This window comes from Camelus bactrianus, chromosome 9 (assembly GCF_048773025.1).
Source record: "Camelus bactrianus isolate YW-2024 breed Bactrian camel chromosome 9, ASM4877302v1, whole genome shotgun sequence".
Lineage (NCBI taxonomy): Eukaryota > Metazoa > Chordata > Mammalia > Artiodactyla > Camelidae > Camelus > Camelus bactrianus.
Window position 1 is genome coordinate 8,366,493 of NC_133547.1, and position 140,499 is coordinate 8,506,991.

The window sequence follows — 140,499 nt, forward strand, 5'->3', positions numbered from 1 at the left end:
GCTTGCCTCCCACCCAGCCCCTGAGGTCAGTGTGAGCAGTTCAGATGCTAGACCATGTCTATTAACCATTCACTCCCCGTGCCCTTGACAGGGAAGGACATAGGTTGTGCAGTTGGGGGCAGGGCATGTGTATTTTGTGAAAAGCTGTCCCCGCCTTTCTTCTTCACACCGCAACTTACCTTGGGGAGGTTGAGCTTTCTATGGTTTGTGGTTGTTTGGGGCTTTTTCTTTCAAACCTTAGTCCTTTGCCCTCTCTGGGAACTGATTACAGCTGTGAGCCCAGGAACACGCCTCTTTTCTCCCCAATGTGTTCAAACTCAGCAAGTAGGCTGCCTGATTGACACCGATCACCCCTTTGCCAGAGCGGCCTACGGAGACTCCCCGCCTGGCCTAGGCCCAGGTCTGCTCTACCGTCTCGATGGTCCCTTGGACGACGCCCTTCTCCCCCCCACCCCCCCCGCACACCTAGGGGGCTGCTCACCTCTCAGGCTCTGCTTGCTGCTGCCTGCCCCAGAACTGGCATGCCCCCAGAACTAGAATCCCCTGTGACAAGATCAACCTGCCTCAGGCCTTCTCAGTTCTCACCTTCAGTCATTCCTGTGACTGGCGCCCCCTACTCACTCGCCCAGGCAGGGCTGGTCTCTAGCTGGCCCATGGCGAACACTCGTTGCTGACAGGCCCCACTGCCAGGACAGAATCCTGCCCTCAGCGTGCAAGCTGGCCGGGATGGGAACTCTGTCCGGCTCAGAGGTCCCCGCTTGGCTGCAGTGATGAGAAACAAGTCTTTTGAGTGAGCATGGAGGACGGGCTCTTCCAAGGCAGGGCTTTGGGCCTGCGCATGGAGCAGGCCCAGAAACCAAGACAAAAGAGGAGCCGAGTCAGGTAGTCACTGTATTTTATTGGAAAACATTGATATATATTTTTCTTCACAGCTTGAACTGAACACAATATTGCCCGGTTTAAAAACAAAAAACAAAAAACCAAACCAAAACCAAAACACTCCGAAAACATCCACAGCCTCCCGCCTACCTGCCCTTACCCTCAGCTCTTGGCTGGGTCTCCCACTATGTTCCATCCCTCCCCTTCCCTCCCCCAGAGGCTGGGCACCAGAGGGTGGATGAGAAGAAATTCCCAAAGCTGAGCAGGTCCCAGGAAAAGCCATTTGATCAACCAGGGGGGTGGGGGTGGGGGGGTGGGTGGGACAGATGAACAGAAAAAGGAGAAACAAAGAAAAATCCAGATGACCGAACTGCCCACATTGACTTACTTGTCCCAGAGGCGAAAGTCAGAAGCAAGGTCACGGATCATGCTCTCCGCTGGGGGGCGTGGGGGCAGGCAGGTGGGCAAGGGGGGAGGCAGGCACAGAGACAGCACAGATGTGAGGGAGCCAGCCAAGTCACCATGGGAAGCGGGAGGGGCCGGCCGGCCAGGGAGCAGAGCTGCCGGTCCTCAGGGGCCGCTGGCTGACAGGACTGTTTTATTGCAGGTATGTTCTCTGGAGAGCGTGGTGGGGCGCATCTTCCCTCTCCCCGCCCCTCAGCTAGCCCGGCGTGGTTTCGGACAAAATTAAAGTTTTAAGGGGCATAAAGGAAAAAAAAAAAAAGGAAAGGATAACCAGCACATTACAAAGCGGCCATCCCCACGTCCATTCTGAGGAGGGGACCTCAATGCAGGTGGGCGGGGCATCACAAGGAAGCGGCATGGGATGTTAGCACCAGGTATTTACAGGGCAGCTGGAGATCGCTTCAAGAACACGGGATGTCCCATATGCAGAGGGGCCAAGTGAGCAGCCCCCACCCGGCGCCCTATCTCAGGAAGCCAGTCAGATGGTTTCAGAAGAGCAGCCAATGGGATCTGAGTGTTGTCTACTCTGCCCAGCCCTTTCTATGAGTCAGCCTCCTCAAGTGGTAAAAGAACACCAGCTTTCAAGACTCCCTTGCCCCTTGACCTCCTTCTGGGCCACATCCAGTCAACGCCACAACTCTGGTACCTCCCCCCACCCTCAGTCCTTCTGGAATGCCTCTGTCAGCACCCCTGCCCCAGGCTGCTGGGATCTGCACGTGGAATTGCAGGGCCGGTTGCATGCAGCAGCAAAAGGCGTGCTCTTCTGCCCAGCCAAGAGCTTCGGCCCCTCCCTAGCAGGTCCTGGGACAGGGCTGGCGGCCACCCTGGCACCCAAAATAAGATGACAAAGGAAAGGAAACAAACCAAAACAGATGAGAGCCACCCGGGCTGGAAGAGGAGGGGAGAGGCCCCCCTAAGGGGGAGGGGGCTCATCTTATGAATGCATCAGGCCTTGGAAGATGTGGATGGAACACGGGGAGGGCAAAAGGAAGAAAGGGAGGGGCATGGAAGGAGACTCAGGAAGAAGAGAAAGAGCAATCATGCAGCTTGGGACAAATCTTTTGTTGCTTTATCAGATTCTCAGTCAATCAATTGGTGTTTGCTAGAACCGGGATACGCAGGGGAGTGTTGAAGAGAGAGCGCGCGCGAGAAGAGAGAGATTGAGAGGACGGGCATCACCAGCTGCCCGGGGGCCTTCACTTCGCAGTCATCATCTGTACAAACTCTGCGGAGCGAAATAGAGAGGGGAAGTCAGCAAGTAAGCAGGGCTAAGCCCCAAGCTGCCCTTCCTGACCCAGGGGAGCTAGGGGTGTGTCCCCAAAGCCATGACTCTCCAGAGACTGGGCGGGCGTCGGCTCACCTTCATAATTGACCTGGCCGTCTCCATCAATGTCGGCCTCTCTGATCATCTCATCCACTTCCTCATCAGTCAGCTTCTCCCCTAGGTTCGTCATGACGTGGCGCAGCTCCGCGGCGCTGATGTAGCCGTTGCCATCCTGAGTGTTGGGGGAGAGATGAGGACTTTGAGCTCGAGGCGGCCTGGCTCTCCCTGGAGGCCGCGGGAGAGAGGTGGCAGGACAGGGGCTGTCAGTCACCCCCACTCGGAGAGGCAGGGGGCTTCCGGAGGTGGCAGAGCACGTTGACCGTCAGGCTGGTGCTGGGACCCAGGCCTCCCAGAAGTGGTGACTCAGTAACTCTAGTTGTGCTGGGTGTCCTGAGCCCCGCCTGTTCTGTCTGTCTGCTGGAGGCCCAGAGCCACTCTGGGAAAGACTGCTTACCTTGTCAAAGACACGGAATGCCTCCCGGATCTCCTCCTCGCTGTCTGTATCCTTCATCTTTCTGGCCATCATGGTCAGGAACTCCGGGAAGTCAATGGTCCCGTTCCCTGCAAGGTGGGAAGGGAGTTGGGAATGCTCTGGGCCTGGGCAGATGGGAGATGACCCTAGAGCCCTGGCAGAGGAGACGCTGGAGCACCCATCACTGGAGGAAGGCTGCCCATGGTCATAAGGGTGACCAGGAGTGGGGCTGCCCACCCGCTTCATGGGGCTCACCATCCGCGTCCACCTCATTGATCATGTCCTGCAGCTCGGCTTCAGTGGGGTTCTGTCCCAGGGATCTCATCACTGTCCCCAACTCCTTGGTGGTGATAGTGCCATCTCCATCCTTGTCGAAGAGGGAGAAAGCCTCCTTGAATTCTGGGGAAAAAAGAGCATGAGTCAGAGGCTGAGGACACGGGGAAGTCCCAACCTCAGGAGACAGGACCCCTCCCTTGAGGAAGGCCGAGAGAGCCAGGCTGCCTCAAGGAACCAGAGCGAGACTTCAATTCCAGCCCAAGCCTCTCACCTCCAGACCCAGGGCAGACCCCTCCCTTCTTTCTGTCAACAGTTCTGGGCACCAACTCTGTGCCAGGTAAAGGCACCTGTTCTGCGAGCTTAGCTCAGCGCAGACAGAAAGGAAAATGGGCTGACAGTGGCCTTGGATCAGTCTATACTGCTTTTTGGTCTCTGGCTTCAGCCTCTCCCTCAAATGATGAAATGGACCAATGTCATGGTGCAGATGAGAGTCAAGGGAAGTCTATGTCTAAAGTATGCCAGCCAAGGTCAACTGGCTAGGAAAGGAAGTGCAGGGAAGGGGAGCCTCTGATCGGTGCCACATCCCTCCTGACTCGTACCGCCAGCCCAGTTCCCTGCTTTCCAGAGGAGCCGAGAGCTGTCCGTGGTGGAGTGTGGGGGTAGTCGGCAGCAGAGCACGGCTGATGGACGATGCGTGGGGTAGGTGGGGGAATGGAAGGTGGGGGGATGGCTGCCAAGCCTGGAGGATGAGGAGCTAGTGGCGCTGAGTGGGAAGGCCACAGCTGGGGACGCATCAAGAGCGGAGAGAGAAGCATGCAGCTCCTGCCCTCCCACTGGGCCCATTCTGGCACCTGGTGCTCCCTACCCCCAAACCCTCAGAGAACAGATGCCTGGAAGCCTGTTCCCAGAGGGCGTGGGCTGGGGTGAGGCGGTGGACAGTGTGCTAATGGAGCGGGGGGATGTGGAGCATGTGTTCGTGTTACCCGAGGGCAGTTGGGGTTGTGGGCGGCAGGTACGGTGGGAACCACACATACAGTTCAGCAGCCGCTGGGCCCTGGAGAACTGTAAAAAAAGTCTCCTCGGGGATGCTGGCGCCTCCCTGTGCTGATGCCTTGTTGCTCTTTGGTTCCAGGGGAGGGAGTGGGTCATGTGGGTGCCCTGGGCTCACAATCACTAAATAACAAGGCGGTTCTCTGGCCTTCCTTGGTAGGCCTCCATAGCCACCTGGGGCCAAAGTTTTTAGAAGCTGGAAGTGTGACTGTATTGTAGGCGAGGGGACGAAAGAAGAGAAGGCAGGCCCATTCCTGCCTCTTCCCACTTCAGAAGCTGGGCATTAGGTACTTGTCACGTGTAGCCCGTTGAACTTGACAACAAAGCTGGGGTTTGGGTGGCTGCTGGGGTCCAGGGGCTACTCTGTGCTGGCATGGCTCTGGATGTGAACTGAGGGCTGGTCTCTGTCCTCACAGCTCACAGCCTGGGGTGACGGGGACAAGGGCGACTTTTCCACACACAGCAGATCATGCAGCTGTGACTTTCTGGGCTTTGGAAGGCAGGGGGCTACAAAAAATGAATTAGATGGGATCCAAGGATTTCTTTCAGCTTCCTGGGAGATATGTAATGGTTTGTTTGTTCATTTTAGTTATTTAGCCAACAAAAATTTAGAGGACCTACTATGTTTTAGGCACTGAAGATACAGCAGGGACCCACCAAAACAAAGACCTCAAATAAGGACTCATCTAGTGACAGGAGACACAGCAGGCAGAGTTACCATAAAATAATTCCAGACAGTGAGAAAGGCTACAAAGGAATAGAGGGACGTGATGGAGAGTTAAGGCAGGCTGTCTATGTGATGGGGAGTCAGGAAGGCCTCTCCAAGGTGACACTGGAGCCGAGACCCAAAGGATGAGAAGGAGCTGCCCATGCAGAGCTGGGGGAAGGCGTTTCTGGCGCAGGAAAAAGCCAGCACGTGCAGAGGTGGGAGTGACAAGCCATCTCCTGGGCGGCTCCTAAAGTGGGCCAGGAGCTCTGCAGCCCCACAGGGAGGCAGGGAGCTCACCTTCTAAGCCTAACTGGCAGGAGCTAGGACAGACAGCCAGGCTCACCCTGCCACTGACTAAAAGGACCCACGGCCAGGAGAGGAACACAGCCGCTACCGCCAGCTCAGGACCGTGGGGCTCGGTGTTATGAGGGCACTGGTGTGCTCTTACACACACAAGTTCATCTTTCGGATGCTCCTCCCGGCCAGAGTAAGGTTTGGCTGGGGACACAGAGGCCTTCCCATGGCAGGGTCAGGGGAGCGAGGGAGGCGAGCTCACCTGCGATCTGCTCCTCAGTCAGCTGGTCAGCCTGGAAAAGCAGGAAGGAGAAGGTTAGTAACGGGCTGGCCAGCCCGGCCATCACAAATGCATCTTCCTTGCTCAGCCCGGCCCCTCTGGTGAGGCCGGTTCCACATGGCATTCGTGTACCTGGGCAAGGCAGGTCATGCTAGGGCCAGGGCTCGGGATAAAGTCTGGCGATTTGAGCAGCTGGGGACTAAGGTGGGCTGGAAACCCAGGCCTGCCTGACACGGGGCTGATGAAGCCGCCCAGACCCCTACGTTTCCAATCCTGCCCAGGGCTCTGGAGCCACAGAGGGTGGGAAGAAGTGCCGCCCCAGCCCCAAACCAGCTGCAGCAGCACAGCATCTCTGCGTCAGGCTGCTGGGAGCCCCAGGGGCTGACTGAAGGGAGCAGTTGCCCTAGAGGCCTAATCAAGCAGCTCTAGAAGGCTCTAAACTGAAACAGGCCAGTGCCGGGTAGGGCAGAAGGAAGATGTCTGGGGCTCTTCACTAGTTTCTATGTCACTAATTTGGAGGCACCAAAAATTCTCCCAGCTGGTGGCTCTGAGGTGCTCCAAGCGCCTGAAAGAAGCCCCGTCGGGCCGGGGCCAGCCCCCCACTCCCTGCAGCACTGGGTAGGCTCAGGGCACCATTCTGCTGTTTCTTTTGGGCCAGCAGGCCAAGTGTCCAGGAGGGACTGCGGCAGGCAGCCGTGGCAGAAGCTGTGGACTGAAGTCAGCTTCCCCTGCTGTGCTGCAGTTTTTAACCCTTGCAGCCCTGGCTGCTCTGGGGGCTGGCCAGTCAGTGGTAGGCGGCCCTGGCTGCATGTGGGGTTTGCTTTGGGGTGGGGCAGAGGAGGAGCAAAGGCGAGCTAGCATGTCCGCACTGGTGTCCTGGGAATCAGCCAGGTCCAGGGATCCTCTGGGGGAGGAGTCGGGGGGTGGGTAGCTGAATCCCAGGGTTTAGCTTGAGGCAGCAAATGAGAAATTTTCCTTGGTTTTTGTAAATGATGCCAAGAAGGCACCACTCTCCCCAGACCGCTGCCCCCTTCCTTTATTTCCTTTCACTATTAGGGGGAAAGGGCTCGCCGTCTACAGCAGGGTTTGAGCTTTGAGTCTGAGAGCCCCCAAGCCGATGCATACCACTGTGTGTATTTGCATTAATCTACACAGAGGTTCCAGAGATTCTGTGGAAAACTAGCAACAACCACCTCCCCAACCCCATCCCAAATATTAAGAACTGGTCACATAAGAATTGGTCTAAAATGTCTTTTTTCTTTTTAAAAAACATCTAAGGAAAGAGAAACTTGAGGCCAAGCCCCTAATAGGCAGAATGGGAGGGGAGGGAAAATCAAAGTGATGATGACAGAGGGGAGATGGCAAAGGGAGGGGGAAGCAGGAAGGTAGGGAAGGAAAAACACCGCACGTGCACATTCTGGAGAAGTCCAAAGTCTAAAGAGAAGGTTAGGAGACGCTTTGGCATTGCTTCCCCAAAAGACCCAGGCTGACAGGCTCCTGAATGCCCACCTGGCAGCCCCTGGCCCACAAGCCCCACGCTCCACCCACTTCCCTTGGCTTCCATGGGCAAAGAAGTCTGAGCTGATCCCCTAGGTGCTGACACCGGAGGAAGCTGCTCAGGGGAAAGTGAGAAGAGAGGATGGGCTTCCGGTTACCAAGGCCAGGCAATGCCAGGGGAGGGGAAGAGGCATAAAGAGGGGAGAGCAGCAGCCTGGAGAGGAGGGCTGCCATCCCCTCGGCTTTCATTCTCCTCCCCTGGCCTAGATGGAACAAGCTAGTCCAAGCAGGGAACTTCGCACCCCTTCCACACCACGCTGCAAGAAGCCCACTTCTCCCTGCCTTCAGGCAGCACTGTCAGGGGCTGGGGCTAAGGCGGTTGGGACAGGCTGCAGAATGCCCGAGAGTGGCTCTGAAGGCTGATGTCTGCCGCTCCCCACCGACTTCCCACTGATGAGCTGCAGGGCGCAGAGGAGGCACTGCCACTCTGTTACCGGGTTGCTGCAAATAGGCGTGGCTCTGCCTGGAAGGCCTGTCACACACCTCTCCCTTGGGGGTAGGAGACCCTCTCCCCCGCTTGGGAAAGGGAAGGTCCCAGCTCCCAGCTAGAAATCTCAAAGCCCAGCTGCTGCTCAGAAAACTGATCACCTGCAAAGCGATCACTGCTGGGGACCCCTTCTCAGGGCTTCTTCCCTTCTCAGAGCTGAAGATTTTCAGCTTTCACCAACAACTGCCCCCAAAATAACCCAGCTGGTCTCCTGCTTCCTTATCCCTCGTCTTAGGCTCTAGCAAGGGCTGGACAAGAGAAAGAAAAAAATCTTGGGATGGGGGAGGGAAGAGAGTATTATTTCTCTGCCTTGCCCCAGCCCCCAGCCAAGGCCAAACAGCAGTGTTAGATGAGATCAGAAACCAAGGCCAGGGCCCCTCACCCGGGCCAAGGAGGAGCCACAGTGCTCAGGCCAAAGTCCAAGGCCAGTTAACAGTGACTTGTCCCACCCATACCTTGCTGATTACAGATGGAAAGAGAAACTAGTTGGAGCCAAAGCTCGGGTCCTATCTGGGAGGCAGGGGACCTCTTGGCACTTGCCAGTGATTCTGGGCCCCTTTAGCAAGGTTCTGCTGGGGGGAAACGGGGTAGCGGCGAGAGGAGCCATCAGGTCTGTGTCAGCAAGTATGAGATCTGATACACAGCAGCGGCTGCCTGTTCTCCCCAGCCTTGCCAGGGAGGATGGCTGCGCACGGTTCTGAGGCTGAGCCTGGGGGGGGCCGTGGGTGTTGTGGGTGGCAGGGACTAGGAAAGAACTAGTCTGCTGGTTTTTTCTCAAAGCTCGAGCTTTGTGGATTAACAGAAGCACCCATGGACGGCCCCGAACAGAACAAGTCGCCCCTCAGGTCGATGAAGGGGTCCCTCTGGAGGTCCCCTCTGGTCCAGCTCTGCAGCCCCCACCCTGAGGCCATAGGAACAAGCGCCCGATTGTCACCGACGCCACACTGTACTGCACTGTCATTTGGCACAAGTGAGGAGATGCAGAACAGTGTATGGAGCTGGAGACCATGAGAAAACCAGCACTCCTGTTTGGAAAAAGCAGCTCTCGGTCTGAAAGGGGGCAGCGAGGAGGTGAGGTTCAAGGCTTAAAAAGCTGGCTCATTTGATGCATCCCAAACTTTGATTCCCCCACCCCCATTTCATGCAGCTTCAGTGCGCAATAGGGGCTGGAGCAACTCCGCCCACCTGCCCCCACTGCCTGGTGCCTTCTGCCCAGCCCTGTTCTTCCTGGGAAGGGGACTCTAGAGCCCCTCCCTCTGGCCTCTGCAGCCCACTCCCCATCCAGACTGAACAGTCATCGTCCCAGCTTTGCCCTGGAAACTTCCAGGGAGCTACCCACATCCACCTCCAAACCAAGGCCCACTCTGGCTGCCATTCATTTTTCTCCAACACATCCCCAGATCTCCTTTTACCTCACCTCTCACCACCCAAGCCAGTTCTCTCCCATCCCTCGCCTTGGAAACCCACCTCCTCGTGGACCCAAACACAACACTCCTCCCCCTTCCCCCTAAAACCCTAACCTCCCTTCCTAGTTCAATAGCCTTAACCCACTAGTAACCTCAACCTTCTCTGGCTGTCCCCACCCCCCAATCAACCACGAGGTCCCCTGTTCTCCCACCACTGGCAAGCACTCCATCCCCTTTTAACCATTTCCCTGACCCCAATCGTCTTCAGTCCCCGCAGGCTTCAAGAGCATCTTCTAACCTCTGCTGCCACCCACCCCAGGCTCTTACTCGCACCTCACCCTCCTCCTCCTTCCTCTGCAATGTCGGTCTTTGGAGAAGCCCCTTTCTCCCCTCAAGGGTCTGATCTGCAGAAGTGATTCCCCCTTCCCCTCCAGGGGCACCCCTCCCCACCCAGGCCCAGCTACCCACGGCCCCCTCCCAGGGAGCTCCCCAGCAGCCAGGCTTCCCTCTGATCCCCCTTCCCTGCATCCTCTCACGACCCAAAGCCTTTATCAGAGCACAAATCACCCTCTTCCCTAGCCAGTGTTTCTTACCTCGCTCTCCTGGAACCCAAACACCCTACCTTAGAGACCAAACGCCCCATCCTGGGTCCATAAGCCCTTCCCCTCTGAGGGTCCAGATGCCCCATCCTGTGTTCAAATGCCCCCTTTGAGGGCTCAGGTGCCCATTCTGGGGTCTAGACACCTCATCTGGTGCTAAAGTCGCTTTTGGAAGCCCCTCACCCCCCATTTGGGAGCCAAACGTTCCGCTCTGTATTCGAATGCTCCCGAGAAGGGGACAGAGAGGGATTCAGGGGAGCTCGCCGGGGCCCAAACTCCCCCCATTCTCGGTCTACTTGCGTTCTCGGGGGTCCTGCCCCGCCGCACCCGCCTCAGCGCCCCCAGCTTCGGCAGCCCTCAGCCTCACTCACCATGGCGAGGCCCGGGGTGTCCGGAGCGCGGGGATCAAGGTTCCTCCGGCGGCGGCAGCAGCTGCAGCAGCTCGAGCTCCGCCGCGCGTCCGCGCCTCCACACTCACTGCCCGCAGCGCGCGCCGCCGCCGCCGCCGCCGCCCGCCCCAACGGTCTCTCAACGGCCGCCGCGCGCGCCCCGCCTCGCCCGGCCCCGCCCCGCCCGGTCCGCGCGCCGCCGCACTGCGGCTCCCGCGGATCCCTCCGCGCGTCTCTCCCCACCGCCGGGCCCGCGGATCTCTTGCTTTCACCCTGCTCAGGGCTGGGTTTACGGCCGGCCGCGCGCGCGTGTACCCGCCGCGGGACTACTTTCTGTCGCCGCGCGCCCCGCCCCCTGTGTCCACTCTACTTTCCTCCTCGGCGGAGGGGCACCGCTCGGCGGTGCGTGAAGCGTCCCTGTGTGAGCCGTGCCTCTATTGGGCCCGGGCCATGGCGGAAATGAGAGCGCGGTGCCGATTGGCCCGGCCTTCCCTGCAATGCGTCAAACTGGGGCGAGCCACTGCGTGGTGGTGGTGAGGAGTCTGAAATGTGTGGCTGTGTGGAGCTGTGAGGCGTAACGAGGCGAAAGAGAAGACTGTATGACTGTTAGAGAAGCAAATACATCGTCTTCGTAGCCAAGGAGTGATAAAAGGGCTGATGAAAGATGCAGAAGCACTTTCTCGGCTCTCCCCTCTAACAGATAGAAGATGGTGCAATCCAAAATGCTGGTCTGGAAGCCCCGCCCCCAACTGGGCCTTACGTGGTGGCGGGGTCTTCAAGGTTGGGGTCGTCATCTAAAGGTTCCGCCCGTCGGGGAAGGTGTCTGCGCTCTGAGACACACTCCGCAGGTTTGCAGAACCCCTATACCCGCTTCACTCGTGATTGGCTCTGGGTCTGTGAAATTGGGGCGGCCCCAGACTGCCTCCAGGACCAGGGCATTCATTAAATAAGCCTGACTTGGGTGCCTGCTGTAATGCAGGGACTTGCGCTTGTTTGGGCTGGGGAGACCAAACTTTCCAGGCATTTAATCAAATGGAGATTACTTCATTTTTTCACATATTGGTACTCAAGAACCATCCAGTTTAAATGATGGGGTCCCAGATGTATAGAACTCTTCAAAAAGAATTAATGCTTTTCTGTCTTTATATAAATTGTGTGTAACTTGTAAACCTTCGTCACATCTTTTGCACCCTGACAATGTAGGACAGCTTAATCTCAATCCCTTCACTGCCCCTCTTCCAGTACAGAAATGGCTGGGACTATATGCAGCAAAGATGATTCCAGGGGTCCCTATTCATGTCTGTAACCATTAGACTGTAGTGCATGGGACCATTTGCACAGATTTCTACCACTTTCTTTTCCTTCCTGGCGAAAGCGTCACAGAGGCCAAATCTCTGGAGGAGATGGCTTTATGCTCTGAGCTCAGTGCATGTTTTACCTTGGGGCATCTGTCCTTGTGGATTAACCTGATGTAGTTTTTTCCGTTCATGTGGTGCCCATCCTAGCTTGGGGCAGTTCTGTTGGGAACAGGGACTGTGAACCTGGAAGACCCAATTGTAGCAGCTTCTGCTCCCACAGTGGCAGGGAACAGCTCTGGCACTGATGGAACTAGATGTTAACCACAGTGGGCCTGAGGCACCTGCCAGCAACACCAATACTGGTTCTTGCTGCAGATCCTGCTCTGGTCTGTACTCCTGTCACCTCAGTCTTCACCTGAGCCCCACTGGATATTCTTTTGATTTCCGTTTTACAAATTTGGACACTGAAGTTGCAATGGACAGATAGTAGCAAAGCTGGGATTTGGACACTGGCCTGCCTGGCTAAGATATTGACCTTGGTGCTATTCTGCCTCTGGAATTACCCACTGAGTTATCTGGAGGTCTTTGGTAAGTCATTCAATAAGAGGCAGTTCTAGCCCATGGATCCTTAAATATCCTCCCCACCCCAAGAGATACCGTCTCCCCAAATGACACTTTTTGTCCTCAAAACACTTCTTAGTTTCTCGTATTCTTAGACTGCCAAGGCCAAGGCTAAGGCTATGTAGGGCCTTCAGCTTCCCATCCTTCCCCAGGAAAACACTCCCTCCTACCAGAGAGTAAGCAAGGAGAGATCAAATGGGGGATTTCACCCTAATCTGTGCTGCCTTCAGGAGTATGGCAGGTTTTATTTTCTGGAGATGGCCGCAACAATGTCTCATAGCCTGTATGCTCTTCTAGAACCTTGCCACTCCTGCATCAATAGTGGACTCTGTGTCTCCTTCTTGGGAAACTGAGAGGGTCTTGGTGACTGCCTCAACCAATAAAATGGAAGTGATGTTGTGTAATCTCAAAGCTAGCTTGTAAAAATGCAGCATACTTCATTGTTCTCTTAGGACACTTGCTCTTAGAATCCAGCTGCCATGTTGTTAGGAATCTCAAGCAGGCGGAGGAAGGGGCCACGTCAGGAGGAAACAAGGTCTCAAGCCCTCAGTTCCAGCAGAGCTCCTGGAAGACAGCTTGCACCAGTGCACCATCTTGAAAGCAGACTCTGATGTTCTTCAGGTGATACAGAGTGAAGCAGAGTACTGTCACGGCTTTCTCCAAATTGCAGGTTTGTGAGCAAAGTAATAATTGTTGTTTTAAGCTACCAGGTTTTGGGGGATGATTTGTTATGCAGCAGTAAATAACTGGAACAACAACAACAAAAAGAAAACCCAAGCAGCTGCGAGTTGTCTCTTGGTATCCACAGGGAATACAGTTCAGGACATCCCATGGATACTGAAAGCCTCGGATGCTCAAGTCGCTTACATGAAATGGTGTTGTATGCATATAATCTATGCACACCCTCCCGTATACTTTAAATCATCTGTAGATTACTTATAATATCTAACACAGTGTGTGTGCTATGTAAATAGTTGTTGAAGCATGGCAAAATCAAGTTTTGCTTTGTGGAACTTTCTGGAATTTTTTTTCAAATACTTTTGATCCAAGGTTGGTTCATCCCATGGATATGGAACCCATGGATACGGAACCCATGGATACAGATGGCTGACAGTAATCAGAAAGTGGCACAGCTGTTGTCTAGTCCCAGAAAGAGCTTTTTGCACTGAGTCAGGCCTACCCTCATATCCGAATCCTGTTTCTCTTCCTAAATAGTGTAGTGCAGAAGAATTGAAGCCTTGGAGTCAAGCAGACATGAGTTCATAATCCTGGTTCCCATACTTCCTGGTTGTGTAACCTTGGGCAATTTAATGGGCCTCTCTGACCTCAGTCTCCTCTTCTACAAAATAGGAGCAATAATAATTTTTCTTCCCAAATCTATCAGGAGGGTTTAGTGACATTATGTATCTTAAGTACTTAGCCAAGAACATAGCACATAACAAGCACTCAACAACTATTAGCCATGATTCCCCAGGACTATTTATTATACGGCTGGATGTTGAGAGGCACTTGCTAGATAGACTCTTGAAGGTAGATTAGGAGCCTTCTGAATTCCACCATGCTTCCTCTATGCTGAATTTCTCTGCCTAGACTCTGAGAGATCTGGGTTAAATAACTCATGGTCCTTCCAGTTTCTGGCTGTGTGACCTGGGGCAAGAGGCTTAACCTCTCTGGTTTTCAGATCCTCATCTCCTGAAAGGGAGGAGGACATATTCCCTCCTTCAGGGGTTGCAGTGAAGACAGATAGTGTGGAAGGCATAATATAATGCCTGGCACACAGTAGGCATCCATAGTGTGTGCTGAGAGAGGGAGGGGATATTCTCCTACCCTCTGCAGAATCTCCAGGGATCTCTGTCCTGGCTCTGCCCTCTGCCGCAAGCCTGACCAGGTGAGTGGTGGTGGTGAGCCATCCAGAGAGGGAGGGAGGTCTCCTAGCAGGGCCAGCCCTGTTGTTCTCCCATTCCCCACCAGCGGGCGCTCTGATAAAGTTAAGATTACAGCTCACCGCCATCACCCTGAGTGCAGCTCTACCACCATTTGTGCAGATCTGACTGTGCACCGGGCTGAGAGCCTTGGTTCATTTAAATCAGACAGGATTCTGAGTGTCTTTGTTAAAAATAAGGAATCTAGCAGAATTATAGGCCTTTATTTCCTTTATGTTTGTGGGAGAAAAGTGCCAACGATCCTCTTCTGATTGAGAGAGAACCTGCAAGTATTTATTCCTTTTAATAATAGAGATGATGTTATTGCCATGGCAACAAATGATCAAGGACAACAACCAATCAAAATTGCAGGCTTCTCTGGGAGGTTATTTTTCTCAAGATATGGCAACAATTTCTAGGAGACTCTCAAAGACTCTTTTGTTCAAGTTATTCCTCAAGGACAGTCTTAAATGAACAGACCAGGTTGGCGACAGGAACTTAAGCCTCCAGATTGCATGGGAAAACCAGATGGGTATTTTTGGGAACATTCTCTGTTTCTTTATGGGGCAGATTCTTTAGATGGGCTTTATGATGCAAAACAGTATCTCTCTGTGTAGCTGCAGGGAAGAGAGAACATCTTCACCTCTTTTTTACATTTTAAACATTTTATTAAAAATTAAAAATCACTTTTTCACACTCCCTTTGTTAAGAGTTGGGGACTTGCATTTTAAAGAGCTGGCTCTGAACCTCCTTGGTCAGTATCACAGGCAAAAAGCAGGCCTGGGGAGCTCAATTTTACTGGCAGAACTTTGAGCAATTTCTCTCAACAGTGTATAGACATCTACGCAGTCATTCCTCAGTGTCCTTACAGTTTTCCAGAGGAGCTGTACTCAGCGTGGCCACAGGCAGAGAAGCCACAGAATGTAAGTTCTGGAGCCAGGCTGCTTGGGTGTGAATCCCAAGCTGTGGCTGGGCAAGTTACTTAACGTCTCTGTGCCTCAGTTTGCTCATCTGTAAAATGGGCATAAAATAGTACCGACTTGTGATGATTGCAAAACATGTTCACAGATTCTTTACAGCCCTCTTCTGAGAAGGTGGAGTCCAATATTCTTATCCTCTTGACAATGGGTTGGCCCTGTTGGCTTACTTCTCACAAATAGCATGCAGCAGATATGATGCTGAGTGACTTTTGAGGCTGTGTTAGACAAGGTGACACAGCCACTGCCTGAGTCTCTCTCTCTCTCGGGACTTGTGCCCTTGGAGCCCTGAGCCACCATGCTGTCATGGGGACAGAAAAGAAGACAGGTAGCCTCTGGCACCAGACATGTGGATTAAGCAAGCTTCAAGATGATCCCAGACCCAGCCACCATCTGTCTGCAACCTCACAGGAGACCCTGTGAAAGATAATAAATGCTTGGTGTTGTTTTCAACCACTGAGTCTTGGGCTGATTTGTTACGCAGCAGGAGGTAACTTACACACAACCTCAAGAACATATGTGGTCAATGAGATAGGAATTATCATTATGATTACTTTCTGCTTGCTTGAGTGTTATGGACTAAATGCTTGTGTCCCTCCAAAATTCATATGTTGAAGCCCTAACTCCTAACGTGATGGTATTTGGAGGTAGGGCCTTTGAAAGGTAATTAGGTCTATTATTTTGTTCTTTTTTATGACTGAGTAACATTCCATTGCATATATATACCACATTTTCTTTATCCATTCATCTGTCGATGGACATTTAGATTGCTCCCATGTCTTGGCTATTGTAAATAATGCTGCTGTGAACATTGTGGTGCATGTATCTTTCAAATTATAGTTTTCTCTGGATATATGCCCAGGAGTGGGATTGCTAGATCATATGGTAAGTCTATTTTTCAGTTTTTTAAGGAATCTCCATACTGTTCTCCATAGGGGCTGCACCAATTTACATCCCCACCAACAGTGTAGGAGGGTTCCCTTTCCTTCACACCCTCTCCAGCATGTATTATTTGTAGACTTTTTGATGCTGGCCATTCTGACCAATGTGAGGTGATACCTCATTGCAGTTTTGATTTGCATTTCTCTGATAATTAGCGATGTTGAGCATCTTTTCATGTGCCTGTTGGCCCTCTGTATGGAAAATTGGGTTTAGATGAGGTCATGCGTGTTCTAGGCCAGACTTCTTGACGCTGAATCTGTTGGCATTTGGGACCTATGTTAGTTTCCTGTGGCTTCTGTGACAGATGATCAGAAGTTTACTGGCTTGGAACCACACTGATTTATTCTCTGACAGCTCTAAAGTTCGGAAGTCCAACATGGGTCTTAATGAGCTACAATCAAGGTGTCAACAGGGCTGTCTTCCTTTGGAGGGGTGGTTCTAGTGGCAAATCTGTTATCTGGTTCCTTGCCTTTTCCCATGGCTAGAAACCACCTGCTTTCCTTGGCTTGTGGCCTCTTCTTCCATCTTCAAAGCTGGAAACACCAGACCAAGTCCTTCTCAAGCAGCTGTCTCTCTGGTTCTCTCTTCTGACTCCCTCTTCCACTTTAAAGGACTCTTAAGATTACATTGGGTCCACCCAGGCAACCCAGGAGAATCTCCCTGTTTTAGATTGCTTTAGCAGCCTTAATTTCATCTGCAATCCTAATTCTCCTTTGCCATGTAATCTGACATATTCATAGGTTCTGGGGACTAGGGTACCAACATCTTTGGGGGACATTATTCTGTCTGCCACAGGCAGAATCATTCTTTGGGGTGTGTATGTGGGGGCTGTCCTGTGCACTGTAAGACAGTTAGCATCCCTGTCCTCTACCCACCAGCTTACAGTAGCCCCGCCTCCATTTCGACCCCCACTGTGACAACCAAAAAGGTTTTCATTGCCAACTGTCTCTTGGGTGAGCCCCTGTCAAGACCCACTGTTCTAAGCCCTTGGAATCCAGAGGTGGACAAAATAGATAAATTCTTGCTTTTGTGGGCTTTACGTTTTTACAGTTGAGCCAGCACACTCACCATATATTCACTGGGAAACACTGTGTCCCCAGTCTCTCCATTCAGGTTTCCCATGTGTACCTTTGGAACTCGTAACCCACAGTTTCCATGGAATTGCAACCAAGGCTGAAGGGGGCCTGGTGTTCCGGCAGCAGGGCTGGGTGGGAGAGCCACATGGGGAAGCCATCAGCACAGAGATGACTTTGGGACCTTCCCTGAGAAGTGGGAGCTCTCCACTGTCTACATGATTGACAGCTGTCAGCCCCCAGGCTTTTGTCCTCTGCACTCTGGGCATCTCTCTGATGGCTTCTTACCAGCCTCTCTCAGGGCCTCCTCCTCCCTGGTCTGTGCATGTTTCCCGGCTGCCCTGTGCTTAGACCCTCTCAACATCTTCACTTTTTCATCTGATTTCAGTCATCCCCATGCTTCTGTCTCTAAGACTTTTCCTCCCTGCCTGCATCTTTGTCCCCAGCCCAGCTGTATCAGTGTCCTGTTGCTGTAACAAATCACCACACACTAGTGGCGTAAAACCACACAAACATATTATCCGACAGTTTTGGAGCAGAGGCGGTTGACACGAGGTGCACAGGGCTCAAAGAAGGTGTGGGCAGGTCTGTGCTCCTTCTGGAAGTTCTGGAGAGAATGCATTTCCTAACCTTTTCCAGCTTCTGGAAGCCTCTTGCCTTCCTTGGCTCGTGGTCTCTCCCCCATCTGCAAAGCCAGCCACATAGCATCTTCCAGTCTCTCTCTGACCTCTAGTTCCACGTCATGTTTCCTCCCTCTCTGTCTCTCTCTGGCATCCCTCTTTTCCTCATTGTATTCATTTTCTACAGCTCTTGTAACAAAATACCACAAACTGGGTGACTCGGAACTACAGAAATGTATTATCTCATGATTTTGGAGGCTAGATGTCGAAAATTAAGGTGTTGGCAGGGCCATGGTCCCTCTGAAACCTGTAAGGGAATCCTCCCGGGCCTCTTCCAGCTTCTGGTGGTGAACTTGGCGTTCCTTGGCTTATAGTTACTGCATTGTCTGCCTCCGTCATCCACGGCCAGCCCACTGCACCCATCTGGACCTCCTGGGTGAGGAGTCACTGCTCTCCCTCCTGCTCCATCCAAGTGTGACCCACACCCTCTCCGCCTTCATCCTGCTGGCTTTTCTGCACCAACATCAGAGTAGGCAGCACTTAGGCTCCTGGGCGCTGGCATCCCTCCCTCCACCACTGGCTGCCGCTGTTTCCATGGTAACTGCTTTTAGGCCGTTTCCAGGGTCTGAGCATTTGTTCTAAGGAGCCCAGTGAAAACGAGAATGTGTGTCTTGGTTCTCTGGCTGCTTTTGTGACTCAGGGAGGCAGGCCTCATACAGGGAACTAGGTGCCACTCACTCAAGGACCAAGAATGAGGCAAAAAGCCTCAGGAACCTATGGCAAGTGCTGGTGCCAGGTCTGAAAAACCAGGAAGAGCTTTTCCTTGTCCCCTCAAATCCTGCCCTAGCCTTTGGAGCCAGAGGTACTGTCTGGCAGGGCACTTAGAGGCTCCCTGTACCCCTTCTTCTTGGGGGGGAAGGCTTGGAGAATGCTGGGGGGAGGCAGATTCCATAGGATCCTTTGTGCAGAAGCTCAAGTTATCCTGGATTAAGCAGACAAGGGAATTCATTGACTCATTATAAACTTAAGGCTGAATTAGCTTCAGGTATGGCTCGTTCCAGGGCCCCTTCATCTGTTTATTCAGCCAAAGACTCAGGGCCAACTCCCATTGGATCAGCTGAGTCATGTGCCTGCCCCTGCACCCATCACAGTGACTGGAGAGAGAGTGAGTGCTCTGATTGGTCAGGCTTGGGTGGATAAGGGTTAGTGATTCCCAAATGAGCCACCTGGAGGGAGGTGAAGGAGGAGATTCCACAAAGAGAAATGGAGGTGACTCTTAGGAGATGGGAGGTGGATGCCAGGCTGGAAAGCAGGAGACTCTGTCCCAAGGGAGTGAAGAGCAGTAGTGAGACTCACTGTACCTGGATTATGGAGGGTCTGAAAGGGAGTATGTGACCCTTTCCTGGCTGAGGGTGTTTGTTGGAGAACCTCTGGAACCCTGGTTGGGGGAAGAGCACTCACCCATTCACATGCTCACTGAAGTCGTTCCTGCTGAGAGACTTCATTCATTCATTCATTCATTCATTCAGTGCTTCTCTAGTGTCTTTCTGGGATCCACCTGTGTTAAGTCGCTGGGAACAGTAAACACTGAGGCAGGCTGTGCCTCTTGGAGCTCAGAGCCTCCATGATCACATACAGAAGTGAGTGCTAGGAGGGAAAGGCCTGGGCTCTCAGGGAAGGTGGGTTAGAGGAGGTGGAGCTGATTCTAGATCGGGGCCAGCTTCCTGAAACAGGCGACACTGAACTGATTCTGAAGGGAGAAAGTGACCCTCTGTGCAGAAGGGAAAGGGAAGAATTGCTCTTAAGGGGGGTGGTGTACAAAGACCCTTGTGGCTGGATGGTGTCCTGGAGGACAGGACACCTGAAGAGCTGCGGGGAGTGAGGAAAGTGTGACGGAGTGGGGAAAGTGGCAGAGACAGGCCCACGGGGAGTTGTGAGCTGGTCACACTAGGGATGTGGCTAAGGAGCAGAAAGGCTGTTGGGTCACCAAGGCCAGAGCTGGAAGCTTCTTTGCAGTTTAGGTGCTGTGTGACACTGGGAAAGTAAAACATCTCTGAGCCTCACCTTCTTCCTTTGTAAGATACTTCGAGCTGTGTTGAGTTAGGCACGCGGAAGGTTTAGCACACGTCCTTGTGGGGGGTGCAGTAGGGCTTTAAGTAGCCGTTATTGGTATTAATCCTCTTCATTACCATAATGCTTAAAACATTGTTTTTGCAGGTTGGAGGTAATTAGGTTTCTTTCTTTATTTAGTTTTTTGATGAGGGTACTGGGGATTGAATCCAGGACCTCGTGCACGCTAAGCACACGCTTTACCACTTAAGCTATTATCTAACCCTCATAAATTTTTTTTTTTTTTTTTTTTTTGGTATGTAGCGCAGGCTGGGTGCTGCATTAGCGGTTTTATGGAGCTCCCTCTAGTGGGGAGCTCAGGGAAGACATGGCTCAGGGAAGAAAGATGGACTAGAGGTTTAAAATTTAAACATCTCTCCTCCCTCCCTCCCCTCTTTCTCCTTGCCATCTTTCCTTTCTTGCTTCCACACACGTTCCCCCAGAACCTGCTTCCGCCTAGCTGGAGACCCAGGGATGACTGAGACAGCCCAGGCCCTGCCCTCCTGAGGTTCACAAACGGATGGAGAGGGAGTGGGGCACCAGAACCCCTCCTGAGTAGAGCTTAACAAAGGAGCCAGAGGGTTTAGGCTAGAAAGAGACTCAGGAGAATGGCAGGACTGAAGTACGTAGGGCATCGTAGGCCAAGGTGAGGAGCCTGTGCTTTCTCCTGAGGGCACTGGGGAGCCATAGAGAGGTCTAGAGTAGAATAGGGTCAAGTTTGTGATGTTACGTGGAAGATGGATGGGAAGGGCGGGTTTGGGGCTGGATCAGGGGCTGGCATGGGGAAAGAAGGAGGGAGGCTCCAGGGCCCAGGCCTCACCCTGTTCCTAGTTTGAGGGAGGAGTCCCCCTCTCGCCCTCGAAGTCGTCTCCAGTCTAGTAATCTGATGGGGGTTCCCAGACCCGCACCTAGGGACCTGGTCCAGGTCTTCAGGCCAGTGTCCCCACAGAGAGCTCGGGTTGGTGTTGGCACCTCTTCAGCCCATGGGGTCCAAGATCCCTGCACCCCAGGGTAGGTTTGGGTTGGCCCTGGTGGGCCTGAAGGAGAATTTGGAGGGTCACGTTGTGTGGGCTATGTCCCTGCAAGGGCAGAAGCAACCTATTGGCTCCCACAGTGGAGATGGAGTGGTAGAAGAGTGAGGGTCACTGGGTCTCTGGACGCATGTCTGGGGTGTATGTCTCTGTGGGTGAGCCTCAGGGGGTCGATGAATGGATTCTGTGCATGTCTCTGGACATGTACAAATTGTGTTTGCGTGTGTAGGTGGGACTAGAATGGCTCAGCCCACGTGTGTGTCAAATGTCAGTCTGTGTGAGTGTGTGAGCATGTGCAAGTGTTTGGTGAGTGTGTAGGTTTCCGTGTGAGTCTGGTTGTGTGTGAGTTAGCGTGTGTTAGTGTGATTGTGACACAGGCTGACAGGAGCCTCATGCCATTCTCACCTTGAACCTAGCAAACCTCCAGCACCATCCTCTTCAGTCCCAGGGGGGAGAGCGATCTGATTCCCTGGGACCCCCCTCCCTTAAAATTCTCCCCCCTCTCAGTGATGTACCAGAACGGGGTGGGGAAGGAAGAGTGGGTGTTCTGTGTACAGTAATCGAATTTCTGTGGCGCTGCGGTGACCTGGAGCGGGTGCGGGGTGGCGCAAGCTGTGGCGCCCACGTTGACCACCAGGGGGCGCGCCAGGACCGCTACTTAAAGACGCACTTGTGAAGGCGCTTCCTAGGCGCTCAGGTGCGCGGGACAAAATAACTTGCTCAGGTTGATTCAGCTCTAAAGCTGGGGAGTTGGGGTTCAATACTGACAGCAAGAACGACAATGACTATGATTTGTATATCTCTTGCTACATGGTCTCTGTTTAAACTTAAGTTTAGACACTTGTGCACATTTTACAGATGGGGAAACAGATTCAGAGAGGGTAGGTGACTTGCTCAGGGTCACACAGAGCTGGAATCTGAACTCAGGGGAGGTGGTGTTACTGAGTCCAAACTCGTTCTGCTCGCTGCACGACAGGCCAATAAATCGGGAGACGAGGTGTTGTGGCAAGGAATACAACTTTATTCAGAAAGCCAGCAGACAGAAGATGACAGACTAACATTCTGGAGAACCGTCTTCCTCCAGTCGGAATTCAGGCTTCCTTTGTACTACAAAGGGGAAGGATTTGGTTTTTGCAAACTTCTTGGTGTCGGGATCCTTTGTTCTTGTAACCGTCCACATAAATCAGTTCATGGTGTTCCCGAAAACCTCCAACAAGACAAATATTATTTTCTATTCTGCAACGTTTTATCATTATATGAATGGAAAAGTGTTATACCCTTAAAGATCAGAGCCTTGAGAATGGGCAATCCTGTGTATTTCAGGCTATAGGCAATATCCTTTTACAAAAGGTGCAGAACCAGCTTGACTCAATGGGAAACAGAGCACAGGGGTAAAGTCAAAGGAACAGATCTAATGTGGAGTCAGATTTTTTTTTCAATTACAGTGGCTTGCCATAAGTCACGTCCATGTGACTCTGGAGTCTGTGACCAGACCCCTTCCTTGCTGTCCCCCCAAACTCTGGTGGTGGGGAAGAGGGAAAGTGAGTGTGGAGGAGTGAGAACCAGGGGAGCTGCCGGGTTGAGCTGGGGCAGATCACTAGGGGCCTGAGGCGCGGTCATGTTCAGGTGTGGGTGATTTGGAAGTGATCCGGCTGCTGATTAATAACCTCAGTAGGACTTGCTGAGTGCTGCGGGGGGTTCGCTGGGCACGAGTACGCCACAGCCTCTCTCAATCTTCCTGATGACGCTAATGATCTCCATTTTCAGGGAAGTAAATGGAGGTACAGAGAAATTAGTAAGCAGCCCAAAGCAGTAAGGGGCAACACATGGGTGGGGTGGAGTGACGAGCGGTTGGGAGCAAGCCCAGGTAGCCCCGCTGCAAAATACCCCTCTCCCTACCGCACTGGCTCTACATTTCTTGTCAACCCCTCCCGTCCTGGGACTTCCCTCCCCAAAGGGGACAGAGACCATCCTCAACCTGTCGCTGTCCTGGGATAGCCAAGCAAGCTCTCTCCTCTCCGCGTCTGTGTTCTGTTGTTTTTCTGTTTGGTGACAGCGAGGGGTGGCTGCGACGTTCCAGATAAACAATGATCTGGAGAGTGTCCAGCCCACATCGGAGCTCACTCTGGGGTCTGAGGGCAGAGAAAGTTGTGTGGATTCTGGAGCGGATCAACCGGCCTCCGGTCGCTTTTCTGCCAGCCGCCGCCAGAGGGCGCACCGTGGAGAACTGTCTCCAAAGTGGCCATCAATTCTTCCCCTCCCTGTCTGTGCCTGGTACTTCTCCCAGCAAGAGGTGGAGTCTCTTTCTCCTCTGCTTGAATCTGGGCTGGTCTTATGACTTGGTTTGACTAAGAAGTTAAGTCCCAGCCAATCACTCCCTTCTTCAAGCTCTCTAATGGCTTCCTATGTCACTAATAGGAAAGCCAAAGTCCTTATAGTGGTTAGACTTGCTCTGTCCAATAGGGTAACTAATGGCCAACCGGGACAATTTAAATTGAAATGTAACTAAAGTTAAATAACATTGAACATCCATTTCTACAGTCGTTCCAGCCACGTTACAGGTGCTTAAGAGTCACACGTGGCCCTTGGTTGCCTTACTGGTGCAAGTACAGGACATTTCCTTCATCACAGAAACTTCTCTTGGATAGCACTGGTCTACTCACTCTGTTCTCGTGTCCCCTCTCTGCCTTATTGCCCACCACTCTCATGTGGCTTCAGCCACCCAGGTTTCTGTGATGTTCAGGGAACACACCACCAAGCATAGTCCTTCCTCAGGGCCGTTGCACTAGCTGTTCCCGCTGCCAGGAGTGCCCTTCCCCAGGATATTTGCACATCTCTGTCCTTCGCTTCGTGTGGGTCTTTCTTCAAATATCACATTCGTAGGGAGGGCTTCCTGACCACTCTATTGAAAACCTAACCCTGCCCTCACATCCCCACTTTTTTTCAGAGCTCCGATTGCCACCTGTCACTCTTACTTGTTTCTAAACATCTCACTGACTGTCAGGGGGATTAATAGAGGGCATTGGTGACACGGGTATTGCAGGCAAAATGCAAAAAGGAAAAGGTCGGGTTGTCCAAAGACAGGAAGGCAGCCGCGGCTCCCGCCCCGGGGAAGTGCTGCTGCCCAAGCCCAGGTTGCTGCGCTGCCGCTGCCCAGGCTCCATGATAGGAGCCCATTTGTCTGAGGAGGGACCCAGGAGCCCCTGTGCCACGTCGGTGCTGCTGCCACCACAACCGTAACAGCCTCCAGATAGCGTCCTCTCCGCCCGCTTTCAAATGCTACCAGTGCCCATGCGCCAGCCGCGGCGGCAGCGCGGCTGCACAGGGACGGCGGCTGAGGCCGAGGGTCCTCCGCGGTGATGGAGGGAGCGAGGGGGGAGGGGAGGGGGAGGAGAAGGGAGGGGAGGGACACGAGGGGGGACGGACAGCAGAGCGGTTCAGGTTCCGCGCTGCGGCCAGGGCGGCTCCCGGGGTCCGTCGGGTCCCCTGCGTCCCCAGCGCCGGCACAGCGCCCGCTCACGTGGCTGCGCAGGTTCTAGTTGCTGAATGACTGACGGACTGAATGAATCGCGCGGGCGTGGCAACCCCACCCGAGATGCGAGGAAGGTGCTAGAACGCTACGCCCGGGTGGGAGCGGAGCCAAAGGAGGCGCGGGGAGGAGCGTTTCCCGCCGTCCTCGCACGTCAAGGCGCCAAGATGTTGCCTGGACCGCGCGGCAGGCGGACCCCGCAAAGGCCCCGCAGCAGCGGGTTGGTCCCAATGCGAGAAGCCCGGGAGCTGCCGCGGGCCCCGACGAGGACGGAGAAGATGAGCGGCCTCGGGGGCCTCGGGGGTGGGTATGTGGAAAGAGGGCGGCACCCCGAGAAAGGCCGGAGGAAGCCGAGCGGGCCACAAAGGATGCGTATCCAGGCCCTGGGGCCGCGGCTGCTTCTGGTAGCGGGACGGGTAAGAGCTTATTCTGGGAGAGCATCACCTGGGGGACAGATCATAAACTTCCCAGACAAGTACAAGTTACCGCCCTGTGCAGTGGTGACTGCAGGGCAGAAAAGTTTGGAGGGCAGAGGCATGAGAAGGAGGAGCAGGAGAGGATTTGCAGTCATAAGGTTGTTCAGAGAAGCCCTCACTGAGAAGTGGCCTCTGATCAGAGACCGGAAGAATGTGAGTGAGGCCTGCGGATGCCAAAGGGAAGCGCACTCAGAAGGCAGGAGCAGCGGGTGTAAAAGCCCCGAGCCAGGGCTGTGGCAATCGGGTGATTGTAGTTTATTCACGTGTAACCCCCGACCCCTCCGGTGTCAGGATTCCCTGCTGAGCGTAGGGGAGACGGTGTCTTCAAAACAGTCCACATGCCTTTGTGTGGGTGGCTGTCTAATTGGATTCCACGTGACTGGAGTTTAGACTGTGAGGTACAGAGGCAACTGGGGTCGAAGGTGGGGGTTCGCGGCGTGCAGACAAGCAAGGGCTGCCCCCGGCTTGGACCTCGAGGAGGAACCTGTCCTGCCCCTGGACCAGATCAAACTGAGACCGGGCTCTCCGAGACTCCCAGGGCTGTGACCTGGTCCTACAATAGCCCAGAGGGAGAAGCCAGGCTCCAGGAACAGAAGAGGACCCCACTTTCCCTCTTCGGGTTCCCCAGAGCGGGGTGCCCAGAAGGCTCCGCACCCCCACATTCTAGGCCTGGGGAGGTAGCAACTCAGGCGAGCTGCCGTACTCCACTTTCCCACCAGGTGGCGCTCCAAAACCGCCGGTTAAAAGCGCGCCAGCGGTGGCTCTCAGGGTGCTAGCACGGTCCCCACCAGGAGGCGCTCCGGAACCGTTGGTTAAAATCATTCACCCGATGGCCCTTCTTGAGCCCTAATGGTGCGTGGGGGCACTGGCCCACTGCCTCGAAGCTCCGAAGTTCCGCCTATCTTTTTGAATTCCAGGCTGCAGAAAGTGGACTTTCCTGTCGAGCAGCAATTCTCAAAGTAAGGTCCCGATACCAGCTGCATCCTCATCTCCTGGGAACTTCGTAGGAATTCATACTCTCAGACTTACAGACTTAGTGAATCAGATCAAAGAAACTCAGGCCAGGACTGCAGCTCTATTCAGGAGGACCCAGCTGGCCTTCAGACCTCCCTCCATGAATTCCCTTTTTCTCCTGCGTGTAGCGAGGCTGCTGCTTTTCCACCCATGAGGGTGGGTCGGGGAGCAAGACAACACAGAGACATGTCCCCCAGCTCCCTCCACGTGTAGCACCCGGGTCTCTCCAGATTATAAGCACCAGCTACGGCACACTGCTCACTACCTCACTGCAACCTACCTTTTTGGCCTGTTCTTATTGCAACGATTTTTTATCAATGTGTCCAGCAGCCATGCTGCCCCAGAAGATGTTTGTGGGGCTTGATCAAAACAGATTCCTGGGCCACACATCCCACCAACAATTCACAGCTCTAGCATGAAGGGCCCCAGAACCTGCATTTGGGACAAGTTTCTCATTTGATTCTTTCCACTGGTACATTTCCCAGATGTACCTGGTAAAGTGTGTGAGGTGTGTAAACTACAGGTCCTGGACCCTCAGAGCCTGCAGAGCCCAGGGGGATGGGGATGGCAAGCAAAGTGACATAAACCCAGGTCACTGTCATGGAGGTGGGAGTGGAGAGGACACAAGGGCATGACAAAAATCATCCTGGAGCATTCTTCAGTTGATGAGTCTAGAGCCAAGACATAAGTTTGCAAACATTTTTATTTGCATGGTGGCCTGCGCCCTGTTTTTAAGTTCAAGGAGACAGTGTACATGTGCCAGAAAGGGGGCAAAGAATAAGGGGGAAAGGAAGGAATGTCTCCCCTGCCTCTCTCTCCTTTTAAAGCTGAGCACCTAGAGTTGCATTTGAGGAAGTTAAAATCATGGGTGATGCAACCCCACTGCATGGGTTTCTTTCTTTACATTCCTTGGATTACTATAAAGAGACTGTATTCAAAGAATCAATGCATGAGAGAGAAAATTTTAACAAGAAAAGGAGGGTGTTAGGCGGAGAGGTGAGGGGCTCTGCCTGGCCCTCGCTCTTTCTCCATTTTCAACTGTGGAGACAGAAAGAGCATCTCTGTCCAGGTGCGGGAGAGTTAGGGACACGTCCTGAGTGGCCAATACCATGGCAGGTGGCGGGGTCCTCTGCGGCCCCCCTGCCCTCACCTCACAGCTGGGCTTCTTGTTCTCCCTGCTCTGCTTCTGCTCTGGCCTCAGCCCTCAGGACCCTGAAGCTCCTGGCCTCGCCTGCCCTGGGGACTCTCTTGGGCAGGGTAGGCAACCGGGGAGTGTGCCAGAAGGCTCTCCGGCGCTTTCGAAACCATGCAAAGCGGCCAGGGGTCTGGAACCTCACTGTCTTGACCTGTTTCCGGGTCCGAGGTCCTGGGGTTGCCCCTGTGGCCCTCCGGGCAGCTGAGGATTCAGTTTCCTGAACACTTGGGGCCTCTGCCCTCTGATTACTTGCAGCCTCTGCCCTCTGATCAGGGATGGCCTCTGCCCCAGCGGGTACAGCCTCTGCCCCATCAGACACAGCCTCTGCTCCCTGGACAGCTGGGGCCTCTGCCCTCTGATTATCTACAACCTCTGCCCTCTGGACAACTGGGGCCTCTGCCCCCTGGACAGCTATGGCCTCTGCCCTCGGATCGGCAGCAGCCTCCACCCTCTGATCACCTGCAGCGTCTGCCTCCTGAGCTCTAGATGCTTCTTCCTCCCTCTTGCGACGCCGGAATGAGGCCCAGTTGATCTTGGGCCTCCACCGTCTTAGGGGGGTCTCAGGCACCCGCCCATCTCCTGCACTGCCCACATTATCCCCCAGGCTGGCGCTGCCTGGCACCGAGGCCCCATCCCTCTCCACCCTGAGTGAGGCCTGCTGGGCCTCGCCCACCCCTGAGCTGGACCTCGGTGCCCAGCCCTTCACCCTCCGCTTCAGCTTCCCCCAGGACACCTGGCTGACATACTCCCGCCACCTGTCGGCTTTGGACAGCTGGGGCCCCGGGTTGTCCTCAAACATGGGCACGGGCAGGTTCACCCGGCGGCGAGCGGGCGCCGCGCTGGGCTTCTTTTCCCCCCGCCGGAGGAAGGCCTCCACCAGCTCCTCGTCATCCTCGCTCTCCAGGTCGCTCCCGAGGAACTTGCTGCCCAGGTAACTGACAGGCATTCTGCGCACCTTCCTACTCCGCCCCGCGCCTTTGTGGCCCTTGTCACCCTTGTCTTTGGAGGTCTCGAAGTCACTGAACTCACTGTCGCTGGCGTTGCTGCTGTCATAAGTGCCCACGACCAGCCGGGGAGGTGGGGTCACCATCTGCTGGACTCTCCTCCTCCCTTGGGGCTCCTTGGGTTTTTTGAGGGGCTGGGGTGGGTGTGGGGTGTTCTTCTCAATGATGCGGGCCACATCTTCCAGCGTGCGGCCTTCTTCCTCCAGAAACTGAGTCAGCCGCTCCCGAAATTCTGCCTCCTTGGTGGCAGGCTTGGAGATGACCCTCCAGACGCCTCCGGCCAGCCTGACCTCGCGGGGGATGAGCAGATAGTCCACGTCCTCCCCGATCTGCAGCATCCCCACCGTAGAGTCCTCCTCCCTGCGGAACACCTTGCCGATCTTCTTAAAGGTCCCCACGGGCTTCAAGGCTTCCACGAGGACGTCCAAATCCACATCTTTGCAGACATCCGGGACACTCCAGAGGATCAGGCAGTCGGGAGAAGGGAGGAAACCCCAGGGGAACCAGCCCCCCACATGGCTTTTCTCGAGGGTCTTTAAGATCTCCAGGGTGAAATCCGGGGTGAGGGCAATGAGCCCAAATTCCTTGTAGCCCTGAGTCTGGGGGTTTAGGGGTGGGGTCCCAGCAGCGCGGCCGAGAGAGTCTCACCTCCCAGTTTCTCTGCCTGCAACAAGTCTGGTCTGGATCAAGTCCGGCTCCCCTCAAGGACTGGTGGGAATCAATTCCCAGGATGCTTACGTGATCCGGGGGGAAGTCGGCCTTGAGGTTCCAAGCCCACCGCCAGCTGCAAACGTGGTGTCCTGGCTCCAACTGGGGGTGCGCGGGACGTGCCTGGAACTTGGGAGAGGACTTCACAGACAAAGACGGCTCGGCTATGGCTGTTCAATATGGCCGAAGCGCTTGGAGGCCGCAGCCCAGCTCCCCAGGAGGGTCTCCCGCCCTAGGCAGGCTGCCACCCGGGTCCAGGTTGACCTTGACGCGGCTCCCGCCTCCCTGCCTGCGCTTAACTCAGGAGGAGCGCGCGCGGGCAGGAAGTTCCTCCTCGCTTTCCCCCCGGGGTGAGGCCCACCTTTCCCCTTCTCATCTTACACTCCCGGACTCGGGAAGACTGACAGGGGGGCTGTCCACTCCCTTCGGGGCGCCCTGGCTCCCCTCCCCCACGGGGTGTGGCCGCGCCCTGGCCTCTGGGGGCCCGGGCTCCGAAGCGGAACGCCCCGCTGAGGCCCACGTCAGCATCTTTCCGCGAGAAAGGCAGCGGTCCCCCAACCTACCATCCCAAGCACGCGGGTTCCAGCCAGGCCCTGGCGGTGGGCGTGCTCATGGGGCAGTCCCTTTGAAAGCCACTGGCATTGTATATGCCCATTTTAAAATCACGTGACTTTTGCTATCAGCGATGCCAACCTATATCCCCAGACATGCCGGTGGAGAACTTGGTACATGGGTCTTCTTGCCCTTGCCCCAGCCCCAGCCGGGTTCTTGGCACACAGTAGGTGCTCCAGAAATATTTTTGAGTGAAGGAATGAACCTAATTGTTACTTAGTGGACACTAACCTGTACTCTCTGTTCCTAGAGTGAAATACTAGGCAGCTCTGAAAAACAGAAGTGACTGAGGAAAGTCACGTTTCATGGAGCACTTCCTGTGTCCTAGGCACCATTCTAAGTGCTTCCTGTGAATGAACTTATGAAATCCCCAGCAAAACGTCATGAGAGGTAGTATGATGATCGATCTTATATTCTAGCTGAAGAAGTAAAGTCACTTGCTCAAGGTCACATGTCCAGGAAGAATTAGAACCTGAATTTGAATCTGAAACAGTCCGACCTATGTGTGTGTGTGTGTAAGTATGTGTGTGAGTGTGTGTGTGTGCGCGCCAAAGGGCCTAGGTGTGTGTACATGTACTCCTCACATGTACAGGCACTGCCAACAGTGGCTGTGTCTGGGGAGGGGGACTGGGGACCCTCAGAGCGAGCAGAGACATGTACTTTTCACTCTGTATCCTTTTGGATTGCTTAGATTTTTAGCAACCAAAAATGTTAATGAAAATAGGGGGTATAGCTCAGTGGTAGAACATTGGACTGAAGAAAATGTTAATGAAAATAAGTTAAATTCAGCCAAAGGTCCTCATACTCAGCCACAGACATGGTAGGTCAGGATCCCTGGCACGTGGGGACCGGGATTTGCAAAACTTCCCACCTAACTCTAAGACAGTCAGCTCAGCGACCATATGCAGCAACAACAGCTGTAGTAATAATAAGAGTTAACTTGCACGGATGGTTTCTTTGGAAACAGGCGTCCTGCGATGTGCTGAGCAGGCCTGTTATGAATCTTCAGAGCTACATGGTAGCGTGGGTGCTGTCACTTTCATCTTCTTATAGATGGGGAAACTGAGGCTAGTCTGAAATTGCAACTAGGTGGGGGGCCAGATATTTGAACCAGATCTTAGGTACTGGAATAAACTTCAGGCTCTGCAGATACAGCTGGTCTTCTGCTCCTACCTTAAAGTGCCAGACCGTTTAACTCCTAAAGAGCCACAGCCTGTCCAGCCACCCTCATGATTTATCTGGGTCCACGGAAATGCCTCCTCATTGGGCTCCCTGCTTCCTGCTCCCTACCTGTGATCCATCTCCAACTCAGCCACTTAAGTCAGATCTGTCTCTATTCTTTTTAAATCCTCACCATCTCCCGCAAAACCCTACTAGATCTCCCCCACTTCCTTCTCTCCTCCTCTCCTCCTCACTCTACCCCAGCCACACCTACCTCCGTGATGTTCATGCAACGCACCAGGCTTACTTCTACCTCAGGGCCTTTGCACTTGTTGTTCCTGAGGCCAAGAAAGTTCTGCCCTGCCTTCTCTTGGCAATCTCCCTCTGCTCAAATGTCATCATTTTAGAGAGGACTTAGTGATCCCAAACTACTGGGGGGGGGGCCTCTACCCTCTTAATGACCCTTGAGCCCAGGAATCCTTAACCCTTTCCATGCTATGGGCCGCTTTCAGGGTGGTTTTTCTATGCATAGAATTGCATCCATTGGATTCAAAGGAGACCGATTATAATGAAATGCAACGATTAAAGAAAGATTACAGCAACAACAAAACCCGTAAACTTTAGTATAAGGTATAAAAATGAACAAGTGTGATTTTGTTTAACTCACGACATGTGATTTTACTGAACTCCAGAAGGAACCAGAAAAATATGAAAGGAAAGAGGGAAGGGGGAGAGAGAGAAGGGAAGAGAGAGAGAGAAAGAAGGAACAAAGAAAGATGCTCGGGGGCGTGGGACGGTTAAGGTCTTAGCGAGGTCTTTGCACGGTTATTGGCTCATTCTGGTTGTTTTTGCTTCAGCAGAGTCGGGTCGTTAGGCTTCTCTGGATTTTCTCCTCCTCTTTCTTCTCACAAGCTCTGTCCCAGCGGCGGCGCTCAGCCGGCGCCGGGTCGCCAGCCACCGCTCCCTCCCTTTTGCGCACTTTCTCACCCGCCGCCCAGCGGTCTCCATGGCAACGAGGAGACGCGCTCCGTCGCGAGGGCCAACTCTGAGAGGGTGGGCCCAGGCAGAGGGCGGGGCAGGGGAGCGCTTCTTCTTGGCTTCTTATTCCTGCCCTAGGCCTGATCCCCGAAATCAGCTTCCCTGAAAAGCTGCTTTGTAGAGGCCCGAAACTAAAAGTCTCTAAGACATTGGGTTTTGTAACTGTAAAAGTTCTGTGTGTGTGGCCGAGGTTGGGGGCTGGAGGGGTGGACTTTATCCTAGAAATAAAACCCTCAAACTGCAAAAATTGCCAAACCCTAAACAGTTCCGTTGTGGATGTTTTAGATTGCCCAGATCTCTGGCAGGCGAGATTCCCCAGCCCCCCTGAAAAAAAAACGATAATTATAGCTCCCACTTTTATACTTGTTTAAAAGAAACGAAAAATCCAAAAAGAATAGGAAAGAAAACAAAACACGGTCCAAATCTCTCTACCCAGCTATAGTTGGTTGCCGCTTTAAAACATAATGATAACAATGAAAGTGACACACACACATTAAGAAAATGCTGACGTTATAGAAAGATGTAAAATGAAATCCCTCTTCCAGCCCCAAACCTCAAGCTTCTCTCCCCAAAGTAACCACAGTTAGATACCTCTGTACTTTTACAAAAAAATTTAAAAAAAAACAGGTTTCATGGGTAATTTTAGAATTTACCCCATGAGGATTTTTAACATCATCCTGAATTCATCATAGCCCTTACCATGTCCTGGTATTTTCTCATTTATTAATTGTCTCACTCTATTAGAATACTAGCCTCATTAGTGGGATATTTATCTGGTCTGTTCACTGCTGAATTCGCAGAATCTAGGACAGTGCTATAGATGCTCAAAATATTTGTTGAATGAATGAATGAATGATGGGATTAGATCTAGTACTAAAAACTTACTTTTTTCACTTAATAGCATGTCTTGAAGTCTTTACATATCAGTTCATGCAGATCAATTTCTTTTTCTTTTTTCTTTTTTTTTTTTTTGACAGAGGAGAGGTAATTAGATTATTTATTTATTTTTTAATAGAGGTACTGGGGATTGAACCTCGAACCTCATGCATGCTAAGCACGTGCTCTACCACTGAGCTATACCCTCCCCCCAGATCAATTTCCGTTTTCTTTTTCATGACAGCATCCACCTTTCCATAAGCCCTCAATCTGGGAACATGATAATACTCATAATAATACATTTTTCTTGAGCAACTATTTTGTCCCTGACCCGGTGCCTTTTCTCTTTTAATCCTTACAACCCCTCCTAAACAAATATTATTCTCATTTTCAGGATGAGGAAAACTGAGGTCAAAATTCGCCACACAGCTACGAAGTGGCAGAGCTTTGAATCCCTCAGTTTCCTTAGATTCCAACCCCACTCTTAAGACTCTTTTATTTGCCCTGTTGCCTGGGTGGGTTGGGGATGGGAAGCAAGGTTGGTAGGAAGTCCCTGAAGACTTCTCTCCCAGGTGACATTTGTAACCTTGGCACTGTCACTAGATTTAGCTTCAGTCTCAAGTGTCCAGAAATCAGATCCCTGTCTAGAAAGAACAGAATATAAATCATCCACAGTCTTGAACCAGATACCATTGGGTTAGTTGACAGCACATAGTAGGTCCTCAACAAATACAGCAGGAAGCAGCCTTATGGTCCACACTCTGCCCGCATAATTGGATCACCCCTACGTCCTACCCTCCTCAATCCAAAATCTGAAGGTGGTTTGGTGAATGTGGAAGCAAAGCTGGAAGTTAGTGGTCATATAGTTGAAGAATCACTCATTCATCCATTCATTCATTCATGTGGCATATTTCTCTAACATAGTGATTCTCAAATCGGGTTGCACATTAGAATCACTGGAGAGAGTTTTAGAAATTCCAGTTTCCTGAGTCCAACCTACTGGATCAGAATGTCTTAGGGTGGGGGTTGGGTACTACATTAAAAAATCTTCCCAAATGACTCTGACAGAGATGATCGTTAGTGTGGCTGGGCAGAAGCAAGGGAGGAACTGAGTGTCCTCAAAGGAATATGGCCAGCTGGAGGTCCCCCAGTACCTGCCAAGAGCCAGATTGGAAATTAGAGTTTTTCCAATTTTAGCAACATAGACAATCCCTTTAAAGGGGAGGGGAGGACTCTCAAGTTGAATAGTGTCTACCCAAAGATTTCACGTCCCAATCTCTGGAATTTGGAAATGTTGCTTTAGTTGGAAAAAGGGTCTTTGCAGATGTAACTAAGGATTTGAGACGAGATTGTCATGGATTATCTGGGTGGACCCTAACTGCTATCAAAGAGTGTCCCTTATAAGAGAGAAGCAGTAGAAGACAACCTAGACACAGAGAAGATGTACAGAGTCGGAGGAGGTCATGTGAAGATGGAGGCAGAGACTGGAGTGATGGGGCCACAAGCCCAGGGGCACCTCGAGTACCCAGAAACCTGAAGAGGGAAGGAAGTCTTCTCCCCTATAGCCTGCAGAGGGATCTCAGCCTTGCCCACAGCTTGACTTGGGACTTTTGGCAGGCAGGACTGTGAGAGAATAAATCACTCTTGTTCTGAGTCAGCTGGTATGTGGTTATTTGTTACAGCAGCCACAGGACACTGATCCAGACTTTTTAGTGTGGCTACCAATTCCCCAGACACTCTAATGAAGAAATCTCCAAATGAAAATATTCAAGTTTTATTCCTTGACCTTATCTCTCAAGAATAATTGTCCTTGAAATGAAAGAATTCCTGTGCAGTGTCCTGACCCCCAGGAATCAGTTTTGGATGATGGGAACCTTGGAAGTGTTTGAAAATGCCCCCTCCCTAGTCTGTGGAACTTCAATCTGCTGCCTGCCCCTTGTCGCTAACCTCACACCAGGTCAATCCAATGGTTAGACCTCCCTTCTCTCAGGATCTAGTAAGCCTTTGGTATTTACATATCTCACACTGAACTTTTCCTTAAAGTCGCCTCACCCTTCCTGAGCACTCACTCTTACATCTTTTTGAGTCTTCATGACCACCCTCAACAATAGGTACTATTATTATCAACCCATTTCACAGATGAGAAAATTGAGGCAGCACACCTTCAGACTGGCCTACTCTTTATTTCATTAAAAAAAAAGTCAGTGTGGAGGGTATAGCTCAGTGGTAGAGCACGTGCTTAGCATGCCCAAGCTCCTCAGTTCAATCCCCAGTACCTCCAATTAAAAAATAAATAAATAAATCTAATTACCTCCCCCTCAAAAAAGAAAAAAAGGTTTAAAAAGGAAAATTTAAAAAAGAACACCAACATAAAAAAAAGTCAATCTTACTGAGAGTATACTTTATATCTTAGACAACCTAAGTTTGTGGTAAGTTTTAGAGTCACCATCACCACAACCAAGATATAGGTCACTTCCATCACCCCGAAAAGTTTCCTCATGCCCTTTGTGGTGGTCCTCTTCTGCCTCCCCTCAGTCACCGATCTGATTTCTGGCCCTCAAGTGTTGCTTTTTCTAGAGTTTTGTGTAAAAAAAATCATATAGCATCTGTCGTTTTCGTGTGGCTTCTTTCACTCAGCATGTGATTTGGAGATTCATCTGTGTTGCTCTGTGTATCTGTAGTTCATTCCTTTTTAAAAAAAAATTTTAATGGAGGTACTGGGGGTTGAACCCAGGACCTCTTGCATGCTAAGCATGTGCTCTACCACTGAGCTATGCCCACCCTCCTGTAGTTCATTACTTTTATTTGCTATGTAATAATTTATTATGTGGATACTTTACAAGTGGTCTACCCATTCACTTGTCAGTGGACACTGGGTTGCAGCAGCGTTATGACTAAAGCTGCTATGATTATTTCAGAGCCTATGTTTCTCACTGCAAGGTGTACACTCTCTCTGTTGCAAAGAACCTCTAAGGGTGGGTAGTATTAGCCCCACTTTACAGATGAAGAAACTGAGGCCCAGAGAGGTGAAGTCAGCTCCCTGAAGACACATAGCTAATTGGTGGCAGAGTCAAGATTTGAACCCAACCCTGGGCAGCTCCAAATCCTTTGACACTCCTTCCATCATGTGTTCTGTTGTTGCCAAGGCACGGTGGGTATTGTCTCCTGAAGGGCATTACCCTGGTGGATTGACCCATTTGCCTTTCTTCAGCATCTCAGTTTCCATAACAGCCTTTTGTCAGCCCTCAGAGAATATATTGTCTCCTGAGGGAACTAGGCCCATGTTTATCAAGTTCAGGAATCTGAGCTCTAAAACCAGGCTGATGTGTTCTTTGTCAACGCAAAACACAACTATCACTGGACCCAAGATCCCAACAGCCAACCCAACAGCTTCTGCCTCTCAGCCACTGCGCTAAGTTGTTTCTGTGTCTGAACAGATTTACTTCTCCCCCAAATCTGGTGAAATATCCCCATTTTACAGATAAGCAACCCGAGGCACAAGGAGGTCAAGTGGCTTGCTCTCAGGCTCCCACTCTGGGAAATGAAGGAGCCAGGACTCGAACCCAGCCATCTGTGTGTCCATTACTCCTCTTCACCTCCAAACCTCCATAAATAAGACAGGTGTCTGCTGCCTGTTGCCTGGTGAGCAAGCTGATGAGAGGAATTTCATATCTAGTTCCGCTCTGCACTTACACAGACATTTATCTGTTGTAAGTTTATCACTGTATTAACCGAGTCTTTTTCCTCTACTCTTATGCTTTGACATCTGGGACTTGATGCTCCTCCCAGGGTTGGGCAGTTACTGGAGAAATGGAACAATGCTTGCTCTTGAAAGTTTTTAAAATGCAAGCCAATCGACCAATCCAGAGCCCACACCCCCACCTACCTCCTTTATCAGGCTCTCACACCCTGGGCCACCATCCACCTGCCCTATCCACCCAGGGCCAGCTCCCAGACAACTAGGGGTGCCCCTTTACCCCAGAACCTGCTGAAATGATTCAAACTAGCCAATTCTCAGCCTAAGCACCCTGCCTCACCCACTCCTTCCCTGCAGAAACCACAATAAATGCTCTTGTCCATTGTTCCCTGTCTCCCTCACCCTCTGCCTCTGGATGGACCTGGTGCTTCTTCGGGTGGCCTCCCCCATGGTGTAACATGTCCCCTTCTCTTGGGATCTGTGTTGGGGCACAGACTCTGGTCAGAAAAACTTGGGTTTCAATTTATCTTGAGCTTTCTTGCATGGCTTTAGGCAAGTCACAACCTCTTTGAGCATCACTATCTTCAGCCAGAGAATGAGAAGAAGATCATGATAAAAGTACAGTTCATAATCACTTATCTCCTCTTCTGAAATCCAAAAAGTTCTGAAAGAAAAAAATTACAAAAAAAAAGAATTGGAAGCAAGATCTAGACTGAGATGAGGCTACTTCTGGTCTTAATTTATTTCACTTAATGTTCAATATCCTACATGTCCCTACTATTAGAATACCAATGGATTTAATTACAGGAGCTGCCCAAACCCCTCTGTGGGGGTGAATTACACAAATAAGATACAATCATTGTATCACTTTTCTAAAATCCAGACCTCTCTGAATTTTGAAACACATCTGGCCGGAGAGTTTGGGATCCAGAATTGTGGACCTCCAACACCATACCTCCAGGGACGGGAAGATACAATGAAGTGATGAGTATGAAGGACTTTGCACAGTGCCTGGAACAGCTCGTATTGTTTCTATTCTAGATAAACTGTTTCACCTTTCCCATCAGTCACTGGAAGCCTGAGGGATAGAAAAGAACTGTGTGTCTTGTGTCTTCTTGGCCGTGAGCTCTGATAACACCACTTTTTGAAACAGTGCAGTCCTGGAAAACATCAGTCAACTCATAGAAGTGGTTTTCATGATTTTTTTTTAGCATATAGATTAACTTAATTTGTTTTCCAAATTAAATCTACTGTGGAGCCTTCCAACATATCAAATAGCAAGCTATAATTGTATTAGCATACATTTACTTCATAAGTTCATATATGTACAATATAGCATGAACCACAAAGAACAATGAAGAGTTTTCATTAAACTATGTTTGAAAATGGGGGTTTACAAAGGCCAGCTGCAGCCTTCAGCACATCCAATTTACTTTGGGTTTGCTGTGTACCAGCCATGTCTTGATCCACGTAGATAAGTAGCTTCAAATGGTAACCCATTTTATGCAACAGCTTGTTTTGCAATCTCAGGAAATTCTTCCACTAGTCCAGAAAAACTCCAAAGAGAAGTGGTCTGAGATTTGGGTTTTATGGGCAACCCTGAACAACCACTCACAGTATGGATACAAACGTGAACATTGTATGTGAAACACCCCAAGCCCACAAGAAGCACATAACGTGGTCTTAATACTGCAATATGGTGATCGGAAATGTTACGCTGTCCTTTGTTATTATACAACGATTGTGCCTTGATGGGAGACTAGCACGCCACGAAGGAATGTACCTGAGGTTTGTGTAGCGTTTATTCAAACTGAGGAAATAATGAACCAAGTTGTACAATATTCTGAGTGAGGACACCTAAGCTGGAAATTTACAAGGAATACAGAGATCAGTAGAAACATACAAACTCCTAGACCATGGATGCACTTGTAAGAAGTTCCAGTATATGTGTGGGGATGGCAGGAAAAGCTTTATCCCAACCATTGCACAAAGAAAAAAGCTGTTGAGGCTGATAGTAGAGAACCAGCTTGGTGGAATGGACAAAAATCAGAGTCTTCCAGGTTTTAGGTGATGTCAAAGCAAGTGAACTCTAGAAATTCCTCTGTCTTGACATCTGCTGCGAATGCAAGGACCTAAGGGGAGTTTCTGACTGCCTGAGGGTGGGTTGCTTGTCTGCACCCTGGCTGCCAAAGTGGGGCTATAGTGAAGGAACTTCCATCTTTTGGCTTTGCAAGAGGGGAAAAATAGAGTAGCTTTGCAGAAATAAGAAAGGGGGTTGGATGCTGGAATTCACAGACATGACTGATGCCCACCACGGTAATACACTGGGGATCTCCACTACTACAATTTGGTAGGTAACAATCTGAGCCTGTTTCTCTGTGTATAGATTGTATTCTTTAAAATTGCATTTTAGAAAAGAAGTTCAGCTCAAACATTTGCAAATCCCTAAACTAATGGAAATTTGCAAACTCACAGGTCAGATGTCCTGAACAAGAGCTCTGTCTACCCAGGGACATATGGATTTTACTCAACTGGCTTTTTTGTTGTGGTTTTTTTTCACCATTACAAGGGACTTGTAGACTTTGGGACTATATGTTGTTAATCGATAATTCTTGAAGGTGACCTCTTAATTATCTCCTTTTGGAACATTCCCTGGAAGGCTCACCTTTTGTTCTTTAGAGTGGAGCACAAGTTAGAGCTTCTGGGATTTAATTTGGGGAGACCCCTATCCTCACCCCAGGTGCTAATCAGAGCAGAAAAGACTCACGTCTGACCATCTCTGTAAGGGAGAATCAGCGTGTCGAGAACAGTGACAGCTTTTTTTCAGAGTCACACAGAGCAGTGAGGTCCTCAGACATGGTGAGGAGGCAGGTCAATTTCTAGCCATGGTTTCTTCCTGCCACGTGCAGGAGAGTGGCCCACTCCTGACAAGTTTGTGCCAGAGGTACATTCGCGATACATCCTTATAAAAGACAAACAACGGTTCTGTACTTTGCAATGACAGGATATCCAGCAGAGCCCAAAGCTGGAGAGGGCTGGGTGTCCTCCTCCCAGCACACATCCAGCAAGAGGGGCTGTCCCCAGCGTCAGGCCGCCGGGTATGGCGAAGCGGATGGCGGCTTTTCTCCTCAGCACCCATCTCCCTGACACGTTCTTCCTGCTTAGCTTTTCCTTAACTCTGGTAACAGACCTTCTGTCAAACCTTGGAATTCCGGACCCTATTTCTCTTCGATTTCCCGCAAACACCTGTTTACGCAGGCGCTGGGAGCAGCCCGCGGTCTCCATGGCAACAGTCTGTTGGCGCTGCTTGGCTCCGACAGCGACTGCGCAGCTGCTCTCGCGGGGTCTCCGGGTTATTAGACGTTGTATGCTGATCTTTGAGACCCTTCCTCACTCAGAAGTTACCCTCACCCACTCCAATAATATCCACGCGCATGCTCAGGTGTTACTCCCACGCTCTTAAATGTGCACAACTACTCAAATATTACCCACTCAAGCTTACTCTCGTTCTCAGATGCTACCCACACGCTCAAGAGGTCCCCGCGCTCACTCATATGTATTCAAGTTTTAAACAACTCAGATGTTACCCGCAGCTATTCAAATATTTAATATGAGTGCTGCGAGGGCAAGATTTGGGTCTGTTTTGTTCCCTGCTGTATCCCCAGTGCCTGGAATAGCCCCTAGTGCACTGTAGGTGCCCGGGAAATATTTGTCGAATAAATAAATGATCCGTACTCAACCAGCTCATATCCACGTCTGCTCAAAGGGTACCCACGCCCACTCAGATGTGTGCGGGTAACTGAAATGTTACCCACGCGCTTATGAGTGCCGTGAAGACAATAAGTTGCATTGGATTTGCTCCGTTCCGTACCCCCAGCTCCTAGGATAGTGCCTAGGACATGGTAGGTGTGCAATAAATATCTGGATGAATGGATGAGTGATCCACGCTTAACTAGATATTAACCACGCCCACTCGGATGGAACCCACATGTTAACGCAGAGAAAAATACCCACCTTCATTCACATTAGTCGTTACCCTTTCTTACTCAATAGTCAACCATTCACTTGGATGATAGCCATCCTCACTCGCATTCCTCAAACTTACTCAAAGGGTACCCACCATCCCACAGTCGCCCCACACACCCACTCAGCTGACACCCACCTTCACTCAGCCATCCCCACGCTCAACCCACGTCACCTCACAACTTCTTGTCAGATGCATGGTGCCGTTGTTGGTTTTTCTTGTGCTTCCAGTTGTCTTTCTTGCCATCACCAGCCTTGCTCTCCTTACCAGTGAAGTCCAGAGGTGGCAACCGGTCCACCGCGGCGGTGGTCCCAGCCCCTGGCGTCTCCCCCAGGCGAGCCCATCACACTTTCTGGCAGGCAGCTCTCTGAGGCCCGTCACTGTCAGCACAGTTCCTGCCTCAAGACCCAGGCCACATCCTCCACCGTCCTGCCGTCGCTCTGCAGGAAGAAGTTCAGCTTGGTCAGGGATTCAATATCCTGCTTCTGGGGCAGATAGACCGCTCTCCACCAGCCACCCTTGCCCTGGATCTCCCTGGGCATCACGGCATAATTGACGTCCTCCGCCAGCCTGATGATGGCTGCCTTGGATCTCTCTTCTTCCAGAAAGGCCTTCCCAGCCACTTCAAACTTGCCCAGAGGTTTTAGGGGGGCCCGTATGATCTCTTCGAATTCCTCATGATTGTAGTCTTCCGGGATACCGAGGATCATCAGGGACTTGGAACTGTCCACCTCGAGGGCTTTGCACCCATGCTCCAAAAGTGCGATTTCCTGGACGCTGAACTGCACCTTGCCCAGCTCTCTGAGGCAGCAGTATGCTGGCTGGTGCACACCTGAGCTGCCTTGAGAATCCAAAAAATTATCCAGGATGCCATGATCCCTTCCCAAAAGCTAAGGAAGAGAGAGGCCTTCCGGGGCCCAATCTGTCCACCTCTGTCAAGGATCCTCAGGCCCTGCACAGTGTCCAGCCTTCTGTCACTTTCCTCTGAGGGGGGCTTTTGGGAATTCCTAGGGACTTACGCAGAGTGAAGCAGGGCTATCTGCCAGCAGGCTCGTGGATCTTGAGTCCTAGGCAAGGCGACACCATTGAGGATCTTAAGATGCTGTTCCTTCCTTCTTGGCGGTTGTCTTCAAAGGTCTCGCAGGCCCTGGCAATCTCAGCAGACCTGGGACTGCTGATCACCCTGTGTCTTTTGTCACCGGAGTGTCGCGGGTGGGTGCCCGGCAGGCAGGGCGGCTAGTTCTTGCCGCTGGCCCAAAAGCTGCCCTCACTGCCCTGTGGCCTGGCTAAGACAAGAATGTGACCGCCGCACTTGCTCCCGCAGTGACGTCACCTTCTCCTTCCTCTCTGCGCCCCGCGGTCACCATGGCAACCGCTAGAGCAACGCCTCTGCCATTGGCCTGGGTCAGCCGCATTGAAATCAAGAGTCTGAGGGGGTCATTCAGGGGTGAGGGGTCAGCCTCCCACCTTCAGAACTACCTTCTCTTCTCTCCTCAGAAAACAGTTGATTCTAGGGGACAGGGAAGATACAAGATGAGCTTAGAACAGTTTTGGGGTCGGAAAGTAAGGAAATGCTCAAAGAATGATGACAACAGGTGAAGGACACAGAGCCAGCTTGAAGGGTTCCCATTGGCCGAATCTAGGACAATTTGAGCATCAACGTTAAAAATGAGAGCAACAGATCATAACTCCTTGAATAAAATAAGTATCTGTATTAAGTGGTTGAATTTTTACCAGTCTATGAGTTAGATACTGTTTGATTTAGTTGCTCATTCATTCAACAAATACTGAATTACAGCGTAAACATGGAAAAACTTATGATTATTTACTGTGTGCAACATTTTACTTTGTCTTTTTTACGCTTTATGATTGTCATGGCCATAAGTTGATTATTTTTGCAATAGAGGCAGCACAATGTTAGCCTAGCATCTATTGAGAAACTTCTCTCTCTCTCTTAAATGTCAAAGATGCTTCCCCAACTCTCAAAGTCTTTTCTCCTCTGGGTCATCTTGAGCAGACCAGACAAGTGAATGCTTGAACTTGAGGGCATGACTGGCAGGGACCTGGGGATGACCCAGGATGGGAAACATCCTTTACCTGAGAATCAACCTGGACTGCATATTTGGGCTGTCTGTGAGACTTTACACCAGCACCTGACAATGCCGCCCCCATCCATCCATGAGCACCAGCACTGAATGGTGGGTGTGTTACATCAGTGAGAACGTGAGCAGTATCTGAGGAAGAGTGGATGGTGATAGAATGACCTTGGACAGTGCCTTGGGGAGATCCATTGTTGGCTGGTGGGAAATGTTTAAGTCAGGGACCACCAACTGCAAACCTAACACGGCAATGTGGTCTTCAGATTGGTTTCATTTGGCCAACACTATTTTCCAAACAGCTGAATCCATAGCCAACTTTTAAATTCAAAATTTATAAGAAATTACAGATTTCTAGCTTCCCTTAAAAATGAGAGACTCTATCAAAATCAACCCTCATTCTCACCTAGTTAAAATCTGTTGGGGTTGAGAAGCTTTGCCTCCCTTTAGATCAAGCACCTGCTCTCTAATTTTCCACAGACCCCACTAGCCCCTATTGTACCACCTGCCATTTATGACAACATGGATTGACCTTGAGCGTATTATGCTAAGTGAAATAAGTCAGACAAAGAAAGATAAATACCATATGATCTCACTTATATGTGAAATCTTAAAAAAAAAAACAAACCCCAACAATCCAATCCAAAAATGGGCAGAAGACCTAAATAAATGTTTCTCCAAAGAAGACATAAAAATGACAAATAGGCACTGAAAAAGTGCTCAATGTCGCCAATTATCAGAGAAATGCAAATCAAAACTACAATAAGGTATCACGTCACACCGTTCAGAATGGCTATCATTAAAAAATCCACAAATGATAAATGCAGAGAGGGTGGGGAGAAAAGGGAACTCTCCAACATGGTTGGCTGGAATGTAATTTGGTGCAGCCACTATGGAAAACAGTGTGGAGATTTCTTTAAAAACTCAAAATAGAGTTACGGTGTGATCTGGACACATTTCCACAGGCAGCTCTACTTAGAAAAGATACATGCACCCCCCCCAAAAAAAGACACATGCACCCTAATGTTCATAACAGCACTACATACAATAGCCAAGACATGGAAGCAACCTAAATGTCCATTGACAGATGACTGGATAAAGAAGTTGTGGTATATTTATATAATGGAATACTACTCAGCCATAAAAAGAATAAAATAATGCCATTTGCAGCAACATGGATGGACCTGGAGATCAAGAATCTAAATGAAATAAGTCAGACTGAAAAATACCATGTGATATCACTTATACATGGAATCTAAAAAAAAAAAAAAGACACAAATGAACTTATTTTAAAAACAGAGACAGATTCACAGACATAGAAAACAAACTTGTTACCAGGGTAGAAGGGAAGTGGGAAGGGATAAATTGGGAGCTCGGGATTTGCAGATACTAACTACTATACATAAAATAGATAAACAAGTTTCTACTGTATAGTACAGAGAACTAAAGTCAATATCTTGTAGTAACCTATAATGAAAAAGAATATGAAAAGGAATATATGTATGTACATGTGTGACTGAAACATTATGCTGTACACCAGAAATTGACACAGCATTGTAAAGTGACTTGATTTCAATAGATAAATAAATAAAATGAAATGGAAAAAAAGAGAGAGAGAACAACAAGGTGGGCAAGAATTTAATCTCTAGAGGCCTAACCTGAGTTCAAGTTCCAACCTCCCCACTCCCTGGCTGGGCAACCTTAGACAAAGTCACTCAGGTCCGTGGCCTCAGCTTCCATGTCTGAAAATGGGCTGATGCTGGACGAAGCCCCTCCCTCGCCAGGCACCGCGAAGTTTCAGTGAGATACTCAGCACAAAGGACTCAGAATAGTATCCACCCCGAGAGAGGTCCTCCTGTTCCTTGTGCCAGTTATATTTTGTAATCGTGTAAGTGTGCTCAAAAAGTTAAATGTCTGTAATAAAGAGGCTGACTCTCTTTTTGAGGTTTGACCATCGACAGCTTTTAGATCACCTGCCCCATGTCTGGGAAAGCTCACAGAAAGGTCCACTCACTCCTGCCCTTGGCAAAGGTCAAAATTTACAAACCCCCCAGCCCAACCCACTGTAAAGGCCCAACCCACTCACTCCAGTTTTGTTCAAGCCACCAGACTGGCTTGTGCCTGCCCTGGACTCTGGAAAAATCCCAGCATGTGAGTCAGAAATCTGATACCCTCTTGGTGCTTGTGGCATCATCATCCTGATTTGAGGTGAGCCATTGATTTCCCCCAACCACAAAATCACCTTTTGTGGGGTAACTACAAAACTACCTCACTATAAAAAACGTGTTCTCATCCAGGCATCAGTCCTGTTTATAACAACTGGAGACAAAAACTTGTAGGATGTCACAACGGGGAGAGAGTTAACTAACATCCATGGCACTGGTTCTCAAATTGTGTTTCCGGGCGCAGCTGCAGCAGCCTGGGTCCCCTCCCCAGAAACTGGTGACTCAGAACCCCAGAGAAAGGAAATGGTTCTTAATCTTGGCTACTCACTGAAATTCCTTGGGAAGCATTTTAAAAACTGGGATGCCCTGGCCTCACCCCCAGAGAGTTTGAAGCTGGTGGTCTGGGGAGAGGAGTAGGCATCAATAATTTTAATAATTAAAAAATATTAATAATCAAAGCTCTCCAGGTGACTCTACCATGTGGCCAGGACTGAGAATAATTTCTACTCCAAAATTCCCATTTCACAGGCAAGAAGGAACTTGCTAAGTCCCCAGGGCAAATTGGTGACAGAGTGGAAGTAGAACCCAGCAGTCCTGATTCCCACTTAAAGCTTCCTTTCATTACATATGGCAGCCCTGAGCCCTGTTGTTATTTATTATTATTATTATTATTATTGTTATTATTATTATTACTGTATGCCATGGAAGGACTGATATGGCTTAACTTTAAAGGCTCCTATATTCTTTGAATTAAAACCAACATTCTAATAAGCAAACTGTTCTGCAGTAAAATCTTAAAATGGTGTCCAGGTGGCAAAATTGTGGAGAATTTTTCCATATTTATCGAGGTTTTTCTCTAGTGATTGTACATTACTTTTATAGTCAGATAAAGAATATCTAGATAAATAACACCTCAGGCAAGAAAACAAAACAAAACAAAAACAGGCAGACTAAGTAGGTGAGACGGCCATGGAGCATTTGAATGGAAACGCCAGCTCTAGCCAGAAGAAAAAAAAAGAAAAGAAAGATGTACAAATGATTCACTTTTCCCTTCAACCTCTAAGCTAAAAACCTTCCTGCTGTGTGAGTGGGTGGCCCCAGAGAGCAGCCTCATTCCTGCATAAACCTTATTTCAGTTGAAATAAAATCTCGCTAGTCCTGGGCCAGATGTACATTTTTCATCAGGGTGACTCCTGTGTCTTAATGTCCTCCACATCCCAGTTCCTTGCACTTAGGGCTTACATATCTGTGATTTTTGTTCCCTCCACGTGATATCTTCCAAGCCCACAAGAGAATATGATCTCTCTCTCTTCATACTGTAGCTTCAGTTTGGTTTACCAGTTATCTTTCCGCCACGTTGCCATCTTCCAGTAGGTATTTATAACGTTTGGCGAACATCAACGTACATTGAGAATTCAAAGAATTCAAAGACAACAATACATTTCTTGTTTTAGAAAAATAAATAAAATTGTTCACTCTCTCTCTCTGTTTTTTCCTTTGGTTAAGGGATTCCAATAAAAAAAAACAGGATTAGTCACCAGCCAGGACTTTTCTCACCACGTGACCCTTTCCAGACATTAGGAAGAAATACGATCAGCCTCCACAACACACAAGAGAGAAGCCTTCACGTGACTGTGTTGTGCCTTTAGGTGATGAGGTGTTTTTTTTTTAATGCACACTTGCACCGCTCAGTTCAGATTTTCATGCGTGGAACATTCTAGAAAATAGATGTAACATTGATTTCACTGCTGTACCCCGAATCTGTGACTTTTTTTTTTTAAGTTGTGGAATATGTAATATGCATACAACTTGTGCCCCAAACACAGTTTAACAAATAAATACATGATGCTATGACCCATCAAGAAACAGTGTCTGCTCATCACAAACTCCTCCCTCCCCAAGGGGGAATAATATCCAGTTTTGTCATAAACACTTCCCGCTTTTCTGTAGATTTGTATGTTTATTACCAAACTATGCATCTCTCAACGCTATAGATTTGACTATTTTTGAACGTTATATTAATGCAATCTTATCACATGGATTATTTTGCTGTGTGGTTGTTTTTATAGGAAAAATAAATTAAGCAAAGAAAAGGGACGTGGGCCTCCCAGTTTCTGGGCACGTTTCCTCACTTGGAATCTTGTTCCTTCTCTGAAGAGAGGTGGAGACAGCTGCCCAATTTTTTTGTGTTTTTTTTCAGTCAGGAGAAAGTTCAGGGCCTGCAGCTGGTGGCTGTAACCTGAGCCCCAGCTCAGATGAGAACACATCTCTTCTCCTTCTGCATAATCCCTGAGGTTTTGTCAATTATGTCCAGAGAGAGAGAGAGTTCAGAATGGCCTGGGAGAGGATAGAGTTGCCAGGCCTGTGGTATTGAAGCCTGAGGCTATGTTTTGGATTCCTGTTCTGGGCAATGAACCAAACAAACCAGACACTATGTCTTTGAAAAATCAGCATCATTGCAAACAAGTTGAGAAGTCACATCTGAATCCAGCCAACGTGGAAACCCACAGGGCACCACACACCAACTCTTCTCAGCTTTTCCTTTGAAATAGCAACAAAAATCAGCAAAAAACAAATCCATCCACAGGGGAAGAGATAATTAACTGATTTCAGCAGCTGTCACAGGTCATTGACCATGATCCACGGTAAGAAATACATTTTACTGTGACCCAGGACACACACACACACACACACACACACACACACACACACACACACAGTAGAAAATAAAGCTTCATAAAACATATTACTACACAAAATGAATTCGGATAGTTTGTATTCTGTTATTCTGTTGGGGAAAATTGTGAAAGACCTTGAAGTGTATTAAAAAAATGACTAGAGTCTTTGCTGGAAAATTCGGGGTTGTCGAGCTCCCCTTTCCATGTTTTCCAATTTCATGGCGTCTCTGAATCTGAGCTCTTTACTCCTCTGTAAATTGCACATAACAGCAGTGCAAATGTCGTTGCCCATAGATACTTAAGTATCTGGTGGACAAATTCCTTCCCTCTCCCACTGGGGGAAAAGCCAGTTTTCTATGTATGTAGGTAATTCATTTCAGCCTTCTTAATGGTCTACCTGTGTGTCTTCCCTGTGGCTTTTTCCTTTTAAACTGGTTGTACTATCTTACTGAGTTATCTGATGAGTTTAGTAGAACGTTTGGCGCATGTCCATTTTATCGGTGTATGAGCGTTAAGATTTTATCTTTACTATATTCATAACCATAGATCACAGAAGAAATAATAATGGAAATTTGAAAACAGTTGGAGCTAAAAGACAATGGAAATACTGTACACTCTAACCCGCAGGAAGTTTTAGCCTTAAAATGTATTTATTAGTAAAGAGAAAAATTAATGAGTTAAGCATCATTTCAAAAAGTTCGGAAAAGGAGATGGGGACCTAGAAAAGAGAGAACAGTAGAAATCAATGAAACAAAGCAAACATACCAAAGAGAAAGGGAGGACAAAGCCAATGTCAATTCTGTAGAATAAGCGATGACACAAATACCTAACAGCAGGAATGAAAAGGGAATCAGTTCAGGTGCTGAAGACATCAGACAGATAAAATTATGAGCAATTTAATGCCTATAAATTTGAAAATATAAATGAAATAGACATGGTGGTGAACCTGGTGTGTTTGATACCCAGAGCAGATTTTTTTTTTTTAATGGAGGTACTGGGAATTGAACCCAGGACCTTGTGCACTCTACCACTGAGCTACACCCTCCCTGAGCAGATCGTTTTTAATACCCCCAAAGTCTATTCAACAAAACTGTTTTGGGGAATAATCATGCAAATCATAGTAATGCCCCTCCCCCCCCCAAAAACAGTGAAAATTTATTTAATTGAACTTCTGATGGTAGTAAACACACAGATACACTCCAAAAATTGTTTAAATAAAATAAACATAATAGAAAAGAAGAAAAGAAATATTTTGCCTTTAAAAAGATGGTAACAGGATTCTCCATGCAGCATGAATCTGTGGGAGATTTTTACTGTCCACTTTTCAGTATTTTCTCGGCTCTATATATGAGATATATGCTGCTCTTTTTGGTGTTCCACAATCAGGTATAAATGCTTTATCATACTTGTACCACCTCCCTCCTGTGGGGAAAAGCATTCATTTCCCCATCTTGGCTGAGAATAATGAAAGCAGGCGTGTTCTGAGTCCCTGATTCATATGCAACATCCCCAGAATTCTACTATCACCCCATTTTGCAAACATAGAAACTGAGGCTCAGAGAGATGGAGTGATGTGCTTAAGGTTTCCTAGCTCTGAGGTCATGGAATCTGGGTAGGAACCTGAGCCTGATCCATCAGAGTTGTCATAACCATCACCTTAAACCTCCTCCTCTCTTGCATTAGTGTATTTGGAGAATTTATAGCAAATCCATTCAATCAGACTATTCCCTGGGCCCTTCCTTTGTGTCCAGCCTGTGCTGGGGACACAGCAATGACCAGTGATAGCCCCAGCTCTGACCTCCTAGGTTCACAATCCAGTAAGAGAGACAGACCCATCTCCAGACAGTGGTGAGCCAGAGTAGGCAGAGGTGGGATGAAGATGCCTCAAGGGGGCTGTGGATCCAGCTTAGGCAGTCAAGGAAGGCTTCCTGGAGGAGGCTGAAACCTGATGGACAAGGAGGTGTGATCCAGGTCAAGAGTAACCAAGGCTTGGCGGAAAGAAGCCCAGGGCACTTGAGAAAGTCTAGAAAAACCTTCAGTGAGTGAAGGAGTCCAAGCTGAACAAGAAAGGGAAAATTCCAGATCTTTGCCAGAGCTGCTTTTGGATAATCATGTATCTCAGGACTGGGCATAAGGTCTGGTCTCTGGCTGGCAGGTGGTGAAACAGAGGAGGGTCTCTGATGAGAGCAGCTGGCAGTCTTGGCCAGGCCCAGCCCTGTTCAGGGAGCCCTGTGGATGTTTGTCCTCCCCAGCCTCCTCTGCTAGGTTCTAGAGCCAGGGTCCCCAGGCTGCCATGATCCTTTTTGCTGGGGGTCCAAGACCCTGGCACAGCAAGCCAGACAGATGTAAATTACAGTCCTGGCTTCCCTACAAACTAGATGTGTGGTTTCTGAGCCTCAGAAGTCTCATCTGCATAATGGGTTGATAGTCTCTATTCCACGTGCCTGTTATGAGGGTTAAATTCAGATCAGATCACACCTTCACTCAGATCTCCACAGTGTCTCCCACATTCCTCTGAGAGGAAGCCAAGTCTTCCCAAGACCCTCATCCCCCTTCTCTGATCACATCTCCTACCCTCTCCCCACAACCCCAACCCTGCACCAGCCACACTGGCTTCCCTGCTGCTCGTCAGACATCTCACTAGCTCCAGCAGGCTATTTTCCTTGTCTGGAAAAACTTTACTCCACCTAGCTGCAAGGCTCACAGATTTTTGTCTGTTTTGTCCCCTGCTATATAAAGAGTGCTAGAACCATGCTTAATAATAATAATCATAATAGTGATTTTATATTATATTAATATAATAATGGTGATGGTGGTAATTATTACAAGAGTCCCTTGGTATATTCAAGCCCTCGGCCCAATCCTTGAGTTCACCCCCTACCTCTGGCCCTTCCAGCGTGCACTGCAGCCAGGTCTACAGGGACTGTCATAGAATATGGTTCTTATTGGCTCCTAGTGTCTGGTGATTCTTTTAACTGGACCATCAGGGAGAGGGAATTTCAGAAGTCTCCTGGGAAAGCTTGTCAGGCTAGAAAATACATTTTTGTGGTAAGGCCTGTTATAAGCAGTGGAGTTTTTAAAAAAATGTATGTGTGTGGGGTGATGGTGGTGGGGAGAGGGGAGAAGGGACTTGAGCTGTGAATACTCCTACCTCAGTTTGACTGGGGGACCTGAGCCTAGAGAGAGGAGGCAGAGAGAGTGCAGATTGGAAAGTTTCCCAGGAATGGCCACCCACAGGATTTATGGCCACCTGGAGTGACTGGCCTCATTGACTGTCATAGGGGAAAAAAGTCTCCCTCCAAGGCAGAGGAGGGCGGGAGCCTCTCATGTGGAGTTTACTACCTGTCTACACTGATGAATAAGCTCTCCTGTGTGCTGGCTTCCTTCCCAGCACTGCAGACACAGAAAACCCTCTTTCTTTCTTCTTATTTATTTATTTTTAAAGGGAGTGTCTCACTTTATGACTTCAGAGTTACAGTGGTTGTTCAAGCGACCCACTCTGTTTCCAACCCAGGACACTCAGCGGACACACTCATTTACTCATTCAACAAAGAATGAATAACTGTCCCTCTGTGGTGAACACTGTCTAGGTTCTGGGGATACAGTGGTGGAACAAGACAGGGGAGGTGTCTAGCCTTGGGGGGCTTATGTTGTCATGGGGAATACAACTCTAGATAGTGTAAGGACTATCATTCAAACACTTTGGGGATTGCTTGTTATGCAGTGATGCTAATACGCTGATAAGCCAACGTGAAATGACAGTGATATCTGGGAATGTGTGTGAGGGGGAAACTACTGTAGACAGGTGGAGTCTGGTAAGGCTTCTTAGAGGAGTGACATTTGGGCCAAGGCTTGAATGACAAGGATGAAATAACATGAAGGATGCAGGGAACGGCAAGTGCAAATATCCCAAGATGAGAATCATGGAAGATCATGGCTGGAAAAAACTTGAGTGAACAGGGAGATGTTTTGATTCTTAAGCTGGGATGGCATGTAAGCACTCATTCTATTATTATTTATACCTTTTTCACATATCTAAGTATTTAATAATGACAGTTTTTTTTAAGATTATGAGAATAATTATTTAAATAGAGATCATGGTACAGATTCATTTGGTTAAAAATTTCAATAAAACAAGAAGGAAAGGGTGCCTCTTGCTTACCAGTTAACAAGATGAATTTTACCTTTTAAAGGTTATAGTAGAGGATATTTTATGAGAACAATTATGATTAAAACCATAAAATCCCATGGGGATGCATTTTACTCTTTCTGTAAACCATGTTAGCAAAAAAAAAAAAAAAAATGCCGAATATTGAAGGCATTTTCTTTCTTTCCTTAAAATTTGTTTTTCATTATGGAAATTTTAAAATGTAAACAAGAGTAGAGAGAATAGTATAATGACCTCCGTCTGTAGCAGTTTTCTACTCCAGCCGTTCTGGTTCTGTGACTCACACCAGATGTTGAGCTTGGCAATCTAGGGGTTAGCGGTGAGGGGAAAAGCCGTGTCACTGGGACTTTAGCAAGGACAAACTGAAGAAACTGGACCAAGAAGGAGCTCTCACTGCACAAACTGGATAGAATAAGCCAGATGAGTCACAGAACCAGCACGGTGGGTTATTACAACTTACTCAGGAGAGGGAATCTGGGTGGGAGCCCCGAGCTCCTGGACCTTCTTTGTGTTTAATATTCACGGAATACTGTGGGTTCTCATTTAAAATACACAGGAAGACAAATAAACACCTAAAGGTGATACATAGAGAAAGAAGGTGCAAAGGTAACCCAAATGTGTAGATGTAGGTGGAAGGGTTGGGGCTGCAGGGATGTGTTGTTATGGAAACTGCAGTTCCAAGTGTTGTCATGGAAACCACAGTGCAGTCTCCGATCAAGGATGCTTCAAAACTATTTTTAGATCCTCTGGTAATCATGGTGGTTCAGTGACAGGAAAAGGGGCAGGCAGCTGACTCTGCTTACACATTTACACACATACACTCACACACATATATCCATACATATACACGTATGTGTATAAATATATACTTATATATTCCTTTATATATATGAACAAATTTAAAGGTTTTATTTCCTCAAGTATTTATTTCTTTATCTTGTAAGCACGTTGGATCTGCTTCTCTGATTGAACCCTGATTGAAACACTCTTAGGCATCCATGCAGTGAAGAAAGAGGTAACAGACCTGAGTTGTCCAAACCCTGTACATTCTAAAGAGCTGATTAGCCCTTGACTGGCTCCTGGATAAACTCTGAGCCTTAGAGTATCCCATACCAATGATGTAATTTATGCTGGGGGCCTCGGGCCACGCAGTATCACTTACACCTCTTAGAGGGGCTGGAGGTCAACCACACAGGTACTCCATGCCTATGTGACTGACCCAGGAAAAAAAAAACCTCCTGGGCACTACAGCTCAGGTGAGCTTCCCTAGGTGGCAGTACTCTGTATGTGTGGTCAGACTTTGTTGCTGGGAAAAGTAAGCACTGTCCATGTAACTCCACTGGGAGAGGGTAGCAGAGCTCGCACCTGGTTTTCCCCCCAACTCTGCCCTATGCACCTTTTCCCTTTCCTGATTTTAATCTGCATCCTTTTGTTGTAATAAACAGCAATACTTTTTCTGAGTCCCGTGAAAACTCCTAGAAAATCATCGAACCTGAAGGGTGGTCTTGACACAGCATCTCAAACCCAGCATGGCCCAAACTACACCTCTGACGCGCCCTCTCCTCTCATCCCCAAATCTGTTCTTTATGAGACCTTCTCCATATCAAAATAAGTGCCATCACCCTCCTTTTAGTTACTAACCCCAGAAACCTGAGCTCATACTTGCTTAGTTTCCCTTGTGCCTCACATCCTATTCCATCAGCAAAAACAGCAAAAGGAGGGTATTTATATTAAAAATACTGCAGTATAAGATAATTACAGAAAAGTGCACCTATCATAGGCATATCGCGTGCTGGATTTTCACAGTCAGAACACACCTGTAATCCAGAACAAGAAATAGAACTTTACCAGCTCTCCCTGCCCCAGGGAAGTCACACATTTCAAGTCAGTAAACATTCCACCGGAAACCACTCTCGCGACTTCTAACAACTAGGTTAATTCTGCCTGTTTTTGTACTTCATATGAAAGGAATCATACAGTATGTGCTCTTGGGCTTCTAGTTTCTTTTACTCAACATTTTTCAAGATTCATCTATGTTGTTCTGTGTGGTTGTAGATCATTCATTGTTTAGTATTTTATTGTGTGAATGTGCTACAATTTATCCATTCTTTTGTTGATTGGTGTTTGGGTGGCTTCTAGATTTTGGCTATTAGGAATAGTGCTGCAATGACTATCCTTGCCCACGGCTTTTAGAGAACACATTTCTGTTGGGTACACATGTAGCTAGGAGTGAAGTTCCTAAGTTGCAGGGTTTGCATATGCTTTGCTTTAGTTGATATAGCGAAAGAGTTTCAGCAAGCGTTCCAATTGATCATCTGATCAAAACACTTTTTTTTCCTTTTTGGAGAGGGGAGGTAATTAGGTTTGTTTATTTATTTTTTAATGGAGGCACTGGGGATTGAACCCAGGACCTCGTGCATGCTAGGCATGCACTGTACCACTGAGCTATGCCCTCCTCCCAACTTTGTATTTTTTTGACTTTTTCATTTTATCCATTTTCAATCAGCAAATATCAACAGCTCCTTTGAGCTACCACTGGATTTCAGTACAACTTGCTACAATCCTCTAACAAGACCATCCCATCGGGCAGCAATTATGTCACCAGTCTCCTTGTTAGTTTCCTAGATGGAATAGTTCAAGCATCCCAGAACAAATTCCAGGTCATGGGAAAGATGGTTTAAGAGGAATGTTACTCAGCAGCGGAAGGGCCCCTGGAACTCTTGTCTTTACAATAATAATAGTTTACTATGTGTCAGGACCAAATACATATTTTTCTTTTTACAAAATATTGAATGCTGAGTATTTGGTCACAGGCAAAAAAATCACCATCATCAAATGAACTTTAGGGAATGTAAGAAAAAATCTGAAATTCTATCAAATTTTAAAATTTTTATCACAATTCTTTTTTTTTTAACTTAGTAACCAATTTTTAACATTTGGCAGTATAATTCTGTAATACAGTCAGCTACTAGCTTGCTCCTCTGGCTACTCTACTGCCCATTTATGACACTAAATGGCTGACGAAGGAACAAGACATATTTGACGAGCTCTGCTTGCTGATGATGACCTGTCACCAAACTATCAACTTTTCTTTCCTTGCTAAAAGTAACTGACAAAAATAGATTTATCTTCTCTTCAGCTGACAAGCCAGAAGATCTAGGTGATGGCAATGACGCTATTTCATTGAAACAAACCCATGAAGTGAAACTTTGTGCGCTGCTAGAAAAAGCTACTTTGGGGAATATTTTCAGGGACTAGATTGTTGCTCTTGTTGTCTTTTGAAGTGATGTCAATCATCAACAATCCTAGCTGCACTTTCCCTTTGCAATATCTTTCTGTTATCTATGGCTGCTTAATAAGTCACCCCACAACTTAGTGGCACAGAACAACTGTTTGTTACAGGCACTGATTCTATGGGTCAGGAATTTACACAGAGTAAAGCAGTGATGGTTTGTTTCTGCTACACCATGTCTAGTCCTCAACTGGGATGATGTAAATGGTTGGGGGGTGACTCAAATGGTTGGGGGTAGAATCATCTACAAGTTTCTTTACTCCCATGTCCCAGTACCTGGACTGAGGTCACTTGAAGGCTGAGCCCAGCTGGGAACTGTTGACTGGAGCACACATCTGGCTTCACCATGTGGCTTGGGCTTCCTCACAGCATGGCAGCCAGAGGAGAATTGTGCTTCTTACTTGGAAGCTCAAGAACCCAAGAATGAAACTGTCCCAATGAACAAGGAAGAAGTTGCATAGCCTTTTATAACCTAGCCTGAAGAGTCACATACCTTTCCTTCCAAGATACCTTATTGGTTCTATCATTTCCTGTCTACCACACTCTCCTTTATAAGCAGTTACAAGTCTGCTCAGATTCAAAAGGGAGGGGACATAGATCTTCATCTCTCCATAGGAGGTTTGTCAACTATTTTATTGCTATGTTTTAAAATCACTGCATAATGATACACATTCATTCTTCAGCTGATTCATAGAATTTCAACATGTAAAACACATGGAATTTTTAAACCCTATAGTTATGGCTAGAGTGTTTACTGGAATGTGAATATTCAGACTGAACAATTTGAATGTCATCAAAATATGAGGGGAACTTGGGCAATCAATCACACAGATATTGATCGTGTCAAGTTCAGGCATGCCAGAGATGACAGTGAAATGGATGTTTGGCTATCTGGCCTTGCAAAGGAATTCCAAAATGGAATTCAAATAACAGATTTTGGTTGAATACCCAGATCCACTGCATCTTTCATACATGATCTCCCTGAATCTTCAAGATGTCCAGATCAGGAAACTTTTTATTGGTATTCCTATTGTGGAGGAGAGGAAGGAGCTCAGACAGCTCAGATTACTTGTGTAAGATCGCAGTTAGGAAGCGGTATTGCTAGATGTATTAGTGACAACTCAAACCGAGACACTGAGGAGTGTTTTTCTTCTTCTTCTCCTTCTTTTTTTTTAGTTTAATGGAGGTTCTGGGGGTTGAACCCAGAACCTCATGCATGCTAAGCACGTGCTCTACCACTGAGCTATATCCACCCCCTCCCTGAGGAGTGTTTCTTAACTGTCAACAAATGTTGTCTGTAGGCAGTGAGTTGAGGAAAGAAAGGTGAAGCACTATCCCCAAACGTGAAAGGGTAGGGACTTAAAAGTTTCTAGAAGCTTCTGGAAATTTCTGTAACCTAAGAACCGAAGCTGAATGAATGGTTGGGGGTAGAATCATCTACGAGTTTCTTTACTGTGGCTTTCGTTATTAAAGCTGCTCTTTCGTCTCACTGTCTGATTTCCGGTGTCTCCCAAGAGTCCTGCTGGCTGAACCCAACAGGAAGGTAGAGGGGAAGAGGGCTAGTTGGTGCAGCCATAGAAGTTAGCAACCCCCACCGCCATCCCAGCTCCACGTTGAGTAGAGACAGGTGGAAAGACTGCGTCTGGAGGGGCAGTCGGAGAGCATGCAGGCCCCTGGCTTGGGAAACAGCTAAACAGTCACACTCCCACCAGGCTACCCAGGTCCAATAGCACGGCTAACGCGCTCGCAGGTAACCACCGGTTGCCATGGAGACCGCGGGCTCTGCGCAGCCAGGCCGCGCGGGAGCAAGTGCGCAAGCGCGCACTGCGACGCCAGCCTTGGCTGCGCGCAGCTGCCCGGGTCGGGGCGAGACGCCGGGGCCGGAGCAGGATTGGACGCTGGCGTCCCGGCCCTTGGCCCAGAGCAGCCGCGCGGGGGTGGCTTGAGCAGGCGTCTGGCCGGCGGCCCATCCCAGCGGCCTCGCCTTGGCCCAACTGGGCGGTCAGAGGCGGGGCTGCCAGATCCCTGCCGGGCGGGCGGAGAGCCAGGCCCCGGGGAGGAGCCGAATCCAGGACACGTGTGAGCACCCGGGACCCTGTGGGGAGGAAGGCCCTGGGAAAGCGCGAGGCCTCCTGCAGGCCAGCCGTGCAGGGGGCAACTGAGATCTCTGAGCCTTGCCGTGTTCCCGGGAATCTGACCCTCCTCTCCTGTCACCTTACAGGATTAATACTTAGGGACCGCTGCAGCATCGGTTCACCTGGTAGACTCTTCAGTACACAGGTGTCCACGACCATGGCGGTGAATCTTTTGGAGGACTGGTGCCGGGGAATGGAAGTGGACATCCACAGGTCTCTGTTGGTCACAGGCATCCCAGAGGACTGTGTCCAAGCGGAAATTGAGGAGACCTTGAATGGGGTCCTCTCTCCACTGGGCCCGTACCTCGTGCTCAACAAGATTTTTTTGAGAGAAGAGAATACCAAAGCTGCTCTCGTTAAGGTCGGTGAGGGAGTGAATCTGAGGGCTATACCCCGGGAATTCCCAGGAAGAGGGGGTGTCTGGCGAGTGGTCTGTAGGGACCCCACCCAGGATGCTGAGTTTTTTAAAAACCTGAATGAATTCCTGGATGCAGAGGGCCGCACCTGGGAAGATGTGGTCCGCCTGCTCCAGCTTAACCACTCCCCACCACCCCAGAACCAGAATCAGCCTCCAGAGAACTGGGCAGAAGCTTTGGGGGTGCTTTTAGGGGTGGTGGTGCAAATTGTCTTCTACATGAATGCTGAGAACCGCAGCCGGGAGGAAGTGAGGGCTCAGGAGGCTGCTGAGGCCCAGGCAGTAGCATCCTTGGCTTCAGCAGCAGGGAAGAAGGTCAAAAAGGAGCCAGGGTGGGCTGCGGAGGTAGGCTCTGCCTTGAAGATGGAAAATCTGGATGGCTGGAATGACATGGAAAACGATGGTGACCCTCCCAAACCTTTGGTTCGAAAGGCTGGAGCTAAGACTCGCTCCAGGAGAAAGAAGCAGAAAAAGACTCCCAAGCAGGAACCAACGGCCTGGAAGAAATCCAAAGGCAGCCATTCCAACAGCTTGGCTTCTTTGGAGGATCCTGAGATTGGTGATGCTGAAAACATGGAGATGTCTGAATGTATCAGGAGCAACAGAAAACCCCAAGTGAAGCAGGAGGAGTTGGATTTGAAGAAGCCCATAGCCAAATGTGCCTGGAAGTCTCCCAGCACCCCACCTGACATTGCCCGGGTGGAAGCCACACGCCCTGGTGTTGCCTCTGAGTCAGACCAAGATGGTGGTCCCGAGGGCCCACCCAAGAAGAAGGCCGTGGGCTGGGCCTCCACAAAGAGCCCTGCTCCCGTGAGGAAGAAAAAGAAGGTGAGGTTGGGCCCTGTCTCTTATGTCCTTGCTGATTCGGAAGACACCAAGAAGAAGCCTGTGATTCCAAAGAAAGGGCCAGGCTTGCGAAGGGATACATCGGTTCAGAAGGCCCCTCGGGGCCCACGGCCCGCTGAGTCGCCTGCCTCCGCCTCAGGGGGTCCAGAGGCCAAGCCAGAAGGCTCCCCTCACACTTCCAATGGTGAGAATGACAGCAGAAGGTGTTGCAGTTGTGTCAGCAAGTGGATGCGAGGGGAGGGGCAGCAGGGGCAGGTGGGGCCAGAGGAACCCGAGGGGGCGGCGGATCAAATGGTCCTTGAGGAGGACCCCAGCACCATGGAGGAGGCGGGTGACACATCAGTTGAGGTTTTAGAGGATGAAAACCCTGTTCCCCTCCCCAGTCCTAAGAGCCCCAGGGAAGGCCGACAATGGGGACACCTGTAGGGGCAGGAGGTGGCAGAGCAAACCCACTGACCTGTCGCTTGTTGACAAGTGTCTCTGTGGTATTCTCCAGTCATTCCGCTGCTTCATCCAACCCACCTCCCTCAATAAGAACTGAATCGGTTGGGGTTACAGTGTTGATCAGGGTGGGTGGCTTTGAGGGTGGGGTTTTCTGGAAGCCTGGTTGGGAGGTAGGAATGTTCAAGGACATGGAAAGTTAAAGGAAGCGAAAACACTTTCCAGTGACACCCTTCCCCCCTCCCCCTCTTGAGCTGTTCTCCTTTATCCACAGAACCCAGAAAGCTCTAATATGGGGGACCACCCATACCAGAGGAGTTGAACGAAGACCAGGGAAGAAGTTCCAAGTCGAGAACCAAGTTTCTCTAGTCACCGAATGACTTTGGACTCTTGTAGGGATCCGGTTCTCAGAGGTAAAGGGTAGATGAGATCTTGGGATGGGAAGTCGGGGAGGGAGGTGTTCCCCTATGCCTTTTCCCCTGCCAGGCCTGCTTTTTCCCCTCCTCTCAGATGCGCCTTCAGAGGTTGGAGGGTCACTAAGCGGATTGGGAAAATTTTAGAATGTTCACCTTTAAACGTGGTCAAGGTCATTTTCAGGTTCATCCATGTTCAGCCTTTCTCCCCATCCACTGCTTCCTCTTCTGGATTGTCAACCTCTGCAGGGCCCGGCGTTTTAAAGAGCAGGAGGGCCATTTTCTCCCTCCCTTGCTCTCCGAGCTTCCACTACCTAGTAAGTTAAGCCAAGATCTTCGCTGCAGATCTGACTTCCTTGCTTCTACTGGTTTGCAATGTCCATCCTCCAGTTATCTCACCAGAGGGTGGTAAGGTTCCAAGAGTTAATTTTGGAGAAAAAGAATGTCCACTTAGGTCTTGAAGTGTTCAGTTTTAGGTTCTGTTAATAAAAATGGTACTTAGATTCCCAGGTGGGGTTAGACCCTTGCAGGAAACCTGCAGGCAAGAGGAGTGATTGGTCGGGAAGGACTCTGACTGACATTCCTGCTTTCCCACTTCTAATTCTATCCAGTGCCCCCAAGCTCTCAATGTCTTTGAGGCTGAAGACCACATCTCACATAGGAAGAGAGGGGAGAATACTCTTTAAAAAATTAGCTGTTAATTTCTGCCCTCCAGATTGACAGTACACCATGTCTCCTGTGTGTGTGGGAGGCAGGGGAGGGGCCGGTTGCCTGACATCAGTGGTTTCCAAACTGTTTTCCTGGGTAGGCCCAAGGAGTGCTCAAAGAAATCATCCGAGTCTATTTTTTGATGTATTTAAAAAAAAAAAGAGGGAAAAATGACTACTTGAATATGTCGTAAGCCAAACCTGTCACATCAGAGACTACCGAACATTACCTCACGTTCAGAAGTGAACTTGTTTGGTAATGGTGTCCGATCTGTTGATTCCGCCATCTATTTGCGTATGATTGAATTTCTTGTAAATGCAACCAATAGGAAAGGTTTGAAGTGGGAGGAGTTAGGCCCTGCGCACGCCCTGTCATATAACTCTCGGAAAGAAGTTTCCCGTTGTAATTCACATGCTCTCGTCCTGCTGTGATATTCATTTGTGATAGAAGTAAATACATCAACTCGGCACATAGTAATCAGTCTATCAGAGAGAGTTTTAGCCCTCTGCGTTTTCAGGGTCTCTCTTATGACTTGGATTTTTATGATCAAGAATGTGAACAGTTGTTAGATGTTGTTAGTGATTCAGCTTTGAAAACAAATTTCTCGTGACAATGCATTTCAAAATCCTGGATGAATCTGAGGATGCAGGGAAGAAAGAAATGGTTTTTACTTGTAGCCCTTCATCTGTGTACATCATGGTTTTACTTGGGTCTGAGCAAAAGAAAACTCAGGAGTGAATTGGATTTTCAAGGTGACGGACGCCTGCGGCTCTCCAGTTCCTGATTTCAGAATCAGGTCCATTAGGGCTTCATTGTGTGAACACATTGACATCATGATTAGTAAGTGTAACGTATGTGTTATAAAATAAAGTTTACCAAATTAAGTATCTGTCGAGTCTCTTATAGATGGAAGTGGCTTGGACTATTTAATTTGAGAAAAGGGTCCCCCCCCCACTGAACAACACACACTGTCCTAGACTCCCAGCCCTGTGTGGGCTGTCGTCAGAGCTGGGTTCAAGCTACAAGGGTCGTCAGTTTTCTGTGAGAGAAGAAGCCATCGAGATGTCTGTCCTCATTGCTATACAGCCTGCCACCACTGTGAAAGACTCCCCCACAGATCCTGGGGTTTCCAGGAGTTTCTAGAACAGGTAACTAGTGATGTGAATTACCTGAAAATGCTAGTTTATTTTTTAAAGCAGCTGGTAGATGAAACTGTGTCTTCCTCTCAAATAGAAGCTGAGGGCTGTCAGCTAAAAACTGAGTTGAGTTTCCCTCTCCCCTGCTAGGAACTCCAGAACCAGGACTCCAGCGCCAGCCACTGCCTGAATCACCTGATGGACAGAAGACCCAAGGGAAGCTGGACTTTGAGGACAGGAGAGCTAAATAGGCCCTGGAGTGCACACACATAAAGACCCAGGTCAAAGGTTTATTTATTGGGTCCTTTCCTCTGCGCCTCTATGAGAAAAGCCATATTTGGCCAAGATCTTTAAGTAACTCCCACGAACCCTCCTTCCCTGTAGTTATACCCAGTCCATCAGTAAAGGTGAAAGGCTGACCTGGCCCCTAGTTGGGGGAGATCCAGGGATGGGGCTTCGTGGGGGTACAGGTCAGCTCTCCAAGGAAACCCCCAGGCCACTTGTTGGACGGGGTGGCATTCTGTTCCAGGCTGTGCCTCGGAGCAAGGCCCAGCCAGAGATGCCAAGGAGAGGCTGTGCCCACCACCAGGAGGGCTTGAAGGTAAAGCTTCCTCATTCATCGTGCTTTCGTTTAGCCAGAATTTATTGAGCATCTGCCAGGGGACAGCCAGGAACCAGACAGTCCTGTGCTCCTGGAGCTGACATTCTTGTGGGGAGGTGGACCACACATACAGAGATAGGATGGTGTGTAAGGGGTGTTAAGTACTGCGGTGAGACGTGATGCAGGGAGGGTCAAGGTGAGTGTGTATGCAAGAGACAGAGAGAGAAAGAGAGAGATGGCTGTTCTATATAGTCAGGGAGGGCTTCTCTGAGGCGGTGACGTTTGAACAGATCTGAAGGAGCTGAAGGGTGATACAGGTGGCTGGCCAATGGAACAGCGTCTTGAGGAGAGGGAACAATCAGTATGAAAGGAGGCAGGAGGGTGCCTGGTCTGAGAAAAAGTGAGGAACGGAGGGATGTGGGGAAGAAGGGAGATATTTCTGTATGGATGGGCTTTGACTTTAATCTGAGTGAGTCAGGAGCCATGAAAGAGATGTGATCCTGCTTAGATTGTCACAGGCTCCCTTGCCCGTTCCCACTTTCCACCAAACCATGGCTCCAAGGAGGCACTCTCTCTGCCCGTTGTTGGACCTGTGGGTGGTAAAGTGTCATCCTTGATCTGAAGAAGGGATGCTCAGCCACCCCAGCCGGTGCAGTGTCTTCTGGTTCTTTTACAGGACCCTGGGCATCTGTGTCTGACACTGGGTAGGAAAAGCCCAGTCTAGAATCAGTGTCCATTCCCATCAAGACCCGTGTGGAGCCCCCAGGGCTGCCAGCGTCAGTCTCACGCCAGCAGTGTTCAGGGCCTTCCCAACAGAGAACTGCCCACACGGCCAGCCCCTGTCTCTCTTGTTGACAGATACAGTTCTCACTGGCATTTTGTGCCTCAGGGTGCAGAAGGACTATGTCTAGATTCAGCCCATCTCAGCACTGCTACAGTGCCCTGTACTCACTCATCCCTTGGACCCCAGACACCATCTCAAGGGAGCATGTGGGGATTTCTGCTTGTGGGTTCCAGCCACCTTCCAAACCTGGGAGTTCTGACAGTGAGACAGTGGCATGTCCCACTGAATGCCTGTCTCAAATTCCCCTAGGGATCTCCACATGTATCCCACATGGGTGTCCCTTTAATAGGCCAGATTTCCAGTGCCTTCCTGCCTGACCATATGGCCAAGCCATTGGCCATCACTCATGAGTCAGTAAAAACCCAAACATAGGGGATTTTACCACTTTAATTCTACCACTGTTGGGAAAACAGCCTGCAGTTCAGCCCACCAAGCTGATTTGTCTTTACCTCCTTCCACTCTCTTCTTTCCTAACTAATAGTAGAAGGGAAGCTTGCTACTGATGGAAGCCATCTTGCCACCATGTGGCAGGAAGTGCAAAGGCCCTGAGACAGGAGTATTTCTTGTGTGTGGGAGGCCAGTGCAGCTGGAGCACAGTGAGCAGGAGGGCAAATAGCAGGAAGAGAGGTCAGAGAGGATTGACTTTCTGAACCCAAGGTGATACAGAGGAAAGCAGATCCAGAAGAGAGAGAGAGAATATTGTTTACATTGTGTGAGAGGCTGGCTCCAGCCATGCCTGAAAGCCAGAACTCTTGGATTTCTGGGTTACATGAATCAATAAATACCTTATTTTTTCTTTTCTTTCTTTTGCCCATCCCTTCTTTCCCCTCCTCCAGCAACCTGAATTAGCTTATTTCATACGTGAAACTGTCCTGATTAATGAAACTACAAAAAGGCATACGATGAAAACTAAATCACCTTTCCACCCTAGATTCCAGAGGTTTACTAGTTTCTTTTATATCCTTCCAGAGAAGCTCTCCGTAGGTAGATTTATAGCATTCACATGCAGATATATTCTTATCTCCTTTTTCACTCAAGTAGAATACTATGCACATTTTTCTTAACCTAAAGTATCTTGGAACATATCTTGGATAGTGTTCCATTTTTCATCATCTGGCTGCATAGACTCAGTGAGTGGCTTCAGGTACATTTGTAACCTGCTGCTCAAAGAGAAGCCTCAGGAATCTGGCTCGCCTGCCACTCTAAACTTTGTTCTCTGAGTTGGTTCCATCCTCAGGCCAGCTTCTCCATGGTGACAAAGGTAGCTGCCAGCACATAAAGTTTGATCCTTAGAGCACCAGTAGAAATAGATGTGTTTTCCGATGGTCCCAGTCAATGTCCCAGGGAAGACTTCTTTTTTTTTTTTTAATTGACATATAGTCGGTTTACAATGTTGTTAATTGCTGGTGTACGGCATACTGATTCAGTTATATATATACATATATATATATATATATATATATATATATATATATATATATACCTTTTCATATTCTTTCTCATTATAGGCTATTACAAGGTATTGAATATAGTTCCCTGTGTTACACAATAGGACTTTGTTGTTTATCCATTTTATATATAGTTGTTGGTGTCTGCAAATCCTGAACTCCCAATTTATCCCTCCCCACCCCACCAGGGTAGACTTCTGATAGGCTCCCACTGGGTAATGTGTCTAGCTCCAAACTGAAGTGACTGTAGGAGCACAGTGCCCTGATTGGCCGGCCTGGGTCACATGTCCCTGTGACAGGGCGTGTAGGCGCTTTGACTGACAGCCAGCCCCTCTGGACATCAGTGGAAGAAGGGAGGAGCTGGTTTTCAAGAGGAAGGGGTGCAGAGAGGACAAAATTGTTAATGAATGACTCCCGTAGAAATTCAGGACAAATCTTTAGGCCTCCAGCTTGGAGAGAAGGCTTGGAGAGACCCTGAAGTGTGGGCCACAGGACGGGGCTGGAGGGAGGACACTGCCGAGAGGAGTGGGTAGGGGTGACAGCCTGCTTGGGTTTGAATCTCAGCTCCACTCTCTGACTTGGGCCAGTCCCTTGTTCTTCATTTTTTTATCTGTAAAATGGAGCTTATAGGCATCAACTTCAGAGCCCTCCCAAGGTGGGAGACAATCTACAGTAATGGGTCAGGCTGTGGATCCTTTAAAATCTGTTATGATAAACACCATCACTAGGAGAAAAGTAAATATTTTAAACGGGGTTGTCTTTGGGGAGAGGGACTAGGAGGTTAGGGGAGGAGAATTTGTTTTTCACTTTGTTCCTTTTTTGGTACCTTTTGTATTTTTAGCCTTGCATGTGAATTCTTTGCTTCTGTAAAATATCAGTAGAGCTGATATCTGGGAGGTGGCATGAGAGGCCATTTTTTTCCTCCCCAGTGTTTGTGTTCTGTAAACTAAAGCACGTTGACTCAGGTTGCCCGGGTAACTTGTTTTTTCTAGAGGCTTTGGAGTAAAGATTATCCTTTGAGATGAGAACATAATATTTGACATTGTGTTAAATGTGCCTTGGGTAGGTAAGCTGGTAACTTTGTGCTACTTTGGGTTTTTTTTAAATTATGGCAAAATACACATAACATAAAATTTAGCCTTTTAACCATGTTTAGGTGTACAGTCCAGTGGCGTTAAGGACATTGACACTGTTGTGCAACCATGACCACCATCTGTCCACAGAACTCTTTTCATCTTGTAAAACTAAAACTCTAAATAATAATAACTCCCCATTGCTGCCTCCCCCCAGCCCCCAGCAAGCACCGTTCTCCTTTCTGTCTCTATGAATTTGACTACTCTAGGTACCTCAAATAAGTGCAAACACAATATTTGTCCTTTTGTGACTGGGCTTGTTTCACTTAGAATAATGTCCTCAAGGTTCATCTCCGTTAAAGCAAGTGTCAGAATTTTCTTCTTTTTAAAAAGGAAGATATTATTATTCTTCCTGAATAATATTCCATTGCCTGTGTGTACCACGTCGCATTCCCCCATTCATCCGTGGACGGACACCCAGGTTGCTTCCACCTTTTGGCTATTGTGAATAGTGCTGCTTGCAACCTTGTACACAAGGATGTACAAATATCTCTCTGCCTTCCTGCTTTCAGTTCTCTTGAGTATATACCAGAAGTGCAGTTGCTGGATTATATGGTAATTTGATTTTTAATTTTTTTGAGCAACTGTCACAGTGTTTTCCATCGTGCTGCCTTGATTTTAAAATCCCAGTATGCCCTCTTCTGCAAAATTGTAGAAGCTTGACCACATGGCAGAAACCTCTCCAGCCCACCTGTGGGCTCCAGTTTCACTGTGATAATTATGAGTGAACCTGGAACAGATTTTGCCGGCATAATCTGGCCTGATATGTGAATCTGGTACGTGTTGTAAATTTGAGGTGTTCTCCTAAGACCCTTTGTTTATGGGAATGTGAGCAGTTGTTAGTGTTAATTCAATGCTGAAACAAAATCTACCACTCTCCTTCCAAGCCTTGAGATCGCTTAATTGGAGCATTTCCTGTAATTGCAGGGTGAACAGTTTAACCTTCTTACAGCTGGAGTAGCCAAGAAAATTCTAGAACAGGCCAGGAAAGCGGATGGGCCTTGTGGGTTATTAAAAGACATTATAAAAATATATTATGAATCCACAGTAACGGATAGTGCAGTAGAACAGATAGGCAAATCGAAAAGTAGACACACAGGTTTGGGAAATTTTGTTTGGTGGTTTTTCAAATCAGTGGGAAAAGAGAGATTATTGAACACGTGGTGTTGGGCAGCAGTGGGAAGAGAGGGCAGTTTTCCTTTTATAAAAAATAAATTGCAGATACATCAAAGAATAAAATACTAAAAAAAATAAAACTACAAAAGTTGTGGAAGAAAATACAAGGGAATTTGTCCACCATTCTGGCATCGGAAAGATCTTCCTAAGCAGGTTTCAAACCCTAGGGGCCAAACCAAGGGAGAAAATTAATTCATCAACACAAAAATTAAAAATCAACCTGTGGCAAATGTTAGTATAAAAAAAAGACAAATGACATGTTTGTAAAATGTTTCTAATATATATCAGAGTAAAGAGATAGTTGTTTAGTGAGAGTAAGCAAAAGATGAGCAACCTAATAGAAAAATGGGCAAAGCATATGAACAGGCAATTCACTGGGAAAATATTACAAATGACTGATAAATTATGTGAAAAAGGAAGCTCCCTGCACTCAATCTGCAGTCAGTGCAAATCAAAACAGGATAGCATTTTTCACCTAATGGGCAAACCTCTTACATTGTACATACTCCCTCTTGGCAATTAGGGAAAGGCAGCTTTATAGAGCATATTTGTTTAAGTTGATGCCAACTTTCTGGAGTTTTTGTTGGTATTTGGCAATCACAACTAATATTTTCAAAGAAAACTGGTGAACCTGTGTTACTTTTACAGAATTTCAATTTGGTGATGCTACTTGAGTGGTGGGATTATGCAGCATACAAAATTTGTTCTTTTTTATTCCCTCATACTAAAAAATACACCACCACAGACATTTTAAAAGCACCCAGACAAATACATGATTCAATCCAGACATGAGCCAGTGCAGTGAGATGAACTTGTGCCTCCACAGTAATTTTTTCTATCCACCTCTGCCTAGAGATTTGCACTTTTTTCAATGGGATGGGTGATGGAGAAGGTTGGAGGGCTGTGTGGATCTGTGTCTGAGCTCACCGCAGGGCACACTCAGGCTTGTAAAACTGGCCCCAAGAGTCGTGGGTCTACACAGCACATCTGTCCCACTCAGTGAAACATCAGGCAGGGCTCTTGCAGGTCCATTGGGTCCTAATGACCACGTAACAGCAAAAGAATGCGTGGCAGGTTTCAGCATGACTGCATGATACTGGGACACTCATAGTGCCCGCCTGGTGTAAGACTTGGTATTTCTTCTGTGGCTTCTGCCATTTGGATGCGGAAAGTAAGGAGCAGTTAAATAGACTTAGCAGCTCCGCTATGAGACCACCTGCAGCTTCGCTTTCAAGCTTCTGGCTTCATGTGTCCTGGGTTTGCAAAGTGAGCTATTGAAAAATTGTGATCATATGAGAAGATAATGGAAACACGTATCGAGTAGGGGTGACCACACAATCCCCCCAAAGGTACATAACACATAAAAAGTAAGCATGTGTATTTTAATTCATTTAGAAGTACAGTGGCTGTGCAGGTTTTAATTAGCCATCAGTTAATGGACATTTGGGCTGTCTCCACTTTCTGGCTATTGTGAATAATGCTGCTGTGAACATTCACATAACAAGCTTTTATGTGGACATATGTTTTCATTTCTCTTGGATTACCTAGGAGTGGTTCATCCATGCAATGGAATATTGCTCAATATTAAAAGGAATGAAGTACTGATACCCACAACAACATGGACGAATCTCAAGGCTTTATTTTAAGGGGAAGAAGCCAGATGCAAATATGTATACATACTTTTCTTATTTCAGGCTGGTAGGACAGAATACCCTAGGCTGAAGGCTTGTAAGTAACAGAAATTTATGTCTCACAGTTCTGCAGGCTGGAAATCCGAGATCAGGATGCCGGCGTGATTCTGGGGAGGACCCCTTTCCAGGTTACAGACTGCGGACTCCCCTGTGTCCTCTGGTTAGTGGTATCTCTAGGGTCTCTTTTATAAGGGCACTAGTCCCATTTAAGAGGGCTCCACCTTCATGATCTTATCATCCCCCCAAGGCCCCAACCTCCTAATATCATCACCTTGAGGGTTAGGATTTCAGCATATGAATTTTAGGGGGACACACACATTCAGTCCATAGCATGACATAAGAATTTTTAGGACAGGAGAAATAATCTGTGATGAGGAAAATCAGACCCGTGCTTGCTTCATTTGGAGGAAGGGCTTTGGTCCCAAGGGGGTGTGGTGGAATGCTCTGTGTTCAGGGTGGTGGTTGCACAGGTGTACTCAGATGTCCAAACTCACCAAATTGCACACTTGGAATGTGTGCATTTCCCTTAACGTAAATAATACCTCAGTACAAACAATTTTTTTAAAAGAGAGTGACTTTATGTTCATCTTTATAATTCAATGCACTGAATAATTTACAGCCCAAACCATAGTAATATTGAACACTAAAGCCACACCACCAACAGGGTTTAATGCACTTTGTGTGCAGTTTTACATCTTGTGGTAAGCCAGCTCCCGCCCGCTCTCTGAGCCTGTTTACCGAACAACTTGCTGTGGATTAAGACTCTTGCAGCCCGGCATGGCTCTCTGTTTAAAATTGAAGCCTGACACGTCCATTCTTATAAAACTCTGCACGTGGAAGTTACATTCAGTTCAAGGTCAGGAGGCTGAGACAGCCGATTGGAGGCTGCTTGGTCCTGGGTGAGACTGCAACATGTTTCCAGCCCTGAGGGGCTTTTGAAATGGGTTTTCCTGTTGGATCCTGTGACCTTGATATTTCTGAGGGGAAGGTGCTCAGTTATTAAAGGATGTTAATGATTCAAGATGAAACAGATTTCTCCATACCTGACTGGTCAGCGGCGCCTGGATTGGTTTAACCGAACCACATCTTGACATTATAAAGGCAAACTATTTAAAATCTGCTGCCCTCTGAGAATGGCCAGAACATTCAAGAAAATGAAAACTAACGTGGGCAAGTGGGTCCTAGTAGATAGTGAAGTGGATTATGAAGCTGCGCTATCCCTTCATTCGTTTATGCTGAAGAAATAGACCAGCAAAGCAGTGGGACAGAATAATGAGCTCAGAAGTAGAACTTTATACATCTGAGAATTTAGACTCTGACTATGGTGCTATTTAAATTAGTAGTGGAGAAAGGGGTTTTTCTAAGCATAGCTGGTGCTTAGAAAACTGGCCAGCCATTTGGAAAAAAGGAACTAAATTTGGGTTCTCTGCTTCCTTGTTTGTATGCCCAGATACCTTCCAGATGGATCGAAGATGTACATATAAAAAAGAAATCAGAAATGTTTAGATAAAAACAGGAGTAATGTTACTTATGATTTCAGAAGCAGGAGGCATTTCTAAGAAGGACCCAAAGCCCAGAGGTCACGAAGGAAAAGATGAATCAACCTGATTAATATAAACATTTAAATCTTACAAAGGAAAAAAAAAAAATCCACAAAGTCAAAAGACAATAAACTGGAGAACATGTTTACCATGAGTAGGATGAATTCAAGATGAATTACCTCGATATACAAAGAGCTTGTACATGTCAAAGGAGAGACAAACATAAAACAGTCTGGCAAGGATCTCAATAGGAAATTCACAGAAAAAAAACAACAAGAAGCCAACAAAGGGTTGACTTATTTATCAAACGTTTACATAACACAATGTGCCAAGCACTCTTGTAAGCATTTTGCTAATATCTACTTATTTAAGCCTAAAATAAAATGAGGAGGGAGGTGCTATTATGTTCGTCCTCATTTTTACAGGTGAGGAAACTCATCACCCTAAGAGGTCAATAACCAGACCAAGGTCACTCTGCTGGCAAATGGTAGCGCCCAGATTTGGACCCTGGTCTGCAAGACAGGCTTTTAAGCAGGACGCCACACTACTTCTGTTACCGAGTCCAAGCTTGTGCTGCTCGCCACACAGCAGGCCAGTAAATCAAGAGACAGGTTGTTGGGGCAAGGAATAGCGACTTTATTCAGAAAACCAGCCGACCAAGAAGATGGTGGACAAATGTCTCAAAGAACCACCCTGCCCAAGTTAGAGTTCAGGCTTCCTTTATGCTAAGAGGAGGAGCAAAGTCAAACGTTTCCTGCTGCTGGTCAGCCTCTGCAGGGGAGGTGTTAATTTCTTCCTTCCTGCATCCATTAACAGGGGGGCCTGGTTAGGATGATTCCTGTGAGCTAAACAAAGGTATTTTAGCTTAACACTCATTACCAGGGTGGCAGGGTTCCCAGAGGTGGGCCCTTATGTATAATTTAAGCTTGTAGGCAATATCCCTTTAGTGATTAACTTGTAGCAAAAGCAATAGAATACAAAGGTTAAAGTAAAAGAAAAACCCAGTATGGAGTCAGATTTGTTCTTCCCTATTACACTTCCCACCTCTCTCATGAATGATTAAAGTAAGTGCAAGGCCAAACAGCCATGTGATCTCAACAATCACATATCAACTTGGCAAAAATGCAAAAGTTTAGGGACTCCTAGTGCTGGTGAGGGTTTGGGAAAGTAGGTGCCCGGATATTCTTAAAAGGCATGGAAATTGGTACATCTTTCTGAGGGCAACATGATTCTAGTAATCAAGGTTTAAAATATATTCATCAAAATGTGCTGAGATATACCAGGGATGCTGTTATAACAGATTTGTAAAAGGGAGGGGGAAACCTGGAAACAGTCTGGTTAAATGAGTTATGGGACACCACAGAAAGGAACACCATGCAGTTGCTAGAATGAAGTGGATCTGAGTGCTGAATGCCAGCCATATTTTTAAAACATTTTATTGAAAAGTAAGTGTATCCTAAGTGGTCAGTTGGATGCATTTCCACAAATGGAACACACCTGTGTAACGGGCCCCCAGATGGGGACCCAGACACACCTAAGGCTCCCCGCCCCGCAACCTCTATTCAGAGCCCTGCCCATCCCTCACCCTTCCCCCACCTCAGTCCCATATGCAGAAGTAAGTTCTTAATTTTTTTTTTTTGAGGGAGGTAATTAGGTTTATTTATTTACTTAATGAAGTTACTGGGATTGAACCCAGGACCTCATGCATCCTAAGCACGCACTCTACCACTGAGCTATACCTTCCCGAAGTTTCTGTCCAATCCATACTTTTTAGTGAACAAATTGCTGCAAAGAAGATACGTTACTATCCCTTTTGTTGAATATTTTAAGAAGGTATAATAATACATTGTTAATGCATACAGGTAAATTTGTTTCAGGAAGGTATAGGGTTTTTTGTTTGGTTGGTTTTGGTGATTGCCCTTGGAGTGAGGGACAGGGTAGAGGGCAGGTGGAAGGGATGCAAGGTGGGGGGCCTTCAGGGTTTATTTTGGTTTCCTGTACTTTGTCAGTTTCTACCCAGGCACTCATATTGGTTTGGTTTTTTTTTTAAGGAGTCAATATTCAGCCTAAAAAAGCATGATACACGCTACATGTGGCTGAACCTCAAAAGCATTAAGTGAAAGAAACCAGGCACAAACGACCACATATTGTATGATTCCATTTATATGAGATGTCCGGAATTGGGAAATCTGTAGAGACAGAAAGTAGATTAGTGGTCGTCAGGGGCTGGAGGGAGGGGAATGAGGTTTGACTGCTTAATGAGTACAGGGTTTCCTACTGAGGTGATAGAGATGTTTTGGAACTAGATAGAGGTGGTAGTTGGAGCACATTGTGAATCTACTGAATCCTGTGAATTATACACTTTAAAATGGTTAATTTTATGTCATGTGAATTTCAAAGAAAATTTTTAAGCAGTAAAAAATCTAGCATCTGGATGACAGACCTTTTTTGAGGGGCGTGCAGTGGGAGTTCTTTATACTTTCCCCTGAATTAAAAAAAAAAAAACCAAACCACAAAGCCAGACACATGTTAGATGTGGAAACCACATCACCCCTCGCTGCCAGGGAATCTAACTCTGCCGCAGATCTTGGAAGAAAGCTTTGGCTGTCATCTTTAGATGTGTATTTGAGTGTTTTAATCAACATGTTTTTGGTTGGAAAGTTTTTCGCTTCCCAAGGGTCAGGTTTTTTTGTTTTTTTTTTTTGGTCAGAACTTAATTTTATTTTTCTTTTATAACTAAGTTTTAGTTAAACCACCTAGCAGCTATTTGATACTGATAAGGCTGGAAGAATGTGGTCTTCCAGATAAAATGTGAAGACACAACTTTTCTTAAAAATGATACTGAAACAAAGCATTGACTAAGGTCAGAATATGCGAATCATGGTCATAAATCTGACACAAACTACCTGTGTGCTGTGAAATGAGCAATAGAGTCATTCCGTTCCCCATTTACAGAAATAGAAGAAGAGAAAATGACTAAATAACCTCAAAGCTTCTTCTAATTAAAAAACAAAAATAAAAAACCCCAAAATTTTAAAAAAGCTATTCGGCATCTTAATTGCCTGCTTCTGCAACTCCTGTTACTACATTACAAAGTGAACTTTCGACAAAACAGTTCATTCAGGTTGGTTTTCATTTATGTTTAAGCCCATGAGTTGATGAGAGGGAATGGTACAAACAATGAAAATATGACAAATTAAAGTGTTTGTTTTCTTCAAGAACATAATAACGGAAGAGTTATTTTTTTAGAACCAAGGGTCAGTTTTTTAAAATTCCAGCCTGGGCTCTTCCATTCTTGCAAAACTGGAAAAGCAAGAGGCCTTGTAGAGTGTACAAGTCTAGTCACGCTCAAGTAAATCAAAGCCTTGGGGCTCCCACCTCAGTGAGAACGTTCTGGAACAACAGTGAATGTGTAGCTAACGTTAACGATTATAGTCCACGTTCATGCTCAAGGCAAGTTCTGGGTGTTTCCCCTATGACTTTCCCACTCGGATAAGAAACGTGAGCAGTCACAGAACATTCAAGAGTGAACTTCTGAAGCAAAAATTACTTACCTCCGCTTTTCCAAGATTCCGTTGTGCTTAAGGGAAACATCTTCTATGAGTGCGAGCTGAGCTGTTTTTGAAAATGTCAACATAGGAGACTAAGGAGGAAAAAAAATCTGAAATAAACAACGAGAAAACAGATACGTCAGTAACGCAAGGGGATTGGCTCTGATAAATACTCAACTGTGTGATCAGCCGGCCATCATTAAAACAGCTTGGTACCCACCGAAGAATGGGAGAATCAGTGACCTCAATCTACGAGTACTGTTTACTGTTGTGAGGGTTCAAATCCTTGTGGGAAGGATGACTTATTCAGAAAGTGGTCTTGGGACAACAAGCTAACTGGGGAAACAGAGCCCACTCCCTACACTGAAATAAATTCCAGACAGTTCAAAAATGTATAAATTGATGGGGAGGATTTATCTCAGTGGTAGAGCACATGCTTAGCAGGAGAGAGGTCCTGGGTTCAATCCCCAGTACCTCCATTAAAAAAATAAAACTTGAAAATTTATAAAATAAAATTGTAAGAGTTAATAGAGGGAAAGATGGGTTCATAATTGATCATCTTAGAGGGGAGGAAGCTATTCAAAGCCAAGTGGATTTGCAGAGTGCAGAGATCTGGTTGCCCTCTTGTGAATATGGGCTAAAGCTGGGATTCCAGTCTCCTGTAACCCAAAACCCTCAAAGAAAACCAGCTTCTTAGCCACTGTGATTAACAGAAAAGTTAAATTTTGTATACGAGAAAAAAATGACAGTCAAAAGATAGTGACAAACTTGGGGAAACAAAGGTTTCATACTTCCTTTTACAAAAAGCTCCTGTAAATGATCAAGAGAAAGAGGAACAATTCCTGAGAAAAATGGTCAAGGAACAGAATTGGAAGTTTACCAAAAAACAGACACCCACAGCCAGTAAAGACATAGAAAGATGCTCAACCTCACACTAATCAAACGCAAAGCAGTAACAGTCACGAGGTTAAGATGGACATATAGATGAATGGAATAGAGCCGAGAGTCTGGAAAACAACCACGAGGTACCATTTTCCACAGATCTGATTGGCAAAAGTTCACAAGAGTTGTGTAATACTCCAGGCTGGCCAGGGTGTGATGAAACAGTATTACTCACTATTATTGGGAGTGTGAACCGGTCCAACGCCCATTTGGCAATAGCCGTCAAATTTTCAAAGTGACTTTTGTTTTGGGTTCCAGGGAACCAGCTTCTAGCAGTTTTAGTCTCAGGTATATGCCAACGTACTCATTCAAGAAGCATTCAAGGGGAGGGTTTGTAAGAGTGAAAAATAGAAGTAATCCAAAGGTCCATCAGTATGGAACCAATTAAATGAACTGGGGCACTGTCGTGGGAGGATGGGACACTCTACAGATATTAAAAAGAAACGCTTAGTTGTCTCCTGCTGATGTAGACCAACTTGGCGAATATTTTAAGTGAAAAATACCAAGGTGCAGTAGGACCCATGGGATCACCTTTGTGTAAATGAAAAACGTGATGTTGCAGGGAGGGTATAGCTCAGTGGTAGAGCGCGTACTTAGCATGCACGAGGTCCTGGGTTCAATCCCCAGTACCTCCATTATAAATAAATAAATAAAAGCCAATTACCTCCCCGTTGCCCCCCACCCCCTCAAAAAATGACATGGTTACAAATGGTAGTATATGCAACAATTCTTTTATTTTTTTCCTGGAAGGAAAAACAACAAATTTGAAAACAAATTGGTGGGGAACTGAGTGGAAGGGGTGTGGGTAGCAGGCTTTATTACATTCCTCTCTGTAACTCTCACATTTGAAAACACATTATTTTTTAGAATGCCGATGTGGCACAATAATTAAGAAATTTTTCATTTTCCCTATATTTCTTTGCATTAAAAAAATTGTAGTTTTTTTTTAAGTGAAATTACCCCCAAACCACATTTGCAGATATTGCTAAGTTAACCAGATTTCTCTGCTGTTCTTGGAAGTGTTTCCTGCCATTTCTAAACAAATATTTGCACTACTTATAAAGCGTCTTTGTTTTGGAAGGTGTATGCCTGTGGACAGTAGTTAGCTTTTAAACATTTTTGGTAGGGGCACGTCCATGTGTGAAAAACTCTACCAACTATTTCTGCAAAGGACATGCCTTGTCACGCTCCACTCAATGACAAGTAAGTTTCACGGGCTCAGCTGCTGTAAAAAAGCTCCAGTCCCTGAGTAATTGTTCTATAAAAACAAGTGACTGTATAACAAGTGAGGTGTGATCACGTGCTGTGGTGGAAGGGGGCTGGCTGCCTCCCCGTGACTTTGACTTTCAGGCTAAGCGATGTTAACAGCTGAGAGTCAGTAACAACTATAAAATGGAATTTCCCACTGCTGTTTGTCCACCTCCTGGAGATTAATATAGGCGTGCAAGATAAGCTATTGAAAAATTGTTACCACATGAGAGTAATGGAGAAACTTTGACAAAGAAGCACAATATATGGTGGGCAAGAAGAAGCCCTATCTGACAGTAAAGTGCATTATGGATAGCTAACGCCCCCAGGCATGAGAATTTTCATTTTGATGAAGACAGAGTTGCAACTCAGCAGGCAAGACAAGGACGAAGTGGCCAATCCTTTCTTTGGAGAGTGAGGGGATAAAAGCTGGGTTTCTATGTTCCTTTTGCTGAAATCTCGTTGGATCAAAAATTTAGGGATTTGCAGATATGACCTACTATACATAAAACAGATAAACAAGGTCCTACTGTCTAGCACGGGTAACTATATTCGATACCTTGTAATGGCCTATAATGAAAAAGAATATAAAAAGGAATATATATGCACAAATGAATCACTGTGCTGTACACCAGCAGTTAACACATTGTAAATCGACTATATACTTCAGTTAAAAAATAATTGCTGAATAAACATTGGTTAAATTGAAAAAAATGTAAATGCAAATCAGGAAGCCATCAAGCATTCCAAAAAAAAGGGTGAATTAATAACATGCACTTAGTGGGGAGGGCATAGCTCAGTGGTAGAGTGCCGTGCTTAGCATGCACAAGGTCACGGGTTTGATCCCCAGTACCTCTGTTAAATAATAATAATAAAATTAACCTAATTACCTCCCCAACCCCAAAAATAATATGCACTTAGAAGTGGGGGAAATACTTTTCTAAGCGGAAGAACAAAACTCAGAAGCTATGAAGGGCAAGCTTGATACATTTGAATTTTAAAGCTTATATATGATCAGCGGTACCTGCATTTTGTATTTGGAGATTAAAAAAAAAAAGCAAAAACTTAAAAAAATGTTTAAGGCTTGTATATGATCAAAGAATCATAACGTCTAAAAAACTGACAAACTGAATGCATATATTTGAAATCATTCCATGGATGTGTTCTCTTTTTTCTCTATTTCCAAAATCTTCTCATTATTGTATTTTTCTCTAACATTTTAATGGTTGTCAAATGAGCTGGTCTCAATTTTCAACAATGTCCTGGCTCCTGTGACTTGGTAACAGTTTTTAAACAGCTGCTGGTTCTAATCTCAGTTACATAGATCCAGAAGGATTCAAAGGGGTGCAGTGGGGGAGTTTCTTGGGGGAGTTGTTTTTGGTTTTGTTGTTTTGTTTTTTCCTGAACGGAATTGTGAAACTCTTGTCATTTCTTACCACAAATGAGAAAATCACAAGGAAAATGCCCTGAATTTGCCAGCATGAAGCCATCTAGAATAGCAAACCTTTGTGTTCAAACTTGTTACACAGTCATTTGTTGTTATAAAGCTCTTATGTCACAAGGCTGAATAAATCCATAGCAGATGCTCTTGTCAGTCCTTGGAGCCTGAGGAATGTGAGAGGTCACAGCTGCGAGGTTAAACAGTCTCACAGGCAAGGACGTGCCTGGGCCAGGCTATTCAGCTAGGGCTATATGTGTTTTACTCAGTGACAGATTTACAAGAGCAATCAGACTTGCAGAAAAGGGGGGAGGCAGAAAAAAAGAAAGAAATTAAAAAGAATCACTGGCTGCAGCCAATCATGCAGTCTTGGCTTCCAACACATTTTATTTTTAGGTTGTGATAGTTTGGTTTTTATTTCATAAGGATCCATATAAAGAAGAAAACAAGAAACGACCCATTAACCCACTGCAAAAATAGTCCCTGTAGACATTTTAAAATAAGGTATGCACAGTGTTAGACATTCAAGCAGTGTAGCATTGAAAATAGAAACCACCACCCACCCTACTTCTCCTCTGTCTCCCGCTGAAGCCAACAACTGTAACGGGTTCTCCTTTTTCCTTCTAAAAGAGAAAACATGTTTATATCCAGGCATGAATCTCTCTCTATGTGTGTATATGTATGTGTCTGTATGTTGTGTATACACATGTGTAAATGTATGTATGTGTACATATATTTGTGTGTGTGTGTGTGTATATATATACACATATATACATGGTTGGATATTTTCACATGTGTATGTGTGCCTATGTGTGTATAAATGTATGCATATATGCTTCTGTGTAAGTGTGTGTATGTGTTTGGGTATATTTGTGTGTGTGTATACGTGCATGGGGTAACAGCAGAAGTAGCAGGATAGCCCCGGAAGTTACACCATGTCACTTCCGCCTCATGCTATTGGTCAAGACAGTCACAAGTCCTCCCAGATTCAGGAGGTGGGGAAACATTAGCCTCTTAACCGCAAGGCCGCGTTGCAAAGGGGTGTGTGGACATAGGGAAGCATGATGCCATTATTTTAACAGTTGGCTACAATTAGTTATTGTAAGGCATCATCAGTGTCTTACAAGTTTAGTAATAGATTCAAGTGTGTTTATTATAGACTAAACAGATAAAGTGCATACGTAAACAGAAACAAAAGTGTGCGGGGTCCTGGGTATAGCCCAGTGGTAGAGCGTGTGCTTAGCATGCAGGAGGTCTTGGGGTCAATCCCTAGTACCCCTGTTAACAACAAAATAGTATAAATAAGTAAGTAAAAGCAAGCCAGTGACGAGAGTAAGTCACAAAAGGAGGTTGATGAATTAAATTCTCTGCATTGAGATCCAAAATGAAAAACAAAGTTCTCTACTTCTCTTTCATAATTTGTATGTCTGGATCAAAGACGATTTATCATGGATGTTATGGTTGATTTGAGAATATTTACTTCAGATTTTGAAGCAGCAAACTTGACATTCTGCTTTTAATTTCTCTTTTTAAAAAATTTTTATTTTATTGAGTTATAGTCACTTTACAATGTCGTGTCAAATTCCAGTGTAGAGCACAATTTTTCAGTTCTGCATGAACATACGTATATTCAGTGTCGTATTCTTTTTCACCGTGAGCTACCACAAGATCTTGTATATATTTCCCTGTGCTGTACAGTATAGTCTTGTTTATCTATTGTATATATACCTGTCAGTATCTACAAATTTCAAACTCCCAGTCTTTCCCTTCCCACCCTCCTCCCCTCTGGCAACCACAAGTTTCTATCCTATGTCTATGAGTCTGTTTCTGTTTTGTATTTATGTTCATTTGTCTTTTTCTTTCTTTTTTTTTTTTTAGATTCCACATATGAGTGATCTCATATGGTATTTTTCATTTTCTTTCTGGCTTACTTCACTTAGAATGACATTCTCCAGGGACATCCATGTTGTTGAAAATAGCGTTCTGTTGTCGTTTTTTATGGCTGAGTAAATTCCATTTTATAAATATGCCACATCTTCTTTATCCAGTCATCTGTCGATGGACATTTAGGCTGTTTCCATGTCTTGGCTATTGTAAATAGTGCTGCTATGAACATTTGGGTGCAGGTGTCTTTTTGAAGTAGGGTTCCTTCTGGATATAAGCCCAGGAGTGGGATTACTGGGTCATATGGTAAGTCTGTTCCTAGTCTTTTGAGTATAATCTCCATACTGTTTTCCACAGCGGCTGCACCAAACTGCATTCCCACCAGCAGTGTAGGAGGGTTCCCTTTTCTCCACAGCCTCTCCAGCATTTATTGTTTGTGGACTTTTTGAATGATGGCCATTCTGACTGGTGTGAGGTTTTACCTTATTGTAGTTTTGATTTGCATTTCTCTGATAATTAGTGATATTGAGCATTTTTTCATGTGCCTATTGATCATTCGTATGTCTTCATTGGAGAATTGCTTTTTTAGGTCTCCTGCCCATTTTTGGATTGGGTTGCTTGTTTTTTTCTTATTAAGTTGTATGAGCTGCTTATATATTCCTGAGATCAAGACTTTGTCAGTTTCATCTTTTGCAAGTATTCTCTCTCATTCCCATAGGTTGTCATTTTGTTTTGCTTATGGTTTCTGCTTTTAATTTCTAATAATTTTTCTTGAGTAACGCATGGCTTAAATGCAATGAAATTACTAAATATTACATGCAGTTCTTCAGGGTTCTTTTATCTAGTGTTATGGATGCTAGTGTACCTGTTAATTCTAAAAGATCAGAATCATGGGGAATCACAATAAAATCCAACCCCTCAACCAGTGGCCATCCTGCTGCCCTCCCTGATCATTATGGGATGGATGGTGTCACACGGAGGGGCACTCAAAAGCCTGGAAATTGCTTGGCCACACCTACTGACTGTGTATCCCCAGTGATCAGGCTCAAGGCCTCCTGGGCTATGACTGTGGAGAACACTCCAGGGTCACCAAACATGACTGTGACTAGTAGTAAAGGATGCTGGGAAAATGAGTCCCTGGCTTTAAGCCTCAGAAGCAGAGGTGGGTAGTGAAGAAGGGGGCTGCGAATGGTGGTTGGGTTACCATAGTAACCACTGGAGTTCCGTGTCATGAATAAGGAAGAATTTGAGAGAAGGAGGAAAGAGAAAGTCCTATGGGTGGCGGTGGCGGTGAGGATAATTCCTCTCCCTGAGGTGTGGGGTTTACAGCCTGGGAGGCCATCCGTGGTAAGCTGTGACTCTGGAATCTTCTGTAACAAGGGAGAAATAACAATGACAACAGTAATAATTAGTATCTAACATACGTGAGGGGCAGCTGTTCTACAAACACAGGCTCATTTATTGCTCCAACAAACCCTATTATTATTCCTATGAGTATATCCTCGCCAGGCTCACAGCTTCACTCTTATTCCCCGCAATGTGTTCCCCACTCAGCAGTCAGAGGGAACTGTCTAAAAGTCAGGATTTGTCTCTCCTCAGCTCAAAGCCCTCCCATGACTCCTGCCTCACCCCCTCACAGTCCTTGCTGTGGCCCCAAAACTTCAGACAATCTGCCCTTCCTCCACCCGTCATCTCTCTGACCTCATTTCCCCCTCCTTCTCACCTGGCCAGCCACACTGGCTTCCTTGCTTTTTTGTTGAAAACTCCAGGCAGGCTCCTGCCCCAGGACCTTTGCACTTGCTAAGTCCTTCTGCTAAGGTTCTTCCCTGATTTCCATAGGACTTGCTCCCCTGCCTCCTTCAAGTCTCTACTGAAATGCCCCTTTGTCCATCAGGTCTTCCTAACCCAGTCCCCTAGCTCTGTCAGTTCTCCCTTCTTGATTTGTTTACTACATAGCAGTTACCACCATCTGACCTCCTAGAGAGTTTACTCATTTCTTTTGTTTTTCTCCTTCTCTAGAATGGAAGCTCCTCAAGGGCTGGGGTGTTTTGCTCTCATTCATGCTGCTTCTCCAGCACTTAGAACAGTACCTGGAACCTAGAAGATGCTCAATAAATATTTTTTCCAATTGATTTTTAAAATTGAAGTATAGCCAGCTTTTTTTCCCCCAGTAAATATTAGTTGGATAAAGAGAGCTAATGTTTATTGTGCACTTACTGGTTTCCAGCACCACCCTAAGCCCTTCCAATGTATCCATGCATCAAACTCTCATTTCCGTGCTGTGAGGATTCAGTTCTCCCCAGTATCCAGATTGAGAAATTGAGGTCCAGGAAGAGGAAGAAACTTGGTCTACCACGTTTCTGCTATGGTAACGAACTACAAACTTAGTGGCTTAAAACCACACACATTTATTGTCTTCAGTTCTGGAGGTTAGAAGTCTAAATAGGTCAGCAGGGCTGTGCTCCTTCTGGAGGCTCCCGGGGCGAATCCTTTTCCCTGCCTTTTCCAACGTCTAGAGGCCTCCGTATCCCTTGGCTCAAGGCCCTTTCTTGCATCACTCCAAACTCTGCCTCCCTCCCTCTCTGACTCTGACCCCTCTGCCTCCCTCTTTTCTTCATAAGAATCTTTTAGATTCCTTTGGGCACACCTGGATAATCTAGGTCACTCCCCATCTCAAGATCCTTAACTTGATCACATCTGTGAAGTTCCTTTTGCCACGGGAGACAACACGTTCCCAGGATTGTGTCTTTGGGGGGCATTATTCAGCCCATCCCCGTTCCTAAAGTTACATCCAGAAAATTAACAACAGCGCTGAGAAATTAACCACTGGCGTCTGGCTGACTCCAGCCCGCCCCCACCCCCCACCTCCGCCTTCCTCTATCCTTACTGGCAAGAGGGGACCCGCCACAGGCCCGCCTTTCTCTGGGGGCTCAAAGCGATACTTCCCGTGCCGCCTTGGAAGGCCTCCAAATTCTGGGCGCCGCGGCCCCTCCATCCCCACAGCTCCCCCGCCCCTGCCACTGAGCTCCCGCTCCTGGAATGGAACTTGTTTCCTTTGGACCCTGGTTTCTGAACACTCTTCCAGGCCATTCCGTCCCCCTCCCCCTCAGCCTGGGGACATGCTCTGTTCAGGATTTTTGCTCATACTGCACCAGGTGGCGGGTTGGAAGGACCCACGGGGTCAGATGGCGCCAGATTCCAGGGCGTAGAGTGCACGTAGTATTTGCAGGTGGGCTGGGGACTAGAGAAGGGGCGCCACTTCTCCTCGGGCAAAAGCCATACCCTGCCACGACGCCGGGAAAATTCAAACTTGCCAGCCTCCCGGATTTCACAGAAAGCCCAGTACCACAAACCTCAAATGCATAACTCTCCTGTTTTTCTAGTAAGTTTTCTTCTCCAAGGCTGCGGCTGGTGAGTCTCCTGTCTCCTCAAACCGCCAAGGGCTTCCGCCCAGCCCGAATCCCCAGCTGCTGATCTGGCAACTTCCTCTATTAAGAACAGAGGCGAGACAGGCAGTGAGCGCAGAGAGGTATTGCCCGGTAGAGTTCTGAGTGTGGATTCTGCAGGCGGACTCCCCACCTTTAGGAAGCCTTGACTCTTCCCTTCTGCGTGACCTTGAGGAAGGCGCTCCCTCTCTCAGGGCCTCAGTGTTCTCATCCATAAGATGGGGATGAAATCATAATAGTATCAGCCTCAGAGGATTGTTATGCAAATAAAATGAATTATATCTGCAAAGTGCTTAGAACAGAGTCTGGCAGGGAAGTGCTATACAAGTACATAAGGACACAAATGAACTTATTTATGAAACAGGAAGAGACTTACAGACATAGAAAATAAATTCATGGTTACCCAAGGGGAAGGGGGGGAGGGATAAATTAGGATTTGGGGATTAGCAGATACAAACTACTGTGTATAAAACAGATAAACAACAAGGTCCTACTGTGTAGCACAGGGAACTATAGTCAATGTCTTGTAATAACCTATAATGAAAAAGAATATATATATATGTATAACCAAATCACACACAATTATATACCTCAATTTTTAAAAAATATAACCAATAAAATTAATAAATAATGAATAATTAAATAAAAATTAAAATAATAAAAATATACTTCAATTTTAAAAAAATAATTAATTAAGAAAAAAAGAGCCACCATTCTTGAAGTCTCAATGGACACACCTTCTGCTCACTCTTTCAGGGTCTGATTTCTGTCCCCACCTCTCAAACAGGAGCAACCCTTGCCAAGGTAGCCAGGTGTCTAACTTGTAAAGCCAACAGAACAGCCACTTCTTCACCATCATCTGACTATTGCCACTTCCCTGAAGCTCCCCCCTAACCCTGCGCTGTTAACTTCTTATTTAGAAATAATTTCAGGGGGAGGATACAGCTCAAGTTGTGAAGCACATGTTCAGCATGCACAAGGTCCCGTGTTCGATCCCCAGTACCTCCTCTAAAAATAAATTAATTTTAAAAGAATTTAAAACTTACAGCTGAGTTTCAGGACTAGGACCAAGAGCTCCAGTATTTCTGTAGCATTCTGCCATGTATATGTCATCATTCTCTCTTTCTCCCCAGCTCCTCCCTTCCTCCCTCTGTTATGAGTTATGTCCCTTCCTGCAAAATAGATACGTCGAAGTTCTAATCCCCCAGGAGCTCAGAAAGTGAATGTATTTGGAAATAGGGTCTTTGCAGATGTAATCAGTTGAGATGAGGTCCTACTGGAGTAGGGTAGCTCTGTAATCCCATGGGCCTTGTGTCCTGTAAGAAGACAGCCACGTGAATGAAGACAGAGGCACAGAGATGAGCCACGTGATGACAGCGGCCGAAATGGGAGTTGTGGGGCTACAAGCCAAGGAGAGCCGAGGCTTGTCAGCAAACCACCAGAAGCTAGGAAGAGGCACTGGTGGCTTCCTCTAGAGGCTACAGAGGCAGTGTGGCCCTATTGCTTTCAGGCCTCTGGCCTCCAGACCTGGGAGAGAATACATTTTTGTTGTTTTGAGCCACCCAGTTTGTGGCACTTTGGTCTGTCAGCCCTAGGAAGCTGACACACCCCAGCCCCTATCCTTTCTCTGTATACATTTTTTTTAACCGTTTGAGGCTTGCACCCATCGTGTTTCTTTACCCCTAAATATGTCAGAGTTCACTTCCTAAAAACACCCTCTTTGCCTTTTTTTTTAAAAAAACAGTATCACACACTTTGCTGTATCGTGTAAGCAATACATCTTGAGGATTTCAGCGTATCGTTTCATAGAAAGGGAGTTTGGTCTAATTCTAATCTCTTGGTATTCAAACACACAGTCTCTTGCTGCCTCCCCTCATGTGCGTTCTTTTCTCCTGTTTTGGGGGGGAGGTAATTAGGTTTATTTATTGATTATTTAATGGAGGTACTGGGGGAATCGAACCCAGAACCTCGCGCGTGCTAAGCACGCGCTTTACCGCTGACCTGTACCCTCCCCCGCACAGTACCTTTTCTTGATTCCTTTCCTTCTGCCTGACAGCCATCCACCCGGGGGCCACCTCTCCTTTCTCCACACCCTCTCTTTAGATGATCTCATCCTGCCCCTTGGCTTAAAATACTTCCCATGTGCCAATGACTTCTAAATTTATATCCAAGTCCCATCACTGCCCTGAACTCCGAGCCTGAGTGTCTTAACTCTGGACGCCTGCTAGGCTATCAAATTTAAGACCTCCCCAAATGGAATTCCTGCCCTCCCACCTCGTTTCTCCCTCAGGCTTCCCCGTCATAGTGAATGGATGCATGGTCATTCTAATCATCTGAGCCAAAAACAGTCATTAAAAAAAAAAAATTTTACCGAAGTGCAATTTTTGTCATGTAAAATTAATCATTTCAAAGTGTGCATAAGTGGCATCTACTACCTTCACCGTGTTGTGCCACCATCACCTCTAGTTCCAAGACTTTTCACCACTCCCCCAAAAGGAAATCCGGCACTCAGGAAAGAGCCACCCCTCTCCCCCGCCAATCCTTGGCAACAACTAATCAATTTTATGTCTCTACAGCTTTACCTAGTGTGGATTACTTAATATACATGGAATCATACAACGATGTCCTCAAGGCTCACGGATCTGGTAGCACGTGTCAGAACTTCATTCCATTCCGAGGCTGAATGATACTCTATTGTATGGCAATACCGCACTTTGTTTATCCATTCATATATCAGTGGACAGATCTAGTTCTGTAAGAAGGTACATGTATCAAGGTAGGAGACTGCGCCATACTTTTTATTTAACAGCATGTCAGTTTGATGGATAACATTTAAATATTTAACTATATACAACGTAACAACAGCAATTCAAAATGGGGAAGGACTGGAAGAGACATTTCTCCAAAGAAGGTATGCAAATGGAAACAAGCATATAAAAAGATGCTCAACATCGTTAGTTATTAGGGAAATGTAAATCAAAACAATGAGATACCACAACACTCGCTAGGATGGTTATTATTTGAAAAAAAAACAAAGAAAATGAAAAGAATAAATATATTACTATTTATCTAAATATATATGACTGAATCACTATGCTGTACAACAGAAACTAACACAACATTGTTAATTAACTATACTTCAATATTAAAAAAAGTTTTAAAAAGTGTATGTGATGGAAAAAAGAAGTGTATATGCTGCAACTTTTCGAAGGACAGTTTAGCAAGAGCAGCTCTGTGGGAGCCCTGGAGCCCCGCTGTCTGAGTTCGTTGAATTCTGGGTTTGCCACTTATTAGCTATGTGGCCCAAAGCTAGTTAATTTGTTCTTTATGTGCCTTAGTTGCCTCATCTGTAAAATGGAACAAATAATAGTACCTTCCCTTAAAGGCTTGTTGTTGGGAGGATTGAATAAATTAATAGTATAAGGAGCCTGGGACCCTGAATGGGATTGTGGAAATGGGGAGGTAGTGCATTCAGTTGCATTTTTAGCCAAAAAAGTGTTTACTGAGCACCTGCTATAAGCAGGGCCTCGTTCCAGATTCCAGAGGCACAACCTCAAACAGGACAGACCCCTCTCCCACAGCATGGTGTAGGTCCCAATTTATCCACCCCCGGAGTTCCGGGCACTACTTTTTACTTGTATTGATGGCTGTTGGACTCGTGAATGTGTCCCTAGTGTTAGCATAGGGCTTGGAACAGAGCTTGGAACATAAATATATATGTATATTTAAACAGGATTAGTTGCCCAGGATCTGAAAATACTTAAATTCAGAAATCTATGTTCCCCAACTCCAGTGCTCTTCCTTGACCTGCAAATTCCTATAAATGCTTTGGTCCTTAGTTACCTTATTAAACCCCCCCACGCTGGGGGTCCCATGTCACCCAGAGAAAAATTTCCAAGTCCACATCAGGGGCTACATAGTCCTGCCACCCCCTCCGCTCTCCTGCCACCTGCTTTTTCTCCAGCTTTTTCCTTAACTCTCCCCAGTCACATGGCTGTCTCTCCAGTTAACTCTCCTTAACTCTCTGCCCCAGTCACACTGCTGTCTTTGCTATTCCTCAGACATACCAGGCAGGCTCCAGCCCCAGGGCCTTTGCACTGGCTGTTCTTTCTGCTGGGACCACGGTCCTCTCGAATATTCACAGGGTCACTCCTTCATCCCCTTCAGGTCTTGGCTCAGACATTGCCTCTGTGAGACTTTCCTCAGCACACTGTAAAACATTACAACAGCCCCCCAAACATGTGTGCATACACACTTTTTATCTCTCTTTCCTGCTTTATTTTTCACCAGACCACGCTTTATCATCACATGACCTATTATATACCTTTCTTATTTATTTTGTCTCTGCTCTGTCTGCCCCACAGAGTGTTGGCTCTCAAAGGGCAGGGAATTTTGTCTACTTCATTGACTGCTGTCTCTCCAGTGCCTAGAATCTAACAAGTAACTTATTTGAGATACATGATAACAGATAATATGCTCATTTCCTTTCTTTGTAAAGCTTTCTTACTCCTCAGCAGAAAAAGACCCTCAAATTTTAAAAAGTGAGTAAAGATATGAACAGAAAATTCACAGAACAAATGAAATCAAAATAACAATGTGAAAATTAACTGTGTGACCCTAGATAAGTGATTTAACCTCTCTGGTCTTTTTCCTGACTGTAAAATACAAGAGTTGCTGAACAAATGTTTGTTGAATGAATGAACAACTAAATCAATCAAACAACTCATAGATTGGTAAAAATTAAATGACAGTACAGATACAGGGCTTAGAATGTTGCCTGGCACATAGCAGTCCTATGAAAGTGTTAGTGATGACTCATTTTAGAAATAGTATTATTGTTATGATTGTCATATGCATCCGTCAAGGTCCCTTCCAGTGTTACCTCCTCCAGGAAGCCTTCCCAGATGAGATCAAACAGGATCAGTTGCTCAGGGTCCCCAGAGCACTTTATGTAGTTCTCTCTTTAAATTCCAGCAAAACATGTCTCAATTAGTATACTCTGCATTCTTTGCCCCACACCAAAGTCAGAACACATCTTCGTGATAATTACAGGGCTTCTCTCCCTGGCTGTAAACAGGCTGCCCTGGCCTGCCATAACCACTGGACTAAGCTCCTAAAAGCAGGGCTTGTTTCATTCACTCAAGTATGCCCAACACGTCGCCGGAGCCTGGAACAAGGAAACTTCTCAAGCAATATTGGTAGATCGAATAAGTGAACCATTCTGTTTCCCGCTTCTCGATTTGGAATGTGCATAAACTCAGGGGTATGCAATGGTGCCCCAAGGATTCATAAATCCACGGCAAAATTTTTTTTTCCAAGGGGCGTGTTACAAACATCTTTATTACAAGTCTTTTTTCCCCTCGTTTTGTTGAAAAATAATTGACATCCATCACTAAGTTGAAGGCATACAGCATGATGGTTTGACTCACCTATGCTGTGAAATGATTACCACAGAAAGTTCAGCTATCATCCACTTTCTCATATAGATATAATAAAAAGGAAAAAAGGAAGAAAAGGAAAAAGGAAAAAGATTTTCTCCTTGTGTTGAATACTCTTAGTACTTTTTTTTTTCTTTTTTTACACCCTCATATTTATTTATCAGGTAAACAATATGTTTAAAAATCACTACTGCTGAGAACTCTTAGTACTTTTAAACCAACTTTCCCACATATTGTGCCACACTGTTAGCTGAAGTCATCACGTTGTACATTACATCCCTCATGCCTGTTTATCTTATTACTCAAATTTTGTATATTTTGACCACCTTCATCCATTTTTTCCACCCTTAACCCCTCTGTCTCTGGCGACCACCAATCTCTTTGCTATATATGTGAGTTTGAGTTTGTGTGTTTTTTCTTTAATTTTTTTAATTGAAATATAGTTGATTTACAATGTTGTGTTAATTTCTGGTGTCCAGCCTAGTGATTCATTTATACATACATATTCATTTTCATATTCTTTTTTATTATAGACTATTACAAGGTATTAAATATAGTTCCCTGTGCTTACAGTAGGACTTTGTTGTTTATCTGTTTTATATATAGTAGTTAGTATCTGCTAATCCTGAACTCCCAATTTATCCCTCCCCACCCCCTCACCCCCTGGTAATCATAAGTTTGTTTTCTATGTCTGTGAGTCTGTCTCTGTTTTGTAAATAAGTTCATTTGTGTCATTTTTTTAGATTCCACACATAAGTGATATCATATGGTATTTTTCTTTCTCTGTCTAACTTACTTCACTTAGTATGATGTCCATCTCCAGGTCCATCCATGTTGCTGCAAATGGCATTATTTTACTCTTTTTTAATGGCTGAGAAGTATTCCATTGTATAAATATACCACATCTTCTTTATCCAGTCATCTGTTGATGGACATTTAGGTTGCTTCCATGTCTTGGCTATTGTAAATAGTGCTGCTATGAACATTGGGGTGCATGTGTCTTTTCAAATTAGAGTTCCCTCCAGATATATGCTGGGTCATAGGGTAAGTCTAGTTTTAATTTTTTAGGGAATCTCCACACTGTTCTCCATAGTGGCTGCACCATACAACATTAGCACCAGCAGCATAGGAGGGTCCCCTTTTCTCCACACTCTCTCCAGCATTTATCATTTGTGGACTTTTGAATGATGGCCATGCTGACCGGTGAGAGGTGATACCTCATTGCAGTTTTGATTTACATTTGTTCTCTTTCTTTACCGGAACATGATGAAAACAAGATCTCTTGTTTATCCACACATACATTTTCTCTTAGTAACTCAGATGGTAATGAATGAATGGTGATGTGCATCCAAATCACCTAGGTCCTTATTAAAATGCAGATCCTGAGGCAGGAGGTCTGGGCTGGTTCCTGGGCGTCTGACAGTATATTTGATTCTATCATCTACTCATACACCCATCGCTACTTTTTAAGGCAACGGAGCCTACGCAGTGATTGAGTATCATCTCTGCAGTTAGATTCGCTGAGTGTCAAGACTTCCTGGATGTGTGATCTTTAGACAGGCAATTCATTTCTCTCTGCCTCAGTTTCCTCATCTGTAAAATGGGAATTATGACTAGTACCCAACTCATAAAAAGTATTAGAGGAGTCAACTCAATGACCCATCATAAGTGCTCAGTGAGCGCATGCTGTAATGATCAGTGTAAGGACGTTATAATGATGCAATGAGTTAATTCATCTGAAGTGCGTAGGACAGTCCTGTGAAAAACACAGGATGCTTGTACAGTTTAACTATTACAATTGCTAAGGAAAATGTTTTGATTTGGGGATGCAAGGTCTCATCTTTTTCTTTTCTTTTTTTAATTAATTATTTTTTGGCAGGGAGACGTAATTAGGTTTGTTGGTTTGTTTGTTTGTTTGTTTTTAGAGGAGGTACTGGAGATTGAACCCAGGACCTCGTGCTAAGCATGTACTCTACCACTTGCGCTATACCCTCCCCCTATAGTTACAAAGTAAGGTGAGATTTAAATCTATATTGATTCATTCAAAGCACATGAAAAGATCCTCAACTTCATACATCACTAGGGACATGAATATTAAAGCCATGATGAGATATCAGCCCCACTGGCCCCCTTGCTTTTCTTAAAACACGCCAAATTCATTTCAACCACAGGACATTTGCACTTGCTGTTCCTGTATTCTGGAATGCCCTTCCTCCAGGAATTCACATGGTTCCTTCTTTCTCATTTAGGTCTCAGGTTAAACGTCACCTCTTCGGTGAGGCCCTTGCTACTATCTATCTAGGACAGCTCTGTTCCCTCAGCCTGCTTTGTTCTTTTTAGCCCTTGATTTAATATGGTGTGTCTGTTTATTGGCCGAACATCAGCTTCCCAGGAGCAGGGATGCCTGTCTGCTTGTTCACTGCTGTCCCTCCAGTGCCTGTCCCTGGCTTCTAGAGCAGGGCTCTGTTGAATAGTGTCCCCCAACATTTGTGTCCACCCAGAAACCCGGTTCAGATGAACTCATACTGGATTAGAGTGGGCCCTAAATTCAGTGACCAGTATCTTGATTAAGAGGAGAGACACACAGATACACAAGGAAGGAGGCCACGTGGTGACATGGGCAGAGACCAGAGTGACCCAGCCCTAAACTAAGAGTCTGCCAACGACGGCCAGCAAATGCCAGAAGTGGAAGAGGTGAGGAGGGGTCCTTCTCTAGAACCTGTGGATGGGGCTTGGCCCTGCCAACACTTTGATTTCAGACTTCCTGCCTCCAGAACTGTAAGAGAATACATTTCTGTTGTTTTAAGCCACCCAGTTTGTGACGGGTAGCCAGAGTCCCTAACCCTAACCAGCTTCTGGTGGCCCCAGGTGTCCCCGGGCTTGAGGCTGCATCACCCTAATAGGGAAGAACAAATCGGACTCCATACTGGGTCTGTCTCTTTTACTTTAACTTTTGTATTCTATCACTTTTGCTACAAGGTAATCACTAAAGGGATGTTGCCTACAAGTTTAAGTTGTACATAATGGCCCATCCCTGGGAATCCTGCCTCCCAGGTAGTAAGCATTAAGCTAAAATACCTTTGTTTAGCTCACAGGAGACATCCTGACCAGGCCCCCCTGTGAACGACAGCGGGAAGGAAGCAATGAACACCTCCCCTCCAAGTTTGTCCCACCCTTGAACGAATCAGACCCCACAGCGGGGGTTCTCAAGCTGGTCCTTCATCAGAATCACTTGGAGAGCCTTTTAAACACAGATTGTGGCCCCTCCCTTCACTGCCCTCTGCCCTCCGCCCTCCCATCCCCAGCAAGAGGATCCGGTGAGGCCCCGGAGGTGGGAGGTCCCTTGGGTAGCCTGAACTGGTACCAGGGCTTTCAGTAGTATTTCAAATCCAAGGAGGCTTCCAATGGCGCCAGCAGATTCCAGTCCCCAAATGCAGCCTTTTGGTCCTGCCCGGGTTGTGGTTTCAACTGTGATTTTCAGGGAGGAAGTCCCAGAACTGCAGTTTTGACTCCAAACCTAGCTGCCCCTCACGTCACCAGGGAGAAAAACCGTGAGTCACAGACATGGAGGGGATAGACGCCATCCTGCAACAGGTAAGGACCATCCCAGGCCCCATGGTGGGGTGATAGGAAAAGAGGAAACTGTTGAGGGAATAAGGTAAGGAGGGATTTGGAGCCTGGCTCACCTGCGGCACTGCCACCTATAAGCTGTGTGACCTTGGGCGGAATACTTAACCTGAGAGCTTTCAGACACCCCTGCCTAGCCGCGCTCCCAGACTTTCTCATGGAACTGGTACAGGGTATGTACAGTTGGGGGATCAGGAGTTCCTAAAACCTCCCAGGTGATTCCAATGTTCGCTAAGTGTCAAGAACTGCTACCCTAGGGCTCCACGAGAGAACCATACCCCACAGCAGGGGTTCTCAAACTGGTCGTGCATTAGAATCACCTGGACGGCCTTTAAAACACAGATTGCTGGGCCCCTCCCTCAGTTTCTGAATCTGAAGGTCCGGAGTGGGCCCATTCTTAAGTTGATGCAGCCGGTCTTAGGACCTTACTTTGAGAATTGCTGCCCTACAGGAAAGCCCACTTTCCGCAGTCCGGCGTACAAAAAACAGCTTTGGAGCTTCAGGGCGGTGGAACAGTGCCCCACGCACCATTAGCGCTCGAAAAGCGCCGTCGCGTCCACGATTTTAATCAACGGTCCGGGAGCGCCTCCTGGTGGGGACCGTACGAGCACCCCGAGAACCAGCGCGGGCGCGATTTAACTGGCGGTCTTGGAGCGCCACCTGGTGGGAAACTGGAGCACGGCAACTCGCCAGAGTTGATGCTACCTCGGCAGGCCTAGTAGGGGGTGGAGCGGCCTGTGCGAGGGGCGGGGCCCTATGGGCACCCAGCTTTGGGGAACCCGATGGAGGGAAAGGGGGGGTCGTTTTCCGTTCCTGGAGCCCTGGCTTCTCCCTCTGGGCCATTGTAGGATCATGTCACGGCCCTGAGAGTCTCGGGCGCCCGAGTATCTGTTTGATCTGATCCAGGGGTTGGGACAGGGTCTTCCTTGAAGTCCCAGCTGGAGGCAGCCCTGGCCTGTCTGTACGCCGCGAACCCCTCAACCTCGACCCCAGAGACCTCTGTACGCTCACAGTCTAAACTCCTGTCACGTGGAATTCAATTAGACAGCCACCCCCACAAAGGCAAGTGGATATTTTGGAGACACCGTCTCCCCTACGCCCAGCAGGGAATCCTGGCACCGGAGGGGTCAGGGATTACACGTGAAAAAACCCTGATCACCAGTCTTGGCTCTGGGCTTTTGCACCCGTTGCTCCTGACTCCTGAGGGCGCTTCCCTTTGGCATCCGCCAGCCTCACCCCTCACGTCCTTTGGACTTGGCTCAGCTGGCTTCTCTGAACAATCTTAATTAGTTGATGACTGCAAACCCTCTCCTGTCCCGGCCTTTTCATGCCTCTGCCCTCCAAACTTTTCTGCCCTGCAGTCACCACTGCACAGGGCGGTAACTTGTACTTGTCTGGGAAGTTTATGATCTGTCCCCCAGGTGATGCTCTCCCAGAATAAGCTCTTACCCGTCCCGCTACCCGAAGCAGCCGCGGCCCCAGGGCCTGGATACGCATCCTTTGTGGCCCGCTCGGCTTCCTCCGGCCTTTCTCGAGACGCTGCCCTCTTTTCCATTTACCCACCCCCTCGGCCCCCGAGGCCGCTCATCTTCTCCGTCCTCGTCGGGGCCCGCGGCAGCTCCCGGGCTTCTCGCATTGGGACCAACCCGCTGCTGCGGGGCCTTTGCGGGGTCCGCCTGCCGCGCGGTCCAGGCAACATCTTGGCGCCTTGACGTGCGAGGACGGCGGGAAACGCTCCTCCCCGCGCCTCCTTTGGCTCCGCTCCCACCCGGGCGTAGCGTTCTAGCACCTTCCTCGCATCTCGGGTGGGGTTGCCACGCCCGCGCGATTCATTCAGTCCGTCAGTCATTCAGCAACTAGAACCTGCGCAGCCACGTGAGCGGGCGCTGTGCCGGCGCTGGGGACGCAGGGGACCCGACGGACCCCGGGAGCCGCCCTGGCCGCAGCGCGGAACCTGAACCGCTCTGCTGTCCCTCCCACCTCGTGTCCCTCCCCTCCCTTCTCCTCCCCTCCCCTCCCCCCTCGCTCCCTCCATCACCGCGGAGGACCCTCGGCCTCAGCCGCCGTCCCTCTGGAGCCGCGCTGCCGCCGCTGCTGGCCCATGAGCACTGGTGGCAGTTGGGAGAGGGAAGAGGGGGGCGCTATCTAGAGGCTGCTCCGGCTGTGGTGGCGGCAGCAGCTCCTGGGTCGCTCCTCAGGCAAATGGTCTCCTATCATGGAGCCTGGGCAGCGCAGCAACCTGGGCTGGGTCAGCAGTATTTCCCCGGGGCGGGAGCGGCAGTTGCCTTCCTGATCTTTTGACAATCTGACCTTCCTCTTTTTCCACTTTGCCTGCAGTACCTGTGTCACCAAAGCCTCTACTAACCCCCATAACAAACAGCCAGTGCACTGTTTGGAAACAAGTGTGGCAGGTGGCAATCGGAGCTCGGAAATAAAGTAAGGACGTGAGGGCAGGGTTAGATTTTTAGGAGAGTGGTCAGGAAGCTCTCCCTAGGAATGTGACATCTGAAGACAGACCCACACGAAGTGAAGGACAGAGTCCTGCAAATATCCTGGGGAAGGGCACTCCCGGCAGCGGGAACTGCGAGTGCAACGGCCCCGAGGCAGGACTACGCCTGGTGGTGTGTCCCCTGAACATCACAGAGACCTGGGCAGCTGAAGCCACATGAGAGTGGTGGGACAGAGGCAGAGAGGGGACACGGGGACAGAGTGAGTAGACCAGTGCTGTCCAAGATGCACTCTACCACTGAGGTATATACCCTGCCCCCAAGAGAAGTTTCTGTGAGGTTTCTGTGAGGAAGGAAATATCCTGTACTTGCTCTGGAATAGCCACGGGCCATGTGTGGCTCTTGAGCACCTGTACCGCGGCTGGATCGACTGAAGAAATGGATGCTCAATGTTATTTAACCTTAATTATATTTCAGTTTACATTGTCCCAGTTGGCCACTGGTTGGTTATCCTATTAGGACAGAGCAGGTTTAACCATTGAAAGGACTTTGGCTTTGACCTTAAGTGACATAGGAAGCCATTAGAGGCCTTGAGGAAGGGAGTGATTGTCTGGGACTGGACTAATTATTCAAACCAAATTATAAGACTCCCTCAGACTCAAGCAGAGGAGAAACAGACTCAACCTCTTGCTGGGAGAAGTACCAGGCACAGACAGGGAGGGGAAGAATTGATAGCGGCCGTTTCGGAGACAGTTCTCCACGGTGCGCCCTCTGGCGGCGGCTGGCAGAGAAGAGACCTGTGTCACTTTGTTCTGCTGGAGAGTCTACACAACTTTCTCTGCCCTCAGACTCCAGAGTGAGCATCTGCCAAGGGCTCCGATGTGGGGTGGACATTTTGATGATCTGCAGGTGGCTGAAGGAACGTTGATTATTTTTAAGGCAAGGAGGGTTTAAATAGTGCTTGCCGAGCCAGTCCCCAAATTCAGCCCTTAGATGCCTCTGGGGTTGTGATTTTAGACTCAGCAGGATTTTCAAGGCAGTCGCTTCAGGGAGCCAGGGTTTTCACTCCAGATCAGTGTTTATCTGGAATGTCCCAGCCACCCCTCACTGTCACCAGAGAAACGACAGAACACAGATGGGGAGGGGAGAGAACTTACCTGGGCTTCTGGGAGGGAGCTGGATGAAGACATCCATTGGTCCCCTATTCTTACGGGGTGGGGGAGCAGGGGGGATGCGGAAGCAGTGAATTGGGGTACGGATACTTCAAGTGGGCTGCTTGGGCTTGCTCCCACCCTCCCCCAATCCTTCTTATGACCTTTGCTGGTTACTAACCTTTTGGTATCTCCATTTACCCACCTAAATAAAGGGATTGTGTTCCTTTAGCAATGTCTAGAAGATGGAAAAGGCTGTGATGTGCTTGTTCTTAGTGCAGGATGGGACCTCCTCCCCTGTCCTCCCCAGGACAGTCTGATAAAGTTTATTAATCAGCCTCAGCTGCTCACTTCCAGTCCACCCCCCAACCCCGTGACCCTGATGCTGGTGCTGCTGTGTATAGAGACCACTGTGACCAGGGGGTTGCACCATCCTGTGTCTGGTGACTCAGGTCCCTTGTGATCTGCCCTAGTGCACTCCAGTCCTCCCCCCCACACCCCACTTTCCCCGTGCCCCTGGCATCCGGAGGATCACAGGGGGAATGGGGTATCTAGTCACAGCCTCTCCAGATAAATGACCAGGAGTGGGATTGCTGGATCATATGGTGAGTTCATTCTTAGTTTTTTAAGGAACCTCCATACTCTCCTCCATAGTGACTGCACCAACTTACATTCCCACCAACAGTGTAGGAGGGTTCCTTTTTCTCCCCACCCTCTCCAGCATTTATCATTTGTGGACTTTTTAATGAGGCCATTCTGGCTAGTGTGAGGTGATATCTCATGGTAGCTTTGATTTGCATTTCTCTAACAATTGGTGATGTTGAACATCTTTTCACGTGCTTGTTGGCCATCTGGAAGTCTTCTTTGGAGAGATGTCTATTTAGGTTTTCTGCCCATTTTTGATTGAGTTGCTTGGTTTTTGTTTTTGATATTAAGCTGTATGAGCTGTTTGTATATTTTGGAAATTAGTCCCTTGTCAGTTGCATCATTTGCAAATATTTTCTCCCATTCTGTAGGTTGTCTTTTTGTTTTGTTAATGGTATTCTTAGCTGTGCAAAATGCTCTGACGTTTAATTAGGTCCCATTTGTTTACTTTTGCTTTTATTTCCATTACTCTAGGAGCTGGTTCAAAAAAATATTGCTGTGTCCAAGAGTGTTCTCCCTATGTTTTCCTCTAGGAATTTCATAGTATCTAATTTTACATCTAAGTCTTTAAACCATTTTGAGTTTATTTTTGTATATGGTGTTAGGGAATGTTCTAATTTCATTCTTTTACAGGTAGCTGTCCAGTTTTCCCAGCACCACTTATTGAAGAGACTGTCTTTTCTCCATTATATATCCTTGCTTCTTTTGTCATAGATTAATTGACCATAAGTGCATGGGTTTATTTCTGGACTTTCTATCCTGTTCCATTGATCTATGTCTGTTTTGGTGCCAGTACCATACTGTTTTGATTACTGTAGCTTTGTAGTATAGTCTGAAGTCAGGGAGCATGATTCCTCCAGCTCTGTTCTTTTTCAAGACTGTTTTGACTATTTGGGGTCTTTTGTGTTTCTACAGAAAGCTTAACGTTTTTTGTTCCAGCTCTGTGAAAAAATGTCATTGGTAATTTGATAGGGATTGCAATGTCTTCCTCCCCTTTACATGCAGATAATGAACTGCCTTCAAGTTAGCTACAGGACTTTGGAGCCCAGGAAAGAGGAGGGAGCTAGAAAGGGCTGAGAGAGGGAGGGGTGGGCCAATAGGGAAGGTCTGGAGGGGAGTGTCCATCATGCCTGTTTGGGGATCCAGCAGCCTGTAAACCAGTTCCAAAGAGAGAGAGAAACTGCCCCTCGTGAGTCATGGGGCAGCTCTGGGAAAGAGGCCCAGAGAAAAATCCTTTAAGTTCTCCTGTCTGAGTGACAGGAAGACTGAGGCTCAGATAGGGGACAAAGAAAAGCATGAAAGCATGAACGCTAAGTATTTTGATTCAGGCTGTTAAAATTGACAGTCGAAACCAAATTATGCAAATTAGAAATATGTGTATCCTATACAAATTATGAAGATTAGGGTGGAAAACAGCCATGCAGATTAGAGAAAAAGTACTCCCTTTACCTGGGTACTTTACTGCCACCTGCCGGAACAGTGTTGTAATGACTATAGAACACCATGGAGCTAACTAACAGCGCCCCCTAGAGCTGTAGAGTTGACAGTCAAAAAAGTAATGAGAAATCTCCATGTTAAAAAAAACAAGTAATGAGAAATCTCCAAAGGACAGATGGTTAACAAAAATGCTTTGAGAATTGCAAAGCTCTGAGGGTGTTACGAATATTTCAGTGGTAAGACTGGGAACTATCCACGTAACATTTTCTAAAAGAAGAAAAAAGAGCAGATTATCCAGGTGGGATGAAATCTTTATTTAACTTAAATCTTTATGTATGGTGTCTCCCCGTGATGAAAATTTAGTATATTTTGTTTGCTGAAAAGGTTTAAAAGCTTTCTCCCAAATGTTCGGCTTTTAGCATTAGCATCAAAGGTTTCATTATCTCCTACTCAAGAAGCTCTGTCCCTTCCTAGCTGGGTCCTCAGGCAAACTGCTGCCTGACTCCATGCCCCGGTTTCCTCATCTGTAAACTGGTAATACTTGTGGTGAGAAGCCAGTGTGTCCCTGCCTGTAAACTCCCTGACACAGAGTGCTCAATAGCACTGCACACTGGGTGAAGGGCACAGACTCCAACCAGCTCTATGTTCAAATTCTAGCTCTGCCATTTGCTGGCTGTGTGACCTGGGGCATGTAATTCAACCTCTCTGTCCTTCAATGTGCTCATCTGTAAAATAGGCATCAAAAAGTGTGTCTATTCATAGTGTTGCCATAAAAAGTAAATGTTGGGGGGAGGGTATATAGCTCAAGTGGTAGAGCACATGCTTAGCATATACAAGGTCCTGGGTTCAATCTCCAGTATCTTACAAGGTCCTGGGTTCAATCCCCAGTACCTCCTCTAAAAATAAAATAAATAAACCTAATTACCTCCTCATAAAAAAAAAAAAGTAAATGTTAATACATTTTAAGTACTTAGAACAGAGCTGGCCATGTAACAATTCTGAGTTGCCTGAAAGGGTTTCCATTTTATAGATGAGGAGACTGAAGCTTGCACAGATGTAAAGCTTTCCTTGAAGGCCTTCCCTCGGGACCTAAGTGTCAGTGGGAGAGAGCTGCTGGTTCTGGGCAGACTGCTTTCCTGCCCAGGGTCTCTGGGAGGCCAGGGTGAGTGGTGTTCCCCCAGCACCCCTGCTCCACCTGACTTCCTTCCCAAGGTCCCACATTCCTGTTTTTTAAAAAAAAATTTTTGTGGGGGGAGGTGATTAGGTCTATTATTTATTTTTAGAGATAATGGGGATTGAACCCAGGACCTCATGCACGCTAAGCATGTGCTCTACCACTTGAGCTATACCCTCCCCACCCTGAATCCCTATTTTTAAAGTGAATGTTTCTTGTCTTGCAAACGCTGACCCCAAGTGTTTTTGTTTTGTTTTGGGTTTTTTTTGGGGGGGTAATTAGGTTTATTTATTGATTTATTTATCATCATTTAATGGAGGTACTGGGGATTGAACCCAGGACCTCGTGCACGCTAAGCACTGCAGTCTACCACTGAGCTACACCCTCTGTCCCCCATTTATTTTTCATTGTAGCTAAATACACATAGCAGGCAATTTACCCCTGAAACCATTTTAAAGTGCACAGTTCGAGTGCCTCAGTACATTCACTGTGTTGTGCAACTAGCATGTCTGTCTAGTTCCAGAACATTTCTATCGCCCTTAGAAATCTCTCGTACCCCTTAGGCAGTCACTCCCCTTTCTTCCTTCCCTCCAGGCCCTTGGCAACCACTCCTCTGCCTTCTGTCTCTATGGATTTGCCTGGTGCGGACATTTCAGATAAATGGGATCCTACAATATGTGGCCTTTTGTGTCCGGCTTCCTCGCTCAGCATCGTTTTCCTGGTTCATGCTGTAGCATGCATCAGAACGTCACTCCTTGTTACCGCTGAGTTAATAGCTCATTGTAAGGATAGACCACATTTTTTTTCCCACCCATTTATCAGTTGACGGGCACTGGGTTGTTTCTGCCTTTTGGCTGTGGTGAATAATGCTGCTCTAGTACTAGTTTTGTTTAAACAACTGTTTTCACTTCTCTGGAATGCATACCTCAGGACAGAACACTGGGACTATACCTGGGGATGGTAATTTTAACTTCCCGGGAAACTACAAAACCGTGCGCCACAGCGGCTCTGCCCTTTCCCATTCCCTCCGCCAACGGAGGAGGCTTCCACTTTCTCTGCAGCTGCTGGTTTACAGGACAGGCTGCAAAGCACAAGTCTCCCCAGAACGCCTGACGCCACCCCTTTAGTCATCCGGAGATAGATGCTTGCCCCCACCAGTCTGGCCCCATCAGGTTTCAACTGCTCACATCCACGTTCATTTTCAAATTCCTCAGTCGGGCTCCCCTCCATCTTTGGGCCTCTAGCCCCGTGGTCATGTTAACTGTGGATGTAGGCAGAGCTGGGGGTCCAAACCCTGACTCCTTGCTCACTCTGTGTGCCCCAGGGCAAGTGGCTACTGTGTCCCAGCAGCCTCCCCCTCGTGGTAGAAACACCAGAAGAAAAGCAGAGGGAATTTCCCTGGAACCCGGGTGTAGGGAGGGCAAGGCCTTCAAAGTGACTCACAACCCGGAGGCAATACAAGAAAAACCAACATATCTGATTTCTTAAAAAACAAACTTTTGCGTGGCAAAAACACAAGCAAGGTCTAAAGATAAAAGGTTAGGATATGGTAAATAATATGACTTAAAAAATAGACTGAGAGAAAATTATGTGCAACACATACAAATACAGGGCCTTCTAGTCTATCACTAAGTACTAGTCCAGCTGGAAATCCACAACCAAGGCTGATGAGGAAGAAACCTCAGACAGACCCCAAATAAACATCCCTTAGCCAAAGAGGGGGAGGGGGACTGCATTCTTCACAAATGTCAGTGTAAAAGACAAAGAGGCTGAGGAAATGTTTCAGATTAAAGGAGACCAATGAGGCAGGAAAACTAAATGTAACCCAGGGCATTATTGATGGGGTCAACAGATACAAGGGGAATACAGTCAGGAGATTTAAATACTATTATCATACCAATGTTAAATTTGCTAGTGAATAACTACTGTGATTATGTGAGCGCATCCTTACTCTTCGGAAAAACACAGTGAAGTATGTTCTGCAACTTATTCTCAAATGACTCAGGAAAAAAGTGTGTGTGTGTCCATGTGTCCGTCCGTCTGTCTCCACACACACACACACAGATACCTGGATCCAGTGTGACAGATGGAACAGAAGGTTTTGTAATAGGTGAATCCAGGTAAACAATACACGGGTGTTCTTTGGACCTTTCTTGTAACTTTTCATCTTTAAAGTTGTTTTCAAAGTGAAAAAAAAAAAAAAAAAGAAAAGAAAAAGAAACCATCAGTATTTTAAGAGGAATGCCAAGCAGTATGCAATCCGAAATGGAGTCACCCTTAAAATAAAAAACAAACAGGTGACAAATTAATGGCTAGCTGTAGGCTTCTTTCTATAGGAATAATCGCGTATCTGGGCTTAAAAGTTAATTCTAGGCATCTTGGGGTCAACCAATAAACTTGCTTTGAATCAAAAATTAAAATTATTAAAAAACTTCGTCTGAAACTGCTGCCAACAGAGGGTCTTGGTGAGGCCTTGTGAGGCAGGCAGCATCCTGGGGAGACAACCTCTACAGGATCTATTTCCCCACCCCCTTGAATCTGGGTCAGCCTAGTTGGCTTGCTTGATGGACACATGCAGTGGAACGGATGCACCCGGAATTCCAAGACCAGGTCAGGAGCCCCTGTGGCTTCTGCCTGGGCATCCAGGATGCTCGCCATGGGCCCCAGCGGGAAGCCCAAGCCGCAGGGAGGCACCTGAGGGGTCAAAGTCCTCACTGGAGCCCCCACCCCCCACATCTGGTATCATCTGAAAAAGGGGGATCCAGAGGAGCTCAGACTTGAAAACAGAAATCTCTCCAGGGGCCCAGGCCAGGGAGAGCAGCCTGAATGTGATTCAGTATTACCCTTTGATGGAGAATAAAAGGGGAAGTGGTAGAAAATACCGCCAGTCTTTCTTGGCAGGTGGAATCTTCTGCTTTGTTGTGTGGTGTAGGAACCAAGGCTGGCCTGCCCTGAGGGGGGTCTGCCCTGCTGGACTGGGAGCAGCCTCGGTAAACACTTGCTGAAGGGGACTGGCAGAGGGAAGGATGAGTTTCTTCCAGCTTCTGCTCTGACAGGGCCTCAGTCGCCCAACCTGCACTTTGTCTCCCCATCCGCATGTGTCCTGGTGACTGGGGTTCTCTGTCCCAGCGTTAGAACCCTCCCTCAGAGCCTGCTATGATGGGGGACACAGGGGTGGCTGGGCTGGTCAGCCCAAGACCAGCTAGCTCCACAGCACCCCAGGGAGACGAGATGAGGGGTGGGACTCTGGCTCCCCCACCCCTCTGGATCTCCTAATGAAGTGGTCTCACCCCAATCCCAGCAGCTCCCACGGTTCCACCATCTGAGACAATCTGACTTACAATAGTGACTTTATTTTTAACATATTTAATTACAGACATAAAATAGCTGGGGAATGGGGTGAGCCCCAGCCTAGCCCCGCCCTGGGGCTGCCAGGAGTGGGGTGCAGGTGAGGCCTCCCTGATGACCCTCCTTCAGGGGGTCTTCCTATGGCGGGGCCCTATTGCTTTAGCAGGGGAGGAGCCATGCAAACAAGGGGGGGCGGGGAAGCCTCTGAGCCCCGCCCCACCAGCAGCTGGCCTCCTTCCAGAATGCCCAGTCGGTGCCCCACCCTCAGCCTCTCCACCTCCTTCTTTGTCCAGGGAGCAGACTGTCTGGCCAGCCCCCACCCCCTCTGCAAACCTAAAGGGGAATAAATACAAATTTTACAAAGTAAAAGGGGGTCCAACGTTGCCCTGGGCCGGGCCTGGGGTCGGATGGGGAGCGGGGCCCTGCCACGCGGGCCTCACATCATCCCTAACTGCAGCAGCGTACTGGCGTAGGCCATGGGCTTGACGTCGGGATGAGGCTGCGAAACGAGAGGCACCAGGTCAGGCAGACAGGAGTGCGCTGGCTCGGGGGAGCAGGGTCTTCTGAGCACCAGGTGCAGAAACCAGCCCCACTTCTGAGAGCTGTGTCCCCCACTCCTCTTGACCAGCCTCTTCCTCCAAGGCCGGGGAAAACAGGGGACATGGGGAGGGGATGGGGGACGGGGGGATGAAGGGGGTGACTCACCACTGCTGTGAACTGGTGGAACTGGGGCCGCAGGTCAGAGCCCCGGAGGTGGATGTAAGCGGCTTTGTTCCCCATCTGGTCGCTGCAGGGACAAGGGTAGAGTAGTGAGTAGGGGTCAGGCAGGGGCGGGGTGGGGCGAAGAGGAGGAGAACCCGGGAGCAGGAGGGGGAGGAGCCCCAGGCAGAGAGGCTCACTGAGGAAGAGAATCCAGGTGGAAGAGGGGCCCAGGCAGAAGGAGCAGGGATGAGTGAAGACAGCCATGTGGGAGCGGGGGGAAGGGAGGAGAGGCCCAGGAAGCAGGGGCCCTCCTGGTGGGATGGGTACAGGCAGCCCCACAAAGGCAGGACTCTTGCCAAACCCTGGTCTCTCATCTGACCTCGCCCTGGCTCTAACCAACAGGAAGCACAGGAGACAGAGGAACATGGTGACCTGGGGATGGAATTAGCCTCGTCCAGAGCACAAGAGACTCCAGTTTCTTCAACCAAAACAAGATGGAGGGAAAGAGGGACAGGAAACTTGAAGATAAGGAGAATGAAAACATGCCCCTTGTTTGAGTCTGACTTGGAAGAAATCAACCAAAAAGACATGAGAGACAGGGGAAATGGAACTCTGGCTGGGTTTGGGGTATCACTTTTGAAGGTATGACAGTGGTTATGTATAGAAAGGAAGACACACTGGGGCATCAGTGGACAGAAGGGATGATGCCTGGGGTTTGCTTTAAAACAGCCCGGGGTGGGGGTCGTTAGAGACACAGGGCTGGTAACTGTTGAACCTGGGTGATGGGTATGTGGGTGTTTGTTTTACTAATTTATCTACTCTTCTGTATCTTTGGAATTTTCTATCATAAAAAGTTAAAAAAAAGAAAAACAACCAGTGGGCCAGGAAGAGAGGCCCAGATGGGCGGGGGAGGTGGGGATGTACCAGTAGTTGGGGGCAGAGAAGACGGTGACGCAGCGGCCACTGTGTGCCACCTCATAGCCCTCGGCCTTGACCTCATGGCTGCGGATGATGTAGTCCAGGTGGTTCTCCTCCAGGAAGGCCTTGGTGACATCGGGCCCGAACTGGCAGCTCACGCCCCGCTTGCTGACCGAGCGCCCGTTCTAGGGAGAGAGGGAGCTCAGGGTGCCTGCTGCTCCCTAACCCCGCCCCCTCCACCCCACCCCACCTGCCAGCCACGCCCCCAGGCAGACTGACCTGTGGCTGTGGGTCCGACCAGAGCAGGTCACACATGGGACCTGGAGGGGAGCAGAGGGGAACGTCAGGGACCACTCATCTCCCTGGACACGTGCTCACAGGTCACCTACTAGGCTGCCCCACAGCACACCCTGGGTGAGGACTGGGCAGGGGAGGGGACATCCACGGTGGAGCGGCACGGGGCACATGAGATGGGATGCTGAGCTGGCCATAGGCCTCCCTGCTGCCCTCCCCTCCAGAACCCATGTGATCCATTATGGTCTCGAAGGTGGAGGGAAATCTTATCCTCGCAATTCAGACCAGGGACTTCTCTTGCTCCTGCTGCCCTAGGAACAAAGACCAAGCTTCTCATCCACACTCGTGAGGCTCAGCAGGGTCTGGCCTCACCCACCCCTTTAAAGCATGCCCCTGCTCTGCCCCCGCGCTGGCCTGGCTGCTCTCCTGCCGGGTCAGCTCTCACATGCTGTCCCCAGAGAGGCCCTCCCACCGCTCCTGAACCCACCACCCTATCCACACCCTCTTCCCACAGCCGTGTGCGAAACACTGCAACCTGTCCCCATCATACCACTCCAGAGAGTCATAAATGAATGACTGACTGCTGGGGACACTCATGCTCCCTGGCCAGCGTGGCCCCTGAGGGAGGTACACTGACCCAAGTTATAGGTGAGGAAACTGAGGCTCAGCCTGGCTGTCCCTTGCCAAGGCCACAAAGCCTGTCCGGGGCAGGGCTGGGGTCACAGCTCAGAACGGGGAACCAGGGCTGCTCCTCTCCACAGGAGACCCCGAGGCCCTGGGACTGCGGAACTGTCACCGACCCGCCCTGGTCACCTGAATCTGGGGGCTGCCGATTCCGCTCAATCTTCCTGATGTCGTCCAGGGTGACGCCGTCTTCACTGAACAAGCCCCCGTGCATGATCTAGGGTCAAGGTGGGGCAGCAGTGTGAGGGGAGGGGCCGGCCCCACCCCTGCCCTCCACTGGCTTCACCAGCACTCCCACCCATGAGTGGCGGTGGGGCAGGCAGGGGAGCCTTCCTCACCAGCACTTTGCCATTGATGCACTGGGCCAGTGGGAGCCACTCAAACACCTCACTGAAGAGCTCATACATCTGGGCTGTGTACTTGGCCTTCACCTCACCCTCGAAGCCATAGATCTGATTCATGTTGTCCGTCTCATGGTTGCCTGGCCGACAGCAGAAAGAAGGGAAACCTCAACCCCTGCCTCCTGGGTGCCCTCGGGCTCAGACCCGGGTGGGGTGGACTGCCCGGAGGCCCCAAGCCAAAGACACTCATGCAGCAGCTCGCTGATCCCTTCTAGAAACCAACCAGACACTGTTCTCAGTCCCCCTTCTAGAGGGGTGAACAGGCTGAGAAGATGCCCAGGCATGGGGCCATAAGACCCAGACTGTGCTGGTCACCGTGGAGTGGCTGAGGCTGGGGTTCAGCCCTGGCCCCAACCCCAAGGGACTAAGTGGCACATCTCTTGCCCCTGAGAGCCTCAGGCTCCTTCTTAAAGGACCTGCCAGAAATTTCAGGCTGGAAGGACCAAGGAGGGGGAGGTCTGTACAGAAAAGGGGCCCCTGCAGAGCGCCTATGGGCCGGCCTCCCGCCATGCTTCTTTCCCCACACGCAACCTTCCCCTTCCCTCCCAGGGCTTGGGGGAGGCAGGGCAGCTGCTGGGCCCCCCATCTGCTAAGTCCGGACTGTCTGACTACTCAGCCAGCGCCAGCCCTCTGCCGCCGCCTACAATGAGGCCTGAGAGCAGGTGCTCATCTCACATCTGCCACGTGCCAAGTCTGCTGTGAGAACTCCCTGGACCTGGCTGTGAACCTGGCCAGTGTCAGCACTCATGCCCCTGGGAACCCCTGACCCAGCCCACTGCCCTCGCTCCCTCCTGGGTCTCCTCCTGCTCATCCCCCCACCCCCTAGCGGGCAGGCCCTCCCCCAGTGGCCATGCTCCCCAGTGAGCTCACCCTGCCTGATACCCCATGTCTGCTGAGGACCCCACAATTTACAGCCCAGACATCTCCTCTTAGTCTCACAACCACATCCAGGGCCAAGCTCCCCATCTTCCAGGCTACACCCTGCTTTCCCATCCCCTCTTGTGTCAGTGGCAGCCCCAGCCCTCCAGATGCTCCAGCCAAAACCATGGAGCACCCAGCTCTGGCCCCTTCTTTCTCTCACACCAGTATCTAGCCCACTGGCAAATGCTCTGGGTGCTACTTTGCAAAGAGAGCCCCAATCTAACCACTGTCCCTACCCAGGTCCAGCCAGCAACAGTTTCCCTGCTCCCACTCTCAGCCCTTGGTCTGTTTCCCATCCAGAGGCCGTGTTAACATCGGTCAGCCCCTGCCCCTCCTCTGCTCAGAGCCCTCCCATGACCAAAGTCCTCAGCAGGGCCCATGGGGCCCCATCAACATATGATGCCACTGTGCAGTGCACAACCTGCCTGACCTGATAGGGCAACCCTGTGTGCAATCTCAGTGAAGGCACAAAATAAACACAGCTGCAACCCCTACCCCTGCTTTACAGATAAGACATTGGAGGCTCACAGAGAAGAACGTGAGCGCCCTGCCTATGCTGTCCCCAGACCCTGCCACCTTCCGGCTCACCTCGAAGTAGGTGAAAGTAATCTGGGTAAAGGAGTTTAAAGCCGAAAAGGGTGAGGATCACTTCTACGGAGAAGGAGCCACGGTCCACGAAGTCACCATTAAATATCTGCCCTGCTAAGGAAAACAAGATGAGGGGAGAGGGGTGCCTCTCTGCATCCTGTCAGCAGGGCTCCGGGCATCTAGGCTTTCGTCTCTGCTCTCTGTGTGGGTCTGGCCCAGTAGCCTGGCCTCTCTGAGCCTCAGCAGGATGGTACTGATGTCCTCAACCTCGTCTGTTTCTCAGGGAATCTGACAGTGGAGGAAGAGATCCCAGGTGGTCAGCCGGCTTCAGCTCCCCGCCAAGTACAGGCCCAAAGCCACAGGGGAAATGGGACCCGGGCCCTCCCACTGGTCACTGCACAGGCCCAGAGGCCCCTCAATGATCACATCAGCAAAAACTTATACAGCCTGGATCGTGGGCTACTGAGCACCTCCACGTATTAACACATCACTCCTCTCAGTAGCCAGACAAGGTAGGCCCATTTCACGATGACTGATCCTCGTTTTACAAATGAGCCTGAAGAGCTGAGAGGTGAAGTCGCCTGCCACAGTCACAGCTAGAGAGGGAAGCCAGGTGCGGGCAGCGCCGGGTGCTGCACGTATGTGCTCCTGTATCGTGCACATCCAGCCCCGTTTAAGTCGAGGAGAAGCCGGCGCTTAGACACAGGGGCCACCCGTCCTGGCCTGTCTGACCCCGCAGCACAAGGCCACCAGCAGCTCCACCTGGTCTCGGTGGCTAAGCAAGTGCTCAGGCGTCTCCATTTACAGGTTCACGCCTTTTTCTCAGGCTGGGGTTCCTCTCCCTCCTGTACCCCAAACCCGGGAAGAGGGGCAGGGGAGGGGCTTGCTCTGCCGAGAGGAAGGATACGTAGGGGTTGGTGTCCGAGGGTAAACCGTTGAGCTCAAATATGTTGAGGAGGTCATAGAACTGGCCATGGGTGTCCCCGCACACTGTAATCTTCTCTGTCTGGAAGAAAAGAGGCCACCGGAGAGGGAGGGGCCCAGAGAGAGATGTGGGGAGGGGGTAGAAGTGAGGGGAGGGGTAAGAGGTCACAGCAGACCGAGAAGAACCATGCGAAAGACACAGGCAGGAGACACAGAAATGAAGAGGGGCAGGGAAGGACAGCCAAGAGAGACACAGGGTGGGGGAGGAGGGGAGACGTCAGGGAGAGAGAGAGAGGCAGACCAAGCCAGGGGGGTCCATGAGTTTCTGAGCTCCGTGGCCCCTTCCCAGCCAGGGAGCCACCCACCCACCGGCCCATCCACACACCGCCCCCCGGCGCGCACCTCTTTGATTGTGGTCTCCACGAGTGTGCTCAGCTTAGAGAGGACCTCTTTGACCTGTACCAGGATCTGGAAGGCAGGGCAGGCTGTGAGTGGGGCCGGCTGCCCACCCTGGCCCCAGAGAGACTGGACTTGCCAGGAGGCGCTGGGGACGGGCGGGGAGAGGAGGGGAATGGGCAGGGGAGGCCTGGCCAAGCAGGTGCTGGCCGGGAACAGAGGTGGCTCCCCAGCTGTGACCCGAGTGGCCTACGTGGCATTTAAACATCAGGATTATTTCATGTGAAAACCTAGATTCTTGGTTTCTCTTCAAACAATCAGCATCACAAAGAAATACACAACGGATGAACCCAGAAGTGGACCATTTTATACAACAACTGGCTTGGAAACGTCTACGTGTCAATGTCACAAAAGAGCCTCCCCCAAAGGCATGAGACTGTTCTAGATGAAAAGAGGTAAAAAGGCCGGTCATGTGCAGTAACTGATCCTTCAGTGGATTCCAGATTTTTAAAAAACAGCTGAAAAGAATGGTTTTGGGAAAATTAAAATATCTGTCTGGAAATGTAGATAGAATTAGTTCCTACAGATTGAAGATGACCTTGACAATGTCATGTATATCTGACAATGTTTGCTGATTCATCAACAGCCTTGTGGACTGTCTGCATTAGTCAGTATTATCACATCAATGCTAAATTCATAAGATGGGACGACTGAACTGTAGTCACGCAGAATTTCCTGTTTTTAGGAGATAACAGGTTATGATGAGACTTATTCTCAAATGGTTCAAACAAAAAGAAAGAAAAAAGTGTTTGTGTATACACATACGCATATATATAGAAGGATAGAATAAATGTCAACATGTTAACAACTGGTGAATCTAGGGGGTATGGATGTAATTCACTGTACTGTTCTTTTGACTTTTCTGCAGGTTTGACAATTTTCAAAATAAAAAGTTGGGAAAAGAGTGTTTAAAAAAAAAGGTAGGAGATATCTACTTCCAGTCAGAATGTGGAAAGTTATAAAGACCGTTGCTCTTGCCCTAAGGATGAGAACAAGCCTACAAAACAAAACCAAAAGACCAAAACCAAAACAAACAAAATCCTGAAACATCTGAGAGCCAAGGATGCAAATAAACCTAAATTAATCAAACTGCAAAGTGCAGTGACGCTGACAAGCCCCTCCCTGGGAGAAAGAGACTGTGACCACGTTCCTCCGGGCAGCGCAGGAGGACAAGATCCGCCAAGGCCAATGAGGGGAAGCGGGCAAAACCCTCATGCCTGTGTGGGCTGCTGTGGCAGACAGGGCCCCAGGGAGCCCGGTGCAGAAGGCCTCTGCCCTCACCTGCCGATCCTCACATGGCCACACAGGAGAGGTGCAAGGCGGCGTGGTGGAGAGAGGCCTCCGAAGCACAAAAGTAGGGGCAAGACTGGAGAGCAGAGGACTCCCCAGAAACCCCCAAATCTGGCGGTGGGGCTTTCATACAGTTCTCCAAAAGCTGAAGACTTTACAGCGTAAAGACACCCCTGGATTTGCCAGAGTCCTGATTCCACCCTGAAAACATCTGAAGCCAGTGGTGAACTAAGTCCAACAAGAGCTGCCCCTAAACTACAGATGAGGTAGACACTGCCCCTCACACAAGCAGCCCAACAGAACTGGGTCCTGCATTATCTGCAGAAAAGTTTTATTTGTCTCGGCCACTACTGTTCTTTTACACAAAATGTCTGGCATTCAATAAAAAATTATAAGACACGATGAGCAGACAACGGAAGCAAACCCAGAGATGACCCAGATGGTGGAATATCCAGACAGAGACTTTAAAATAACTATGAAAAATGTGTGAAAGGATCTAGCAGAAAAGGTAAATGACATGCATGAACATATGGGGCAGAGAGATGAAAGCTATTAAAAAAAATAACCCAATGGAAATGCCAGGAATAAAGACTCCATCTGTGCGGTGCCGGCGCACCACCAGCTCAGCAAGTGTCCACCACCATTCCCACCCAGCTCCTCGTGTGGCCCTTTGTAGCGGGGTCCAGGCACAGCGAGCGCGGCGATGCGATCCCGGGTGTGCAGACCTGATGGGGGCGTTACCTGGTAGGCGCACTTCCGGTGCAGTTTCTTCTGGTCCTTATACCACTGCATGAGCTCCTTCATGAAGGTGATTGTCACTTTGCCGTCCTCAAGCTTGGGCCCACTGTACTCGTCCTCGATGGCTGGTGTGTGAATGGGGAGAGGGGGCGAGAGTCAGTGGCCACGGCCACTGTGAGGGTGGGAAGTGGGGCCTGGTTCCCAGGCACGGGGCAGACACGGCTCTGGACACACAGGTTGAGAGAGGGGCGGAGTGAGAGATTCTACTCCCCGGCCAGTCCTCTCTAGGCCCACTCCTTCCGTTCAGGTCAGCTCAGAGGCCGTCTCCCTGACCTCCCCAGGTATCGTGTCCTGCTCCCTCCTGCACCCCGTCTCCCAGGCCTGACGAGATAGCACTTAACACTGCTGACTGACTAGTTAATCCCTCCTCCTCACAACACCACCTGATCCACCAGGGCAGGGGCCGTCTTGTTCCCAGCTGTACCCCCAGTGCCTAGAATAGTGTCTGGGACCCAGCAGGTGCCCAGTAATCATCTGTGGAATGAATGACAGAATCACCTGAGCGCCTAGAGGACCTCCGGACAGATCAGACCCAGGAGGCCCGTGACGGGTGGGTGCTCCTGTGGGGCGCAGCATGGGTACTACGGCAGGGGAGCTCACCCCAACCTGGGACCTCCACCCCAACTCTGGACTGTGGGGTCCCCAGGAGGGCAGGCAGAGGAGCAACAGACAGCGTGTGGGGACAAGGACCAGAGGCTGCCCCCCAAGCCCCGCCCCCTGCCCCTCCCTGGTATGCACAGGGAATGGAGGGCCCAGGCAAGGACATGGAATGTTCTGGGCAGCATGGCAGGCACTCAGGCCCTACTCACTCATGCTCTCGATGTCGAGTGAGTCCACGACAGAGCGCTTGTGCTCGTCGCCTGCGATGGCACGCTCGAAGGCCTTCTGCTTCACGATCTTGTTGCACTCCTGGTACTTCATCTTGGCGTCCTTGTCGTGGGGCTTCACCTTCACCACCTGGGCGCATGGGCGGGAGGGAGGACAGGAGGGAAGGAAACAGGCATCAAGGCTCAGGCCGCGGTGGGGGGCAGAGTAGCCATCAGGAGGCGGGGACACCGCTGCTGCCCTCGGCTGGCCCGGCCCCGGGCTCCATGAACTGGAACCGCGCACCAGGGCCGCGGTGCACGAGGGCTGCAAGCCTGGACCTGCTTCACCTCCCGGCCTGTTTCTGCCTCCCTGAACTGGGCCTAACAGAGCTGCCCACGGGGGCGGGGGTTTGTGTGTCAACAAGTTAACTCACACAGATGCGCTTATAAACCTCAGCTCTGACTACTGTTAAAATAAAACCACCCATTGGAGGGTCAGGCCCAGCTTCATGTCCTCCTTGGAACCAGGGCGGGCAGGCTTGAGAGCAGATGGTGGGCCGATCCAGTCATGATTATCAGCCCAGACTCATGTGAAGACCCAACGACTTGCTGGATAACCCAGACTCCCTGAGCCTCAGTTTCCTCAGCTTGAGGACAGGGGAGACGACAGGTTCCGCCAACAGGGCTGTTGGGGACAGTAAGTAATGGACGTGGGGACTGGCGGGCAGCCCGGACTGGCAGGCAGCAGCTGGCACTGAAGGTGACACGTGCCCTGTTCAACCTTGGGCTCTGGGGAGACCCACAATAAATGAGTTCTCTCAGTTTTCCCTTCTGAAGGGAGGTGGAGACTGGGGGTCACAGACCCAGGTCACTTGGGTTCAAATCTCACCTCCACCAACCATCAGCTGAGTACCTTTGGGTAAGTGAGCTTGCCTGTGTGACTCAGTTTCCTCCTCTGCAAGGTGGAGGTGACAGAGTACCCACCTCGGAGGGGGGCTGGGAGGACCACGAGTGAGGAAGCATGTGCAGTAGTCAGGTAATAGTAAGCCACGGAAGTGTAGGCTACTCTTCGTGGCCCCTCACACGGGCTGCTGTGCTGACTAAATGAAATCGTATGCAAAGAGCACGGGACACGTGGCTTTGGGACACACTTAGTTCTCAGTAAAAGCAGCCTGTCCTCTCCCCTCTCCCTGTCTTCTATCCCGCTTCCTACAAAACTCTGATCTTCCAAGCTAAGGAGCAGCCAAGGCTGGATTCAGATCCCGGCTCTGCCACTAACTTGCTGTATGACCTTGGGCAAGTGAGTTCACCCCTCTGAGCCTGGGTTTAGTTATCTGTAACTGTTATTGTAATTATCAGTGGACCCTACCCGACCAGCCTACCCTGCTGGCCTCCCTGGGAGTGGGCCCCCACAGCTCCTGTGCCAGGGGGGCAGAATGGCGGGTGCCAGGGCTGACTCTCAAGGGCAGGGATGCCCCCTGGTGGAATGCCTGGCAGGGTGAGTCAGAAGCCTAGGCAAGGGGACTCACTGGCTCCTTAGGTCAGTGTGGCTCACCCCCTGGGAATGGGTGTGCAGACCAGGTTGGGGGGCAGGGACCTGGTTCGGGCAGGCTCAGGCTAGGGCATCCTGCCAGGCGGCTCCACCTGGGGTAGGGGTGCGGTATAAGGCTTGGGAGAAAGGCAGCACCAGACATTGCCTGGAGTCCTTTCCAACACAGAGAGGTTATGAGTCCACACCCCAGGATAAAGTCCAAAGTACCACTTGGCCTGGCCCATGAGAGCCCGCCCACCCCTTCACTTTCTCTGTTTGCCCAGCACTCACAGCCAGACCAAACACAAAGTCCCCACATGTGCCGGCTCCCTCTCACCTCAAGCCCTTGTACAGGCAGCCCCCCGGGCCCAGAACACCTCACTCCTACCTCCAACTCCTTTCTAGCTCCTCCTCCTTCTCCTCCTCCTCCTCCAGGTCTCAGCTCCACCAACCCCTCTCCAAGGAACAACCCTCCCCCAACCCTCAGGCTGGGTCAGGCACCACCTCTGGGCTCCCACAAGGCCCTGGGCTCCCCAGCCCCAGCCCTGAGCATGGCTGGAGCCGGTCCTAGCAGGGTGGACAGATTGGACGGATGCGCCACTAAGCACTTCCTCTGAGCCCGGGCCCTGCTCTCAGGGAGCCCACGGGCTGGGCTGCTGGATGGAGGCCAACACTGATAACGCAGCAGGAAAAGTAACAGCAGCAGCAACAAGAGCCCGCAGCTCAGTCTTCAAACACTTACTATATGCCCGTGTAAGCAATTAACTTGCTAGTTTACCCTCAGAGCAGCTCTATGTGGTGTTATCACAATCTACATTTGACAGATAAGGAAACTGAGGCCCAGAGAGGTGAAGCCACTGACCCAAGAGACGAGGACTCAAGTTCTCTCCCTGCTTAAGATCCTGACTCTCACCACACACGCTGGAACTGCTCCCACCTCCCCGCTGCCACCACTCCCACAGCACCCTCACACCCTCCAGGGACATACTGTGGGCAGTGGTGCCAGTGCAGGCTCTGGGGCCAGGCCTTCCAGGGCAGGCAGCCCCACCTCTCCAGCATCCCTCAGCCTTCAGCAAGTGGGGAGGATGCCAGCGCCCGTGGGGAGGGTTGGTGTGCGAATTTAACGTCAGGCCCACCACAGGGCCTAGCAGCGGGCCAGTGCCTGTCCCAGGGCCTGTGGCTGCCGCTGCTACTGTGATCAGCCACCTGGATGGGAAAGGGGAAGTGGCCCTGCCAGGCTCTCGCTCCTGGGGAAGGTCCTCTGCTCCAGACTGGAGGGGCCTGGGGGCTCCTTCAGGAGCTGAGGCCTCCTGGGTTAGAACTAATGCTAACTTTCCTTTAAAAAGTGGGATCTGGACTGTATCCCTGTCAGTGTCCTGACTGATATTAAAGTAGCGATGCCAGGTAGTCACTGGGGGAAACTGGGAGAGTAGGATCTCTGTATTACTTCTGGTAACTACGTGTGAAGCTACAATTCTTTCAAAATAAAAAGCTGCTCTAAAAAACTGGTATATTCAGCTGGGAGTATTCACAGGCAATAACTACAATGGCTCAAACTGAGGAAACGGTAATACAGGCTCCTAATTCCCACATGAAGCCACACGTGTGTGTGGGAATGGGGAACTTTCTGGATTTCAGAAAGATGATCCAGTGCACACACTCTGGGTTATGACACCCCCAGCAGAGTGGCACCTGGTAATCACATACCCTCCTGTTTCTGCAGCAAAACCTCCAGTCACACCACCTGGAAGCGATCAAGACCCTCAACAGCCTCCCGTTAATGAGTTCAGGTCAGATTTTGCCACCAAACAAATTGCCTGAACTTAGTACCGACTGTTTCTCAGAATGGCTTGGGTTTAGAACTGAGGGTAGGGTCTGCAGACCAGGTGCAAAAGCTAGACCCCTCGCCGAGTGCTCCTGACCTCAGGGGACACACATGACAATGTGTGGTGGGCCATTATGATTATTCACAATGTAGAGGTGATGACACTCGGCCCAGAGCGGCTGTGCCTGCCTGAGGCACACAGACAGCTGAGGAGAGCCTCCAGTGAACCCATTTAGGGGAAGGCATCCCAACATTCCTTTTATAATAAAACAGACAGGAGCACACTGCCTGAGCAAGGATTACGCCAAGAGATTCTGCCCGTTGCAAATGTCCAGTGGTCAGGACCCTGACTCTGGAACCAGGCTGTCATTTCCTGGCTGTGGGACCCTGGGGGGTGACCTACTCCCTGGGCCTTGGATTTCTCATCTGTAAACCAGGGATAACAACAGTCCCCACTGCGCAGGGTTGTCGTGGAGAGCCCGTGAGTTGTTACAACTGCACCCGGCCCAGGGCGGGCGCTGCCTTGGGTGTCGGCATGACCACTCCTGTCACTTTCACGTATCCACACCTTAGGTGTACTGGCGCTTGTACAGGCTTGCAAGGCAAAATGTATTTCTAACTGACTGCACTGGACTATGCTGTAAGAAGAAACCCAAATGCAAACCGTATTACAAACCAAACCCAAAAAATCCCAGGGAGGGGTGGGGAGTGCAGAAGGGGCCCCCACATCCAGCCTGGGCCCACGTGACCACCCGTGTCCCAACCAGACAGGAAAGAATACAGCTGGGATCTTCCGCAAAGAGGACCCAATAAGGGGGCGGGGAATCCTGGAGCCAGGGTCCCTCTGAAAGGATGAACTTGGAGCTGAGGCAGGTTGGTGGGGGGATTCAACATGGACCCGCAGAGAGGGAAGACCAGCTCCTGTGGAGGGTCCGAGGCTTGGCCCTGGAGGGAGAGCAGAAGGGAGACACTCCGAGCTCGCCACCCCCTAACAAGGTCTGGTGTCCGCACACAGCCCTCCCTGTGGGCCTCAAGCTTGGCCCCAGACACCCCCAGGAGAAATCACACTCAGTACCGAGGAGGCCCTACTCTAAACACATTGCTCTCGATGAATCGTTACAGGGACACTGAGGCAGGCTCTGCTATTCTGCTTTCACAGATGAGGACACTGAGGCCGGAGACCCAAAGCCCTCAGCTCAGAGCAGGGCATCCTGATGGTGGAACGGCAGGGGGCCTTCAGTCCCAGCACAGGTGACCTTCAGAACTTTTAACCATGACTCACAGTAAAAACATATATATTTTATCACACCCAATACACATCTGTGTTCACATAAGCAAAAAACATTCGTTCACAAATATATACATACTTTCTCCAAACAACGAACCATTGTTTTCTTCTCTGGTTTACTTGACGAACACAGAAGTGCTGGTCTCAAACCATTACACTGACTCCACGGCCCAGTAACAGTTACAAGTGTGGACTCCGGGTTCAAGTTACAGTTCAGCCACTTTTCTGCTGGGCAACCTTGGAGGGGGGACTTGCTCTCTCACAACAGAGCTAGACTCACGGTGAGAGTGCACATGAGGAAACTGAGGCTGAGACAGGAAAGGCTTTCACCTGAGGGCTCTGGCTGCTGAGACACAGAGCCCTGAGCTCATCTGTTTAACCAAGGTCATGTCTTGATTCCATCTCCAAGGATGCCATGGTCTCAGAGGGGGCCTGGGTATGTCCTCTGTGAAACTCCAGCATGTCACAAGATAGCTCTGGATGGGGAGCCACCCCAGGGCCCAGCCCCTCTGCCCTGTACCCACAGAGCCCAATGAAACATGTCAGAAAGAACGGCCCTGCGGGGGAGTAGGTGGCCCAGGCAGGCAAGGGTCTCAGACTCACGCGTGGACTCCCCAGTGCTGCTGGCAGAGCCCCCATCAGGAAATGGGCCATGACCCGGCTCTCCATGGCACTCACAAGGCCTGGGATAAAGCTCAGATGTGGTATGTCCACCAGGTGGCTGGAACTGACCACGTCAGTCGGCCTCATGGCCCCAGTCTAGGGCAGAGCTGTGAGAAAACCCCCGTTCCTTACCCTGGGAAAAGACTCCCCTGTAGCCCTGGGAGTGGGAAAGACCCTGCCGCAGGCCTGTGCTGGGGGCTCCTCTCATCTTCTGCCCCCTCCTGTCTCCTCCAGGCACCCCCCCACCCCTGCAGAAAAGCCCTGCCCCCATCCAACCCCGACTGCCCCTCGGGTTACTCATTACTGAGCCTTCCAGCCCCAATGACCTTGACTCACACCACTTTGCCAGAGCCCCACAGTCGCCCAGGAGGTGGCCACTCCTCTTGTCACCATTCTCCAAATGAGGACACCAAGAGACAAAGGAGAGGCCCGGTGGGGAGTGGCTCAGGAGCCCAAACCTGTAAGGACTCTGCTGTGTTGCTCTTGCCCCCATCCCCTGGGGGATCACCCCAGCCCCCTTGCCTACTCTGCCCCTGTCTCTAACTTATCTCCTCCTCCAGGACTCTGGCCTCACCCTGACACAGGGGTCCTCTGGCCCAGGGCTTGGCTCAAGCCTGCACTTGGCCGGAAAGCCGCCCTCCTCTCCAGGCCAGCGGCCAGCCCCAGCAGTCTGACCTGGCTCCCTCCCGCTGCAGCCTGTGGCTCCCAGCATCCCTGCTGCCCCACCCTATACAACAGAGCTGCTTAGAGCGTTTGATGAATGAGATGAAAGAAAGGAGTGAGGGTGTATACGTGTACGTGAGGGGCAGAAAAATAATTCATTTAACAAACACTAAGCCCCTGCAGGGTGCCAAGGACCATCCTAGTGAGTAGAACAAACAAGACCCTTCCTCTCAGGAGCTCCTCTCTAGAGTGGGAGAGATGGGGGCAGGAGAGCTGGGCTGTCACTTGCCTGCTGCATAATGCTGGGCAGGTGACTTAAACCCTCTGGGCCTCAGTCTCCTCATCTGCACAATGGGTGTGATCACATTTACCGTCTTGCAGGGCTGCCGTGTGAGACCCTCAGCCAGCTGACAAGAAAGGCATAGAGCAGGCCTGGCAGGAAGTCCTCACCACGGTCGCTATCATCAGAGCAACTATGGCGACCAGAGTGGCAAATGAGCAAGCGAGCTGGCAAACTTGCCATCCCGAGGTCCCCTCTTTCATCACCTCATGCAAACACCCCCATTTGCTGTCCTTCTACAGCATACTGCCCTATTCCCTTTTCTCCCTGCAATGATTCTGTTTACCCTTCCAGTGACATGGGTGTGTTTTTTGCCTTCCTCCAAATGATAAGCTGTACCAGAGAAAGGACTGTGGCTCTAGTTCATCAACAGTAACAACAAGAATATTGGTAAGTTAATTAGTGCAGAACACTGACCACGTGCCAAGCGCTATTCTAAATGCTTGAAAAGCAGTAAGTCGTTTATCCTTTGCAGCAACCCTTAGAGGCAGGCCTTACAGGTCTCCCATTTCACAGATGCGAGAGAGGCACAGAGAAGTCAGGTAATTTGTCCAGGGTCACCAGGCAGGGATGGCTGAGCTGGGAGGTGAACCCAGGCAGCCTGCCGCAGGCTGCAGGGCCTCGCAAGCATTTGCTGGATGAGTGAGTGGTGAGTAAACGTGTGAACGGCCTCCTCACAACTTCCCCAACCTGCCCCATCCGGCCCTCGGCACCCACCCGGCAAGGGTGCTGGGAGCTGGCCCACCCCCGAGGCCCAGCTCACCGTCTCGTAGTCGCGCAGGGCAGCCCGGAACTTGCCCAGCGCCATGTTGCTGGCGGCCCGGCGGTAGTAGCCCTTGATGTACTTCTTATCGATCTCGATGGCCCGCGTGGCATCAGCCAGCGCATAGCCATAGCACTCCGTGCGCAGGTAGGCCAGGCTGCGGTTGCCATAGTAGATGGCATTGCTGGGGTTCAGCTCGATGGCCTGGCTGTAGAACTTGATGGCGTTCTCGTAGTCCTTGGCTGTGAAGATAGAGGAGGAGGAAGAGGCAGCATGAGGCCGGGATGCCACGGCCCAGCAAGAATAGGCCCTGGGCTGGGTACTGGTCTAGTCTCCTCATTTATAGATGGGGAAAGTGAGTCCATAGTTGAGCTCAGAAACATCCCTTCAGCCTGCCCCCTTCCCTGCCCTGACTGTTCCAGCCTAGCCCAGGTCTCATCTCAGCCCTAAATCCCTAGGTCCCCCAATCACTTCCATACTCCCACCCACCCACCCATCACCCCTGAAGGAGCCAAGCTGGGCAGTACTTCCAGCAGGACTGCAGGATGGTCTTATCTAATGTTCCCCATGGCCAAGGGAGGATTCGTTACTGAGTGCCAGACCTGAGATGTGAACCAGCAAATGCGAGTCTGCCCCAAGCCCCTTGGTTGTCCAGCTCCCCCAAAGCAAGTAAACAAGCCCAAAAGGGGGGTCTAGTAGAATAGGAAGTGGGGAAAGAAAAGGAACTACCTGAGTCTCAAAAGGGGGAAGTATCTGTAGAGACTCAAAGGAAATATCAAAGCAGACTAGAAGAGCATTCCCGGCAGAAGGAAGAGCAGGTGCAAAGGCCAGGCGTGGGGGCAGGGGCAGTGAGAAAGCATTATGTTCTAGGATCAGCGAGAGGGTGGTATGGCTGGGGCGGAGTGAGCTGGGGGAGTGTGGGAGATGAGGGCAGGGAGGCTGGCAGGACAGGATCCCAAAGACCACAGCCACAGCAGGGGGTGGGCATTGATGTTTTAAGTGTGGAGTGACAGCATTCGACATCTGGCTAAGGGGAAAAGGTCCATTTTATTTGAAATGAGCCAGAGAGGTCTTGTTCAGGTTCAAACACTCGGTCTGTACCTGCAGAGCTGTCTTGGAGCCCTCCCATGTGGCCAACAAACAGGCAGGAGACGAAGCGAGGTGTTCCCGAGCTAGAGAACCACGATGTGCCAGGTGCTGTGTGGGGCTCTTGGTACATGAGACCCTGCACTGAACCCTCACAGCAACCCTGAGAATGACTGCATTAGCCCCATTTTCAAGATGAGGGAACTGAGGCTCTAAGAGGGAACCTCTGTCACGTGGCAAGTGATGGACAGGGATTCTGAGCCAGGCCAAGACCCAAGTCCTCCCAACCCCATCCTCTACACCAGGGGGCCCCTGGGTGGGAGCTTGGCAGAAGGGCAGACACAGACACAGGGGCAGGTAGCCTGGGCCCAACCCCTGGTTCCACGCTCTGGGTTAAAGTTTCAGACAGTCCTTCTCCTGACACTCCGCCTACAATGAGAATTCCTCCCCTAACTCCCACTATACTTTTCTCCAGTCACCTGATAAACCATGACTTTCTTTTGTTTTGTTTGCTAATAACCCATCTTCCCAATTTGAACCTAAGCTCCCTAAGGGCAGGGGCCTGTCTATCTTACTTCTCCGAACCCTTGCCCTGTCTGAGGATGCGGCAGCCCTGCTCTCCTGGGGCTCACAGTCCAGCTGGGGTGGGGGCAGGTGACACAACACACACAGATCCGCCCCGGACAGGGATGCCCTGGAGCGTTTACAGCCGGGGCAGCCCAGAGGGGATCCCGGACCTGAGACCTGGAGGAGGAGAAAGAGTGAGTCACGTGAAAAGAATGGAAGAAGAGGGTTCCAGGCTCCATGAATAGTTCTGGAAGGAAGGAAGGAAGCAAAGAGAGAAAGAGATGGATACACCAACACCTGAGAAAGGAGAAGCCAGGTGCTGGGAGATGGCCAGGATACTATAACAAAGATTCCTTCTGCAGGCTAACGTCTGGCAATCTTTCAAATGGCTCAGATGTCCCCTCCTTCAGAAAGGCGTCCTTGACACTCAGGCTGGGTCAGGTACCTCTCTGGGCTGCCCCAGCCCCTGGATAGTAACTGTTCGGTGATGGTGATGGGTGTGTCCCCCAGGACGGTGAGCCCCAGAGGACAGGCCCAGGACTTCTCAGAAACAAGCAAAGGCAGAACCAGGCAGCCCAAGTCTGACCAACCCTCCCTGGAATGCGAACACCTTCGAGGACTCCTTCCAGCCTCCTGGCTGTGTTCCAGAGGCCAGCTGGCCAGTGCTCTTGCCGGGGGAGGTGTTACTTGAGTGGCCCTCTGGCATGGGGTCGGAAGTCTGGTGTCTTTGAGCCTGACATCTGACCTTGGGCAGACAGCCTCCCTCCTCTGAACCTTGGCTTGCTCACCTGACATGCAGGACTCACAATCAGCCCCGCCTCATGGGGTGGTTGTTAGGGTTAAATGAACTCATGTATGAAATGTAGCTATGGCAGAAAAAGCAATCAGCAGATGCTTGTAAAAGAAGTGAATAAATGACTAAATGAAGGGAAGAGTACAGAGCAGAGGAAATGGGTGGGGCCGGTACTTCCTACCCAATGACACCAGATCCCAGCCCTACATGCTTTTCAAATATGTGCACATTTAATCCTCAAGGTAGTCCCCATTTTAGAGAGGAGGAAATTGAGGCACAGAGAGGTCAAGGTGTGCCCAGGGGTCACACAGCAGGTGAGAAAGAAACAAGATTTGAAACCAGGCAGCCTGAGCTCTTAACCATGTCTATAAACTCTTAGACCCCGAGGCCTCCCTGGGGGTTAAAGAGAATCCCTCTCATTTTACAGGAGAGGGTGGGGGCCAATGAGGCCCAGAGAGAGGAGAAGAGAGCTGAACAACTTCGGGCACCAGGCTCTGCCACCCCAGGGCCTCTGGAACGGGCCCGAGCTCACAGGCATGATCCAGGCATATGGCAGGGGCAGGTTGGGGGGTCCTCTGAATCCATGGGGCCCCTCTTCTCCCACCAGGGCCAGGATGGCTCCAGGTAAGGCTCTGGGTAAGGACTCTGAACGTGGGAGCTGAGCACGTGGAGAGGAAGGGGGATATCCGGGCTCTGCTGCTCACACACTCTGACCTTGGGCTAGCGGTTTCACTTCTCTGAGCCTCAGCTTCCTCTATAAAGCAAACAGGGCTGCTCCTACTACCTCCCAGTGCCTGGGGGAGGATTAAACAAAGTGCTGTACCTGGCCACCACAGGGGCTCAATTAAGGCGAGCTGTAATTATTCTTTTTATTGCCATCCCCTCAGCCCTGGAGACTGGGGCTCTGTGCCTGCCTCTGCCTGCCACACGGCAAGGGGCCTGGACCAGAAGGGGCGTTCCCCTCCGTTCCAGCTCAATGCCAAGACCTCTGGCTATCTGCCCAGGCTCAGGGCTCATATGAGCCTTGATCCCAGGTCCTGAGATGGGGGGGGGGGGGCGCAAGGAGCCCCTCCCAATGCCTTACTGTTTCCCAGAATTCCCCTCGCATACTTGCTGCTGCTCTTGATGCTCATTTCATGAACAGCTCCCCCTTTCAGGTGTCCAGACTGGGTCCTGTCCTGGACACCTCCTGATCCTTCAACCCCCAAAGCCAGCAGCCACCATGTTCTGTCACATCAGCCTTCCTAGACATCTCTCAGATCTATTCTTTCACTTCCATCCCAAGAGTCCCTCCCTGCCCTGGTCTGGCCTTCCTCTGCTCCTGCCCAGGTTCCTACCCCAGCCTCCTTAGGGGCCTCCCAGCCTCCAGTTCTGCCCCTCCAGAGGGGTCTTTCTAAAACACAAACCTGACCCTGTCCTTTCCCCACTCAGAACCATCCACAGCTGCCCAGAGAGCTCAAGCGGGAAGCTCAGGCTCCTCGCTGCAGCCTCACCATAAACTCCTCTCCTCTAACACTCCAGCCCCACTCACTTCCTCGGTGCCAAGCTCTGCTCACCTTTGGGCCTTTGCCATCCTGTTCTTTCTGCCTGGAGTTCCCTCCTCCCGCTCTCCAGGCGGCAGCTGTCATTCTCCCTCTGAAACGTTTCTTGAGTCAGTTTCCGAGGTGGACAGCAGCTCCACCTCCCACCTGTCCATCATTCTTCTCCCCTCCCTGGTCTCCAGCCTTGCCCTTGTGTCCAATCACTGCGAGGCAGCTGGGGAATCTTCAAATGCTCATCAGACCATGCTGCTCCTCTCTTAAAAACTTCCATGGCTTCCTACCACCCTCAGGATGACTTCCACACTCCCTGACCTGCCTGTAGGGCTCGACCTCCAGCATCGTCTCTTACCAGTCCCACCTCCTCCTCGCTGCTCCAGCCTGACCAAACTTTCCTACTCTTTCCACATGTCTGCTCCCAACAGAGGCCAACTTCCCACTAAGGCTCTAGATCCCTTCTACATCCAACTCTTCTCCAGGGCTCTGCTGCTGTTCAGTCTCCTCTCTCTCCTGCAGGATCAATTCTCTCTATTGGACCATACGCTTGGTCTCCTCCATCCTTAAAAAACAAAGAAGACCCCACCCGATTTCTCTACTCCCCCTTAGAATCAAACTATTAGAAATCTTGTCAACTTATGCTGTCTCCACTCCCTCGTTTCCCATTTACTCTTCGGCGCCCTCTGAAGCACCTCTCTGGCTACCACCTGCATCATTCCCTAGAAATTGCTCTGGTCAAGGTTACACTATTTTGTGGAGCCAAATCAATGGTCAATGCTCGGTGCTTGCCTTGGCAGCATCTGACCTAAGGCACAGCTCCTCCTTTTAGAAGCAGTCTTCTCTCAGCTTTCCAGACACCTTTCCTGATTTTCCTTTCACTTCACTGACCGCTCCTACTCAGCCTCTTCTGTTTCAAACATTAGAATTCCATGAGGTTCCGTCTTAGGCCCTTTCTCTTCCTGGGTGACCTCATCCATTCTCAGGGCATTCTAGTCCATCCAGAAGCCGATCATGTCCAAATACCTCTCCTCAGAGTTCTAGACTGGCCCGTCATTCTACTTAATGTCTCCTCTTGGACAGTCGAGTCAAAGCCAAACTAGTCTTTGCAATGACTTTGAAACCATAAATGACCTGGCCCCCATCCTAAGCTCATCTTGTATCAGTCTCCCCGCTAATTCATTAAAATTCCAGCCAAGTCGGCCAGTCTCCTTTCATTTTCTACCTCAGGGCCTTTGCACATGCAGCTCCACCCACCTGGGACACTCTTTCCAATTCTCCTTCTCAACTTAAATGCCTTCTTCTCAGTAAGGTCTTCCCTGAACATCCTCTCTAAAACAGCTTTCAACTCTTACTCCCTACTTCACACCCTATTGGGGTTTTTTCAAAGGACACATCCCAGCTTATTAATATTTTATTATTTACTTGTGCATTGTCTCAAAGAAAGATCTCCTGCTGAAGTACAAGCTATAAAAGGATAGAGCCACATTTGTCTCATCCCCTGCTGTATCCCCAAAGTCTAGCACAGTCCTTAGCACCTAGCACGTGCTCAATAAACGTACTGAATAAACGGGTTGAATGAATGAATGAATGGGTGCCCCCACATCTTTACTTTCCCAAGAACTTAAGTCATACCATTCTTGGGACTGCATCACCTCTACTCCCAGAGCCTGCTCCTAATGTAACCCCGAACCTCCTACTTCTTTGCCCTCCCATCTAATGATCTATCTCCCATTCCCACGATTCCCTACTCTATGGGGAGTCTTCCCCCACCCCCACTTGGTGTCTCTCCACTGGGGTCTCCCCACTTAGCGCCATCACTCCGCCCCATGTCACTACTTGGTAGCGCCCTCTTCAGGTCTCACGTTTGGTAGTGCCCACGTTACCGTCCCCCTTCCGCTTCACACTTGGTAGCGCCCTCCTCAGTCTCCCCACTTAGTAGCACCCGCTCGGTACGCCACTTCTAGGTACCACCTCTTCTCTCAGAAGCCCCCTCTGTCGCCCCTTGGTAGCGCCATCCTCGGCCTCCCCACGCCTGGTCACTTGGTAGTGCCTGCCCCGCGCCCAGGCTGCCGCTCCGCGTTGCCATGGTTCCGCGCGGGCCCGGCACCCCTTGACCTGGGCCGCTCTCCACCCTCCCTTGCTCCCTCCAGGGCGGGCGCACCTTTGAAGTAGTCGTTGGCCTGCGTCTTGAGCTCCTCTGCCCGCTTCAGAGCGCCATCAGCCGGGGGCTCGTCCCGGGGGGGCTCAGCACACTCAGCCCGCTCGCCCTCCGCCATCGCCATGCCGCAAAGCGACCCCCACCCTGGCAACCGCCGCCAGCGGCACCCGGCCGAATCGTCGCGAAGGAGTGCCGAGTAGCCGCTGCTGCACAAGTGTCGTAAAGCGCGGGCCCCGAAGGCGCCCTTCGCGCGCCTGCGCGGAACCCTTTCCACATAGAGCGCGCGGAGGACAAGGTGACCAGAGGGCCCCCTGACGGCGCCCTTCCTAGAATGAGCCAATGGGGTAGGCGAAAAGGGGCGCGCGGGGGAAAGAGGTCCGGCGTGGCTCCCCCTCCCAAAGTTACCATGTTCCGAGCCGTATAAGTTTCTCAGGGTCCTAAAGTGGGATCTCCCCGCCGTCTTCTCCCGTTGGTAGGAGGGTTGCGAATACCGCCAGTGAGAGTGACTTTCCTGCGAGGCGGCATCCTGCAAAACGCAGAACTGGAGCCGTGGGTCTAGCCCTACTGTCGATTACCTGTGTGACCTTGAACAAATCTCTTCCTCTTTGGGGTCTCAGTTACTCCTCTCTGAAAAATGAGTGGTTTCTCAAACCAACAGAAGAAAGGGTCAGTGTTTCTAGGTTATTGACTAAAGGTGCCCTGGATCCCCCAGCCCTGAGCTAGGCTCAGAAGTTTGTTGCACCATCTCCTTTCTTCTCCCTCGCCCCCCACTGACCAGCCTTCCATGGCTCCTCAGTGCCCCTAGGAGAAAACCCAAACTCTGATGTCCTAGGAGACCCTGAATAGTCTAGCCTCAGCCAGCATCTCCAGATCCCCATTCACTGTACACTGTTCCAGACCATCCTTTCCGAGCCCACAGCTGCTACTCATGCTGTTGCACTAAGTCCTTTAAGGCTCTGCTCTGGCTCCCCTCCTGGAAGAAAGCACAAGCTATTGCACCTGCAAATCTTGTCCTGTCAGTATGACCCTACCACAGCCAAAAGTCATCCTAGAAAGTAAATACTAGTATCATCTCTATCTTACAGATAAGGGCATAGATTTGCAGAAGTCAACACACCTGTCTAAGGTTATACAACAAGAAAGTGGCAGAGCCAGAACTTGAACTTGTCCCACCTAATTCCTGTGCTCTCAATTCCTACTCAACTATCTCTTTATGCTCCAGAGCCCATCTTGTGGATTAGATTTCTGAGATTTTTTTGGTCTCTGTGGGAAGAATGCCATAATGGATTTGAATCCTGGATTTGAGTCCAGCTCTTCCCTTCCCTTCCCTGCTATGTGACCTTGGACAAGTGATTATTGTCTTTGAACCTCAGTTTCGTCCTCTGCAAAATGGGGATAACAACTGTGCCTACTGTATAGGATTAAAGGAGAGATTGAAAAGCACATAGGTAAAGTGACAGAGGGCCTACCACAGAGTAAGTCCTCCATTATAAATATTCAAAGTGGGACAGAGTAGAGCTGTGGTGGGGGTGGAGGCTCTTAGGAGGTTGTGAGAGGACCTCACTCAGCTTGGGCAGACAGAGAAGACTTCTTAGAGGAGACATCTGAACCAAGATCTGAGTAGGAGAAAACTAAGTGTGTAGGGGGGGAGGCATTTAAGGCAGAGAAAACAGTAAATGCCAAGGCTTAAAAGTGCTTTTCTTCCTTTGAGAAAACTCCTTTGTCAAACATAGGAGAGGGGTTATGAGGGTTACATGACAGGACAGGCACGGCCATCCACACGTGAATCTAGAGACACACAATCTTTTGTGCATGTGTGTGCACACACACACACTCAAGGACAGAGAATCATATCACACAGAGATCAGTGCACAGAATTAGTGTCAAATAGTCCCATACGGGTACACAGAATTGCAACACCACACAGACAACATGCAGGTACTGAAAAAAAAAAATGCCTCCTACACTCAGGAACACAGAAACCCGAAGTAATGAGAAACACACAGAAGGCTGAATCATTTCACCCAGATACTAATACACGTAGGAGGAATTACAACCCTCCCCATACTCTGGTTCACAGAATTATGTCACAAATGCACACACACAGGATGAAAACATCACCAGACACACAGTATTACATAGATCTACACAGGAACACAGTGTCACACACGGAATCACAGAGTGACATGGACACCCCGTCACCCACACCCCCTGAAGTAACCCCACAGATGAGTCAACACACAGAGCTCTGGTGCCTACCAAGGCAAGATCTTTATGGTGGTTTAGAGATTAGTGGATTTCAGAGCCAGCATGGCTGGTCTAGTCCCTTCCCCTCCCCTAGCCTAGCCCAGTTCCCTCCAGGGAGGGCCCAGGTCACCCCCTGAGGGAGGGAGAGGTCAGACCCTTCTTCCCCCATAGCACCAATCTGGACAGGCCATCCCTTGACAAAACAGTGAGAAGTGCCTTCCAAAAGGGGGTTGAATTGGGTTGAAAGAGGGAGGTCTTTTCCTGTGGAAAACCAAAAGTAGCACCATCGTAGAAAGGTTGGGGGGTAACGGGGACACATAGGTGGTAGTGGAGTACTGAGGAGTCCTGGCCTCTCTCCCCACCCTGTGATTTGTAGGTAGGGCTGTGCGTGTGCCTGTGCGGCTGGGGAAGTCTCCTGGGTTGCGAGGGAGCCCCAGGTTCCCCAGATACCTGGGGTAAAGTAAAGTTAAGTGCATCTGCAGGGCTGAGTTTGGGGAGTGGAGGGAGTTTTGAGGCAGAGAAATTTGAGGGATATGAGATTGAGAACCTTGAGCATGAAGTCCATTAGCACAAGAACCTGGAGGGTAGGGATCTGGAATGGGAAGACTTTAAGACAGAGGAGGACTTGGAGCCAGTTGAGTTGGGTGGGAAGCCCAGAATACAGTTAGGAGCATGGGGTATGGAATCAGGGAGTCAGAGGTCAGAATTTAGAATCAGAGGAATCTATAGGGCAAGGTCCAGATTCTAAAATCAGAAGCATTTGGAGGCTGAATTCGAGAACCAGAAGAATTTGGATCTGAAACCAGAGGCAGTTGGAGGCTGTGAGGCCTAGAATCAGAGGAATTTATAGAGTAAAGACTAGAATTTGAAAAAGTCTGAAGACCAAGTTCTAGGATCACAGGGATTTTGGAGTCATAAGATCTAGAATCAAGAGTTTAGAATTACAAGGTCTAGAAACAGAAAAACTTATAAGGCAAGATCTCTAATTAGATGTTTGAAGACCAAGTTCTAGATGCAGGGTAATTTGGAGTCATAAGATCTGGAGTAAGAGGGAATTGGAGATTGTGAGGTCTAGAACCAAGGGGATTTATAGGATGAGGTCTGGAATCAGAAGACATTTGAAGTCAATTTCTAGAACCAGAGAAAATGGAGATCATCAGATGTGGAATCAGAGGGCCATGGAAATTGCAAGTTATAAAGTTTGTATAGTCTAGAACCAGTCGGTGATAGAAGTCATGAGGTCTAGAGCAAAAGAGAACTGGAACATGGTGTCTAGTTCTGAAAGTGCTGGTTCTAAGATCAAGACATGAAACTCCACAACATTATAAAATGACTATAACTCAATTTAAAAAATGTTAAAAAAAAAAAAAAAGACATGAAACTCATTTTACTTCTTTTTAGTGGGAAAAGCAAGTCTCGAGTGTAGAGTTGGAAAGGAATGAGCTGGGCATCATGAGGTTTAGAATCAAAATGATTTAGGCATTAAGAAGTCTGGATTTGGAACCAAATGCATTACAGATCAGGAAGACTAGAACCAATTCAAAGCTTGTGGTTCTGGGGGTCCAAAATCAGGCAAAATCATTGGTTGTAAGATCTGGAGTCAAGAGGAGTTGGAGCATGTGATACTGAGAACAAGGGAGATTTATGGGGAGAGCTCTAGAACCAGAGGAATTCAGAGAGTGAGCTCTAGAACCAGAGGACCCTGGTTGTCAGAGGCTCTGGGACCTGAGGGATTTGGAGGTTGTGTGGCCTAGAACCAGAGCACTTTGGAGACTGTGAGGTAAGAAAATAGTTAGAGGTTGTGAGATCCAGAATGAGAAAGAGCTGAAGATTATGAGATCTGAAATGAGAGGTTTGGAGGATCAAGGTCTAAACCAGACAACGTTGGGGCTTGTGCAGTCTAGAACCAGAGAAGACCTGAAGTTGTGTGGCCTAGAACCAGAGAACATTGGAGGTTGTGCAGTCTAGAAACAGAGAAAACTGGGAGTGGCACACTCTAGAACCAGAGAAGGTCAGAAGTTGTACTGTCTAGAACCAGAGACAGTTGGGAGTTGCACGGTCTAGAACTAGAGAAGGTTGGAAGTTGTGTGGTCTAGAACCAGAGAATGTTAGAGGTTGTGCATCCTAGAACCAGAGAAGGCTGGGGTGGTGCAGCCTAGAACCAGAGATCAGTGTGGTGTGGGCTAGAACCGACAGGGTTGGAGGTTGTATGGGCTGGAAGCAGAGGTTAGAGGCTCCATCTGGGATAGGAAGACCACCAGAGCAGTCAGTGTCCAGGTCAGACTGGGGCTGGCAGAGGTCCAGAGTGGAGGGCTGGGCAGAGCAGGGTGGCCGCTTGGGAGGCTAGGGGTTCAACCAAAAGCCACTGGGGGTGAGGTCTGGCCCAGGGGCCTCCCCTCCCCCATTGACACCTGCGTTGGTGGGAAGATCAGAGTCCTGCATTCTTATGGCCTCCAGGCAATTCAGAACGACTAAAAACACATCATGAAAACAATAAAAATAAAAAATAAGAATGAAGGAAAGATGGATAGGAAAAAACATGATTATGGTTATCAATACTCCCCAGAGCCCAGAAATCCAGATGTGAACCCCAACCTCCCCCATCCCTAATTACCAAAAATAAAGCCAAGAGAGTTGGAGAAAGGGGTGAGGAGATCAGTACTGAGAACCCCAAGGGAAGTCCTGAGAGAAGGAGGAGGGGGCTAGGGTCCCCCTCCCAGAGGTCACTGAGCTGAGACCACCCCAGAGAGCCCCCAGACGGGGTGGGGGGAGCAGAGGGATGGGAGCTGAGGTAGGCCCGAGGTGGGTGGGGGTCACAGAGAGGAGAGAGGGAACCCCTCTCCCGGCACCCCCATCCTGTGCGTTGGCTGCCAGCTTGGAGTATGGTTGACATCCATTCTGGGGAGGAGAAGGGAGACAGGCAGAAAGGCTGGCTCAGTTGGCCTGCGCCAAGCTTGCCGCTGGCTGGAAGTGACTCCTGGGCTGGGCGGGGTCCTCGTCTGGGTAGAGAGAGAGCAGAGAGGGGCCCAGGCCTGTGGGGGAAGATGGAAGGTAAACCAATGGGGAGGGATCACCCCAACCCGTCTTCCCTTCCTGACAGTTAAATGTGGCTGGTGAGGCAGGCACGCCTGGATTCAAACAGGAGTGAAATCTTGGGCAGTTTTGCCCTCTGAACTTCGGGTGTCTGGATGTTAAGAAGCCTGGAGCCAAATGCTGCCTGAGTTCGACTCCAGGCTGTGCTGTTTACTTGCTGTATGACCTGGGGCAGGTGACTTTACCTCTCTGTGCCTTAGTTACCTCATCTGTAAAATGGGCTTATCACAGCACCTCCCTCCCAGAGCTGTTGTGAGGGGTAAATGAATGAATCCCTGTTAAAGTGCTTTGAGCAGCACACAGTGAGCTATCGTTATATGGTAAACCGGGCTACTTTGACCGACCTCACTCATGAAAATTCACTCATTCAAAAAATATTTATTGAGCACCTACTGTGTGCCAGGCACCAGGGACACAGTGCTGCATGGGACTGACATTCCAGTGAGGGGCGTCAGTTGCGTCATGTACGTAACAGATTTAGCACAAAGCTCGGCACAGAGCAAGTGCTAGATAAATGTTAGCTCGTTATTAACAAATATGTACCGAGGCCCTGTGCTGCACAGTCACTGCCCAGCCTCGCACACACGGTAGCCTACAACAGTGACCAAGACTGGCAGGGCCCCTGCCCTCGGAGGGCTCACACCTGCACGGAGTAGACAGCCAATACTCAAATAATGACACAGACTCCTATGTAAATATGGACCGTGATGAGTGTTATGAATCATGAGCTTGGGAAGTAAGGGAGAGCTTTGTGGAAGGAGTAGTATTTGATCTGAGAACTAAAGGGTGCGGTGATTAAAAATAGAGGGAAAAGCATTCCAGGCGGAGGGATCAGCATATACAAAGGCCCTGCTTACAGCCTCCTCAAGCAAGATGACTTCAAAGCCTACTCAGTGCCAACAGAGGCTTGGCTTCCACCTCAAGGGGCAGCTTTGGCCAGCCCCTGCCTTCCCGAAGGTCTCCTTTTCCCTCTGTAGTGCCCCTGAGAAGAGGGAGGGGCTGCCTGTTTCCACTAAGGTCATGTCCAGCCACTGACCATACCCCACCACCCTCAGAATTGCCCCACCCTCTAAAGCACCACCTGTGGGAAGAGGGGGACCCAGGGCCTCTCTGTCTACTGGGTTGCTACTCACTCATGGGCTCATTCAGTTCCAGGAGGTGGGTGCTGGGATCCTGCTGGCTCCCTGAGGCTGGTCCTCCTGTCAGAAGGAAACTCTGTGGGACAGAGACAAAGCCACCATCATCAGCAGCAGCATCACATCCAAGGAGGCAGGATGGTTCCGTGGTTAAGGGCACTATGGGCTGTGTGACTTTGGGTGAGTCACTGTCCAGGCATCCTCCACAGGTCCCTCCAGAGCCTTGTTCTCCCTTCTGTGCCCCAGCAAGCTGACCCATGCATGTGGACTCCATTAGTGTGCAACCTTGCTCTGTGTGTTCCTTTTGGGTTCATGTGATGGGAGATACCAGCAGGCAGGAGGAAGACAAGGGGTACTGGATCTTCTAGCTGCTTCCCTGCTGGGCCATCGTGGGTTGGCTGTGTCCCTCCATGGAAGGTTTCAGCTCTAACAAGGTGGTCCCTACTCTATCTAGGATCTGGTGACCACCCCCTGCCCTGGGCCTTCAGGCTAGGGATGCTGCCAGCTCATTGATGCCTACACCTTTGCCAACAGTCCGGTTACTAAATTCTCCTCAACACCCCATCTGGGCATGCTGTTTCCTGTCCAGATTCTGATGATATGTTTGCTTAACCTCTTGTGTGTAAACGTGAATGATAATACTAATAATTCAAGAGTGGTTGTGGGGTTGAATAATTTAATGACGCAGGGCCCTGAGTACAGTCAGTGTCTGGCTGTAGGCACTCAGCAAATGAGAGCTGTTGATATTCTCAACCATCCCCTCATGTTCCCTTCATGTTCCAACTACCCTGTTCAGAGTGAGGAGCCAGGGTCACTGCTTGTGTTTGGTTTGTCTGTATTCTACCATTTACCAACAGCCCACTAAAGATCAGCTCAGGGCCTGATTTCACTGGACCTCATGCCAGTCCTGTGAAATGTCACTATACCCACTTCCCAGATGAGGAAACTGAGGCCAAAGTGGTAACGTCACCTACCCAATGTCTCACAGTTATTAGGTGGTGAACCTGGGACTCAAACCCAAGTCAGTCTGACTCTAGTGTCTGTACTTTTTTTAAAAATTGAAGTATAGTTGATTTACAGTGTTGTGTTAGTTTCCCATATACAGCATAGTGATTCAGTTATACATATACATACACATATACATTCTTTTTCAGATCCTTTTCCATTATAGGTTATTACAAGATATTGAATATAGTTCCCTGTGCTATGCAGTAGGACCTTGTTGTTTATCTATTCTGTATTAGTATTTTGTATCTGCTAATTCCAAATTCCCATTTTATCCTCCTCCCTCCACTTTCCCCCCAGGTAACCATAAGTTTCTCTTCTATGTCTGTGAGTCTGTTTCTGTTTTGTAAATAAGTTCATTTGTGTCATTTTTTTTTAGATTCCACATATAAATCATATTCTATGATATTTCTCTTTCACTGTCTGACTTACTTCACTTAATATGATCATCTCTAGATCCATCCATGTTGCTACAAATGACATTATTTCTTTCTTTTTTATGGCTGAGTAATATTCCATTGTGTATATATATATATATACATATATATACACACACTGCAGCTTCTTTATCCAACCATCTGCCAGTGGACATTGCTTCCATGTCTTGGCTATTGTACATAGTGCTTCTATGAGCATTGGGATGCATGTATCTTTTTGAATTAGCATTTTCTCTGGATATATGCCCAGGAGTGGGATTGTGTCTGTACTTTTAGAGCTACACTCATAATCCAAGGCCAAGACACGTGCTGGGTTTGGGAAGGGAAGATCCATGGGAGCAGAGATTCCTACAGGTATTTACCCTTGCCATTTCTCCCCTTACTCTGCTTATTTTTGCTTCTTAATACTTACTACCAACTTATATATATTTGCAAAGCCCTTCCATACCTATTACCTGAACCAGCAGATCAAAGTCCTAGCCCCAGTGGATGACTGACCATCCATTTGACCTCTGGCCAGCTCCTGTCCCTCTTGTTTTCCCATCTGTAAAACAGTAGGGTTAAGCTTGCTAGATTCTAACGCCAGAGAACCCCACAACTCCCCATACATACCAGGCTGAGCGGAGGCAGCAGGAAGTTTTCGGGTTCTGCGCTGGGAGACCGTTTTGGGGGTCTCACTCCCAGCAGCTCCATCCCCTCGGCTTCGTCCTCTGAGCTCTGGACCAGGGTCCTGGGGGAAGACAGGCAAGAATCTCAGAATCCAGCAAACCTGGGCAGGTGTGAACACCAGTGTGAGCAGGTGTGAGCATTCATTCCTTCCCCCAAGCACCTGTTATTTCTTATCCATCCATCCATCCATTCACTGGTCCATCTTCCCATTCATCTAAATGATCCATCACCCACCCATCCACGCCCACAACCTCCACCCATCTATCCTTCCAGTCGTCCACCTAGCTATCCGTCCACTCATCCACCCACTCCCCATCCATCCATCCATCCATCTACTGTATTTCCTTCCTCTCTCATCTGACAAATCTCTATTAGGCACCCATGGTCTATCCAGTGCCAAGCTGGGAGCCTTGGGAAATAATGAGATGTACCCATAAAGGCCTTCTAAGGATAGTACAGAGACCACCCTGGAGATTAAATGGGCATGTGTCCACGATGTGGAGAGCAAAAACTTGAGTATTAGTAATCTCGTATCTTTGGAAAGGGTTCATGGATCCTCTGAAATTGCAGAATTGTGTGTCTGTATGTGTGTACAAATTTTCTTGGGGAGGGTCCATAGCTTTCAACAGATTCTCAAAGGCGTTAGGAAACTTAGTTCAAGACAGTTTCTCTGACACTGTGGTAATGTCCTCTTAACTATGACAAAAATTGTTACTAGGCCAGATAGAAATATATTCTAAAGGAGAGGGCCCTGGTTGACTGGTAGGATTTGGATAAACAATGAGTAGAGGCCACTCCAGAAGGAAAGCACAGCCTCAGCAAAGGCATAAAGGTTGGAACAAACATGTTATGTGCTGGGGACACTGAGGCCTGGCTGGAGCAGAGGTCAGGGTAGGAGGACTGACGAGGGATGAGGCTGAAGTAGGAGGCAGGGACAAGATGTGGTGATCAGGGACCTTCTCTTTACTTCCTTTATATCCTGCCCTTTACTGCGGCTCACCTCTTCCGAGCCCCAGCCATGGGGGAGGATGCTGACGGGTCCCCTCTGGAAGGGCTGGAGCAGCTCAGCCGGGGGTCACTCCCCCAGCGGGGCAGCAGGGAAGGTTCAGGGGTTGGGGGTGACATGCCGTGGAAGCTCCGAGCCCGGGGCCGGGAGACAGCCCCTGGAGGTCTGTGGTACGCCCTGGGTAGCTGCTCGCTGGAGTTGAGCTGGAAGTCATCATCCATGGAGATGTAGGGGGCCAGCATCTCCAAATCCAGAGCATCGACGTCCTGCGGAGGGCAGGAGGGAGTTAAGAGCATGAGCCTTGGCCTTAGGTGGACCTGGGCTGGCGTCCCAGATCCACCACTTCGGAGCTGTGTGCCTGAGGTCAAGGGTCTGAGCTTCAGTGTCCTCATCTGTAAAACAGGTAGAAGGACTCTACGGTAGCCAGCTGCTCCCAAGGATCCTCACCTCTTGGTATTCACACCCTAGTTTAGTCCCCACTACAGTGGCTGAGGCTGGCCTGGTAACAATATGCTGTTGAGATGATGGTGTGTGGCTTCCAACATTAGCTTTTAAAGATACCGAGGCTTCCACTGTTGCTCTGCTCTCTCTCTCTCTCGGGTCACCTGACAAGAAACACATCATTGCCTGGGGTGGGGGTGATATCATCCCTGGGGACATGAACGCTTTGCACGGGGGACTCTCGCAGTCCCAGATTCCACCCTCTGAATCTCTTCCTCTGGCTATAATATTCGTTTGCTATAATAAAACTCTAATCATAAGTATAATGCTTTCCTAAGTTTTATGCCTAGTGCTAGTGAGTGAATTACTGAACCTGCAGGAATCTGTTGGAATCTCTGAATTTGTAGGCAGCTGGTCTAAAACTGACACCTCTTGCCAACAGCCGAGAGAGATCTTGGAAGTGGATCTTCTAGTCCCAGTCAAGCCTTCAGATGACTGCAACCCTGGGTGGGATGTCTTGATTGCAACCTCATGAGAGACTCTGAGCAAAAGCCACCCAGCTGAGTGACTCCCAAACCCCTGACCATCAGAAAGTACACAAAGTAATACGTGCTCATTGTTTTAACCTGTGAAGTTTGATGGTAGTTTCTCATCCAGAAATAGAGAACAAATAAGCTTTTGATACTGAGAGAGGGGTGTGGCCATAACAAAAACCTAAAATGTGGGAGCAGCTTTTGCACTGGGCAAGGGTGTGGGCTGGAAAGACTTTGGAAGGCCTGTCAGAGGAAGCCCAGATTGCCTTGAACAAGCCATTAGTCAAAACCTGAACCATGAGGAGCCTGCCACTGGAGGCTTGAAGGGAAGTGTCATCAGAAGCTGGAAGACAGGAGTTTTGGTTGAGTAGTGGCTGAAAGTTTAGCAACACTGTCACCTGCAGTTTTATGGAAAGTAGAAAACATAACTAATGAATTGAGTGATCCAGTTGAGGAGATTTCCAGCCAGAACACTGATTTCTTCTTGCTCCTTGGAGTAGAAGGCAAAGGGAGAGAGAAGATAAAGGAAGAAATGTGCAACATGAGTCTGGAGCTTGAAAGCCTTGAAAATTCTCAACTCCTCTGTGTACTAAAGAATTAACCTTACCCCCAAAAAGAGGTTCCTTTGTCCTGGCTCCTGGGAGGTAACATCTGAACCTCGGAATTTCCTGAGTGATAGGTGTGTCTTTGCTACTCGTGGGAGACCCCTTGGACCACACCTGGTAGTTTATGCTGACGACATGACTCAGGATGGGGACTGGCCATACTGGAAAGGCCAACCACGTGATTTGAGGGCTAGGGCTCTGGGCCACATGAAATCAGACTGACCTCCAAGGAAAGTGTGTGTGTTGGAGGAGGTGGAGTTGGAGATGGAATTCAACTACATCGGCAATAACTCAACTGATCATGCCTACATAGTGAAACCTCAATAAAAACTCTGGGGACCAAAGCTGGATTGGCAGTATTCCATGTGTGTTGCCACACATCAATGCCTGGGGTGGGGGTGATATCATCCCTGGGGACATGAACGCTTTGCACGGGGGACTCTCGCAGTCCCAGATTCCACCCTCTGAATCTCTTCCTCTGGCTATAATATTCGTTTGCTATAATAAAACTCTAATCATAAGTATAATGCTTTCCTAAGTTTTATGCCTAGTGCTAGTGAGTGAATTACTGAACCTGCAGGAATCTGTTGGAATCTCTGAACTTGTAGGCAGCTGGTCCGAAATGAGGGTGGCCCTGGGAACCCCCAAACATGTGACTGATGTCAGACTTGGCAGTCTGGATGACTGTGCCACTCACCTTGGGTTTGGCTGACTCTGGGAACTCCCCAGATATCAAAGGATGCTAAAATTAAGAAATGGTTTCTAAAAAGAAAAGAAAAGAAAGAAACGGTTTCCAAGCAAAGAGGGCACTCTCAGGAAAGCACAGTTTAAGGATGTAGCCCAGGGTATGTCTCTAAAATTCCTTGTTAAGACTTCAGAAAGATAGATGGTCCCTAGAGTATCTTTCAGTCAGATACAAGGTTCTCTAGTGGATGTGTCTCATGGATCTTCTCAGTCAAACAATAGGGCTTCTATTAAACTTCGGGGCAGTGTCACTCAGCCATCTCAGCAGAAGCCCAAGGTAGAGAAGGGTTTATCTCAGAGATTTGTGGATATGACTTTTGTCTAATGGAGTGAACTCCGAAGAGATTCATGTAAGAAATACACAGTGTTTTTCTTAACTTAAAGAGAATTATATGAAGTTTTTATGAATTTTTATGAAGAAATATTGCCAGCTTGGACTGAAAGGGACAGAGATGGTATAAAATGAAAAGAGACCTTTGGACCATCAAAGTTCTATAAGCAGGAAGAAGGTTACAAAAACCACTCAGCTGCAACTGCAGGTTACCTTTTTATGAAAAAAAAAAAAAAAGGATGACTCAGAGTGAAGTGCCAAGAGCCCAGAGGGTGGAGCCAAGAACCATGGAGAAAAACTCCTAGGAAGTAGTAAGAATGAGTTGACCCAGGAACTTTTGATATTTGCCCAACTGGATTTCAAAACTGCTGTTGACCAGTGTGCTCTCCACACTGGTGTGTATGTTGGGTTTGTGGGTGACAGGTAACTTGTCTCTTTAGTTCACAGGCCAGCAGATTTGAAGTGCTTTGCCACACCTAGACCTGATTTAGGTGATGAGATTCTGGACTTAAAGCTGACACTGTAATGGGAAGAGACTTTGGAGGGCCTTGGGAGAGGGTGAGTGTATTTTGTGTGAGAGAGAGACATGAATCATTGGAGTCCCTAGTGATCCTTGCCTTTTGGAGTTCACCCTTGTTTGTGTTTGCCTTCCACATTGTCAACATAATATGGCAGCAGTGATGGTATGTCACTTCTGAGAGTAAGTTATAAAAAACAGCATCTTCTGTCTTGGGTTCACTCTCTGTCTCTTGGATAACTTGCCTTGGGGAAAGCCAGCTGCCATGTTGTGAGGATGCTTAGGATGCTCTGTACAGGCCCACATGGTGAGGAACTGAGGCCTCCAGCTGAAGCCAGTGAATGACTGAGGCCTGTCAGCAACCACCTGCATGAATTTGGAAGTGGATCCTCTAGCCCCAGATATCTGTAGCCCTGACTGAGAACTTGACTTCAACCTCATGAGCAACTCTAAGAAAAAAAACATCCAGTTAAGCTGCTCCCAGTTTCCTGATTCTCAGAAACTGTGTGACATTGAAGGTGCTGAGTTTAGGGGTAATTTGTTACACAGCAGTAATATAGCTGATACATCATGCCACTGTAATTAATCTATCCAATCATCCAAACATCCGTCATCCATTCAATAGTCTTATCTATCTAACTACCCGTCCAAACATCTATCATCCACCCATCCATCCATCCTAATATCTGTCTAAGCATCACCAATCCACCTCTCCACCATCATCCATCTGATGAATACAATGGCCCATCCATCTATCCATCTATTCACCCCCTTACCCATTCCACCATCTTTCTCTAAAGCTTAGATATGTCAGAACCCAAAGGTAAAGAGGGTTCCTTCCATGCCAGGTCTTACCTGAGCTATATCCAGATCTGTCTCCACTGCCTCAAGGTCTTTCCCAGAGGCTAAGAGTTTGTGTGCATTCTCCACATCCGCAAGTAGTTCATCTGGGAGATCAGCCTGTGGGGAGAGAGGAAAGACTTAAGGAAATCTTGAGCTTGGGAGATGTCGGCTGTAAGGGAGTCTAAACATCTAAGCTCAGGAGTAGAAGTGAGGGTCAAGCGTCAGACAGCTGGAACACCAAGGGGGTCCAATTGCACATGCAAGTGAGTTCTGAACCTGGGTGTTCAAAAGTCTGAGTGCCTATGTATAGACTGACTAAGCAAACATCAAAGGTTCCAAAGACCAAAGCCTGAGGCCAAGATATGGGGGCCTCTGGGGTTTAAGGTCTGGGGGGAAACAATGTAGAGTCCAGCTGCCCCAAGGGTAAAGGGCGGGGTCAAAGGTTACAGTCTGTAACTCTGGTGGACAGAAGATATTTGGGAGGGGGGCATGAGGGTGGGAATAAGGAAAGTCAACACCAGGTAATATGGACCCGAGTCAAAGGTCAGACTATCTGGCCTCTTTAAGTAAAAACAGTAACTGTTAAGGTCTGTTGAACACCTACTAGGTGCCTCCCAGGAATGACTGCATTGAACCCTCACAATAACTGATGAGGTGGCTACTTGCTATTACCCTAATTTTATAGGTAAAGAAACTGAGGTCCCACTTATCCAGGGTAACACAGCTGGTAAGTGGGAGAGTCAGGATCTGAATCTAGGTTTGTGTCATTTAAGGCATTAGACATTCTTGACTCTGAGATCAAAATTCAGAGAGCCTGGATGCTTGGGTCATGCCAGTCCCAAACATCTTAGATTTTGGTCCAGATAACAGTCGAAGAATCAGGAATCTATGTCTTGAAGGAACCCCAGACTCCACCTCATCCCAGCCTTTCCACTATAAAGATGGAGAAGCTAAGGCCCAGGGAATAGCAGGGTTCAAGCCAAAGGCCAAAACAGCTTGGACCCTGAGGGCTGAAGTGGAAGGGACTGCTTACCGGAAGAGGACTTTGGGGGTGCCGTGTGGCAGGGGGTGCGCTGGGGGTGGCAGCTACTGAAGTCCCATCCAGGATAGGTGCCAGGAGGCGACGGAGGTCAGGGCTACAGAAACGACGGGGGTCTGCGGCCAGGGCGGCCTCACTCAGGGTAGGGGGGTGCAGGAAGGCCAGGATCCGGGGACCAGAGGTGTCTGCAGGACACATCAAGACGGGGAGGACACAGGATGGTCACCCAGGGATGGGGGCCAGAGTCCTCCACACCAACCCCAGGTAGCATAGTTGACTTTGTCATCAGTATGAAGACCGTTCACAGTGCTGGGAGCTGAGTCCTGGAGAACCCCTGCTGGGCCAGGTGCTGTCCCTTCAGTTGCCAGATTATGGTGAGGCCCTGTAAGGTCCTAGGGGAGGGGCTGACATGAGGTGGGGGCACACAGTAGGCTCGGGAAAGTAACAATTATCCAAAGGTGGGGGAATGTTTTAATATTGAAAATTGACATGGCTGGACCAGGGCACATGACTGACCCGATTCTCCAGGGGCATAGAACAGCATTCAGCTTGCATGTTAGGAGGAAAGACTGGCCCAAGGCCCTCAAGGAGGTTCTAAGGTCCCTGGAGGCCAAGATGTGGTCCCGAGCCAGTTCTAAGCCAGAAAAGGAAAGGATACCCATAACCTCATACTATGCCCAGGAGCCTGGGCTGCCAGCAACAGTTTGGAGGAGGTGCGGCCTTAAAGAACAAACAGGGAGGGAAGCTCCTCCATCTAGGATTGGGAGGGGAGGTCAAGCAGGGGAAAAGGAAGAGGCAGAAAGAAGCCAGACTTGGAAGGGTCAAGATTACTGGAAGTCAAAGAACACTGAGGTGGGAGCAGGGAACAAACTGAAATTGGGGGCAATGGGGAGCCACAGCAGAATTCAGAGCAGAGAGCAAGACTGCAGCAGTCATCCCAGGGACACAGGAGAAGCGGGAGGACAGAAGAGAGAAGAGCATTCTGGGCAGAGGAAACTGCATGTACAAAGGCCCTGAGGCATGAAAGTGTTTGGGATGCTTCAAGAGCACTGAGGAAACTGGTGTAGTTCAGAGAGTAGAAGGGGAGGGAGGCAGGAGTCAGATCGCACAGGAGTAGATGAGTCACATTAAGGCACTTGGGCTTTCTCCCAAGTGTCCTGGGGACACACCCCCTCCCCAGCCCTGCCCCATACCAAGGCTGTCCCCAGGATTAAGGGCATCCTTCTGAGAGGGGGCGCCCCGCTGAACGGGTCTGCGAGAGTGTCGCTCCGTTTGCTCCAGGGACAGCACCACTTCGGTCTCTTCCACCCGGCTGGGGTACAGGGCAGAAAGGGGAGTGGGAGTCAGGGAGGGGCCATGGCCCCAGCCCAGGCAGCCCCCTCATATGACATCTGTTAAGGGGAGGCAGTATCATCCAGGGGCTGGAGGGCATTGTGCAGAAAATAATTTGCCACCTTTACTTGTTTCTTTTAAGGATTTAAATTTTGTTGAATGCTTTTTATTAGAATAGCATTGAAAAGAAAGTTAAGTGTGTCTTCCCAAGCTCCCTCTGTGGAGGGAAAGACAGAAAAAAAGAGTTGGCATTTAGCGCAGCCTGGGGGGAGAGAGAGGAGAGACTGAGGGGCCATGAGGGGCAGAGAGAAGGGGGAGTGAAAGGCAGAAACTCAATACTGTCTTTATAGATACTTACTTATAAACACATTCTTATAAATGCATTGATGAAGAATAAATATTTAATGTATTCTTATGCTACCAAATATGAAGAATTTATAGGGATATATTTTTATGAATAAGATTTTATTTATGAAGCTTCTATTCATAGACATTTGTCACATTCAAGAGACGAATTTATAACTACATCCTTATGTCCCTCGCGCCTCCCCTCCTCCCCTCACCAGTCTCTAGCCGCAGAAGCAACTCAAATTGTTCCCTCTGCAAATTGGCTTCTGGAGAACTGGTTTAGGGTAGAGGATCAGGCCTTCATTTGCATCTCATTTGCATAACACCATCCAGGACAGACCATGGGTGGTCCTTCCACCAGCTCTTTGAAAAGCTGTGGCCCTTTCCCACCCTCACCAACCCCTTCTGGGCTGGAAACATACCAATTTAGACTGGAACAAAGCCATTCCACCTTTTTTGAAAAACTCAAGCTCAGACAGTCACACTTGTACCCACGCTGGGTACTCACAGGCACAGACAGGAACACTCACTCATACATGCCCAAGTGTATACATGGTCAGATTTGCACACATACTCTGTACACCTGGGTTCGCACAGCATACATGCCATGTGGAATGCACGTGTTCATTCATTCCACAAACATTTCCTGGACAACCAGTAATAAATACTGAGAGGTTAAGAACAAGGGCTTTGCAGCCAGCAGCCTGGGTTCAAATTCCAGTTCTAAGGGGGTAGGGTATAGCTTGGTGGTAGAATGTGTGCTTAGCATGCACGAGGTCTTGGGTTCAATCCCCAGTACCTCCATTAAAATCAACCAATCAATCAATCAAATTACATACTCCCCTCCAAAAAACCCACAAATTCCAGCTCTGCCACTTATGAGCTGTGTGACCTTGAGTGCATGGCTAAACCTCTCTGGGCCTGATTTTCCTCTTCTGTAAAGAGAGACTAATCATATTACCTCCTCCCCAGGTTGTCACAAGGCCTAAATGAGTTAATATATGTCAAGTGCGTAGAACTGTGACTGGTACATGGTAAGCTCTATGTAAATATTTGCCGTGATTGTTTATTGAGCAGCTATTGTGTGCCGGGCATTGTTCTAGGTGCTGGAGATTTGGCAGTGAAGACAGAAAAAACTCTGCTCTCATGGGGCTGAAATGTTAGTGGGAAAAGACAGACTTTAAATAAAAGATATTATTTGTTGGTAAATGTATCTATCTAGTTACAAAATGTATTATATCTCTACACTAAGTGAAGCACTTGAAACATGGCTGGTTGGAATTGAGACGTACTGTCCGTGTAACATACACACCAGATTGAAAAAATTGGGTATAAAAAAAATCTAAAATATCACATTAATAA

The 140,499-nt window shown here is 48.9% G+C and overlaps 6 protein-coding genes, 3 long non-coding RNA genes and 1 other non-coding gene across 20 annotated transcripts in view; 3 read left to right on the forward strand and 7 right to left on the reverse strand.

Moving 5' to 3' along the window:
- Positions 1–878: 878 nt before the first annotated feature.
- On the reverse strand, positions 879–10,372 carry CALM3 (calmodulin 3). The gene is made up of 6 exons (XM_074369376.1): positions 10,170–10,372; positions 5,732–5,762; positions 3,396–3,539; positions 3,123–3,229; positions 2,705–2,840; positions 879–2,569 (listed from the first exon to the last, which is right to left on the reverse strand). Exons 1-6 carry the CDS (start codon positions 10,170–10,172, stop codon positions 2,541–2,543), a joined length of 450 nt encoding a protein of 149 aa, XP_074225477.1. The 5' UTR covers positions 10,173–10,372; the 3' UTR covers positions 879–2,540.
- A 103-nt stretch (positions 10,373–10,475) lies between these two features.
- On the forward strand, positions 10,476–15,458 carry LOC105062546 (uncharacterized). The gene is made up of 2 exons (XR_006721953.2): positions 10,476–11,035; positions 12,559–15,458. It is a non-coding gene; the product is annotated as an uncharacterized LOC105062546 (long non-coding RNA).
- Positions 15,459–26,484: 11,026 nt separating this feature from the next.
- CCDC8 (coiled-coil domain containing 8) lies at positions 26,485–29,284 on the reverse strand. Its single transcript, XM_010946847.3, has one exon. It carries the CDS (start codon positions 28,334–28,336, stop codon positions 26,951–26,953), a length of 1,386 nt encoding a protein of 461 aa, XP_010945149.1. The 5' UTR covers positions 28,337–29,284; the 3' UTR covers positions 26,485–26,950.
- Positions 29,285–31,601: 2,317 nt separating this feature from the next.
- On the reverse strand, positions 31,602–56,807 carry PNMA8C (PNMA family member 8C). The gene is given in 5 exon segments (XM_074370849.1): positions 31,602–40,456; positions 40,459–40,500; positions 40,503–41,004; positions 56,223–56,645; positions 56,733–56,807. Coding segments are annotated over 5 exon segments (1,209 nt in total). The 3' UTR covers positions 31,602–40,289.
- On the forward strand, positions 56,338–69,424 carry PNMA8A (PNMA family member 8A). 5 transcript variants are annotated; one of them, XR_012508989.1, is made up of 4 exons: positions 56,338–56,592; positions 56,735–58,093; positions 58,625–58,763; positions 60,758–69,424. XR_012508989.1 is itself a non-coding variant. In XM_074369377.1 (3 exons), the coding sequence occupies exons 2-3, from the start codon at positions 56,806–56,808 to the stop codon at positions 58,639–58,641; spliced, it is 1,305 nt and encodes a 434-aa protein (XP_074225478.1). In that variant the 5' UTR covers positions 56,338–56,592; positions 56,735–56,805; the 3' UTR covers positions 58,642–60,358. The 5 variants fall into 5 exon arrangements, 3 of the variants coding, with proteins under 3 accessions (XP_074225478.1, XP_074225479.1, XP_045366567.1); XR_012508990.1 differs by having other exon boundaries at positions 56,735–57,891; XM_074369377.1 differs by lacking the exon at positions 60,758–69,424 and having other exon boundaries at positions 58,625–60,358.
- A 1,289-nt stretch (positions 69,425–70,713) lies between these two features.
- TRNAP-AGG (transfer RNA proline (anticodon AGG)) lies at positions 70,714–70,784 on the reverse strand. Its single transcript has one exon. It is a non-coding gene; the product is annotated as a tRNA-Pro (tRNA).
- A 7,640-nt stretch (positions 70,785–78,424) lies between these two features.
- LOC141578581 (uncharacterized) lies at positions 78,425–84,373 on the reverse strand. The gene is made up of 3 exons (XR_012508991.1): positions 83,575–84,373; positions 81,458–81,592; positions 78,425–79,474 (listed from the first exon to the last, which is right to left on the reverse strand). It is a non-coding gene; the product is annotated as an uncharacterized LOC141578581 (long non-coding RNA).
- Positions 84,374–100,802: 16,429 nt separating this feature from the next.
- PPP5C (protein phosphatase 5 catalytic subunit) lies at positions 100,803–127,662 on the reverse strand. 2 transcript variants are annotated; one of them, XM_045510610.1, is made up of 13 exons: positions 127,470–127,662; positions 116,673–116,914; positions 109,603–109,750; positions 108,737–108,858; positions 106,652–106,717; positions 106,233–106,331; positions 105,326–105,431; positions 103,754–103,896; positions 103,545–103,632; positions 102,717–102,757; positions 102,444–102,622; positions 101,523–101,604; positions 100,803–101,316 (listed from the first exon to the last, which is right to left on the reverse strand). In XM_045510610.1, exons 1-13 carry the CDS (start codon positions 127,660–127,662, stop codon positions 101,254–101,256), a joined length of 1,572 nt encoding a protein of 523 aa, XP_045366566.1. In that variant the 3' UTR covers positions 100,803–101,253. The 2 variants fall into 2 exon arrangements, with proteins under 2 accessions (XP_045366566.1, XP_010945148.1); XM_010946846.3 differs by lacking the exon at positions 127,470–127,662 and adding an exon at positions 122,815–123,072.
- LOC123614544 (uncharacterized) lies at positions 123,086–135,783 on the forward strand. Its single transcript, XR_006721952.2, has 2 exons — positions 123,086–123,155; positions 133,288–135,783. It is a non-coding gene; the product is annotated as an uncharacterized LOC123614544 (long non-coding RNA).
- HIF3A (hypoxia inducible factor 3 subunit alpha) overlaps positions 125,059–140,499 on the reverse strand; it is a 30,221-nt gene continuing 14,780 nt past the window's right edge. For 5 of the 6 annotated variants that reach the window (XM_074369380.1, XM_010946843.3, XM_074369381.1 and 2 more), the window contains 7 exons: positions 138,651–138,769; positions 137,452–137,642; positions 136,431–136,535; positions 132,399–132,670; positions 131,342–131,459; positions 129,285–129,366; positions 125,059–128,090 (listed from right to left, as the gene is read on the reverse strand). In XM_074369380.1, coding sequence (XP_074225481.1) covers positions 127,993–128,090; positions 129,285–129,366; positions 131,342–131,459; positions 132,399–132,670; positions 136,431–136,535; positions 137,452–137,642; positions 138,651–138,769 — 985 coding nt within the window. In that variant the 3' untranslated portion in view covers positions 125,059–127,992. Of the gene's footprint in view, positions 128,091–129,284; positions 129,367–131,184; positions 131,274–131,341; positions 131,460–132,398; positions 132,671–136,430; positions 136,536–137,451; positions 137,643–138,650; positions 138,770–140,499 lie in introns of all 6 variants that reach the window. The other variant, XR_012508992.1, reaches the window with a different exon arrangement.

Bases quoted from the DNA above. Each gene is read 5' to 3' on its own strand.
- CALM3 (XM_074369376.1), bottom strand. The intron at 3,230-3,395 runs GTGAGCCCCATG...CCCACCTTGCAG, and splicing joins CAATGAGGTGGACGCGGATG to GGAACGGGACCATTGACTTC. The intron at 2,570-2,704 runs GTGAGCCGACGC...TTCGCTCCGCAG, and splicing joins CGGCCAGGTCAATTATGAAG to AGTTTGTACAGATGATGACT.
- CCDC8 (XM_010946847.3), bottom strand. From the start codon at position 28,336: ATGCTGCAGATCGGGGAGGACGTGGACTATCTGCTCATCCCCCGCGAG.
- PNMA8A (XM_074369377.1), top strand. From the start codon at position 56,806: ATGGCGGTGAATCTTTTGGAGGACTGGTGCCGGGGAATGGAAGTGGAC.
- PPP5C (XM_045510610.1), bottom strand. From the start codon at position 127,662: ATGGGGGAGGTTGGGGTTCACATCTGGATTTCTGGGCTCTGGGGAGTA. The intron at 102,758-103,544 runs GTGACCAGGGCG...GCTCCCCTCCAG, and splicing joins TCGGCAGCCCCCAGATTCAG to GTCCCATGTGTGACCTGCTC. The intron at 101,317-101,522 runs GTGAGTCACCCC...CTCGTTTCGCAG, and splicing joins TCCACCAGTTCACAGCAGTG to CCTCATCCCGACGTCAAGCC.